We start from the raw sequence: 123177 nt of genomic DNA on the forward strand, positions 1-123177 counted from the left end.
ATGTCAACACATGCCAACATACAATTAGCACATTTTCACCTTCACGTGTTCTGTAGTTTACATTGGTTGATGCTTTATTTTGAGGAAATAAAATGATCCCAGAGGAATTTTGCCCTAAAATAACAGAGAAACCACCAACACGTGTTACCATCGTTGTATAGCAGCTCAGAAATAAAACGTGTGATATAAAAAGGGGAAAACATAAAGAGATCTCTTAACCTCTGAGATACTCGTCCAGCTCTTTGATGTTGTCAAGTTAAGAGCGCGGTGCTGGTCACCAGCCTGGCATGTTATGGATCTGGCTGCACTGTGTGTTGGCATCTGTTTCTCCTGCTTCAGGTTTCAGCTGTTGGAGACGTAAAACATTCCTGTCAAACCATCGTGGCACACTACGAGCTTGGCAGATGAACCCACGGACCCACAGTGCATCATGTTCACGGTCATTTACGTTGGAACTGAGGGATGAACGGACGAGGCTTATTTTTGTAGAGATGTTGCGCATGGAGTGTTTCAGTGCTTTACTAAGACGATTTACGTGGTTTAACTAATTGCCTGCAGAAACTACACAATGCAGTGTGCCCACATCCTGAACATAGCTCAGGCTACTTTTAAGGCTTTAAATATCTAGATTTACAGTTGGTGTGTGATATCAGGGAACAGCGTGCAAATAGTTCGCCACTTCCAGCACATTTCACATGCCGTGCTTCGTCTTTTCAGCATCGGTTTGTTACTTTACCCCAGCTTAAAAGGCGGAGGAAAACATTAGGGATAGAGCTAAGGCCTCAAAAATGTGTACGTAAGAACAGATACACCGCGGTGGGATGGTGAGAGCCGTGACTGGTCAGATACAATACATGTGTCTGTAACTACTATAGCAATGTTTAGAGTGAAATCCAAACATAAATGAAAACCAGACATCAAACAGCACGATACACTTTTTTTTTTTTTTTATTGAACCGAGGCAAAAAGACATCAGTTGTTGGCAATTGTGTATTTGGGTTAGAAGTTGTGTTGATGTTTGCTGAGTTAAAGGCCTTTTGTAGTTAGTAAAACCTCACTCACACACAGTCATGTTTTTCATGACTGTTGCAGGAAATTAAACCCACTTCAAGCACAAGACAAAAACACAAACACGGTGCAACTATAACAGAATGCCACATCACTGTTCAGCCGGATTAGACGTGGTGACGCATCAAGCAGATAGATGTCACCTACCTGTCTCTTAAAGCAAAGTACGTGACTGTGTGCATGATTGTTGGGTGGGGCATAGACTGTTTCTTTGGCCATGTGTCATGGCTTCCCTTTTCAGTCATGGAGTTTTCCGCGTTGTTTAAACATTCATCCAGGAAATATCTGGTATTTAGAAACATGCAGCGCTGAACTGATGCACAAGTAAATACTAGATTTGCTTATTTTAGTGCATTGCTGGTTAACATTTATCTTGTAAAAACCAAACAGTCCCGGAATGATAATTTAAATACGATCTTCCAGTGTTTGTCATCGCTCTTTAACTTCGTTCTTTTGGATGTCTGACTGCTTCAGAATTCAGCGGTTTAGCGTCTGCATATCTGGATGTCGTCTGTCCCCGATCAATCCGAGGAAGGGACGAGCACAGGGAAGTGAAAAATGATGCGTGGTGGGTGGAAGTGTGCAGCACGGCGGCATGTTGCCCTCTCCGGTCACCCCTCCAGCTGCTTTAAATGAGAGCAGGCAGCTGAAGCATTTTGCCTTCGCTTGTCCTGATGTGGTTGTGATCAAATGAGCGGTCAGGCCCCTCGGTGCTCACTCATTGTCTGGACACTGAGCCGGCACTGCGCTGTGGGAGGCTCGTCACCTCAGATAAGTCTGGTATGCTCCATGTTAGGTGTCACTTTAAAGCTTACAATGAACTTTAAATTGAAGCTGGTGTTTTGGGGGAACCTATGCACACAAGTCATTTGGGGGATAAATGTTTTTTTTTTCCCCTTGTGGAAAATTCCTATAGCTTGGAGTTCTTTCTTTACAGTCGCATTAACTTTAAAGAGAAACAGCTTTGAGAGCACAAGAATGAAAAAGCATTGTTTCGAGAAATACGTCCGTGTCCTGCACCGTTTGAGTGTGAGGAATAAGCTCTATTTTCTGGTTTTGTGATGCGTTTTCAGCCCATGAAAAGTCATTTTCACACTCTGCCTCCCTTGGCAGCCATCGCAGCGCTGCCTCTGAGTGCCACTGGAATGGTTTGTTTGTTGCACATGAAAGAAATGTGCCTGAGTTGCTTTCTGCAGATGTTTATTCTTCATGGCACCACTTCAGGAAAAGTCAGAGAGGGGGGGGGCGCTTTTTCTAGCGGTTGGCAGTTTGTACATTAATTGATTTATTTGGTTTGGTAAGATTGCACGCATCACATATTTGGAGCAATCAAATCAGCAATTATGTGGTTTCAAATTTCATGTTTGGGTCCAGCTGTGACAACTCTCTGCGGATCAGTCTCGGTGGATTTAAAAAAAAGACGACAGATCGCCCAGAGACTAACAACAACGCTAAACAACAACTTGCTGACGAAACGACATACTGGTATTTAAATATAGCACAATTATTTAATCAGTTTCTTCAACTGGTCCAGGATAATGTCATTACTGAATGTGTTTGGCAATCAGATGACTAATGTAATGCTCTCTACTTATAGCTCTCCAGTTGGAGCAAATTTCTGCGGAAAGCCTTAAGGCACATGTGAGGAGAAGATAAACAAAACAGCATAGACATGAAATATCTTCTTTATCAGGTTACACATAGGACACGTGTTGTATATTTTCTTTGCTGTACAATGAATATTTCCTTAAACACGTTCACACACTAACGCTTGCTGAGAGGAGAAGTGATGAAACAGGATCCCATGTCCCTGTGTCGGTGTTCAGTGGTGGGATGGTGGGAACTTTTATATTTAACCATGAGTAGCGCTGTGGACAACTGTGTGAAGCTACTACAGTGTTCATGAGTTTTGTCAGTAAGTTCTCAATGGTTTATATTCCTAAAACAAGCATCTTCATCATACGTAGCAGTTAAATTTAAAGACAGATCTATCACTGCTGATTGAAACCAACGACTCAGACTCAGAAAACTTTATTGTCCATTACTCTTACATGAAATGGAAAATTTCCTTTGACGTTGGCAATAGAGACAGCAAACGATAAAGAGACACCGACAGACAGACAGTAAAATAAAAAGCTGTTGTCTAACTCAAAATCCTCCGCTGCTTTAATTCTCAATCAGGTAAAAGCCCAAGGGCAAACGATGATGAGGGTGGCCAGACAAAACTTTGGTGTGGGCCATCTGTGTGCTATTTAGTCCAGTCCCAGCAGTCATGGCTGCTTAATTCAAAAACTGTCAGAGAGTGTCATTGGGTGCAGCCATTTAAAAGCTTCAGATTTCATTAGCCACAGGAAGGGCCACATTACCCTCAGGATTAATGTCAGGTTTCGCGGTTCAGCGCTGCAGCGGTAGACTGCATTAACGTGACTGGCTTGACCCTCTTGTTTAAATGCACTCCAACTCATTAAGCATTATGTACACCAAGAGCTTAAATAGCCCATGAATTATGGACTTTTTGTTCAGACAACATTCTTTTTTACACCTCAAATGTCTCAAAAAAATCGCCCACCACTTCCTGCGCAGGCTGAGATTCAATCGCAGGGCATTAAATCTTCAGCTGAGGGGAGTTACAGAATCAGCCAAATGCTTTGTTTACGGTCTTTAAGGGAGCATGGCTCCCAGTGTTGCGTCATCATGCCTGTTTCATAACGAGTCGCGCTCCGCTCTGTCGTGATGATGTCGATGCGGGGATGGGCGGCGTGTGTCGTGAGGGTGACGTCATACTGGTCCGTCCTGTCAGGAAGCATGAGCCACGAGCTCCCTATCTAGAGGAAGGCATGGAGAGCTGAGTCACGTCATAGTGAAGCATCCAGAAAACGATAACTCACTCAGGATGAGCCGAGTCATCACTCTTCGTCTTTTAATTAGGCAACTTGGGCCCTTCAGCAGCCAGTGGCCGCAGACAGGGAGTTGTGTTAGTCAGCCAGTGAAAGCCTCTTACATTACAGCTCTGTTCAGTTGCACTTAACTGCAGGAGGTTTCTATGTCATATTCAACATCCGTTGCTTAATAATGAACGTGAAACTGTCGGCGCTGATAATGAAAACGAGACTTAATCGAGCGGTGTGCAACGCTCTCTGCAGTTTTGCTGCATCATGTTGACATCTTTCCATGACCGAAGGCTGTGAATATAATACATTCTGTCCTCCTGAGGAGCAGCGGCACTGTGCGCTGGGAGGGGGGGTCACGAAGCCTCTGTGTTTCATCACTTATCCATTCATCACAATGTCACCCAAGTGCCTGTGTGTCAGGTCTCGGCGTGCTTTACCAGGTGTGAGAGGGGTCTGAATGTTGGAGGCTCTTAATCAGGAAATGATTGCAACCAGACATGATTCATGGTGTGGTCTGGTTGTCATACTTTATATGTTGAGCTGCAGAAGCAGCATCTTAAGGTTGAAATTTATACTCCTACTCCTGAGAGCTATACCTGCACCTATGGGATCAGTTTCCTCTGCAGAGCAGAGACCTGATCTCACTTTCCAGAGTCTTGACAGATCTCGAGAGGCAGAACTATATAAATGTTTGAGAGGCAGTTTGGACTCAATTCCCTTTCATCTTTTTTCCTTCACACGAAACCTGCAGAGTGTTTTCTGTGTCAGCCAGAGGGGGTTAGACCTTTGTGTAGGAGCAGCAGTACTGCCATACCGCTGACTTGGCGGCGAATCCATTCTTTTGCAATTAACACTTGGTTTATGCTCTCGCTTTGGTGCCCAGTAGGCTCTGAAGTAAGCACATAATCCTTAAAGTGGGACGGGGGCATCGCCGTTTAGTGCCCTTTATTAGTCAAATGCAGCTCAGTCGATATCCCTGTCACAGCAGAGGATGTCAGACACATACGTAGTCGATGTCAGACCTTAAATCTCTTCCAGACTAAACTTACTGTCAACTAGACTGTTACCACTGAAGCTAACGGCACATTTAGCTCAGCTTCCTGTCTCACACAGGTTTGAAGCACTGTCACTGATTATGGTATTTGCACTGATGCATATCTTTGTAAATAACAGAGCTTCAGTAACTAGGAGTAGTATGATCCCTTCATAAACAGCATAAGGTATCTTTGTGCCGCTTTATTGCTCGCCCTTACTACTCGCTTTATCCAACATCATTGTTCATTACGTGACGGCTACGTGATCAGGCCGATCTGATTTTGACAGCAGTCATTTTTTCCATTTTCTTGCCGAGATCTTACGTTGATGTGGTCACATTTCCACTCTAGTCATTCCCTGTAATGATGATGCTGTAGTAAGGTCACAATGAACTGACCGATGAATGAATCAGCCGACTGGTGGAGCTTAATAATATCCTGAACCACCTCACATAATACTCATGAGATGATGTACAACATAATGCTTTATGAGAGCAGAATTATTTGGAAATGAATTGTTTCATTTTGACACAACTTAAAGTCATATTAAATTCCTTCCAAACTTTGCAGCTGGCTCGGTCATAGGTCCCCATAATAATAGTTCTTTATAGTTATGAAATACCTAGAGCAAAAAAATCTATTTATCTTATTTCCAGATCGTTACCTCGCCATTGTCTAACTTTACATCTGGTTTTCTCGTACATTTGTTTATATATGGGTACGGACTGTACTGGTCGGTTGTTAGTGCAGTAATAATGCTATAAATTGGTAATGATTTCACTATATTGCGATTAGATTGTGAAGTATAGTATGTGGCCTGTGCTGTTTGATTCACAACAGTTTAGTTTGTTGTATTTGATGAAATGAGTTAAACGGAACGTCAGCACGAATGCGTTTTGAGTTGCAAACAACTGTGCACTACTCTGCTTAAATACCTATGACTGCTGATAGATTGGGGAAAGCCAATGGTGTGAGTAGAAAGGACCTTGACCCAGTTTAAATAACAAAGCTGTGCTGCGGGAAATGAAGGAAGGCTAATTGAAAATAGAGGTGAGATGAAAGAAACACTCCCCAAAGCAAACAATGGTAGTATTTTCTTACTTTTGATTATTTGAAGATATTCTCGACATGTTGCTTACTGTTCACTAAAGTGGAAAAATCCTAATGATGACTACACTTAAGTGTGAAGAGCTTATTGAGTTTTCCCTAGGAAGCCTCCCCAGTGCATCGTTTGGAGCTGTGCTGTAGGCAGTCACTGCAGAGACTCCAATTACTGACCAAGTCCCACTTGGCTGGCTCCTCACTGTGACCAGCAAATTAGAAAGAGAGGGGGAGACAGACAGAGAGAGAAAAACAGCATTCAAATGACAAGACGAAGGTTTTTGGTTGCACTGCGATACAGACAGGAAGTGAAAAAAAGCAGAGTTTAACAAGTGCAGTGCCTGAGTGGAGGCAGAGATAGGCAGCTCTTTGTTCACGAATTGGACACGCTCCAAACGCCTGCTTCATAGGATGTTCTTTGGTAATCCAGCAGTGAGCAGCTGATGTATGACCTGCATTAATGTTCTGACTTAACTTCCTGAACAGAATCTTTAACTATCACCAAACAGCAGGGAGGGTCAGTAAATAACATCTAACTAAAACGGAGGCCGTTTCCTGGAAAGGGTATGTAACACCTGTGGCAATAAGTCAAAAGAAAATGAGAAGTCTTCCCAGTCTCTGCTTTAGACAGTCTCTTTTGTTAACTTAGAAAATGCTCGCATGGCATTCACAGCTCAAGCTGCCCATTATCTCAAAGGTTGAAACATTTGTTTTTTTTGTTTTTTTCTGATAAAATGGAAGAGCTTTTCGCAAATCAACATATGGGGGCTCTTAACTTTAAGTGCGCTTTCAAATCACTCGTTTGGTCAGTGAGCAGATGAACCAGTTAACTACAAACCAATCAGTTGGTCCTCGCTGTCGTCATCATTGAGCCTGTAGCTGGACAAGATGCATTCGATGCATGTGAGCTCGTGAGAATCCAGCTGCCCTGCCAGAAAATGGGGCTATGAATGAAGCTGTGATCGCTAGTTGTCTGTATTTTATTGGTCCAGATGTGCAGAGGTTACACGACTACCAGATTACTATGATTTTTAACGGTGATCACCACATCTGGATCTGTGACTGTAAAATGAACAGAGCACTAAATGACTCAACAGGTTTTTATCCTGATAGCATAAAGCTCCTAGCATAATGAGTCAGGTATATGTGCACTTGTTGAAACTATAAACAGAATATATATAGAAGGCTGAATATGCCACTGCCACTCAGCTTCTTTACCAGATTGTTCCAGTGACCACTTTGTTTTTGCATTTTGCAGCCCATTAAAATAAATAATATCTGTTATCCAATAGTAAAAAAGAGATGTCTTTTAAACTGTAGCGTCTACATCCAAACAAGCTCAGTTATTCTTCTGTTATAAACATTATAGTTAACGTGTTATGTTTGTAAAACCTCCCCAGAGTCAGACGAAAAATTAGTTTTACATTAATAATGTCATCACAGTTTAAAGACTATGGGCATGTGAATATCTTTGTCCCATCTTTACCTTTTAAAGACACAGACGTTTTTACATTCTTTTAGTTCATCACACTTAGATTATTTCATTACCCCCTGTACCTGCCTGAACAGTAAATCCATTTTACAATTTACAACGCAGAGTTCATCTACCAGGTGTTCAACCAGTCACAATGTTTCAAAATTGACTTTTAATTAAGATCTCACTGGTTACTTTTAAAGCTCTTCATGGCCCTGACTATATCTCTTTTGGCACCATACAGGTTAGCACGCGCCTTGAGCGCCTCGGTCGGAGATCTACGGTCTGCTGAAGGGGACAAAGCATTCACGGTCAGGGGCCCCAAAGCTGCGGAATAATCTGCAGAGGAAATCAGGTCAGCTGACTCTGTCATCTTCTTTAAATCTCTACTTAAAACACACTTTAATCAGAGAGCTGTTCCTGGATTTAGAGAGAGAGAGAGAGAGAATTCAGTTATTTTATTGTATTTTCATGAACTTTATTGTTTTCATTATTTTTACTTGGTTTTATGTGCCTGGTTTTAAAATTGCAGATTGTAATGTCTTGGTAAAGTGCTTTGTAATGTTTAATTTGAAAAGGGCTATAGAAATAAAGGTTATTGATATTTCTTATTATTATTGAGACACGTGCCAGGGGAACAGTTTTCATGTTTTTTTGCTCAATATCCAGTTACTCTTAGTTCAACCATGGTTGAGACATGATGTTTAAAACATAAGCGGCGTCCCTTTAGATGTTGGCTACAGGCCTGCTTGAGATTTATATGCCATTTTTACTTACTTCTACTTACTTTAATGTACAAAACTTCATTTATCAGATGCCGTTAAAAATCAAAAGTGTTAATCTAATGTGTTTCTGTTCTTCCACAAAACATGAGTAAAGTTCTAATTAAAGTTTTGCTGTGGTAATAACTGCTGGAGGCCGGTGTAAGATTTCAGTCAGTGACTACGTGCAGAGTAGTGCATGGTAATGTGCTGGGCCAAAAGTGAGGCGTCTGTGAGATAATCCTTCCCGACTATTAAAACACCTCATATGTTTGCAACGTGTAGGAGGCACCGTGTTGTCGCTAAGAATTAAAACCACAGTTGTGATGAAAAATGGGATGAAAAAAAAAATGATTCAGTCCCTGCAAACAAAACCAATTATCTGGGGCTTCACAGGCCAAGAGGAGCTGTCTGTTGTAAATGAAAGCAGAGGACCGTCATCTTTTTCATGTCTTTGAGCACTTCCAAGGGATCCCAGGCTCTTTCAGCCCATAACTTATATCAGTTCGTCTGCTGTTTTGACGTGATATCGCGTTTCCCAAGACAGGGGCTTGTACACTGGGGAAAAGAGATGGATAAGAGTGGATGTGCTGCGTTTGACATTGAAGTAAGATTGCTGTGTTCCCTTCAAGCAGCCGCACATTAAACAAGTGAGAGACCAGGGAAGCAGAAAGGCAGATCAGAGGTAGATGTGTGCACTTCCACGAGGGGCTTAAGGGGCTGAAAGGACAGCTGGTTCACTCATCTACATTACCTTTAAAATCCCCAGGGACACATTGTTTTTGAGCTGATGTGATGTGTACAATATCTGGTTAAACATGGACAACAGGATTTTGTAACGGAGCTCAAGGCTTTGTCTATTTTTGTATCACAATGGTGTAATTAACTATGGTATATTAGCCTGAAGATGTTGATCATTACCGTGTGGACCTCAGCAGGTCATTTTATTTTCTGTGGACAGAAACATACAACATGACTGCTCAGATTTATCAGTCATATTTTACAAACGTCCAAGCGTGACCAGCTACATCATTACCAACTCTCCTTCAAAGTCTTGTTGACGCTACATGTCTTGATCTGTTTAAAAATGAAGTGGTTGGCACCTTTCCAGATTCACACCTCTGTACTTCAGTATAAAATCCTCTGGTGTTTGGCTAGTTTCTCCTCCTGCTGGACTCGTTGCTGGTAACTAGCTAGAAGGTGAAAAAGGAGTTAGAGAGACACAATTTTAACTTAAATTAGATTATTAATTTAAAATAGTGTAGCCACTGTCTTATAAGTATTAGCTCTTATACTCTTGTGTAGGACACTATTTTCCACAACACACAAAGCGTAAGATTGCAAGAAAACAACACATATGACTGTTTGGTGCTTCATTGTATTTCTGGAGCACTGAAAAAACTTAAGGCTAGTAGACCTTAGTTGATGTTGGGCATCACTTTGTAACTTTAGGTGTGGAGAAAAAAATCAATATGGCAATATATCGCGATATTTTTTCTTCTGATACAATATTGATTTTGAATGTCTCAAAATCGATTTTAAAAGAAAAAGTCAAGTTTTGAGTCGATGGTGAACAACTATAACGTATAGTAATGTGTATTTTAAGCTGCATTTAAAATTTCTCAGTGACTATGTAGAATATTGCAATATATATAGCAATATCATAATATCACAAAAATGTATCGCATCGTGACTCAAGTATCGTGATGCGTATTGTATCCTGAAGTCCTTGCCAATACCCAACCTTAATATGGATGGTTTCCTTTGAAAATTTCTTGCTATCTTTTGAATGTGGGTGTGAACACAACATTAGTTCTCGTCAAGTAACCCAGACGGTTATGAAAAAGCCCCTTAAACCTATGAAGGTACATCTTTACCTGAACCTAGGCTAGCTGCGACTTGCGTGACACATACCAAATTTACTGTTTAAAATTTACTGTATTTTTTAAACAGATAATCATTTAATAAAACCACTTCAGCTATTTTTTCAACTGCAGCTAACTTGCTAATTAAGCTAACAGTAGCGTAATGAAAAAAAACAGAGCAGTAAATTCTAGTGTTATAAGCTTTTACATTTTCCTCACTTTAAGCAACACAAAAGCCTTTCAAGATGAGAGATAAAGAGCAGGACAGAGCGGAAAATCATTCTTTCATAGCATCCAGGATCACTGTTCATGAAGAGGTCTATAGTTAGTGAATTAAATGAACTCAATGACCTTTGGGAACTAATTCTGGGTGAGGACTGTGCTATTGGGATTAAACTAGTTTCTAGTTGCCTTATGTCATTTAGGAATTTACCTAACTGAGAATTATAATCTACATAACGGATTTCATTTTGGAATTTACTTGGGACTTGATTTCTTTTATTTTGTCTGTAGCTTTCTATAAATAGGCCCTGCTGAATAATATCAAGTACATCTAATGTACTGTGTCCTTCATATGTTTTTCAAAAGGCTCATAAAATCACTATCTGCAAAAAGCTGTCAGTGTGAGCTTTTTGTGGGAAGAATGACAATCTTTCTCCTGTTCGGACGGGATTTCTTCCTTCGCTTATCTTCGCTGTTCATCCGCACTTTACACAATAAAAGGGCTGCAGTTTTTCACTCCCACATGATCTAGTGACACTTTGATGAATCTTTTGTCATCTTCCAGTATGTGTTTCAGTTTTCTTAAAAGGTTCAAACTGGTGTTTACCTTTTCTGTTGGAGAGAGCTCCAGAGTTCCCTTTTTTGTTCTCCATGGGATTGATATGTTAAGAAGAACATCTTTGTTTTTATAAGGTTAAAGCTGCAAAGTAAATTGTGATATTTTCTTGGATGACTGTTCCTCGGAAATTAAACTTGTGCTGTTTGCCAGGTTGTGTTGAGAATTTACTGTGCTGTAGGCTTTAAGAAAATCTGTCCAGGGATTGTAACTGATTTGAGGAGACAGCGCAGGTATGATGGGTGAGTTTGCCTGACCTGCTGAGGTTACCACTCTGTCTGTTGTCAGTATACCTCTCCCAGTGATGAAAACATCCCATTGGCTCCTCACGCATGGCCAACTCAGACCCATCACAACAAGCCTGTCTCTCTGGGCTTGCCAGACGTTGTGTGTGTGCTAGATGGGGTGGCAGACGAGGGAGTGATGGAGTCGAAGCGACACATGACCCCTGAAGCAGCTAAGGATTAATGGCCTGAATAGGCAAGGTCCTGTAGAAGGATATGGACGGATAATGAGGTCTTCCACCAGCCACGGTGCATCCATCCATTTTCCTTTCCGGGTCCACGCTATCCTGCAGCTGGAGCTTCCAGATGTGGAGCCACCTGTGGAAAAAAAAAAGGACACTGACTTCCTGCCACTGATTCCTCCAGAAATTCTCTCCCCTGAGGATTTGTGTGTGGAACACTTCTGAGTCAAGAGCACCTTTGGTGGTCTCAATGGTTTTTCAGGTGAGGACGGACTCACTAGTGCAGTGACAGTGGAGGTAATACATGTAAGACACTACAGGGGTCTCCAGTCAGGGTCTGGAGGAAAACGAAACATGGAGACTGCCATTGGGGTATTATGACATATTCTGCTCTGTGAGTGAATCTGAAAAGGTTCAAACAGACACTGGGAAGTGAAAGTGGCAGCTACAAACATGAGTCACCTGCATGAGGAGACGCGTTACACTTCAGAAGTGTTAACATATACATAAAGACCAACCACAGGAAACTAACTGGAGAGGGATTTGGCATTTGACAACTCATAGCATAGAATTAGTTTTGTTTATTTAGACTGGTGGAACATGATTCACTGATGATAGTGGACTGAGTGACACAGTTATGAGTGTGTTTTTTCTGATTTTGACCAAAAGTGAAACGAGTGGTTGTTGGAAAATCCCTCATTACTCACTGTACGATATCTACTCATTAATGGGTCACTTCCTAAAATCACACAAACATTTTTTACGTATTTTCTTATATTTCCCAAATTTGACTGAAACAAAAAGAGCAGAATCATTGGGATTAACTGGATAAATATTTGGCTAAAATAATCAGTGGTCACTGATTGGTTGTTGGTGATGCATTTTGGAACAATTCTTAACACACAGTTAACTTTCCAAACTATCTTGATGAAACAGTGGGGCACTCTGGCCGTGACTGATGTCTTTCACAAGCCTCCCTACCTGCAGGACGCTACGGTATCAGAGTGCTGCCACAGAGGAGGAGGAAAAACCACCTGCTGTTACCATCTCCCTCTCTGAAAACCAACATGAAGGCACAAGGTCAAATACCTGTAGCTGGGGCTGAACTTCATGCCCTGCTCTATTAGATTTTCAGATGCTCTGCTTTTCTCAAAGATCACCTCCTGCCAACTAGATTAGAAGTCCCGGTAGTGGTGGTGCTGGGCCGGGGTTAGAGGGCTGATATTAAAAAGGGACCCATGCTGTAGTCTTTGAAGAAGAGCAAGCAACATTTAGGAAATTGTCCCCCAAACCTGACTTGAAGAAACTCAGTGACTTCACTCTCAAGTCTGTGTTGCTGCTGGTGGTTGTTTGTTCAGTTTGGGGCTGAGAGATCAACACTTTACACACAAGGTACACACAAAGTTTAAAGTCATGTAAGGAAATATTGTAATACACTATGACAGATTTTTTTTTTTTTTTCAAACGTTTTTACTATAAAATGAGCTGGCCTTTAACTTTGTTTAGTTGTTATGAGATCAGACACTTTATCAATACCAAGTACGCAAACTGCAGAATTAATATTCTGAGGTACAGACTCTGGAGGACATGACACCTGCAAAATGCATCTCTGGGTACCTGGCTGTACCAAGTCCACACAAGTCACCCCTCAACACATCCTTTAAAAAATGGGTGGGATAAGTGTACATATTTGAACTGTACTTGGTCAGATGACGTTTTGGATTGGAACAGAAATGCCTGTTAAAAGAAGTGCTGCAGAAATGCTCAGACTCAAAGTCCCAACAACCTAAACTCTTGATGAGAGTGTAGAAATTTTTAAATTTAAAATTTTTAAAAAACATTCCTCAGTTAATTACTGGCTTCTTGGAAGCCTTCAAAACAATCTGCTAATGCAACATTTACTTATCATATAGTAAAGAGTGAACATGGAGCGACAGTAGCATGAATTCATGGCTGTGTTTCAGGTCCCCTCAATGATGTGAAACAGCCCTGTTTTGGTGATGTTTGTAGTGTACGGTGAGATGTTCTTTGAAAACAGCTTCCCACCGAGGCTGACAAATGACGTCGGTAAGAGCTCTTAATGAACCAAAGCATTCAAATTGTGGAGCGTGAAACCAAAACAGTGAGCCGCTGAAAGAGTCTTAAAATGATTCATAGAGCTTCGAGGCAGGTGAGAATTATCTGTGGGTTCACATGATCATTTAATACATTAATAATGTAAAAAAAAAAAAAAGAATCCCAATTTGGACTTTAATGAGTGTAGCTGTAAATCTTTAAACACAACATTACTAATGAAACACTTTTTCTAGCATTTTGTGTGACATGACCTTGAGCTCAAGCCTCATTAATAAATGTCAACCTTGCAGGTGTAGTGTAAGGAGGCTTATTTCCTTTTAAATCAGCATTAGAACATTATGTTCCCTTTGTAATCTATTTCTAATCTAAAGTATTTCAGCATTTCCTGTCCTAATCCTGGCACCAATTGATCCGTCTTAACCATGTAATTGTCTAATTGTTTAAATCCAGATAGAGAATGAAGGAGTCCTCAGTCTTCCTCTTCCAGCTCTTGAAGGGCTCACATGGGGGCTGGCTTACTGGTCGTTAGTCCCATTGTCCTAAACCCAAAACAACATCCACCCAGCGGACCCACCCGTACCACTTAAACAACCGTGAGCAAAAGGAGTCATTGTAGAAATGGAAGCGTATGTTTGGCTAATGAGGCTCAGCTGCCCAGTCAGTTTCACTCATGTATATCTCCTAATCTGCTGATGGGTCTGCGAGGATAAGGGGGGGATTTCAGAGGCGATACAAACAGACAGATAGCAAAGTGCGTGGCGGAGGCCTGGCCCAGGATGTCAGTGTTCAGGGTGGGTGACAGTGTTATTCCCTGCCATCTGTTTCCCAGGCGGCGGTCCAGCCGTGCTATGTTTGAATGCACAGGCATGAGGGAATGAGGGAGAAGGGAGCGACCCGCCACGCCGCACTATTGGCATTGCAGCGTTTCTTATTAACACGGCTGTGTGTGCTGGCCTCCCGTGTGCCTTTGTAGAAGCAAAACGAGTCCGTTCAGGCTACACACAGATATATATAAAAAGCTCCCGTACACTCAGACTGCCCATCTGTCTATCGTCTGTCTGTTTTTCATGTCTGTGGCACCCTCTCAACTCCAAGGAACAGGACTGGCACGGTCACAATTTGCTCCACATTGCTGAGCTATAAAGTTACAAAATGCACACAGAGAATGCAGAGAATGGAGATTATTGAATTAGTACAAGAACAAATGTTTGTTGTCTCTCTGCATTGCAGCTTGAAGCTGTCTGCCCGTGTGAATTTCCCACGAAGAGCCACTTCAGGCTCTCTGTTAAGAAGTGGCGTCAGTGTTTGGTGACTGCGCAAATGGCGTAAATGGCATATCATTTTCTGTTTGGGTATGTTACCCAAACAACAAAGGAATGTTATGAGAGCGGTAGGGGTCTCATCACTCAACCTTTTATGAGAAGACCTCACAAAGGCCCAAATCACTCTTCCTCCCTGTCTCTGCTGTCACCCTCAAGAAAAGTGAGCGCGCCGTAAATCACCTTGGCAGCTCTGTGTTTTGAAGCGACAGACTGCCCGTAGCCAGTTTCATTTTATAGCTTGTTATTTCACTCCATGTTGCAGGGAGAAGAAATCTTGTAGCTTTAAATGCTGATGTGTTTGCTTGGAGTGGTGAATCAAGGCAGGGATGAATGGACAGACGTGTACAGAGAGAGGGCCCAGGGTCCACGGGGAAACCTCAATCCAACCTTTGTCCAGAATCTGAACCTCAGGGAATTCAACCAATTCTTTTAGTATGGAAAGTGGAGGCTTTATTACATTCTTTGAGGATGTGAACCTGAACGTATAAGTTGACTTGCATTAATTTGAGCTTTATGTACAATGAATTACTTTGTGTGAGGTCCGATGGGAGCGGTTTACGTAGAAAACTGGAGGGTTTCTGTCGGGACTGCAGAGAACTAGGCCATGTTCTGGGTGTGGAAGTACAATGATGAAGAAATTAATTACCTCACTTGGAGAAAAACAAGCCTTTCTACTTCCTGTCTTGTTTTTTGTTCCGCATTCTATATGTTACGAGTTTCTGGTTGATTTCAAAAATCACAGAAACAACATGTCACAAGTGCGTGCACGCTTACTAACGTAAGTCTGCACAAATCCCAAAACAGGCTGCTCGTAAGCTCCAGAGAAAGAGGGAGAGAGCTGGATTATTTCTCCCTGATGCCCTTTGTTTGAAGAAAAAGGTGTTGACTGACAGCTGAGCTCCTAGACCCTACTCAGCCAGGGTTCAATGCGGATGCCTGGCTAATGAGGTCGACTACAGGCATTATAATCAGACAGGGAATATTAGCGTTCTCAGGTGTCAGTCAAGACGGGCAAACCTCCCAGCGCTGCGGAGTCAAAGTGAGATTTTTAGCTTCCGATTGGTTCATATTTACCGCGCAACAACTCAGAGCCATGTCACGACGTCCCCAGGGTGGCTTTAAGACGTCTCGAGCCTGTGACAGTTAATGGAGGAAGGAGTTATGGTGGGAAATCTCACCATGGGTCCAATTCCAAGGCCCCAGTGGACACAGAGGGCACTCCAAAACGTACAAATTATCTCCTGTCGGCTATTTGGCAGTAAAATGTGTCTGCTTTAACCTCAAAATAATCATTCAGAGAATAGGTGGGCTTCAAGCTGGGTATAAATTCCCGCTTTGCACTGAGATGTATTAATGGGTATCACGTTTGACCCTCTCCAACCTCCCTGCTCAGGTCCTTCCAAAGAGCAAAACAGAGAAAGAGATGAGAGATGGAAAGAAAAACATTAAAAAAAAAAAAAGAAAAAGCACACACTCAAGAGGGATGTGACATATGGAAGCCATCACAGGCTCGAACTCCCATCTGTGTCAGCAGTCGTGGCCTGCTGGCACCCACTAGTCACTGCTCAGGATGGGAATAATCCAGGACAGAGGATGCGAGGAATTGTGATAAGAGGAGTCTGAATCCCTTGAGGACAGGATTTCAGCGGTGGGGTGATCGGGGAGAGAGGGTCGGCCAGTGGAGAGCCTGAGGTTCTGAGGTGCAAAAGCTTGTTGGCATTTGTGGAAAACAGGTGCCCCGATATCTCAGCGTAGCTCCGCCGGGTTTTATTTCCTCACATTTCTCCCTGCAACAAATATGCTATATCTTACACTACGCTACCTACTTCCTTGTTTCACATCAGCCTGTAACAAACTGTAAATGTAAGCGACACATTCCTTTCACCGTGAAATTTAAACAGTTTGTTCTAGTAAATGTGTGTTTCCGGCCCTGCAGACGACGCAGCGCAGTTGATTTATTTCTGTTTGATTTTTGTTTGAATTACAGCTGCAGTTTTTTGGCAAACTGGAATAAACCTAAATGAAAAGCGGAATTGGAAAAGGAAATTGGCTTCTCATCGTAATTTGCACGTTTGCGTTGTTGAATTCGCCCAAAGGAATGAATTAAAGGTGTGTTATTTTAAGCCTCACCTCACAGTTTTGAGTCTCCAGACCACACTCACTCAAGCTTCACATCCTCACATCCTTCACCGACGATGTAATCAGCAAGCTGAATGATATTTGCTCCCCCCAGCCATGTTCTGCTTCGTTCTCCTTCTCAAACTGGCAGCACATACAAACAATCAAATCAAGAGTCGATAAAAGTTCACGCAGGATTGGAAAGATTTAGGTGGCAGCTAATTTTTAAATTACATTTTCATAAATCTAAAGAATTGTTTATGAGTTGTTTTATATGAATGCTCTCAAAACAAACATCTTCTTCTCTGCTAGCCCGCTCAAACCGGCACGGTCCAAGTTTTTTTTGTCAGTGAAAAATTTATTGTAAAGTGGTAAATATTTTATCACCCCATTTGAGAGGACCCCTGATGGTAGGCTGTGGAGCTGTATCAATCTGAGAGTGAATGCCCTTCAGCGTTTTCATTGCATGCATCCTAGCGCACACTCACACACACACAAACACACCAAATGTACACACAAGGTTCAAGGAACTATAAAGACCAGCATCTTGTGTAGCACCGTCCTCTTATACTTTGAATTTCAAGCCCCAGAATAAATGCAACATGTGATCTTGTGTGACAGTGCGGTCAGGTCTCTTGGGTCGTCCGCCCCGCACGGCTCAGCGCTGCCCCGGGGCCACATAGGGCAGCACCCTTCAGATTTAACACCTCACAGACATGAACACATGGGATTTATTAGCGAGTGAGCCCATGTGGCTGCTTGCAGACAGAAAGTCTTGGCCTTTGTCTTGAAAAAGAAAGACAAGTTGTAACTTTCTGTCTGTTTCCCCTTTTTTTTCTCTACCTGTATTTCATCTGCCTCCCTGCTGCTCGTCCATCTTCAGGGGTCTTGTGGGGAACAGGGGGAGTCTTTTCAAGCTTGACTAATGTGGTTCAGATAGCGTGCAGGATGACGATGGGGGAGCACCTTGATCTGGGCCATACCTTGTTTGTTGTGGCTGCTTTTTTCACTCCTCACCGCGGCTCTGCTTCAGCGATTCAGTCAAATGAAAGAACAGCTGCCTGACCTCTTTTCAGGCTGGTTTCTGCGGTCAGGATCCTCAGGACCGAGCGTCAAGACGAAGCCACATCCGACAGGATGTAGGGCTCGTTGTCACTGCAGTCAACAACGGTCGCCTTGTCCCTCCAGCCTCTTGCTCTAATCAAACTCTCCTCCCCTGTCATCAGGAAGTGTTTCTGTGGGAGATATCGTCTGTTTGTTGGTTGCTTTTAGTCATATTTATTTCCTCCGGTGCAAACAATAAGACAACATCCTCGGATGGGGAGGGGAGCTCGCCAGTGCCATGTGCAGCTGGAGGTGACACAGCATGCGGTGGTACAGTAATGGAGTCATCCATCAACAAGCCCCATTAAAACACCTTGACAAGCCAGCTGAGGCCTCTCCAGTGGCCATGGTGACCGGTCCAAAGGCTGACATTTCTTCTCAAACTGTAGCTGCAGAAATACTCCCTGTAAAGACGACGCCTCCGATATGAAACTGTTCATTTGCTCACAGTTTAGACATTAATGCCAAATGTAACGACAAAGAAATAGATTCACATGGAGGAAGGATTTGAGGGTTTATTTATTTGTCTAACTCCTCTTAAACGGGTCCTGCCGCTGTTTCTAAAATACCACACCTCCCTGTGTTTGTTAATGGTTATTCGACTGAAAGTACTTTGTCAAGGTTAGAAATGGTTGTGATCTTGTTAGGGGTTAGGAAAACATTGTGGTTAAAAAAAAGGACTATACATCACACAAATGGACCCAAAGAGCACTGTAACAATGTGACAGTTACTTCTGCTCTAGCTCCTTGAACCTAGTGACCATTAATCGTCCAAGGAAAATGTAAACATAGCTCGTTTTAATGGTTTGTTGGAATGGCAGTTTTTCACCTGAGGATATACTCAAACAACAGTAATTGATGCTGTTTATCCAGCGCACACAGAGCAACATGGACATCCTACTTCAATACTCACTGCTGCAAACTGACCAAGTCCAATTGTCTTTCAGCTCAACTCCTATAAAATTTTGTGAATCAGTCTGTATGTTCAGTTTAGACAAATTCTGTTGCGTGTCTTGTCTAATGAATGAATAAGTAAATATTGGTTCGGTTTGTTTAGTGTTCTCAGGTCAATAATGCCGTGAGATTCATAAATGACTTTAAGCTCACATGTGTTCCTGGCCTAAATGCCTTTTTTCTGTCCTTGTTGCTGTTTAAAAGCCTCCTTGTATATCGCCTGCTCTTTAAATCCTCTGTGAAATTATTCACACTGAGACGGAGCAATTATGTGCAATTTCAGCTCGCGAGCCCATCTTCTGCAGTCACCATGGCGATATTTAAAATGTGGTTTGACGACAGACACATAAAGTGGTAATATGTTCCCTTCCCTGCTGACCACTCTTTGTCCTTATGATGTTTAAACAATTTATAAACACATGCATCCTTCCTCCAGCAGTAGAAGTGAATTCTTCCTTCACCCTACAGACAGATTGACAAACCGTTACGACCGGATGGCTTTAAATTAATGTGTTTTCTGTTTGAGGTAAACATGGAATCCCTAAAGCCCTATAGAGCGGTGGTATGCCTGCTGTTTTGTGTTTTTATTTTTATTCGGGCCCAGCTGAAAAAGTCCCAGGAGCCCCAAGTGTATTAACTACCTGCGACCAGTGATCGGGATCCTATTCAGACGACCATATCTCCTCCATCTGTGGCATGTCGACAAGCATCCTCCTGCATTCCAGTCCTTTTGTTTGCAGAGTTAGGGGAAGGACAATAATGAGTCTTCCATTGACTTTACATCCTTGGAAAGTCCGCCTTGGCCTCACACCTGCTGCATATACTCGGCTGGAATCTCTGCTCCTTCACCGTTGAGGATGTGCTGCCTGGAAAAAATTCGGGCAGCTCAACGGGCTGAAGGTAGCGCAGCATGCGTCGAGGAAACAGTGAAGAATGTCGACCTGAGCTTCGCCTCCACATCCACCAGGACAGCCAAGAATGCAGCCATTGTTTATGAAAATGGGCTCTTCATCATAGATATTGAGCACCTGTAGACTTAATATACTTTTAAGCGCCATTGTCTTGTTGTTGTGGCGTCCTTGTTTTGACTGGGTTGTCGGGGCGAAGGGTCAGGAGGTTCTTGTGAGATGACAGAAGTATGATTGATGATTTATTATTTTTTATGAAGAAAAAAAAATGTACATGCTCAGAAGGTTTGCCAAGACAAACATTCATCTGTGACAAGTAACATCCTGACAAATACAGCGAAGGATGCGAAAGATTTACAAATGAACTACAGCTAGACAAACAAAACATCAGTGACATTTAATTTGCTAGCAAGGAGCACACTTCCAAACAGACGGACGGATTAATAATTTATTGATGAATGAATATGGACGAGTGTGAATATGACAATGGAATAAAATTTGAGTGCGATGTGGGGAAGCTTCATGAGCGAATCCTCCCGGAAAGAAGGAAAGAGACAAGGGTGGGGAGAGGGTGCGAAATACGAGAACGAAACAGGAGGAGAAGGTATTATTGCTATTAAACATCACTAAAACAGGTTTCTTTCTGTATGGATAAAAAAAAGAATAATTAACAATGATAATTAAGTGTTAATTAACACTTAATTATTGAGATTTAGAGGCAGCGTTTTTTTTTTTTATTTTAGCAGGTAACTGGTTCCATCTGTTTCCAGGTTTTATGCTAAGCTAAGCTAACCTGCTAGTTCATATCTGCCATATATGTTCGATCCTCTCTTCTTAATCACCAGTAGAACCGATTAAGCCTATTTCTCAAAATGTATGAACTATTTAGAAGGAAGAAAGAAGGAAATGGATGAGTGCACAGATTTATATGTTGCTTAAGATTTAACTGTATTAACTTTTAATTTTCAACTTTTCTTCATTACCATAACTTTGGCAAAATGTTTAATTTACCTGTAAGTGCAAGCGAAACATATTCACTGAAATATGAAAGTCATTACTAATGTTGTGAGGACAATCTGAAGTCCAGTATTATAATTAGTATTATAATTAGTAATTATAATGAGCTCAGCTGAATCTCTAATTAAAGTCATTGACACTAATATTCAGCTAATAATCAGAATAACAGCCCAGTTGAGTAAACCCTTAATCAGAACAGACTGGATGGGATTTTTAGTTGGATTAAAAGGAGTGTTGTAAACCTCTGATAAGTCATTCAATAGGAAAATATAATCAGTAAGTTTTAATAAACAACTGAAAATGTTGTTTTTCCTCTGCCTATCTTACTCTGTTGAATAAATTCAGCTTTGTCAATAAAGCACAGGGATAACAGTGTCTTCTATCATGTTACATTTCAGAAAAACAGAAAAACCTTTAACATGTCTAAAGGTTTTAGTCTGATTAATGTTTGGGGGCATGTAAACACATGCATTATATCTTATCACATCATTTTCTTTAGGATCCATTTTAGCAGTTAAGTTAGCACCTCTAATCAGAGATATATCAATCATTTGGGAGAAATATTGTCCAGGTAAATGTAGCCAATGAGCTTGAAAGTAAATTAAACTTTAAAGACGTCTCTTCAAAGAACAGGAACGATCATCCAAGTGTAGATAATTAGAGTTGATTTACTTTCTTAAAGTCCAAAATAAATATGTCAAGAGTTATTGCATTCCTTTGGTGACACTTTTATTTCAGACCTATATTACAAAACATTACTTTTACTGCTACTGTACATCTTATCATCATTAGGCCTTTGTCTAAGTGATCCAGTTGTTGAGTTTATTACCTGTTTAAGGTATGTACTATTCACAAATCACAAGTCACAAATTTAAATTTGCGTGATAAAAATAGCGTCAGCATTTGGGCCCCTCAAGCTGTTGGATTTCTGATTAACAGCGAAATATAAAAACCATCTGGTTGTGTCAGAGGCCTCTCCTGTGCCTCCAATAAAGATGTACAGCTTTCTTCTTCCCTCCTGTCATCGCAGGTTTGAACATCTGTGACAATAAGAGTCAGATTTCAACTGTATTTAACTTTGATGGCACTCATACCACAGCTCACACTTTGTCTGAGCCACAACAGCTGCTCCTGTACATCTGATCATCACTGTTACTGATTTGCTTTATCTCCGTCAAACATTAAATGGTCTCTGCCGAAGAAATGTGAAGCATCAGTTCTGGAGCTATCAGCACTTAAATCTGTCAGAAGAGTTATTTAATATGATAAATGTGCAGGCCTCTGTTTCAACAGTGATGGGGTTGAAATGACAGTAACAGCTCCATGGACACCTGGTTCTGTGATCTGGAGCTGGTTTATGAGTCCAAATAGACTCTTAAGACTCTCACATGAAGACTTTGATAGCGCTCCAAAACTCAGGATGAGGCTAATACCTGGAAAAGTGCCCCTGGATGGGCAAACAGACCAGACATATGTCTCTTTACCACACACATACAGCAGACGTACGCAGTTGATTTTTAAAGGTCACGGGTTATTTAAGATGAAATGTTACAACATAAAGAACATACATTTTCCTTCACTTTGAACTCCTCTCTGTAACATGGTAGACACACTCTCCCTAGGCAGAAAAGCATGTGCACACTGCGGGCCGTCGCCAAAATTGCTGAAAGGTTAGACATACAATCAGGAAATTCTCCATGATGGGACGCAGCAGCTCGGCAGGGGTTCGGATGCCCTGCTGTTACAGTGTGTCATGCCTTTCCCTTTCCTCCGTGACCCTCAAACCCAAGAGGCAGCACGCGTCTGTGCTGCATTGATGGCCTGGAGGATCTCAGAGGGGCCTGCGGTAGATTTATGAGCGCCATACTTTTGTTTAGCTTAGGCGTCCTGCTTATTTTTGCTTCTCTGTAAGAAACTACAGGTTGAGATAATGAATCAACACACAGGAGTGTTGTTATACATCCACAGGGACCTGCTCCTCACCGGTCACCTGGTTTCATCATTTTGTTCAGCTTAATTTACAAAGAATGGTCTTGAAGATACAGTTATAAATATATTGAATTGCTTTATTTTCAGACTGTAATATGAGCAAACCTCAAGATTTAGTACTGAAGTAGTTTTGGTAAATGAATAATATCTGTGTGGTTCCAGCAGCATCTCTTGATTTATTGCAATCCATTCACTTAGATATTATCGTAAAACTGTTATCAGTCTAAATAACCATGTAAAATTATTATTTGTTTCATCTCTGTTGGTTTTCTCACACGTCTTTTATGAATTACTTTTGTTTTAATTGGCGTCAGTGGCCCTGAGATCTCAACTCAACCTAAGAAAACACAAGCAAATTAAGAAAACATCTGCAACAGTGCAAATACAAAAAACACAACCACACAGATTCAAACAGAAACGTCTCCAGGGGGCTCTGAAAACTTATGGACTAGGCTGGAACCTGCTTGTTGTTGCAGTAGTTGTGATTAATTATTGTTTTTAATATAACAGAAAACTTACACAGCCGATATATTTACACTAATAGCACTTAGTTGATTGCAGTATGTTGAGCTCTGGGACTGCTGTGTTATTGCAAAGTCAGTGTGTTGGTCGTTCTGCCAGACTGATAAACCTTAAAGTTGGTGGAGTTAAAATTAGTTTCATCCTCTGGTGCTACGTGCAGTTCTGTGTCACGTCCCAACAACCTTTTGGATCAAAGAACTACCGGTAATGAAGGCCGACTGTGACATCACATCAAGTTGCCTGTGTCTGGTGTCTACTATCTGTGCCTACGTGAAAGGAAATAACTTTTCCAGGGAACTGAAAGGGCAACAGAGCATCACCCAGCGCTGGTTCCTCCTGGTCTGCACATTATTCTTTCAAGATGATCAGAAATTATCAGATGATGATAAGAAAGTCTTCTTAGTTCCTGCTCAAGTTTTTTATTTTCTTTACTTTTGTCACTTCTCTTTGTCTTCTCGTACACTAGTTCTCAAAACTGAACAGAGAATCAAACTAATCTCTCTGACAGATTTACTCTTCTGCCGGTTCAACTCAACTGAATCGGCTGCTAAGTCAGCAACAGGGTTCAGACTGGTTACAGTTTAGTGGAATATACCATAGATCTACAGACACTCACCGATGGCATGACACCGGGAAACAGCCGACTTGGTTTTGTGTGACATGCCCCAAATAATTTTTGTGGGGCAAAAAAAAAAATTTTATTTGCCTTTTTTGAATCAATACAGCACTTTTTCTCAAACCATTTTTAGCTATGCTCTGTGCTAAATATCGACTGCTAACATGCTAATATTATACTGTAAGGTAAGGTAAAAAAAAAAAAAAAGATAAACATTATACATGTCCTTTATCAGTACAGTCACTAGTATAGTTGTAGAAACATGTTTTTTTTTTTTTTTTTGTTTCTCTTTCTGTGATTAAAACCAGTTAAAAATTGATGAGCAACCAAATTTAAGAGCCGGACCAAGTTCACTGCAGTCTAGTTTTGGGAACCTCCAATAGCAGCTGTTCTGAGGACTGTAGGGCTCTGGTTAGTGTGTGGCCACGTAGGAGCTCAGATAAATATAACAGCTTTAAAATGATTAAGAGCAGTTTAAAATCAATATGAAAGTAGTGATGTGGTTGCTCTTTTTCTTGCCAGAGAGTAGTCGGGCAGCAGAGTTTTGGATGAGCTGGAAACGGTTGAAACTGACTGATCCAAGTCAATGTATAGTGAGTTGGAATAGTCTCATCTAGGTGTGATAATGGAGTGGATAATATTTTACTTAGTCTTGGCTAAAACGTGGAGTTGAAAGAAGCTAGTTTTCACAACAGTGTGGATCTGCTTATTAAATTTAAAATAGCTGTCAAAAATTACACCAAGGTTTCTAACACGGGACTGAATATTGGAACTCAGTAGATGTCAGCAGAGTAAGCTGTGCAAGTGTTTCCTCCAAACAGGATAATTTCTGTATTAGGCCCAATGAGTTTAGGATAATTAGCACTCATCCATGATTCAGGGTCGCTCAAAAACTTTCTGCATGGATGTACATTTGGACATCATCCACATAACAATGAAAATAAATGTTATGTTTTTCAAACACATCACCAAGGGGCAACAAATACAAAAGAAAAAGAATGGGACCCACGGTTGATCCTTGAGGGACTCCACAGGTCAATGGGGCCATATCAGAGAAGCCGACCGAGAAGCTTCGGTCTGCCAAGTAAGAACCAGCAGAGGGCAGAGCTTGTGATGTCTACATGCTCCTCCTGCTGTGGAAGAATGTAATGGTTCACAGTATCAAAGGTGTGAAGCCTAATCTGAGCCCATAGCTTCATGAGAACAGTTAACAGAGCTCACTTCTATGTTCTGTCTGTGTGTTAATACATGTTAATACATGTCAGTACAGTCTTACACATATTTCCAGCCTTCCTCCTCCCTTTGCAGTGTTGATTCTGTTGATTTTGGTGGTCTGTCGTGTTGATGTCTGTGTATGTTTGTGTACCAGCTACTGGACACTCGAATTTCCCCACCAGGGGATGATAAAGTATTTTACTATTCTATTCTAATAGGGAATTAATTAGTTGTTTTTAAACATTTGCATATCGGTGCTACTCACACACCAGTATTTTATTGGTCATGAGTTTTTTTAAACTGAAGACTTTGATGACTTCGTCAGATAAAACTAGATTAACAAGGAGGTCTTGTCATTTCTTGAGATATTACAGACAACATGAAATAAACAGTGGATCAGTCATGGTAATTGAAGTTAATTGTTGTTATTTATGTTACTTATTTGTGGACTGAGACATAAACTTACATGTTGACAAATCGCTTAAATACATAAATGTCTTAGGGAGTTTTTCTCAATGTAGAGTCAGAAGTGTAATGAATCTGTGACATTGCAGCACAGTAACAGAGTCTGCAACAATGACTCAATGCTCACTGCTACAGCCACTATTTTTCACCTGTCTCTGAGATCCCATCGATGTAGCATCAGTGAAATGTATCCTGAGACACAATGCATTGCCTGTTCCTTCCTCCCAGTTCTATAGTCAGTGTTATGCTTGGCTTGTCAGACTGTCAAGGGCAATTTTTGAAAGGCTACAATAACATTTATTGACAGGGAAAGAGTCTGGAAATGTGGGCTGTTTTAATCACTGTAAAATCTTAGATAAGGGTACAGTGAAAGGCATACCTCAGTTATATCACAGCTATAAATAGCTTTTGTCACCAGAGCTGGGAGAAGAAGGTGTTTGAGCTAACAGACTGGCTGGATGATATGCCGACTGAGGTCAGCGTGTGCGTGCCGACTGCAGCAGCTCCATTTTTCCACTGGTCACTGCTGACACCCATAAAAGTCCTGCATACGACGGGGCTGCAGCAGCCGAGTCTCATCACACAAGGTTTGGTTTTTATTCTCTTTCCAAAAAGGCTTTGAAACGTATGCCTCATGCCATTATATGGACTGTATTTCACATAAATTCTCACATAGTTCTCTTAGACTGACATGACAAGTTAAGACAGATGTAATTGTTCCATTTGATTTCAATAGTGTATATGTCATTCAGTATCACATATTTGGAGTTTTGATGGATTTGTAGACTGATGAATAGTTCTTTTTCTATTTGCAACTTTCTCATAAAAACGTAATTTTGTCTTAAAAGCCGTGACTCAACAACATTTTATCCTTACTTTAAGGGGATGTCTCCCTCTCCAAGTTTGCTCATAATCTTTTTTCTTTTAACATCGAGGGTAATAATGGGGAAAATGGGAATTTGCTCTCTCTGACGGCAGCCTCAGCTCTGTTTCACTGTTTGCCAGAGGACGGCTTAACCCCCAAAACCAGTGCATATAATGGGCCAACGTGACTGGCTGGGTTTGACATGCAGTCCTCCCTTTGTAATGGGAGTCAGAGCCTGCCACGCTGGAGCAGTTTACAATTGTCAAAAGGCGAAGAGGAATTTGTGGGTACAAGGCAAAAGCCACTGCAACTGAGCGGTGGTTGCCTTTTCTTCAGCTGCTGTCTAGTGTGGAGGCCTTATTCTGAAGGGTTGAGAGGTCAAGTTAGGCACCGCACTAATCCCTTCACAAGCCTATTATGAGCTCCTGAATGTGCGGACACAAGCTGTGCAATACTTAAAGTCGTAACCAAAGCCCTGGATATACTCTCATTGTGACCAGCACTCGCTTACTGTTTAGTTAAGTTCTGTATATTTAATGTTCATCCTGTCTTTCTCTGGGGATGTTTGTCCAAACATTCACGTCCCCAGAGGCTGAAATCTAGTGGTGGTTCACTGTGGTCCATCTGAGCAAGTCTAGCATCAGTTTTCACTTGTTCAAAATAACTCCACATCTAAACTTGCCAAATGTCAAGACATTCATAGTTACCTCATGATGAACTCTCAGACATCTAGGATCATGACTTTAGCTGTTAATTTGTTGTTGTCATGAAATCTGGTGCAGTCTTTCATGTTTCCCTCTGAATCACTTCTAAAAGTGTACTTTTCATCCAGCATCATCAGCAGGCTAAAGCTTATGTTCATCCAGTTATTTGGTTTGAATACTGACTCTCCTGTTAACCTCGTTAGTCATTCAATTGTTATCATAGTTGTAGTCGTAGTTTTTGACCCCTTGATAAATGTGCTTTTAAGGTATAGCCACTCCAAATATCAAAGAACTTCAAAAAAAAAATAGGCCTCACTTTGCCTGGACCAAAAAGTTGCTCTTGAACGCTCCACAGAAACTACAGACCAGTAGCAGTGCTTCATATGTTCTACACACGTCTGCTAGAAATAATTTCCATTTTAGCAGATGACAGTAGTCTGTATTCATGATCGAATGGGGGGCACTGGAAGAATTACTATTAGCTGTTAAGCTAGAAAGCAAGTAAGTTTATTCAAAAGAGATCAGGTTGTTGAAGACACGACATGTAGATGAAGACGTACAGCCAGTAAAGCAATGTGAGCCCCCTCAACTTTGACATTTGGTCAACTTCTACCATTTCTCTTCTCCTTGTTGGTTAAACAGCCAATCACAGGAACCATGTGTCATGTTGAATGCTCTGTACAGGGGTCACAGCCACTCACAGACAACTCAAGACTGCCATCGTAGTATATCACAGCCTTTACTCTTCATTTTAATTATTAATTATGTTGGTTTATCCGTGTGTCTAGTGTTCAGCTGCTAAATGCTCCACTGTCAGTCTGCTGATACTACTAAGGCTTGATTTTCTTCTGCTACATCTGACAATGGTGCCAATGCTAATGGGCCAAAGTAAAGTCAGAGTTCAAAACAATGCGCCGAAAGACAACAAAAAACTGCACGGTGCTGAAAGGAACAACAGAGTTGGATGATGATTTACTGCGAACCCTTGAGATTTGAACCAGGGTTATTATAAAAAATATTCATTCGTTTAGAATCGTGGCTCTTTAACCTGGACACCAAATGCTTCCACTAAATTTCTCATCAGATTTTTCTTCATTCACTTCCAACCTGCTGTCCCTAATTTACTTAAAACTTATCCATGATTAGGGATTTGTGGAAACTATCCACTTCTAATCAGGCTGCTGGAACTGAGCCACGTTAACGTCTGTTTGAGCCTCAGGAGCGAACCATGTGTTGGAGAGTGATCCTCTCGGTCATCCATACAGATTAGTGAGCACAAAGGCATTCCTTCACACACAGTAACATCCTACATAATTAATAAGGAGCAAATTCCACAGTACAATTAATGATACCAATTATAGATTGCGTTGAACAAACAAGCTGACACAATGACAGATTCCCCGACTCACACACACACACACACACACACACACACACACACACACACACACACACACACACACACACACACACAGGATGTCCGAAAGTAAGGAAACTGTGTGTCAATAGGAAACAACACAGCGTGAGCCGGAGTGTGTCCTACGTCCCTGAAGGCACCACGCACTTGAACCAGGTGCCTTCCTCTGTGTATTTTCCTGTTTACTGACTTGCCTGCTCCCTTGTTTGGGTGTTTTCTTTTGCTCCCTCATGTCAATATCTTCCTGTGGACTGTGTAGCTCTCGCCTGACTTCATCGCTCCTTTCTGGCGGCCGGACATCATTAAAAATACTCAAAATATCAGCCAAGGGAAGTCTGAGGGAGAGCAGTGTGCGGTGCATTGTTTAGAAATCATGCTGTTTCTGGCTTTAGCTATTTCTGGAGCCGCAGAGCTGCCTCCTGCACATCAACTGTATTCAACAGTAAGAAGTAGTTATTTTCCACCTACGCCTTCATTGCCAAATAAAACAATGCCATTTCCAAGGACTTCCTTCAAGTATAAATTCATTTCCTCTCCATGGAGTGACAACTGTGCAGTCACTCAAACAATGACGTCTTTTTTTTAGGTTCTAACTTCAAAAATAAACAATTATGTGATTAGTTTTGTATCTGAATTACCAATACATTTTTAAGATGTTTTTCGTACAGATAATTGGTTTAGGTTCAGAGGGAATGTGTTTGGTTCAGACATTGAAATAAGTTCCCCAGACGTGTTTTATATAGTTCTAACATCATGTTATCATCCTGAACTGAAAAGGGCCCACAAACCTCAGCACGTTAGCATTGTCACTGGAATCATGTTAGCATGGTGACAGTAGTAATTAGTGTGTGAGGAAGATATCAGCGAAACACCAAAGCACCATTTCTTCCTTTAATATGGTAATTATCACATCAAAGAATAAAATAGTTGCTGTCATGATATCTTTGCAATCCTGTCTTATAATTTGCTGTGCAGGGTTTTGACCTAATGCCGGGGGAGTCTGGTGAGTGAAGACAACTTTTAAGAAGTTAAGGAAGCACTCTTAGTAAGAATAAGAGCATGAAAAGAGCATAATGCATCATAACTCAAAATGAACCTTTGTGTCAACCGTAACTCTAATGAAAGCAGGTGTCTTCAACATTTTTCAGAGCAAGGAGATTGAGTAGGGACCCCCTACCTACGATATGTGTTCTATATTAAACTCAGCCTAGTGCTATTTATAAATGTACATTATTATTATTATCATCATTTTGCATTCGATATTAACCTTTTAAAATAATACACAGGTTCAAATATTCATTTTGGACGAGCTCTTAAAGACCTATGTGCTATAGGACTCTCTGCATTGTTTCCTATGTTACCTGGAGCAGCCCCCCCCCCCCCCCCCCCCCCCCCCCCCCACCACCACCACCACCACCACCAGAGCAGGTCTTTGGGTTGTTTTGAGTTGGGACTGATTCCTGTTCTGGTGCTATCAAATTTGGGGATTACACCAAATCCTCTGCATGCTCACAGACATTTCAGAGTTTGACACCCGATGGCCTCCTCGACCTCAGGCTGTGGTATCGTTCTGTTTTGTTTGCCTCACGCTCAGTATGTGGGTCACTGATTGGACCTTTACAGTGTGACCTTTACTTTAACACGGTGTGAGACACAACAGAGACCCCGGGCTGCACACTTCACATGCCCACACCCGAATATACACAACCCGCCCTGTGTTTGCTTGCACGCCCCCAAAGCTCCACTGCTTTCATGCCAATCCAAGACTAACACTGTGATAACAAAGGATTAGTCTGCCGTGTGCAGAACTGCTCTGTTGACTCTTAACATATCACACACTCACTCCAGCCTTTATCAATGCTTTATCAACAGAAACCTGCAGCTCCACCACTCATCTACTGTACTCTCCCCTGACATGTTCTCCCTCTTGGCTGAAGTAAGTCGGGTTATTCCCTCAGCGGTTTGGAATTTGACACTCTCACAGACAAATGGAAGTGGAAGGAGTCTCCCTGGTGAACGTCCAGAGGCCCGGAGGATTGGAACAAGACTCTGTCACCTCACACCAAGCACACACTGTTATCATCCTGCGCCCCATGCAACATGCCACCACCTCACCAGCTGCAGTTTGATCTGCCAGCATTTTTTAGCTTCCAAGAATGACAGCAGCCTGTGCCCTTGACAAGGCCGTCAGAGGTGCCTCGGCAGTGCAATCTAGTACAGAAAACTACTTAGAGAGAAAAACAGCTCAGAGGATTTCAGGCACGAGTATTGTCAAACAAATCCTAAGCATGTGTCTTTAACCTCACCTAACCGTAAAACTCACCACATCGAGCTGAAGTGGTGCCTGCGGTCAGATATTTGTGGTTTATTCTGGGCTTCTTTTTCAAAGCAATCTCAGGCTTCGCTGATTTGAAGTGGCTCCACCAAATGAAACTCTTTTCAGGTACTAATTCTTTCCAACAAAACATCTTAAAGGGTCTCTTCAAAAATGCTTTCTGACACATTACGCCACCCTGCCTCTCCTCAGCTGTACAGTATATACACAGAAGGTATTCATGAGGCTCTATGGTCTGTGGAAAGGAGCAGATTGCATGTGATGGTCTTGTTAAGGAACATAACTCAACCATGCCGCAGCGTTCTGCAAATTGCCTTAACCATGCTATCTCATAACCTAAAAGTCGATTACATTATTGAAGACAGACTTGAGGAACTGCAGACTCTAGCCATTTGTTCCCCAGAGCCCCACATGCTGCTGTACTGTAAAATGTGATACCTCTTCATTAATCCTGCTGATTGGAGCGCAGCCCAGTAGGATGTATGCAGTTTGAGACCTGACTGCACAGCGGCACTGTGTGTGTGTGTGTGTGTGTGTGTGTGTGTGTGTGTGCAGGCATGCTCACACATCTGTTTGGTTGTGAGTACATGTGCATTTACATCCAAACACATGTGCGTCTGTACACGGTGAGTGAAACACTGGCGCCTCACGACTTGAACCCCTCCACCTCCGAGAGGGTATACGTGTGTGTGTGTGTGTGTGTGTGTGTGTGTGTGTGTGTGTGTGTGTGTGTGTGTGTGTGTGTGTGTGTGTGACTTGAGCGCCAAGGAGAAGTCTTGCATCCATCTCATCTGACAGCTCTCGACCTTCCAGTAATCCCAGTATTTCTCGCTATCTCACTCCCTACTACCTCACACACACACACACATACACACACACAGGCGGTAGGCATGTGACCTGCTTCAGCATCAAAGCCAGCCAGCTCATTCATCTACGGCACAATTGACAGGCAATCGTACCGTGGAACTCCAACATCAGCCACTGGCCAAAGTCTGCTGTCATTCTATCTGCATTCCTGCTTTAAAGTTTGGGGTCATGTTATATCATCTTACTCAAGCATGATATGGAGAAAGATTTAATTTGTTCTGAGTCCCTGGAGGGACAAGACAGTCCACTGTGATTGCTTTTTTGTGGAAGTCCAACTTCTTTCATTTCAGTAGGTTTCATTTTATAAGCCACACTAGCAGGTAGACTGATCCAGCAGCAAGTAGCTCAAATAGCTCAAATATCTCTCCTCCAGTACATTAAGTGTAATCTATCTACACCAGTCAGGCATAACATTATGACCACTGACATCTTATGACAACACGGTGTTCTGCTTAAAAATATTTGGACCTGGCATTCACATGGATGTTACTTAGACATGTACCAACCACCCATAGGACCCAAAGACCCCCACTACCAATACCCACAGGAGACCCATGTCCATGATGAGTCTCAACTGTTGTGGAGGTGCAAGGGAGACCTACACAACATTAGGAAGGTGGTCATAATGTTATGCCTGATCAGTGTGTATTCCTGTTGAACACAGCTTTACTTTGTATTTAGTTCTAATTAGCAAATGTAACATTGTAAACTTGGACAAGTGTGGCAAACATTACCTAAGCTAAACATCTGCATGTTGTTATTGTCATTATGAGCTCAGCATTAACTTTAGCTGCAGACTGTTCTTAAAGCTTCTCAGAGGGGTTTTATTCTTCTACTTTAAATGTCACAGATCGCTGTAGCATAAATGAGAAACACATCCTGACAGTGGTATATGGAGGTGCAATAAAAACATCAGTGCGCCGTTGTACAGAGCAGATTTCTACCAAGGTTACAACTCTCCTGGTTGCTGCTACTGCAGAAAGGTGTTACTCTTGTTCTATATGTGAATCTCTGGCTGCAAACATTTCTCTCGGCAGCATCTGATTTACCGCCTCTTATCTTCTCCGTCCTCTTTCTCTCCGAACAATATGGTTTGACTTGGGCTCCCATCTCTATTTAAGAGCACTTTGTCAACACAATGAGAGGAGGAGGTATTCCTCCCAGCCAAAATTATGTATTGTGTCGTAAAGAGGGAAAAAAAGGAAAGACGTGTTTTATATGGCTGGTGCTGAAATCACTTAATTTCTTCAAGATGTTTAGGATCTTTAGTCTGCAGATGAAAAGAAGTTACATTTTTCCAAATGCAGCATATGTTTGGCATCACTGCTTATCTCAGATAAAAGCATCTCAAGAAAATACTACAATTCAACTTGCTACAGAACCTTAATATGGCCAAAATTAATTGTTAAGGGTAAAAACATTTTCATTTGTAACTTTAGACTCAAAGATTTCAGAAATGGCTTGTTGGCCAGTTTCTAAGTATGACTATATTCCTGCCATTAATGCCATTAATACTATAAATGTGTTATCGTTTAATTTGAGGGAGACAAAAAGAGCTCATGAGTTGTACTGACAATAGCTCATAGGACTACTTGTGTGGAAAGAGGTTTTCACATACCACAATACATATCACATTCACTCTTTTTGATCTTATCAGTGCCAGTGTTGTTTTTGATAAATGGAACCATTTAAGCAAAAAGTTATAAAACGTCTACAGTGAACTGGTGAGCGTAGTAGAACATTTTCCAGACAAATAGACAGATGTTTATGTTATGATGTGGAGGAGACCAAAACAGAGCCAAAAGGTGAATGACTGCAAAACACAATTGCGCTAACAAGTGATCATTTCTCTCTGTAACTGCTGGTACTGTGAATAGACTGATATCAATTTAATTGTAAGTCAATTACATGTCAGTATGTGTGTTTCTTCACAGGTTTTTAAAAACACTATTGGATTAATCTGCCATTACATTTTAAAATCTTGTTTGATATCATTAAAAACAAAACAGAAGGTCTCCTTCTATTTCCAGGGAGCTGTATTGAGGAGTCACGTCGGAGTGAGTGAACTGTGTAAATGCATCACTCTGCACTTTGTCCCAGCTTTTCTGAGCAAATATGAAGTTCTCTGAAAGTCTGAGACAGAAACATGTAACTGTTATGGACTATGGCTATAATCTTGGGGAAGTAGCAAGATTTGTAATCAGCTTCCCTGGGCCTCCGCAGTGGCACAGCAAACAAAGGCAGCTCAAAGATTGGAAGTGAGTGACCCCAACTTGGAGGGTTGTTGTTTACTTTATACAGAGACTGATGGCTGCATACAGGCCTGCACTGTGTATACGTGACTGAGGTCACAAAACCCTCAATGCATCTGCGTAACAGGACAGGACTGCTACTAATTAACTCTTTTCTCTTCTACTTATTTACGGTCTTTGCCCTTTTGAAAGTGTTTCCAAAGTTTCCTCATTATCTCTCACTCCATTACGAGCTATTGTTTTTCTGGAGACCTAAGGGGCTCTGGAGGCTGGCATCGACTGTCTGCAGCAGTTTAACTGATTTACGTCCTGCAGAAAAACCTCCGCAAGTCCACAACAACTATTAAGGTCACTTTAAAATTGTCATCCATTCCTCTGAGACACGACAGGAGAATTTGCATCGCAACCACAGCACATCCCAGCAATCCCAGCAATCCCAGAGCAGCCAGGGGAACACCCATGTTGTATTTCCTCGGTTGTTTACTGCACTCTAAACCTTCATGTCGTCAAAATCATTCAAACACTGCAGCACATGTCTTTTAATCAGATTTTGTTTTGGTTTGCAGTGCCTTTAAGTAAACAAATCTCTGAATACCTTTGTTTGAAAACGCCTAAATGATTCATCTCCTGTTAGATCTTGCAGATCTAATTGTTGATTTGATTACAATTCAGCCTCTCCTCCGAGTCCAACTTGTTTGGCACAGATGTGACGCTGGTTGGCAGCCAGACCTGGCCGTGGTTTTCAGAGAGCATCCATGTTCGGCCACGGTGCCCTGCCTTCCCCTCAGCCTGAGCTCCTCTGACTCACACTCTGAACACTGTTGCCAGGGCTACCATTTATTAATATTGGTCCATAACTTTGAGCCTCGTCTCCAGGCTGCGGCGTACCTGATGGCCGAAGCCGAATCCCCCGACACGCACACACAGAAATGACTTTGTGTCTGATGGATGCAGATTGTGAATGAGTGCACCTTTAATGGAGCAAGGTTTTTGAAGATCAGACATGGTGTTCACTGAGAATGGAGAGAGAAATAGAAGTGGAATACTTTGAGCGCTAGTGCCCCCTTGTGGTCATGTTTGTTAAGGCGCTCCCTCACCCCCCACAGACTATATCCATATAATCTGTGTCCTAAATCAATACAATATGCTGATTCTAATCAAATAACAAAATAAGAAGAACACAGTGATGAACGAATCAAGAATAAGTAATGGACTACTGATGAATAAGTAACACCTGAATCAATTAAATTTATAAATGAGGGAGAATAGCCTTGGAGATGTCACTGAATCACTATGTAATGATTATATAAGAATTATAACTTATCATTAAAAGCTGATCAATGAATCATCCTACAATATATATATATATATTATATATATATATATAATATATAATATATATATATATATATATATATATATATATATATATATATATATTATTAAAAATAAATAAATAAATAAAGCTAAGAATAGAGTTTTATTTCAGTAGCATCAAAATGTGAACCCCCAGTAAACCTACACTGAACATTTTACCTGTTTCGGATGATTATAGTACTTCTGTTACACATAATGTGCTTCATTGTCAGCTGCTGTTCTTTTTTTGTGTGTGTTGCACTTTTTAGAGAGGGATAAATTACAACTTCATAATGTTTCTTAGCAAACATAATCCAGTGGCCACATAAGTAAAGTTCAGCTCTGCTGACCTTCAACCTGAGCAGAATACTGAGCAGCTAAATATTTAAAACCACGTTTAAATCTTTGAATTAACTATTAACTATCCATTTTAAAGTTTAGTTGACAGCCGTGACAGATAGAATCATATATAGTTCAGTCTTGTATAGTAATAAGTTTATTGTAGACCATATACTGTAAACTACTCTTAAATGTGTGATTTTTACTCCAGGTCCAAAGTTCTTTGACACACTTACTCCCTCATGTGGTGGTTAGCGGTGCACCAACAACACATACGAGACTGAGACAAAATATATCGTATGTAAACTTCTCCACTGTCTATTTTATTTTATTTATCCTCTAGAGTCTACGTGTTTCAAATAATTATTATATCAGCCTCAGGCAATGAGTCCAAAGATGATATGAAATAATTACGGATTGACTGTGTTAAACCTCCCTCTAAACAATTTTAGATTCAGATCCAGCAGGTGGAAGGAGGTTTATAAAATGTCAATGATTAACACAAGTGTTACAGCAGGAGAACATCAGCTTTGTTTTTTTGGGGGGAGCCACAGATATGAGTGGCAGAGTTTGTTGTTTTTATTGTAGTTTCTTGGCTCCACTAAAAGAAAATCTCTTACTTGATGAATAATGGGGAAGAGCTGATTTGCTTGTTTGGTTAACTGGTCATTATGTGTGTAGGTGAACTGGTTGAATGGGTGTGAATGGTTTATCTTTCTGTGTTAGTCCTTAAGTCCAATATGCACCCCATCTCTTAGCCAGTGTTAGCTACAATATGTGACCCTCTAGAGCAGAGGAACCAAACAGCCCAATTATGATCTTAACCAAGTCTGTTGGAAAATAAAAGTCAATTTTCCCTTTGTTTTAGTGCAAATAACTACAAGTAAACTATGAACATGTTTACATTTAATGAACGATACTATGCAAACTGAAATGGAAATGTGTTGCATGCAATTTCAGCACGTTGCTGCCATCTGCTGTTTATTTCTGGACCTCAGTGTTGTTCGGTCCGCAGCTTGTACTAAAAGAGTGTGACCTCTATTAGAAAAATGGCAAATGGCAGATAGTTTTATGTGTAAAACTGCAGTTAATGTCTTCAATATGCTTTTTGCACGTTGATAATTCATCCCGTGGGTCAGACTGGGCCCTCTACTGGGCCGGCTTCGGCTTATAGGCCGTACGTTTGACCCCCCTTCTCTAGAGGATAAGCTGTAATGGATAATAGATAACGGACAGATGTATGTCTAAATGTTTCACAAACCTGGCTGACCCTCCTTGACTCCCCCCCTTAAAGAAAGACCCTTGAGGGTTCCTAGAAACCTGAGCAGTTTACAACATTTAAGTAAGTTACATTATCACTTTTACTGTACATGTTTGTTCTTTTGTGTTATCAAAGAGTTGTCCAGACGTAATGTGCGTTTATGACCATTACTGGGTTTTATTGACCTGTGTGCTGTTTCCTAGTAAAATGCTCAATGTAACAGACATGGTAGACAAACATTAACAGCTGCATAGTGTAGCACTGTGACCCTTCTGTAACACAAGTTACTTTTGGTCCAAAGTTGAAACAATAGAGACTCATTGTTATGATGGGTATAGCTAACAGATACGGTGTACAGTATAGATATGAGAACATACTCTCACATTATAGTGACATTTATTATTTAAGTAAGGCAGGTTTTTCCAGAGGTGGATCAGTATTTTCTACAACCAATACTTTAAATTCTGCTTAAATCCATTCTTTTTATCTGGATGTCATCTAGTTTCATGCACTCTTGTCTTTATCATATACGCTTTATATGAATTTATCTCTTTGCTCATGCTGCTCTTTTCTTCCTCTGAAAGGTTGGCCTCAACCAGACTGGTCCACTGATATGATCTGCTCAAGTTTACTTTCTGTTAAAAGAGAGATTTTCTTTGCCACTGTCCCCTTAATGCTTGTTCTCGTGGTTTCAGGCTCTTTCCAAATGTCTATCAACAAAACTGAAAATTTAAATCAGATATTAACTGATTGTACTATTTTTATTATAATGCGTATATTGTGAGTTTTATATTAATACTGTGTAGGAGATTTTTATAAAGTGGCTAAAGGGAAGAATCTTAATTGTATTTGAATCATGGTTTTATTTCGTCTTATCCTGTCTTCTAAACTTATTTTATATACTGATGCCTTGATGATATATTGTTGGTTGTGTTTATTTTTTTCTGCTCCCGCCTTAAAAACAGCAAACTCAAAATTCCTACCCAAACATTGACAAATTTCACTGCGATGTACATTTCTGCAGCACTGCTGTTTGTTGACGCGAGGCCAAGGTGTCTCATTTTAGAGGCTCACTGAAGTGTCCTTAGAGATGGCCGTCCTGTGTGACTGATGAATGTCTGTGCAATAGAAAGCTGCGCCACATGAGAAGCTTTTAGAAATGATTTACAACATTATTACTGGGCAACTAAAGAAGGCTGCAGATACTTCAAAATGATTTAAGAAGAAGGCTGCTCTGTTCCTGTCACCTCTCTATTTATAATCGCTCTCCGGTTACTGCTGATATCCACTGCTGCCTATTGACTTAAATAATTAGTCAATCTTTATTATTTCTGACGTCTTTTTGATTAAATTCTTGTTTCCACCTGAGATCAAATCGGCTCACTCACTCATCTCTATCCCCTCCTTTTTCATAAAAGTGTGAATCAATTCAGTTACACTTGTAAATACGTGTTTTTCTCGTCCAGACGTAAACAGCCTTTGCTTCTGAGATTTTTCTGTAATCGGCTGATTCACATGTCAAGAGCCAATCACACATCATTACTATTCAGTCAGTCAGCGTTGGGACCAAGAAAAATGAACAGGCATCGAATGTGATGCTGAAAAGAGCAAAGTAAAGATGAATGTTGTTTCTCTGTGGGCTGACGACGCCAAACTGTGTTTTCAGTTGGGCTCCTGTTCAAAGACGCCGCTTTAGCCCATTAAGGAAATGTCTCTCAGGTCATTTTCAGAGTCGGTCAGATTTGTGCCAAAATGTAAATTGCAAGCAGCAGTTCACATGGAGAATTACTCTCCACCATCTTCTTAGAATGAAAGAGTCAACCTTCAGGAGGAGAAAAACTGAGCGGAGCATATGTGTCGCAGATTTAAAAATGTGTTTTTCTCATGCGGGGCTTTCACTCTGATTATAATCAGACAGTTTCGAGTATTTCAATGGCTCTTCACTGAAGGAGATGATAAAACGTCCAGCTTAATATCTGGGTCACATGATAATGTCTAAAAATAATGTTTGAGCTGCTTTGAGGGTGACACTGCAACACACATTGGTTCTTTGGTACATTTATGCTTTGAGTCCATCTGTATATGTTGTTATTCATACACTATTCATATGTTATTCTATCTATCTATCTATCTATCTATCTATCTATCTATCTATCTATCTATCTATCTATCTATCTATCTATCTATCTATCTATCTATATTTTGCTGAAAAAAATCTTAATGATGAAAATCTAAATTTTACAAATGTTTATACAAAATAAAATAATAAAATGTGTCAAAATAATGTGGAATTTAACTGTATTCAAAATAAAAAATAAATGACATGCTACGAAAATCACGTACATTATGAGTTTGTCTGTGAGGGTCATCAAGTTCACGGTAAATTCAAAAATGCTGAAAGAAAGGTGAATGGACTTGTTAAGTTTTATGAAAACATTTCCTCAGTCCTTAACAACACACACACATTCAAATCACGGCCCTTTATTTCATCACTCTGTGTTCTGCCAGGCTCGTGCGCCGTAGAGTTGTTCCCTAATAAAAATGTACTCGGATCAGGTACAGTGGGTGAATTGTCAATAAATCGGAAGCTGTACGTGGACAAATCTGGAGCTGCATATTAGTAACAGACTGCTCTGGGGCTCTGTAGGAGTTTTACTGTGTACTAATTAATTGGTCCACTGATCTTGAACACTCAGGGTCATGTCTGTGCCCTTTTTCTGTATGAAAGCAACAAACTGAACACCAGCACTAAAAAGTGTGTTTAAGAAGTGACTGTTTATAATCCCTTAGTACATGCACTGTTTACACACACTGTTGTGTTTTCAGCTGTGCACACTTTAACCACAGGTATATATATTTATATTTGTTGTAGACATATTGTACATAGTCATAATTGTAATAACATTGCTGTTATTTTCTTAGTACATATGCTACATGCATATTACTGTAACTTCATTTTCTTATTTCTTATCTTATGTCATCTCATCTTATCTTATGACTAGAACAATACAGTCAGCTGTTTTGGGACAGGTTTCTCTGTACAAAGGTAGCAAATTCAGAATAACACACACACACACACACCCTCAAGCAGCTCCGTCAAATAAAATACGATGTGCTGATTAGTGCCTGTAGGTGCTGGACAATGAATTTAGTCACCTTCTTACGGAATTTTTATTTTCGAGTCTTTATACTAAACTAATTTAAACAGTTGCTGGCCATAGCTTCATTTTTAACATTTTAACATTTTCTTACCTAAACCTTGACAAGAAACCCAATTAATGTTATTACAGTCCCTCTTCTTCTGCTCTGTTCGCTGGATTTCCTCCTCCAGGCTAGTGAGGGTCACCTGCGTGGACCTCGGCACAAAGGTTATAAAAAGTCTTTTTCTACTGGGATCCATCTGACTGGTTCATTTCTACATGTGCCTCACTCATCTGTTCATCAACAACACTTCTGATACTTCATAATTGCTCATGATCATTACTTCTTGTCTTCTTAACACATTTTTACAATTTCATTCAGAATCAGCACCCCAGCCCGTCTCATCTCCTCTCTTTGCTATGAGCTGTCTGAGTTGCTTGTGGCCTGGTTCAGACGTGATATTAAAATCCTGACTGATCACTTGTGCTGCTCATAACATCACCCCATGCTTATCAAGTAATCCAACCTCAGCTCTTTGCTCTACACATAAATAACTCTTTTGGGCTGCAGTGGAATAGTCTTGTAGCTCTGGTTGTCATGTAATGTGATCTAAAATATGGGACGTAGTGAGCTGTGTAGTCTGTCTTACTCACTGAAAGCACATGTTATTGTGTATGTATTTATCCACCTGCGCAAAACTCAGATTATGACTCAAACCCTGTAATGTCATTGATGTCAGCAGCAGTGTAAGGAAGGAAAAGTACAGACACGTCAAGTTCCCGTAAGGAAAACAGTGAGTAACAAAGGTAAAATAAAACAGTGGTCATCGTGCAGGAAATCATTTGCATACAACCACAAAGACAAAGGATAAGGCTTGTGCACTGCTAGCATACCACGGAGAGGAATTGTGGGAGAGAAGCACAGCCAAACATACGGCAGAGGGCGAGTCTTCGTCATCTCAAAACACAAAGATGAGAAAAAAGTGACGTGGCACATGTTGCCCTCGGTTACACCAGTATAATAGTGGTTAACGAGGAGAAACCACAGTTTGTTGTGTGTCGAAAAAAATAGCTTCTGACAATTTAAAACAAAAGTTAAGATGCCACTTGGAGGCAACGCGTCCAGAGCATGATTTGATTTTTTTAGAATTTCTTTTGTAAACAGCATGAAGAAGTGTCTGCACCCTTCCCGACATGTGTTTGACCAGCTAATATAATTTGTATTTTGCTAAAATAACACTCTTTAAAATGGATATGTGGATTGGGGTCATACTTGATAGACAGACAGATGCAGTTTAAAGTGGATCAGTATATAATGAGGTAAAAAAAAATTAATCCGGTAAAAATCTAATTACACAGACGATGATGTTTGAAGACAGACTAATGTACTGCCCCTCCTCCTGCCGCCCCCATTTTTGAGCTAAGTGGTTAGACATTTGGCATGAATTCAAGGGTTTAAAGATACAGAAAGCATTTCCTTAGAGATCTCGGTAGAATTACAAGGAGTCAGACACAGAGAGTTGACCTTCATTATCTGTCCACAGGAATACTCTCCAGCCACATACGGTCACCCGTGCTCTCCATATAAATCGCTCCGTGCTTGTTGTTGCTTTTCTGAATGCACAATTAGCATCTCCTCTTATTTACGCAAATAATTAATGCAACAGCGTTTGACCAAAAACACATGTGCTGCTGGATGCCTGAGGTAACCCTCCACTCCCGAATTCCATCATAAAACAATGGAAAACTGTGGAGCAGCTCAGTTAAATAACAGAGGGGAAACACAAGTGGTGGGTGGTTACACATTTTAGATCATTAAGCAAAGAATGGTTTGAGATCCACTCCTGAAGACACTGCACATGATTCCTATCAGGAAGGGCCGCAGGGAGGGAGAGAGGGAGAGAGAGAGAAACAGAGAGAGAGAGAGAGAGAGAGAGAGAGAGAGAGAGGACAGTCATCCACACCCACACACGTTTTCACATTTGCTGCAAACACATCAGATCACCAGCCACCGCTCTGCGTGCAGATCTGTTCGGGAACTGGCTCACTGTGCCGAGATGCTTCCCTATAGCTGGCTGCTGGCTGTTTCTCTGGCAGCACTGACAGGTAATAAAAAAGTTCCTCTTTATCTGCTCCGTCTCTGCTCTCTGTGTGGAGACTTTTAATGAGTCAATCAATATTCATGTTCATGTAGACTGGTCTCTGTGTAAAAAGTAAGAACAGTAGTTAAAGGACTGGGACGGTTTGCAATTAAAATCATTTTCAATCTTGTTATTATTTATTTAGTTTGCGCATCTGTGCTTGTTTGCATAATTTTTTTGTAACTGGAGGAGATAAGAGGAGCGGCTCTGTGGTTGGCACTGATGCATCCAAGCGGGAAGGGCCGGGTTCAAGTCCGGCTCGGGCCCTTCTGGATGGAGTTTGCATGTTTTGCCTGTGTCTGTACTTTTTCTTCCATCTCCAAACACACGCTCGTTAGGTTATGCTAATTGGTAGATAGCGATATACTGGAGACCTGTCCGGGGTGCACCCCGCCTCTCGCCCGGAGACAGCTGGGATAGGCTCCAGCAACCCCCGCCACACTAGTGAGGAAAAGCGGTAGTAGAAGATGAGATGAGATGACAGATTAGATGGTGCGCATAGTTGATCAATAAAATCTCAGCTTGTCCGATGTCCTTTACTTTGACTGTCCTCATAAAACCTTGAGTCACATTGATCACACAGTCACTGAAAAGACTCGACGCAAAAAAAAAAAAAAAAAAAAAAGAGCGTCAGTTTACAATGATCTAAAACGCTGATACAGCACGGCTCGGTCACTGCTTTATGTAACTTTCCAAGGTCTTTTACCAATGTGTGTGTGTCTAATTTCAGGTAACACTGTTGGTGCTGCGTATGAGCGAACTGAGAGGAACTGCTCTGCTACCCCACCCGTAAGATCAAGTTGTGTGATTAAAAACTGGCCAACAGACTAACGCTTGATTTAAAAAAAAAAGAGAAAATCAAAGTGATCTCAGAGGAGGATTCTACTGTCATAAAATGAGTTTTACACAGTGTGTTGATGATTAACTCTCATGCACAATGTTAATGATTATAGGGGGAGATATAGAAAGGGATGAATCATCAGCTTCTTGGGTTTTAAATGAATCTGAGGACTTTTCTCTTTGTGTGTTTGTGCGTGTGTCATCTCCCCGTATGTGTTGCAGTTCCTCCCCAGTACAGCCGTAAATACCAGTGTCCAGCTGAGAGAGCTACGAGAGCGAATGATCCCCATGAATATCTCTGCCTACATTATTCCCGCCACCGATGCTCACCTGGTACATCTGTTGTTCCTCATCATTAATTCATCGGGGCTTAAAGCTTGCGTTTATGTGTGTGGTTCTGACCTGCTGTGTTTTCCCCATCAGAGTGAGTATATCGCTAAACGTGACGCCAGGATGGCCTTCATGACTGGGTTTACAGGCTCTGCAGGTACAAATCCTTTTCCTCCTTCTCCTCCACCTCACGACTCAACCCGTCACATCTGAGCACCACGGTCACACACAGCTCCTCTACTTTCATCCCACATCCTCCCCATACATCCCGCTCCTCGTTCATCTGTTTCCGTCACTTTCGCTCACTGCATCGTTGCACCTTCTAAATCACCAGCGCTCTCCCTCACACACAGTGACTTGACCGTTGCATAACGAGCTCCATTTTCGTGACAGTGAACGGAATTAATGATCCCGCGTGTTGCTGTGTTCGGCTGTCGCCCGGATGAAATGACGAGAACACAGACCCCATTAAGATAGGTCACCAATTCCTGTCCTCCATTGAGAATCAGATAACATTTCAACTCAGCTGTTGCTATTTATCTGCCTGATGTGAGAGTGCAGCGCTTGAATGAAACTGAACCCTGAATATGAGCCCACTGCACTCCACGAGCCCGTTTCTCCGCCACACATTCTTCAAGATTGCATCGTTCTGCGCATTGTCCTAATTCAACTCTGACATTTAGAGTCATTTGTAATTCACTATCACTGCTGCCCTCTCCCTCTCCCTCTCGTCAGGCACTGCTGTGGTTACTCAGACCAAAGCCACTCTGTGGACAGACAGCCGCTACTGGGTTCAAGCTGAGAGACAGATGGACTGCAACTGGGAGCTAGAAAAAGATGGTAGGGGTGATCGTATTCTGCTTACTTGTTACAACAACACAGCAGCACAAAGGAACACCAGGAAAATGTTTATGTTTTTTTTTCCTTCTTTCTAGAAATAGCGTGTCAGATGCTGAACCTGTTATTACAGGGCCGACGTGATTAAAATAGCTCACCAGCAGACCAAAGCCACAACTTGTTTTGTCTTGCAGAAACAGTGTGCATGCTGAGTGTCACACATTTTCACGCAGCACTAGAATGAATACACTGCAGCTTTTATTGCAGAGAAACTCGTAAAATTTCGCCCGTCTCGATACATATTGTCACTTTACAGACTCGAACCCTGAACGGACGAATGCTGCAAACACATTTACAGAAATACTAAGAGGCACAGCACAAGAGATTTAATTTCATTAAGGTTCTCGGGACTCAACTAAAAACAATATTCTCAGAATTTTACCAGTCTTTATTAGGCTTTTACGATTTAATTAAATTGTTCAATCTGTTTCTTTCAAGTCTTTCCAGTGAAATGTTTATTTCCTCCAGTCACAGATGTGCACAAGATACTACCTAGATTATGTAATGTGTATAAATCTGCAGCTGAAAATAGACGACAACAAAGTTAGTGAGGATCACATGGCTGTTAGAGCTGAGAGCCACATGAATGCAGGGAAAGAAAGAAAGCTCTCACAGATGCTGAAAGATGTAAATAGACCGGCTGGACTTGAAGAGTTTTCTTTAAGATGTTTCACCACTTATCCAAGTAGCGTCTTCAGCTCATAAAGACTGGTGAGGAGTCAGGGTTAGGAAGGACAAAGGACACTGCTTTGAGGAAAAGAGTGTTCAGATTTTAGCCAGAGAAGACAGATGCTTTGATCTAGGAGTGAGGGAAGCCACCTTAGACATTGAAAAATCCTTCCCTGAACAGGGTCGGTCTCACACCTTGAGATAATGAGTCATTACACAACGTTCGTTGCAGAAATAAAACAGGATCAGTTTCCTCCACTACAGGTAGGATCTGCTCATTATCAGACACTTTCTGATTTTCTAAACAGCAACATCCACAACTCTTTCTGTTTGTACTAGTGATGTTCAATTCCACCGATTTCCTTTCGGATCCGATACTAAGTAAAATTCAGGCTGGTATCTGCGATACGATACCGATACTCTGTGTAAATACACCCAACGTGTCTGGTAAACCCAAAAAGAAGTAGTGTATTTCAAAGCATAGCTTCATAAGGAATACAAGACATCAGAGTAATTTATTTATTTATTTTAAACTCAGAAGTATATTGAAGCAGGGGCCTCATTTATGGCCAAGCTAATACCATAAAAGAAAAACCAAACAGAGGACGCAATCATACAAAACATGTGAAAATTCAGTTTCAAACACTTAAAAAAGAAATAAGTAAAATAATAAGAACATTAAAATAAATGATTAACTATTAAGAACCACTATAAAATGAAAACTTGCATCTTAATTGCGACACTGTGCTCGCCTTTTCTGTCCTCATTATCATAAATGCCTCGTGTTCTGTGTTGTGGTTCAACCTGAGGTGTTTCACGAGGTTTGTTGTGTTGCCACAACTCAATAGTTCAGTTACTTGTTACTGTGTTTACTACATTACCTCGGATGACTGAAGTATGGAAAGTATGGCTATTTTGATTTGAGGATCAATTTTAGAGCATAAAGACCTGGTATCGGAAGTATCGATATTTCAGTATCAATATGTACATCCCTGATTTAAACCTGAATTCCACACGAGAGACAAAATGTCCAGTTCCTCTTGTTTCAGCTTTTGTTTTTTGATATATATAACCGTTTATGTAGATGAAATACACAACATCTGCTGTCTTTCACTGTGTTTCTATCACCTACAATGTAACACGCATAAGGATCAGTATAGGACAGAATGTTTAAAAAATATAATATATATATATATATATATATCAGAAGTGATTCAGTTGATTGCAGTCTCTCTTTTATGATGTTCACCAGTGTCTGTCAGCAACGTGGCACAGTGGCTCATCTCTGAGGTCCCATCGGGCGGCAAGATCGGCTTTGATCCCTTCCTCTTCTCTCTCAGTGAGTTGATTCTTTCCTCCTGCTGTCACTCCAGGTTAGCATCAATAAAATGCTCACCCAGGTAGATGGAAAATCATTGACGGAGCCTCTAGACGCCACACAGACGGTTTATACTCAGAATTGTTTTTGTTCAGTGTACGTAACCATCTGCAATTTCCTTCCATTAGAAACACAGGAAAACTACGACATCAATTTGGAGTCCAGCAATCGCAGCCTCAAGTCCATCCCCGTTAACCTGGTCGACCAAGTGTGGAAGGACAGACCGTCTCTCCCACCTGACAACCTCACCCGCCTCCCTGACAGAGTCATAAGTAGGTTGTCTTACATGTGTTTTTGTGTGCTGAACGTACGCGCTGCAGCCTGCATGTCTACCTGCCTTTATCTATGTGCTGATAAATACCTGCAAACTGGACAGAGAGCGATAAGCAGGACCACAAATTCACAACCATAAACAGCACGCTTTTACGGCTGGCTGACAAATCAAATATGAACTCAGACTGTGGAGGAAGTTGTCTGGTCTCTTATTAGTTTTTGATACACAAATGGAACAAATGGAGAGCATCATAAACCTAATGGTCTCTCTGTGTGCATACATTTGTCTTCAATTTAGAAAAATCATTACATACAGCACTTTAAGTAAGCCTCGTATAAATGCTGTCTTCTGCACCGGAAACTTGTGCTTGTCCTTGACTCCGTACTGTATGCAATGGGAATTCTAAGCCTGCAGTTAGTGGGAAGCATCACAATTACACTGTATTTTTGTTTTGTTGTGTTTGAGGAAACACACGCTGACAAAACTCATTGTCCAACACAAGAGAGCATAAAGTATTTGGATGTAAATATAAACGGTGAAATGTGTCTGTTTATAGAAAGGTCTTGGCAGATGAAGGTGGAGCTCATACGGAGTCAGATGAGAGAAAATCCATATCAACCTACCGCTCTTCTGCTTTCAGCGTTGGATGAAACTGCCTGTGAGTAACTTCAAATGTATCAGTGAAGCTGTGTGACTGTGTTCAAAGGAATCTCAAGGCAGCCTTGTAGCCACAAATAACTGATGGTTAAAACTCAAACAAAACCACTGTTAATATTAGACTGATACTTGATTCAGTACCTTTCCCATCCAGATTGGTCTTTTATTCATTATCTGTAGCCAGTTGTTCTCTAGAGGCCTATTCACACACAACTATTTAAAGACCTACGACCAATTTAGAGTCACCAAACAGGATATGGATTGTGGGAGGAAGCTGGAGAAAACAGAGAAAACCCACAAGGAGAATATGTTATGTAGAGTGTACTCTAGTTCACCTTATCATAAAAAACAATGCCGTCAAAGCATAGAAATCACCCAGAAACAAAGTGCAGCAGCCACAATAACGTCACATAGTCTGATAGGCCTGTGTAGCATCTCTACTCTTTAGAAAGCAGCGTATGTTGTGCACACACACATGCACAGATACACACACAGGCGTGGGAAGAGTAAATGCACATTGCGTTTGTTTCAAATCAGCATTAAAAAGTTGCTATAAAACTCACCAAAATGATCCCAAATCTTGTTCACCCACTCAACTTTCAGGTGAGAGTAATCATTTAGCACCGAAACAGAATTTAATTTGACTGCTAGTCAGAAATACAATCAGAATAAAAACAATTAAGTGCAGACGTTTGAAAAACATACACAGAAGGGCCAAAATAATCCTACTGAACTTTACAATTCAATATCACCAGCTGCAGTCTATGTATTGGATTTAATTGAGCACATCATTTGCAGAGCATGAATCAGGATATGAGAGTACATTTGATTATCAGCTGCCCATGAACAGGGAATTATTCAAAAGCAGCTTCCTTAAAGCCCGTGCAGGAGGAGTGTTGATATTCAGGTTGGTCCTGCCTTGTGATTTCAGAATTAGTGAGTCTACTTTAAATAACAGGAGCACAGAGAAAGTCACGTAGGTCAGACACAAACAATAGACGCAGTCAAGCCTTCATGGCCCTTCAAGGATCTCACAGATGTCGTAAATGATGAATGTGCGAGCTGCTGCTGACGGAGTGTATTTTTGTTTTTCAGGGCTGTTTAATCTGCGCGGAAACGACATCCCATACAATCCCTTCTTTTACTCCTACACTCTTCTCACAATGGATGAGATCTGGTAACTAGTTTTTAGTTCTATTGCTTTAACTGCCATCACAAATACTTCAATCCAGCCTAATTCCTTAAGGATGTAATCTTGTGTTTTCCCTTCACGTCTACCAGGCTGTTTCTCCACTTGGACCGAGTGTCCGATGAGCTGAAGGTGTACCTGAATGCCTCGTGTGATGGGCCTCTCTGCGTGCAGCTGAAAAGTTACGACAGTGTCCTCGATAATGTGAAGACATATGTGGCCCAGCCTGGGGTGAAAGTGTGGATCGGTACAGAGTACACAAACTACGGTCTTTATGAGATCATCACACCACAGGTATGCTTCATATTATATCTCATTATATTCACCGTACACAATCACTTTGTCTTCTGTTAGGTAGTAAATATGAGTCAAACTAAAGTGAAACCTTGAACAAAAATACTTTTCATTGTTTGGAGTGAGGAGCTGATTCTGAACATCATATTTCATGTGGAGACAAAGGTAGTAGCAGTAGGGAATATTACTTTATTCATTTGACCCTTGTCCTCCTAATCCTGGACTAATAACTCATGCCAGCTCTTGCCCACCTACAGATCCAGTTAGATCTAAAGGATTTAAATTCCTTCTAGAAACACAACACATGAACTTACTAGAAGTAACAATACAGAAGATACAGACGCTCTGAATTTGACTCACTGTGACTTTAAGTCTATAATCTAAATGTCTAGTGGACTAGACATGACTAGAGTCTGTTAATAACCCAATATTCACTTTAAGTTAAAGGATATTCAGATTGGTAGGACGAGGAAACTATTGACCTTGAGTGGGTTAGAGAAGCACACGTGGGCCTTTGTTATCCAGGACTAGGAAAGAGGTAGAGCCAGGGAGAAGCCCTGGGTTGAACTAGACAGCTTTTCTGCATTAATTATTGTTTTTTTTTCATCATGCAGGACAAACTAATGACAAGCTCCTACTCTCCTGTGTTGACGACTAAAGCCGTGAAAGACGAGACTGAGCAGCAAATACTGAGGGACGCTCACGTATGTCCTCCACACACGGACACAGAGTCGATTATGAAAAACACATATGGTCGTTAATTATCAAGTTATGCTCAGTTGGGCAAGTGAGACCATCATCTTTCCAGGAATTCATTCAACATGCTTTACTGTCAAATCAATGGGACATTTATTAATGACTGTCATTGATAGTTTGAACACTACAGTGAACACATGGCAACATACATTTGTCACCCTGTCCAAAGATGTTTCAGCAGCCATGCAGCATATCATCGTCTTTGTTTTGTGCTGTTGTGATTGATGCCTGAGACTTTGTTGTGTCAGTGTGCGTTTGCTGCTCTATGCAGGTGAGGGATGCAGTCGCTGTCATCCAGCTGCTGATGTGGCTGGAAAAGACCGTCCCGCAGGGGACCGAGACGGAGCTCACCGCCACAGAATACGTCAATAAGTGTCGGAGGTCAGTGACCACATACAGTATATTCATGAAGCAAAGGAAGGCTGACGTGTAATATTTGAGTATTTTTACATAAGAAAATTAAATAGTCAAGGTCAAAGGTTTCCCAGCTAACATGAACATCATTGCAGCAAACAGAAGGACAGCAGAGGACCCAGCTTTGAAACTATCTCTGCAAGTGGACCTAATGCTGCTCTCGCCCATTACAGGTGAGATTTAATTATTGACACGCTTTAATAATTACAGTATCACTCTTAAATATGAGACACATGTCTTACATACAATTTCAGCATCGATTTATTTGTTCATGACAGCTGCATCGTACTTCTAAGAAGGACTGACTTGGTTTTGCCCAAGTGTATTTAAAGCATGTGTTCATTGGTCTGAATCTCTTCAGTATGCTGTATTTCCCAGATGCCACTAATGCAAAGTTTTCAGGAAATAAGAAAAGCTGACATTTCACAGCAGCTGGCAAATTACATAAGGAAAAAAGAGGTCCTAAAATAGACCCTTGTGGCACCTCACGTGTCATATTTTTCCTGTTTGTAAACCATTTACAGTTTTAGACATCAAGTCACATCAGTATTTTTTATTCTCTTTGTTTTGTTTTTTATGTAACACATATGGTCGTGACCAGCCAACATTACTTTATGTTTCTGGCAGTGGGAAGTGTTGCAGTGTTACAGCAGGAGTGATAGAGCAGTAGCACACATGAAAAAAAAAAAAAAAATCTGCTCAGTATATAAATATATAATAATTTTAACAAACCAAAAACAAAAATGCAGAAACCAGCATTGAACCGATCTTAATATATTATCCAGAGCCATATTTATCTTATCGCTTTTTTCCATTATGATCCATTCGCGTGCTATATAAGCTATATAAAAATATAAAAAAAATAATAAAAAAAAAAGGTCAGCTACAACGTAATAAAATTGCTTTAAACATTTACACATTTACAAACACTGGCACGGTGCAGTGAAGCAATCATTTCCTGTTTTTCTCTGCCTGCCTGTGCTGCAGCCCCACACCAGAAACCAGCAGGAGGTTGACAGTTGATGAAATGTACCTGGTTGACTCTGGCGGCCAGTATCTGTGAGTAAAAACACTCTTCCCCTATGCGCTTCCAGTTTCACTTCATGTCACGTGCTATTGAAATGAGTCAACAGCATCTATTCATTACTATCAGAGACGGGACCACTGACATCACTCGGACAGTTCACTGGGGAACACCAACAGCCATGCAAAGGGTAACTTTGACTGACACTCACATCATTTTGTCTGTCAAAACAAGACTGATGGCTAATCAGTCACAGATGCATGAGTTTCTCTGTGTCTCTTTCATACATAAGAAAAGTAATTTGTCTTTGTTGACATTATCATATAAGTGTGAAACATTTGTCAACAGTCTTTGCAGTAAAGCCTTTAATTATACATTCAATGCCACCATGTGTGAAATACTTCTGTTGTTTACCATCTGTCTTGTCTCGCAGGAGGCCTTTACTCGAGTGCTAATGGGAAACATTGAGATATCTCGAACCATTTTTCCCTCAGGAACAAGAGGTGGGAATGAAATACATTCATGCACATTTAAAATGAGATTTAGAACAAATCTTCCTGCAGTTGTTCTTTATTTCACCACTAGAGAGCTCTCTTCCTCCACTACATCTGAGAGGTGGTGTAACAGGATGTTTGATTTGACGTCTTTATGTGGTTTTTATCTACAGGTGTTAACATGGAGATGCTGGGTCGCCGTGCGTTGTGGGAGGTGGGCCTGAATTACGGCCACGGCACAGGTCACGGTGTTGGAAACTACTTTGGAGTCCATGAGTGTACGACCCTTTTTAGTTTCCATATTTTCTCATACAAATATACGTGGGCACAGAATACATGGAGCTTGAACAGAAAATCTAATGAATGCAGATTTCAGTGATCTGTAACTAAAAGCACCTTGACTCGGATGCACTGGAGACTGTTTAAATTCTTACATTAAATGGGATTTGATTAGACAATAGTGCTAATGACTGAGCGTGAGAAAACTAATAAGCTGATGAGCAATTCTCTTGTGGGTTCATACATTTCATTTTGAAATACAGTCGCTTGTGGTGTGACCGCATCGCTGAAAACCTCACAGCAATTTCTGAAAATGGGCCACTTGGGGAAACTCACTATGAACATGTCAATCCACTAAAAGAACAAGAACAAAATGAAATATAAAAAGTACAAAAATATGAAGCTGCAGAGATGGGCTTGTACAGCTAATATGATAATTTTTTTCCAAAGAGATGGAGCGTTGTGTGTAGATTCTTCAACTGAATCCTCTCTTGGCTATGGCATTTCTCGAGGCTCTATCTTGGGCCCCATTCTTACTTTGTTGTACAAGCTTCTCTTGGAGCCCATTTTCAAAAAGTAAAATGTCTCAATTACTTGTTTTGCAAATGATTTACAAATCTATCTGCCCATACAGCGGTGACTCTCCATAGGCTCTGCTGAAGTGTCTGAATGATGTGCAATTGCAGATGGACGAAAATTTTTTTTTGATCTAAATAAGAACAAAACTGAATTTTTGATAAACCGATCAGTTCAGTGTTCAAGACATGCTTCTTTTTTTTTTTTGCAGAAATCAGCAGTCCACCATTTTACAGCCCACATTACACTGATACTTCTTACTTGTCAGAATTACTTGATGACTTAAACTGGCTAGAGTGTGGCCACAGGCAGTTCCACTGTTGTTTTATTTGATGTTTTTATTTTAGCTCATATTTATTTGTTTTTATATTGATGGTGATTCTTAATTTATTTATATTTGTTCTGCTTGTATCAAACTTTGGTTCAACTGAGGTTGTCCTTAAATGTGCTTTAAAAATAAACTTTGACTTGACTTGACTTTGTTACTACAGGAAAGATTTAACATAATTGTTATAAATGCCCATAGGGCTTATCATCTGTACTACTACTCCCTGATATATTTTGTATGTTGGACAGTATGATCATGAAATTGCATTGAGCTTTCGAAATTCTGCAGAAACTGCAGTAAAACTTTACTTTTATGTTTTAAGTTTATTTTGTTTGCAAAATGTTCCTATGACACAGAAGTTACGAAGCATCGCTTGCACTGTGTCTCAAAGTTTAATCGATATATGATATGTTTGTATTTTTTCAGGGCCAGTTGGATTTCAGAGCAACAACATTCCCTTCAGAGCCGGCATGTTCACATCTATCGGTGAGACGTTTTCTTTTTCAGAATAAATCCACATGCACTACAGATAACACAACATGGTAATTACAGACTGATTTTTATTTGTTGCCTTGGGCTCCAGATTTAAAGAGAGCCAACACACCTGCAGACTGGTTTCAGCATTGTGCAATGTTTTTTTTTTGTTTTTTTTTTACATAGTAAGAGGTGCCAGCAAGATTAAAATAGTGGCCAACGCCCCAGAGAGTTAGAGGAAACTAAGTTTGTATTTGTTGCCTCAATTGTTAAAAGGTACTGATGAAAACTGATGTTTTTCTTTTAGAACCTGGATTTTATAAGGAGAATGACTTTGGGATTAGGATTGAAGATATTGCTGTGACCGTACCGGCTCATACAAAGGTGGAAACAATCTCACATTAAACATCTCCTGCTTTTACATGATTGCTTTTTGTAAATGTGCCTTTCTATCCCTCAGTATGGACACAACTACCTGACTTTTGACACGGTGTCACTGGTTCCGTATGACAGGAAGCTGATTGACATCTCGCTCCTCAGCTCTGAACAGGTATGTTTAGTATCTGGCTGAATAATCAGTGTCTCAGCTACAAGGCGTCTAATGGAGGTACAAAGATTCCTCACCTGGCACATTTCAGTTCAATTCAGTGCTATTTTCATAGAGTCAATAGCAACACACATTGTCTCAAGACGCTTTACAAAAACCGGCCATTTAAGTTAACAAATGCAAAGTAACAAGCTGTCAAACTATGATCAGCTTCCTGTTTTAATTTGTAAATACCTTTGGGTATATGAAAGTGTGATGATGACCAGATTTCTCCTTTTCCTGCTGTACGAGTGCTGGTTTCCTCCTAAAATCCCCCTTAGCATTTTGAGTCAAAGCGCCTGTGCTGCTAAGAGATCAAAACAGTCTTTGAGAGAAAAAACCACGAGTGAATTCAACTTCTGTGTTTTGGTTCTTTTCATCTGACAATGTTGGAGATATTTTTAAGCATCATTGTCTTGCAAAGGAGAATGTGTTTACCAAATTTGAACTTTTCAGTTAGATTGTAGTGGATTTTAATTCCATAGTTTTTTATAATAAATTAGCGCTCTTTCAGAGTTCATTCTAATCTGAGGGCCAAACCCTGTCAACTCTGACTTTTCATGGAAAATAAAATTAGTAGCAAGCTAAAGATGTGATAAAGGCCAAATGTACACAGAAAATTAAAGATGTCAAAGCACTGATCCCTGGGGAACACCACAGATGAGAAAAGAGTATTAACACCACTGTGTTTATATTTATGCATTTATTTTTCGATCTGTAATGAAGGTAATCATATTTAGCTGGAATATTAAACAATGTTGTTTTTATAACACTCATTAAATGTGGTCTTGTCTTTCTCTAGCTTCAGTGGCTTAATAAATACTATGAGACTATCCGGCGGCTGGTGGGTCCTGAGCTCGACAGTCAGAAACTACAAGAAGAGAAGGAGTGGATGCTCAAAAACACAGAGCCCTTCACTGAGTTGGGATCCTCTGCATCCATATGTTCGTCCTCGCTGACACTCATCGCTCTGGCCATCGCTCTGCTCCACAACATCTCCTGAGCGTCTCAGTCACTCCTGCAGTCTATTCCCAGCTTGTACACTTGTACACTAATGTTACCCCCTATGCAGTCTCTACTGAGCAGCTATAGCCTAACGGGTTGAGAGATGCACTGCAACTTAGCATTTTTTTAATTAGCAGATTTATTTAATGATTGAATTATGTGGATAAATGTATGATGTTGTGTTGTTCAAAGTTTAAAATGATTTTTTGTATAATTTATTTTGTTGAAGTTTTAAACTGGACATTTGTTTGACCAGCTAATATAATTTCTATTTTATTAAAGTAACACTCTTTAAGACCGATGTGTGTACTGGAGTCATACTTCTATAGATAGATAGATTTCCATAACTATAACAACATGATTAAAGGTTTAAAACATAAATCAGACAGTAGCCAATCACATTGCACGTTCAAGACTAACAGATGACTTTAGCAGCAGACCGAAGGAAATTATTCCCACAGTGTTACATTTAGCTTCAGTTAAGAAAAAAAAAAAAAAAAAAATAGCTGACGTAAATAAATAAATGGCAAACACTGCAAAATATCGCAATGAGGTCACTTCAGCTGTATTTAACGTGGTAAGTTAAGCTAAAAGCTAGCTGGCAGAAGAACAAAGAGCCTTTCCTCTCCTTTCTACCAGCTAAGATTCAGGCTATAAACTAGTCACGGCTCAGTAAAGTTAAAAACATGAAGTTATTTCAGAATATTATTTCAGCTTCAACTTCTCATTCCTGTCATTCGTTTACAGCAGTTTGTTTAAGCTAATTTCAGCAGCAGCTACTGTGTTAGCATCTGTTCTTCCAAGAAAGACATTTACCTGAGCTAGCTCATAGCTTATATATATTTCAATTAAATAAATGTCTTATGTAACATGTAATACTGGCCAGTTCAGTCCATTTGGTCCAAGGTACTTTGACTGAACAGTTCCCTTTTGCCAAATCAGACGTAATGTGACAGTAGTGTGGCCATGCTTGTTGGCAGTTAAATGGTAAAATGCTTGTTTGCAGTGTATTGCAGTGACTCTAAACCTTTTGGTTTTAGCATTATTAGCTACATTTACAGCTTCGCGTTGACTGGGCTAAACTAGTCAGCAGCTCTGTGGTGCCGTTCACAGCCTTTTCATTGGTCTTTCTTAAAACTCACCTCTGTGTCTCTTACAGAAGTTTTCAGGTGTTGAAAATGCCTCTTGTGGCCACTGATGTCAAACCATCTAGTTTACTAGATGACCCTACTTTATACTTTACCAGAAGAACATAGTTTATAAGATGAAAGGAGGAAGGAGGTTTTCTATGAGGCCTTCCTAGGCCTAAACCTAGTTGTTGTAAGAGACATTGTAATGTTTTTTCAACTAACTAGTTGGCAAGAAAAACTAAAAAGTGTTTATCATAATGCTGAACTCACTTCCTTTTGCCCCTAGTTGAAAACATGGAACAAAATGTGTGACACACTCAGCGTAAAACAAAACGATAGCTCTCTCACACATGGCGTCTGCAAACTTAATTTACTCCATTAATATAGTGCCTGTTTTGAGTTCATTTAAATATTATCTAAATATTACATATTATAAATACTCTACATCAAAAATCCAATCATACTGAAACCCACACTGCCGTTTGCCGGTTAACTGGATTCATAAACAGCTTTCTGCAGCTCCTGCCTGAAGGCGGCTGGTTGCAAGGCAACTATTCTGTCGGTGCATGTTGGTGTGAACGCGCTGCCAACAGTCCACACCCTGCATCTGCACGCTCCGGTCAAACTCATGAGAGCACAGAAAATGGAGAATCAGCTGACAGAAAAGGCGTTGTCATCCACATCCTAACTTTGATGCGTATAGAGAGGAAAAGAGGAAGAACAGTATGAGATCATTGTTGCACAAAGCTCCCTTCTACTTTTGTTAATTAGTTACTGTTAAACTAGCGGTTGTGTAATATAGTCGTCTTTTGGTGAATATAATCCCAGCGGTGGTGCAGCGTCACTAAAATGTACTTACTTGTAAAGGTACAATTGCAGTCGCTAATAAAATGCGTCTTATGCTCTTAAAAACAGGAAGAACTAAATTATAAATGGAAATCCTAAATATAAAAAATTGTTTACAACCACATTGTTTACAACCGTGTTACTTTATTTTTACTCCACTATATTTTGCAGTGACAACAACGACTTATTCTTGTTACTTTGCAGATAAAAATATTACATTTCAGTATAAATGATCAACTTTAATCTATTCTAGATCAGACATATAACTTGAATTTAGTAATTAATTCAAGTTCAAGCCAGACTTTTGATATTTTCTCATAATGCTTGTACCATAGTTTTATTTATTTATTTTTTTTAGGTTTCAGGTACCCTCTATCTCTCACTCATCTGTTTTTGTCCCTTTAAGATCTTGAGACAGTTTCTTACCAACCTTAGTCGAGTGACAGGAAACTTAAATAGGGCATCGTCTTATCATGTGGTTCTCTCCTCACCAAAATAACAAGTTGAACTCAACTTACGTTGTACTTCCCTCTCTGCGTTTACCAACCAGTGTTTGCCATGTCCTGCAGGCTGAGTGTACATTTAAAAGTGTGTACACTTCTGTGACTCACTCCAGTTGATTTTTACACTTTTTGAAAGTGTCACCATGAGCTCAACTTTGCAACTTCTTATCACCCACCACTTGTATGAATACGTCCTGCTGGACTTTTACATCACCAGTTTGTGTTTTTCTCGTTGCGGCCTCCTGTAGGCACGGTTGTAGCCTGTGGTCAGGCAACAGCAGCAGCTGCAGAGCCTTTGCCGAGTTTCTAAATATGTCATCTTTAGTTGTCTTTCACTTCCACACTTCAGTTGCAGTGACAAACAGTCCGAGTCTGTACCATTACTACAGCTGAACAGCAACCTGAAAAAATCTAAATTTGTCGTGAGTGCGCAAAGATGGCTGACAACGCAGGTGCAAAGTTACGTGATCGAGGTTTTAGTGCCACAAACTTCACTTCAACATTCTGCTGAAAGCTGTGTAGGAGGAGAAGTGTTGTAACACAGTGGCTGCAGGATGTGTCCTCGCTCTTCTGTACAGCTGCGACTCTGCAGCAGGAGATGACAAATCCTTACTAGTAATCTTCCAGAGACCTTTTACTCAACAGAACTTGTTGAATATAAACTACAGGTCAATTATTATTAATATTATTAGTATATATTAAAAGTGTTTAGTATGAAACTAAATAGGAAGAACCTAATTATAACCAGGTACTTTCTATTAGACTTTTGTTGTTCAGAACCTCATAAACAGTTTTGTGTATCAGTTAACTTCTGTGCCCCATTGATTAAGAGCCACAATCAGGAGATAGACATATAATGAACCCGCTGGCCTCTCTGTATACTTCAGTTCCAAAAGGGGGTTTGCCTCTTTCTGTTTCAGCGTGGCCATGTGACTTCCTGTCTTCTGCTCTTCATTCGGCTGCAGAGCAGAGCGTACCTCAGCCTTCCTCTGTTTTTTTTATCCGACTTTGGCCGTAACAGCAGGGTGCCAGAAAACCTCACTAATTAAGAACGTGCGCAGCTTTCTCAGAAGAAACCAGGGAGATCTCGGGACTACTGAGAAACACCATGTTGAGGCGAAGGCCCTCAAACGCCTCGGAGAAGGAGCAGGTGCAGAAGAAGAAGGTGAGTTTAAGGTTTTTATTTTGCTTGGCGGGGAGGTGAGAGGTTCACGCTAACACGCCCGTTTCGGGCTTTTATATTTTCGAACTTTGAAGAGTGTGGCTGCGAAGAGACTTGTCTCACACACTCGTCGGCACTACAACATCTCATACGGTTGTCTTTGTGTGCACATTTTTTCAACACAGGATGTCAGCTCAAGTTAGCGCAAACCTTTGTGGTGGAGCCGAACGATGTCACACGCGAACACACACAGTCACCAAAAAAGCGAACGGCGCTGTGAGACATTTATTGCCGAAACAGAACATTTTCTCAGTTTTCTAACTACACTTTGGTCGCAACTTTGTACTTTTTTCAGAAACGTAAAGTTCCTCTATTCTGGCGGAGTGAATCATTGCTGCAGATGTAGTTTGAGTCAGATCGAGCACTGTGGCTTCTGCTCCCTTCGAGAGCGAGCCTCCTACACTTAACACCAGTGCCCCTATCCATGCACATCTCTTCTCCTGCTGTGGTCTGATTCACGCCTCGTCATCACACATCTCGTTGCCTCTATTCTCGGCAAACATCTCCTAACACATAATTGTCAGCAGCCAGAGAGCATCACCGTCTCTGCTGCGGTTGTCGACCTCAATTAGAAGACTGGCTCTGTTGAAAGCTTTGTTTCTGTTAGCTAAGAACCATGATATTTGCCAGTAAATTGTGTTTTAGTCGGGGCAACAAGTTCACCACCGGCGGTTTTAAATGTTCAGGTGAGATGTGAACCATCAGCCGCTGGATGTCTGCAATGATTGGCTGCAGCAGGTGCTCAAGCTTCGCCCGTTTCCTGTGGTTTCTACAAAGAGAGGAGGATGAACCGCAATAAGAGTTTTTTCACAGCGACATGGAAAATAAGAAGAGAGTAAAGAGTTTCCACTAGAGATAGAGGAAAGTATAGACGTGGAAAATTATGCAAAAGAGCAAAACCTTTGTCTCTTTTGGTTAAAAACAAGCCACGTTATGCTCCAGACAAGCACTGAAGGGATGCATCTTTCATCAGTCGATGAAAATAAAATAAATCGGGGACGGATTCATCATTTAAGTAGTTCCACAAATCCCCAAATTGTTCCACACAGTATTTTTTAGCAACCAATCATCGGCCAAACATTTAGTCAATTAGAAAAAAAATATCTAAAATAAACAAAAACAAATCTACAGTTGCAGCCATCTTCATACAAAGTTATCTAAAAAGACTGCACTTGTCTTCTGTTTCATCCTCTTCTTTGTCTCTTTGCTGTGTGTAAAACTCATAGACACATGTTGTTTGTTTCAGGACCTCCAGTGAATCACCACACATGATTTCCTTTGTGCGTCAAGCAAAACTCTTCAGCTAAATTTATAAAAAAAAAAAAAAAAGGTGGCCACGGCACGATGCTCGCCACGCAAATGTCTAATGACACACACTCACGACTTCTTCTATAGCAGCAAAAGGAGGAACAGTTTCTAAGAAATCCCTCTGCAGATTCATTGTGTTCACACTTTTGTGGAGATAACAACACGTCACGTGTCCACAAACACGAGGACAGTGTTATCAGTGTGGCACCAAAAAAAAACGGATCCCCGTTGTTCTGAACGTTTTTCTTTGTTCAATCGCTTAATTGTGTTTGATGTTGTGTTTCCAGCTCACCCTGCAGAGGTCCAGCAGCTTCAAGGACTTCATGAAGCACAAGCCCACTTCTCCTGTTGTGTCAGAGAAGGAGTTCCACTTGGAGGAGAACGTAAGTTCTTCCCATCAAACCTTTATGTAAAAACACACACAGAACATCACCATTTGGAAAAAGAGAAGTAGACTATCTGGTGTCATCTTCTGAGTTCCTAAATGACAGATATTTTATCACTCTGTTCCTCATTCGTCACGCTATTACGCTTTTATCCAGCCAGTAAATGATGCTTCGTCCAGAATAAGGTCAGGCTATAGGAGGCCGTGGCAGAGGTGCCCGGGTTGTGCTTCTAGATTTTACACACTGCTGCACGTGCGAACAGATGTTAACACTTTAAAATTCACAGAGCATATTAATCACTTCCCAGCAACATGCAGTGTGTGCTGGGTGGAAGTTGGAGGACAAAACGTAGAAGTATAGAAGAAGAAGAGAGGAAGTAAGAAAGAGAAGCATTACACAGAGCTCAAATAACAGCAACATGCAGACAGGATGTCCTCTGGTGTGAGCTAGTCAAGCAGAGAGCCTCTGCATGAGACAGATGTTAGACAGGCTGTCTGACGGTTCAACATTTTTACAACACTTATTTATATGCATTAATTGTGAACGTCAAAATCAATGCTGATAGTTTAATTGTAGCACCTTCTCCCTTATGTGTAGCAGCTTTCTGCTCGTCACATAAACGATAGAGAAACAGCTCCCCGTCTTCACTGTGGCGCCTTATCAAATAAGGCTCGAATATGTCTCAATTTGAACACTGGCTGAATAAAGTACAACACCATCTAACAAATCATCCCTCTCTAACTAATGTAATTTCACTGAGCCCACTGCCAGCTCGGCTGCAGACAGAGTTTTGTAACTACTTTCAAGCACCTCACCACTAAAGACTGCAGGTGCGGCTTTGTGGGCACCAGCTGTGTGTGTGAATGCAAGAAAAAAAAGAAAAAAAAAAGTTTGTGAGAAGTAAATACTTCTGTGACCACAGTCAGAGTTAAAGTGTGTCACTAGTACATTTTTATTTAAATCTACACACAATTTACTTACATTTCCTGTCACTGGCATTTGTTGACAAATAGTGTAAGCAACTGATGATTTTTTTTTGTGTTGCCTCAGTTGGCGGACGGGGTGACGGCAGAAGAAGCGGTGAAAAGTGGCAGCAAACTGGGAAAGAAATGGCGCAACGTCATCTCACGTACGATGACCCGCAAAACGTCCAAAATGGTGCAGAAGGCTCTCGCTGAAGAAGGGGTAAAGACCGTGTAACTTAAAAAATAACTTAAAAACAAAAATAACATCAACACTCACTCTAAATAAGTGTTGCTGTTACAAAAACACACTTTGACCTTCCTGGACTGGAGTTGTTCTTACACTTAGATTTGTCTTTTGTCTCCACCTTGTGGACAAACACATGTCCTGCCTTTTTTAAACCAATAATGATTTTCAGTGGTTGAATGTAAAGTTTTAGTACAAAGTACAGGTGGTTGTATTTACTTGAGGGTTTAAACTTGATGCATCTTTAAATTTCTACACATGAAATAATAAGTGTCCTATAGTAATTAACTTAGTGGTAAAATGTAACGCACATTAACACTAACAACACAACATTTAATATGTCATAGATTTGAACTTATGGGTTCGAATAATTTTGCTGATTTTACTTTTGATGATGTAGGTTTTGCCTTTACTTAAATACTATTTTCTCATTTTGTAGTAAATAAATATCAGAGAATTAAAATGTGTCAGAGATTGTTAGAGTGTAACAAGAGTCATAATGTTTTGTACTTTAACCTCAATCACCTGATAAATGAATTTATCACTTCATAAAATAACCAAAAAAATATTTTTTTTCTATTTTAATAGACTTTTTATTTTAATCACGCATTCGTTTTACTGACCGATCTGATAACAATCAGTTAAAAGAAATGTTTTAGGAACATTCAGTCCGAATGAGACTCAAATGGATTAAAGGTGACCTGGTCTCTGATCTGCTCTGTTTTCTCCAGGGGGAGAGTGGGGATGATATGTCTCCCATCTCCGCTGACTTTATTCCAGGTCTGTATGCAGGACAGAGGTCGTCCGTGTGCTCCACAGGCTCAGAGGACACCATGCCCAGCCCCATCACCCGCCAGCTCTCTGGCAGTAAGTGTCCATCTGTTAGGGAGACAAGACAGACTCACAAAGAGGCTTTAGACCAAGAAGACAAAAACTAAAGCCTGTGTTTCCATGGTCATTTTTATTGAATTATTGTGACCTTGTGCTCTGTCCTGATCAGGCAGTGACAGACAGAGTCTGGACAGTGGGTACTGCCAGAGGGACAGCATGAGACTGGAGGAGAACGGCATCTCTTACAACGGACCGTTCTGTGGTCGGGCTGTGGTCCACACTGACTTCACTCCCAGTCCCTACGATGTGGAGTCACTAAAACTTCAAGTGAGTCTCTCAGCTGTCCTCCAGGGAGCTCGTTAACCGCGTGAAACAGGACGGTCGGTCTGATGATCGTCCTTGAAGACAGTTAAAGTTTAATCCGCTCAACTGACTGTGTTTGACAGAATAGCGTAATTGCCGCTGTGGCTCTGTCACTGCGAATACTAATGGTTCAATGTTAAAGGGAATTAAAATGTCTGTGAGGTAATTCTTCAACACTAGTAGTAATTATTTGGAGTAATATGTTCGTCGTCATCCCTCATCACCTCTCTTACAGAAAGGAGACATCATCCACATCATTGAAAAGCCCCCTGTGGGCACCTGGACGGGGAAGCTCAACAACAAGGTGGGCTCCTTTAAGTTCATCTACGTCAACCTCCTGCCTGATGAGAGTCCCCCGTCCAGGAGGAAACAGTGCAACAATAAGAACCGTCGATCCGTATCCAAACCCAAAACTCTGGAGGAAGTCCTGGACAGCATCGGCCTGACGGTGAGACTGAGGAGGCAGTTCGAGACATTATCTGAAGAGTAATCAGAAATGTAAAACATGCTCATTCATTTTCTTTTTTTTTTTTTTGTTTGTTTCAGGAGCTGAGTTCCTTGTTGTCCATGCACGGCTTCCAGAGCCTGGAGGACTTCGCAGGACTGAAGGAGTCTCATCTGAACGAGCTGAACATCACAGATCCAGAGCAGCGCTCCAAGATCCTGAACGCCACTGAACTGCTCAGAGACTGTAGGTTGACACACAGTGGTGATGCCCTGCCCATAATGTTGCTAATGGTGACTCAGACACAAGGTTTAAGCTGCCTAAAATATTAACGCTGCCGCCAAACCTTTTCTGTCTCAGCTGCATAATTAGATACATTTCATGACTCCACCGCAGCACATTAAATTCACAGCTTGTAGTTCAACTCAGATTGAAATCTGATTTGGTCTCTATGTCTTGGCTTGCCTGTGTGTCAGATAGATAGTTTATGGTTTCCTGCTGTCAGGATGATTTTCTTAAACAGCAGTGTATTTGCTTTATTAAAACAAATACCAAGAAAGCTTTTGCTTCTATCATCTGGTAATAATATATTTGAGCTCTGAGATGATATACGTCCAAAAGTCCAAAAGTTTTAACATTTTACAATTAAGCATCCTTCTCTTTTGTTTAGAGTTGGAGGTGATTTAAATGCAGCGTGGAGGCGTCTCTGTACTTTAAACTTGAAACTTGAAACTCTTCAAAAAACTTCAAAAACAAAATATGTCGTTTGAGTGTATTGGCTGTCAGGTTGTCTCGAATGGCTCTAATGTCACACAACCTGGCATTAAAGCAGCTCTTAATACAACAAGATAAAATGAAGGGATAATGCAGAAAAGCTCCGTGTTGAAATCTGATCATTTTGTCTCGTGCAGCTGAAGACGAGTCAGAGGAGGAGGCCACGTCTGTGGAGGATGCCAAGGAGCCGAGGGATTCAGGCTGTTTCGAGAGCTCTGAGAACCTGGAGAGTGGACGTGAGGAGCCAAAGGCGGAGAAGGAGACAAACAAAGAGACAGAGAAACATGAGCAGGAGTCAGAACAGAATGAGGAGAATCCTGAGACAGATCAGCAGGTTGATGCTGTGAAGGAGCAGCTGGAGGAGCTGACGTTGGACGAAGGCTCCTGAGAAGTGACGGAAAAAATACTTGTTTCAAACTGTGGCCGCAGGTTTAAAATCTCTCTTCATGCTAAGAGAGGACGGACTGTAACAATCACATTTTTAAAACTGTATGAACACGAAGGTGTTTTCAGTTTGCTTGCACTGTTGAGCAAGCAGCACAGGATGTTTTCATCTCTCACTGCTGGGTACTTTTATCCTTTTGAATGAACATGATGTTATTGTCTGAATTGTGTTGTTGTTTTACATTAAGTGTCATGTGATGTGTCAGATTATGAAGCGTTTAAAAGCAGTCTTTCTCTTTAATGTCGCCTTGTCATTCTGTGTGGTCTTACAAATACAAGAATGTAAAATATTTTTCATGTAACTTGATAATGGCTTAAACTTGTTAAGAGTTGAAATGATTTGTATGTGTTGTAAATAGAACTGCAATAAAAGTAATTCTTGAAAGTAAAAAGTGGTTATTATTACAGGTATCTTAAATCTGGTTCAGTCCTGGATAATTCATTCCTGGCTGTTGGATGACATGAAATGAACTTGAGGTCAATGTGCTAACTGTTTGCCCAGATGTTTCTGCAACATCTCAGCCTTTGTCAGCAAGTGGAGATTGTCCAGTTGCTGTGGCAACAGCTGTGAAATCGCTATGACAACACAAATCCAGATGCAAACTGTGACTGCGGGAGACAGAAAAAGATGCAAGATTCAAGAATCGTTTATTGTCATTATGTGTGTACAATTTTGGCTGATGAAATAAAAATAGAGTTGTATAGATATTAACATATAAGTACGTCATTATGGTGGCCCTGGTGGAGCTTTTACTCCGCAGCTTCTCTAAGGTCATGAAGATGAGTTTATATAGCCTGAACCCTGGGGGCTTTGCATCATCAGATACTAGTTTATTTTATGTGGAACACAAGTGAATCACATTAAGACAGAGTGTAAAAGAAAAGCAGCACTGAAAATGCTTACAACATAAAAGATAGGAGTAGAAAAGTTTAATATTTAATGTAATTACTAAAGGCCACAGAAAGTTCCACGATAATCAAATAAAATACTAATGAAGATGAGGTGGTGAAGCAGTGTGATTTTCTTTTCTTTTTCTTTTTTTTATCCCAGCTGGGAAAGAGTCATTATTACGAGCTGTGGTACTCTTGTACTTTAGCTCAGTGGTGCTTTGAGCTTTTACTTGTTCAGTGGCTCAGTTTGAGAATTTAGCAATTGACAGGCAAACGGCTACTTTTCAGGTATTTTTTATTATCTGAGGGATTTATGTTAAATTAACCAAAATGTAGGATGCTTTTCCTTCTTCCTTCTCATGTTTAAAATAATACTTGGATACTTCTTCTTTGCTTTCTAGCTGACTGTCAGATGAGAGCTAGCAGCTAGTTAGCTTAGCATAGCATTAAGACAGGAAATGGAAGACACTGTACAATCACTGCACTGAACCACTGAACACAATTTACTAACAAATGGAAATAGAATTTCTAAAAGCTTTGCTGGTAGGATGAGCAAACACCAGACATGCTAGCTGTTTCCCTCAGCTTGCAGTCTTTATGCAAAGCTAACTGTCTGTCCTTTATAACTTCATATTAATGCCTCGTGGTCCAGAGCCGTATATTAAAGAGAGTCTGGCCAACTCAAATCATGGTCACCATGTTAAATACATCGGAGGGAAGACTCTACAGTGTAACCCTACGGGACGGATGTGTTATGTTGAAATAAATCGCTTATTTTCGCCATTTCCGGGCCTAGCCACGTATTGCCAATGTCTGTTAAAGGTCCTCACTTAAATATCCCAGTGTCTACTTACTTTAAATATCTTAAATGAGCCTGTAAACATGCTTTGTAGCCTAATCGCCTCATCAGTCTCTAATATACGGCTCTGATGGGGATGTGTTTACAGCGCCATCTTGTGGTATTCCCAAGAAACTGCTGACTTTTTGAGTTCATATATAGTTCATACATCGCACTTTAGCTGTATGGAGGTTTATATGTATCACAACGTGGCATAGCCATACCAATTTATGAATCATGACCTTTTCACCAACTCATTTTAGTTCAAGGGCCAGTAAGATAACAGCATAATAACTTAGAAGTAATAACAACTCCAGATTTTTTTCATTTGTTTTAGTGCACAGAGGAAAAAGGGAGTAACTTTCTTAAGAAAAATAAGTGTAATTTGAGCACATTGCTATCTGCTGTTTAGGTCTGAGTCACAGTGTATCTAAAATTAGGGATAGCAGTTATTTTCATTGAATAATTGCAGCCTTCTATGTAATTTTCACACGCGATTAGACCCGCTGGCAGGCCGCTTTTATCCCACGGGACGTATGGTTGACACCTGTGAGTAATGAGGTTGCGAAAACCACAAGACTCTCCTAGTGAACAGGGTAAACCATTAACAGCTCTTCTCTGGCTTTGATTTTTGTGCTGAATCTCACATCCAGATTTAGATTGTGTCAACATTTGTCCTGAAAAACAGTGGGCAAGGAGGCGAAAACAAACTGTAGCTGTGCAACAGCAAGGCAGCTTTACCATGAGACATGACCAAAACTACAAAGAGACCACGGTGTTGTTCTCGTAAATCCTAAATGTATGTCAAAGAGGTGCGCTACAAGACGTCGGAAAACCACAGGACATCATGAAAGTCACAATGGTGGCAGAAGAAAAACCACACACAGAGTTATCAAACAGCCTGACCTACTTTAGATGATATCTCGTTCAGGAGGAGTCGTCCAAGTCCAAGTTCTTATGAATGCATGAAGGTCTACAGAGAGTAATGGCTAAAGCTGATGTCCTCATCTGAGACAGGACTGTTATATTAAAACACCTTTTTTTCTCTTTAGTGTACCTAATATTTTGAGCGTATTTTGACCTCCACAAATAACTCAGAGGAAGTCCTTCTACGTGCTGCATCTAAATCACTAACAGAGTGAAATCAGCTATACTCAGATTCAGAGAGAGCTGTAGGACATTTTGCAAATGTGGATGCAAATGTTTCCACCAGTTTGTCTACATGAAAAGTGACCATAGGCTACTTGAGTGCTTAGGCATGTAGCTCCCAGTGGAGCGTAGGCTACTGGAGTCCATAATGTAAAAAAATAAATAAAATAAAATAAAACACTTGCAGCAATGACTCCACAGCTACAGACTCCTACTCCTACTCAAGGGATATGACTTCACCAGCATCCACAGACCAGACGAGGATGTTCTCACTGCGGACACCATCCAGGAAAATAGTAGGTAAAAGACTGTTCAGGAGATTATAGATTGGTAGGATAAACAGCCACACACAAACGTCCATTATACACACTGCAATAAACAAACAATAAGATAAACACGTAAGACTAGAGATAAAGATGAGTTAAACCATAGATACTTCCTGTCCTCGGTGTGATCAGGATGACACCACAGGCAGAGGTTTTATCAGGTGGAGAAAGAGTTTCCTCTGTTGACAATTGCCCGTCCTCTAATGAACACCCTCTAGGCGTTTTTCCATCTATCTGTTGAAGATGTTAATACACCTGGTGACCAGCAGAGGGCGGGAAATTTCCTATGAAGTTGAAATGTGTTTCCAGTGAAGGTTGTTAAGAGAGCTGCTCCAGTACAGTAAGCAGCCACACGAAGAACAGTGACTATGTCTCTGATTAACCTGTTGGTGCTTGGAGAGATCTGTTATCATCCAACTCTGTTCCAGTCTTCAAATCCAGACCATCATTACTGATATGTTCATATCCTTCTGCCTTTTCTGCCTTGATTGTTTTTCCACAGAAGGAGGAAGATGAGGAAGAGACAATCAGCACTAAGTGCCCCCTGGGTAATGTAGTATAAATGTTTTTATGAACTGAGAGGAGAGGATGCAGATTGTTTCTGAGAACTCTCTGTACGCTAGAGGAAGAAACTGTTTAGTGTACCAATGAGTGATGAGCAGCACACTCTGCACTCAAATGTACAACTGCTGCTGCTTACCTGTGTACCACTCATTGTCATTGTTTGCATATCAAATACATGCTGTTCTTTGGTAGTATTAGGATAGTTGTTCTCTTTGTGTAACATTCGATCATTTGAATGTTTGAGTTGTCAATTTGTTCTTGTGTGTAGGTTTATGTCACTGTAAACTGTGTCCTCACATTTATTTGGGTGGTTTCTAGTCAGATTATTATCAGGAAGGTATAAAGTTAGTCCTCTCTTTCTGGAGAAAAATGGAATTGAGCAATAAACTGGCAGTGCTACAACTGCTAGCATGGCTAAAGCAATTGCAAAATGTAAGTGAAAAGTTCACCATGAAGCAAACGTTCGTGTTTCATTGCGAGTCTTCCTCCATTTCCAGAATTTTGAAACACAACCTCTGAGTTTCTTAAAGCACCAACTCCTACTGAAAGAAATCTTCTTTTAAAAGACAAGTTATAATAATACAAGGTTGTTTATTTACCAGTCACATTGATCATGTAAAAAGAAGTGAATGAAACCGAATGAAATACATATAATCACAGTGCTGATACTAAACAAAGTGAACATAAATAAGCGTTCCATCAATGGTATAGTAGTACTGTATCTGTATACATAATACAGTGTAATAGACTGATCAGAGCATTCAGGTCTGATGACGGGTTTAACACAGGAATCAAATACAAGAGTTCACCTGGGTCGCTCTACAGTCTGAAAACCTTCAGCTCAAAATTAAAAAGTTCATCCGCCCGTTCAAAGTCTGCTCAGAAACACAAACGTCCCTTTTTATCGAATATCAACAACAAACATTCTTGGTTTCTCTGTGATGGTGAAGCAAATGGATCAAAGACACAAAAAATGTCTTTGAATACTTTGAATCGAGTACATCTTTAAAAACTGGGTCCGATTAAGTCGTTCGTACTGGAACATTTGTTGAAAAGTTTTCCAAACAAACATTCAGTTATTACGCAGAAACCAATACCGCGCCAACTGTAGAGCTGGAAAGTGACTGGCAGCAAAGTTACGGTCAATTGTTTGCTTCAATTTCCAATTTTTAAAATGTAAACATTTCCTGAATTTATGATAAAAAATCAAATATGTGTGGGTTTTGAATATGAATACACCAACTTTCCTCTGTTTTCTGACCAAAACAAATCCTCCACAGATGAATAAATCATAAAACATTTGTAAGCTTCACACTTAGATTCATCTCTCATTATCTAATAGTGTCTGATATCCATCTTTAAATGACATTAAATCCTCACTGAACAACAATCCCTGGATCCTCAACTCTTGATTGTAAAGTATATTTTTAGGGGATTAAGGAGAAACTCTGAGCGTTCTCATAATAAATCATCTTGGGCAGATTTCAGATACAATACTAGCATTGCTACACAACTATATTTCACAAGCACAAACTCTGTCTCGCATACAGCACAATCACTAGTACAAACTCTCGCTATCAGCTAACATCATTTAAATACTAAGAATTAGCCGGACTTTCTCTTGTTCTTCTGTGTGGACGCTTCTCTCCCCTCAGGCAACCACTGCAAGCAAAAGATCATAAAATAAAAAAAAAAATAAAAAAATGTGCGAACTTCTTTCTTTATTCTCTGCGATAATGAGTCGGCTGCAGGGGAAGCTGCCCGGGCCGTGGGCGATGCAACCATCGCAGCAAAGGAGAGTTAGATATGAGAGAGAGGCAGAAGACGGCAGGAAGAGAGAGGACTCTGAGGAAGATCAGCTGTTGTGATTTGCAGGAAGAGATGCTCACAGGCTGAATAATTAACTCTGGCTGCACATGCTCCTGTCATTTATCCTCACTAATCAGTACATTTACACCCACTGAAACACATTTACAATTAAATAACTTCATAGATTTTTTTTCTTTTTTTTTTTTTTGCTTCATAAGATCTATTTCAGTGGTTCTCAGCCTTTAGGACGTACAACCTCTTGAAACGTAGCAACGTCTACTCCCCACAGGTTGCTACCAGTTTCAACCAAAGAGTGATTGTTCCTTCTCACATTTGATTTATAATTAAGTCTGGAGGAAAATTCATTTCTTTCTATTAGCAAGCAAAAAACTTGTGTTTTTCCATTGTCCCTTTAATGTTTAACCCTCCTATTATCTTTGGGGCCAATTTGACCCCATTCAATTTTTAACGTCTCTAAATATATTATTAACATCTTTTGTTTTTTTGGCTCCATATTTAATTCCTTTTCTTATTTAATGGGGACACTGATACAGACAATGGCCCCGATGTAATATAAGTCATTGTTCCTGATAATTATTGTTCCTGACACCAATGATAAAAAAAATGAAGGTAATAGGAGGGTTAAAACAACACTTCCTTTCTTTCTTGCGAGAGGTTAGATGAGGGCTAGTATCTAGTTAGCTTAGCATGCAGACATGAAATGGGTTAAATAAAACTACTACTATCTCAATACCGCTCAATAGTTATTGAGTCACATCTTGTTTGTGTGCAAAGAATATAATGTAGCTTTGTCCAGGTTAGCTGTGTCCCCTGTTTGCTATCTGTATGCTAAGCTAACTTTTATATGAAGCTAGCTTCATATAAAATGGACAGACAAGAACGGTGCCAATCTACTCATCCAACACACTGCAAGAAATTGAATAAAATTTGTTTCATAAAATGTCGAACTATTCCTTTAATAATCAAACATCACTTCACAGTTAACTGGACTGATTTCTGTAGAAATTCTCATCCAACATTACCTGCTTGAAGCGCGTCTCTGTTGGTGGACCTCGGTTGCTACACATGGTGCAACTATCACGATAAGGCACTGTTACTACGAGTGTCTACGCTCATCAGGCCTTTCCTCACAGACACAGAGGCTGAACATCACCTGGATACAAGACTTTCACTGTGTTTGAAAGCACAATATGTCCTCGATTATAGAAAAAATGGAAGGACAGCCATTGGTCTGCATCAGATCACATAAAAACAAAAGAAAAAAAAGATGTGGCAACGGTTCTGAATGCAGCAGTATCAGAATACAAGGTAGACGTTGCCTTAGGATTTCTCAGCGGAGGATATGTCCACTTCCTGCCTGGACGTTGTGTATGAAGCCTTTTTATCCACACTCTTCAAAAAGCTGCTCGTCCAGCCTTCTGTAGGTTTGCATAGGACATGTAATGTATGCACAACATAAACTGACGGTGGACACTCATGTCCAGAAGTGTTACCTTGTGAGTTTGCCAGACACTTGCAGGGAGTATATTTGAACAGGCCTCTCACAACCACTGTCTTTATACAATTTTAAATAAGAACAAATGTATTAGTGACAATCAGAGCAAGGTTGTCGTATGCTTGGGGAGTTTTTGTTCTGCAAGTCGTTCAGCAGCTTCTCTCCTGTGTGTCTTTTCCATGCAGTGTTCAGGAGACAGGAAGCTGCTAATCACTCCTCCTCCTGCAGGAGGAAGTGTCAGTCAGACAGATCTGCAGCTGCCGGTGAGAATAGGATGGAAGAGGAAGAGCTGCAGCAAAAACCTTCATCTTCTGGGGGAATGGAGTCAGAGAATAACTGAGTCACCCGCACAGTAATCAGACATTGATTATTAATGGTTCAGTTCCTGACCAGGCAGGATGCAGGAGGAGTGGCTCTGATGAGAGCCGCCCCCAGTGAAGCTAATGGGTCTTGTCCTTGACAACGGATGTCTCTGCATCAGTCTCGGGCGAAGCCAGGGGTGGGATCTTCGTATCCGGAGGGTGCTCCTCATTGGGGGAGGGGCTCTTCTCTGCTGGGGTGGCAATGCCCGGCTTGGCTTCATCAGGTGTGTGCTCATTGGGGATGAGTGGAGCTGTGGTTTTCTGTGGACAGAGGACAGCATGATGAAAATACACTGATGGACAGAATCACTCTATATCTGAAAGGTACAAACCTGCAATGAATTCTGAAGGCTAATTCAGAGAAGAGGTGATTAGCCTTCTGACACCCTGCATCCTCATATTAAGTTTGAGGTTTTATCGCAGCTTATTTTACTTCAGTTAAACCGGTTGTCCTCATTAGTGGACGCTTTAGTCTGCAAACTAGGGATGGCAAACGGTCAATACACTAGTTGGTGTGCATGATAGCGGATTCATTCTACAATCACAGGACAGAATTTCACTGGATTTTAGGGTTGAAAATTATTTACATTTCTAGTTTGATATAATGTGCAAATTTTCTCAATAGCAATTAGCTCCAATGTCACTTATTAGCAAGTACTCATTGGGACTTCAATTGTTCTCGCTTTGTTCAGCCATGTTCAGACATTAAAATACACAGATACAGATTTTGTCACACATTGGGTGACTTTATATTAACAATAGTTATATAAATAATGAAATAATCCCAGTGTCCACATATGAGGACATTGTTTTTTTTGCAAAACCTACTACTACTTCATGTTCAATGATGAGTTTTTTTTTTAGTTTTTATACATCTTAGGTCCTACTGATTCCAAAAAACCCAGACATAATAAAAGCTCGGGTCTCAGGAGGTTAAACAACAGAGCGACTTTTAGCAGCCACTGGATGACGCTAAAGTAACAAATGAAATTAAAATGAAACAGCAGCTGTCAAGAGATTAAGTGGACTAAAAGGCCTCAAAGGACTGAGTTCAGCTCAGTGCTACAAACATGCGGTTTATTGTGTTCTCACCATTTTTTGAGACTATCTCACTTTAAACCTGGTGTAAAAAAAAAAAGAAGAAAAGAAATTTTTAAATCTTTCAGACGAAAACCTAACAGCCTGATTGATATTGATGTTTTATTATTAATTTCAAGTGCATACTTTAAATTGGGTAGATTTCCTGTTCCCTTTTGCCACCACAGCATATATGGAGCCACAATATGTGCTTTATTGTCGAGTGTGTGATGATCTCGGACAACCAAAAACATCTGCTCAGCAGTAATGGTTTTATATGAGGTATGAAATCATGTATTTACTTAATTAGATCCAAGGCAGTAAAATGACAAGAGCCTCAGAATGTGATGGGAGGATTATTATTATTACAGTCACTATATTTGCCCAAAGCAATCAGGCAATCTAAAATTATTAATATTCCTAATCTTGTATGGTGATTAAACATTAAAGTGAGCATTACTGCTAATAGACACATTTCTTTAATATCAACACACAACAATATGAAAAGGTAGTCATTGCACAAAAGGCTAATGAAGTCAACTAACTACGTTCTTATCTGCTTCGTATTTATTATTCTGTGCTTTGCAGCCTCCATTCAGTGCGTGTGGAGGAGGACGCTACAGCGTGTTCGTGTGTCCTCACCGTGGTTTGTGGCGCTGGGTTGTTAAAGGAGGAGGGAGCAGAGCCAGCTCCAGAAATGTGTGGATCCTCCTGCATCAGTCCTCTTCTGTCCAAGACGCTGGAGGACGAGACAAATAAATCAGTACCAGCTGCGTCCTGCTCGTTACTCACCAGAAAGAGGCGACAGACAAATCTAAAGTCTAATCTGTCACCGACACACAACTCACTGACAACAGCAGGAAGAAAATCGAGACATAAAACTTAGCACAAAAAAACAGGACGGGAAAGATTTACCAGAAAATCAATCAACTAGTTGTGTATGGGCTGTTACCTGGGGTACGCCGGGCCACACAGCACCTCACAGCAGTTTTTGATGATGTTCTTGTGGCTGTAAGGGTTCTGGACTCTGTTCTTCCCCGACCAGGATCCTTTAATCTGCGGAACACAAAACGTAGCACAACTTCAACAAAGCATCAAAGAACGTCTCAAACACACGCTGACTCGCCTAAAATCTCACTCAGTTCTACTTTATAACATTTTTCCTTATAGCTTATCCCTTATTCAAAAGCGTGGCTCCATTTTTAGATGTTACACGGACAGGATAGTAGGACAGTTTGACCTACTAAAATCCATCCAGTCAGGATTTAATGGTTCCTGGTTTCATGGGTGATATGTGGCAGCGCCACTTTGATTATTCATTGACACATCTGTGAATTCACACAAAGATTTTGCCCTAAAATAAAGTAATTATAAGGTAAACAGCAGAAACATAAGTCATTTAAATTACCAGACTGAACTGTGCTTAAAATCTATTTGAAACGTATTTCAAAAAATATGGATCATTTTAATAAAGTCAGGATGAGAAGAAACTTCCTTCCTTTCGTTTGATTTGCGTGCATCTATATTTGCAACGTCTCACAGTACACAGTTTGCACCGACTGACCCTCCTTCTTTGTTTTAGCTGCTGCAGATGTAGGTCACTGAGTGCCTCTGTGTGTCTAGCTGTGCTGGAGAACGTGTGCGACACAGTTAACAGAGCAGCTATAAAACTCAAGGTGCCTTCCCTTTTTTCATCTTCTTCCCCTGTTTTTTTTTTTTTTATCTCCCCCCTTTACCCCTCTCTCCATCTCCCCCCTTCTGCTCTTCCACAGCAGTGCTCTGGCGACGTGCCCGGCCCCTCCAGGTATCGATGCATCTATTATTAGCCCAATCACAGATATTGAAACAGCCAGGCTGACAACCATTGTTTCAACTCCTGGAGCATCATTAGACAGTAGGTGCACGCTGCAGCGCCTCATTACGGACTGAACAGAGGGGGGAAAAAAAATAAAAATGAGGCCAGCAATCCCACAGGAAAGAAAAAGGGGGAATTATAAATTAATCATTACAACAAAGTGTGAGTGTTGCGCTCTTGCTTTCAGACATCTAGAACCTCCCGCCATCTCTGCCGCTGCTTCTCATCAGAGCCTCTGCAGCCAGATGTGGGCTGAGAAACCCTCCGATAAAGTATACAAGACATTAACGGCAGCATATACACAGACAAGTAACTCGCACGCCTGCATCCCCACGATTCATTGTGCACGTCTGGTCTGCGTGCAGTGACTAAATAATGACTCAGTTAGAGATGATAAATTTGACAGCCTCACAGCTATCATTTGTTCACATCCTGATTGGAGGAAAGGTTAAGGCATTTTTCCATACGGTCCTCTGTCCACATACACCGACCAGCCACACCCTTAGAACTACTGACGGCGGAGGTAAATAACATTAATTATCTCATTACACCTGGGCACCGATGTGGAAAAACAGCCTCCTATCATTCCTCTGGGGTCCAGTTCTGACACTCATGCAACCATTATCGGGGCTTTTGGCAGCGGACAGGGGGTCAGCATGGACACCCTGACTGACCTACAGCTATGTTTTGGCCACTGACCAGTGCTATGATAATGAAATAATATGTTATTACTCATTAATATTGTTAATATTCATTTGATTAGCTGGCGATATGATCAGTATATATGGACCTAACTATATTTAGCGGTCATTTAGTTCAGACTGCTGTAGATTTTTCATTTTATCATGGCGGAACTAAATTAAAACATTATGAGTTGTTTTTCCAGTCTCCATTTTCTTATTATTGAAGTTCACAGCGTTTACTGTTGGCGTCCTCCAGCCCACATATAATAACTCTGTTTAACAAGCTGCGGTTTAACAGCCCTCTGTCCTTCGGTGCTGAAGGAGGTGGTGCTGTTGTCAAGGAAACTGCTTTCTGGTCTTAGAAATAGTGGTGTTTACATCTCAGCAATGTGAGTTTATCTTTCCAGCCACGTGACGCCTGGTTTTACAAACAGATTAATAATAAAGATAAAGGTTCAAGAGTCTAACTAACCAATACTTCCGGCTAAACCTTATTCAGAGAAGTATCTGAACCTTCATGTGAACATTTAAACGTGTAAGGCTTAATGCATTTAGGAGGATTTTTTAACTTCATATCTGTCATTGACACGCAATTACAAATGTGTGGCTTTAGTTTAAAGCTTCATACTACCAGCTTCCATTGAAAGTTATGTGCAGCTTCCTGGTTTTAGGTATTGAGAACACAGCTTACGTCACTTGTTCTAAGAACACACATAAACATTTACAGTGCACTATTAACTAAAACCCAACAGTATACTGTATGTAACAGCTTGTGCTATATGTTTAGGTAACTTTAACAAACACTCCCCTTAGCCATTGTTGTCTGAGGGGTCAAAGAAGGACACAGCAGCCTGATGGAGGGGAGTGAACTTTTTGACAGTAGGAATTACAGCTAGAAAGCTGAAAAATGACTTTAGAAAAGGGAGCTGGTGAGTTATGTGGATACGGATGAACCTGCTCTGCTGGACATTTCTCAAGGGAGCTATAGGTTTTTCTGGCCTCAAAAAGTAATCAATACTCAACTTTGAGGAAATCACAAAAGTTTAAATGTGTGGCGTGCTGCAGTTGGAAAACACCTCATTCTCTCAGTCCGTACGTTTACATGCACGTGAATCCGACTTTAACTGGATAACTTAAGCTCATGTAAACACAGAGTTCTCCTTATCCGATTTAGACACCCAGATAATGCGATTATAAATCGATTTCCCCCGGCATGACCCCGGAACAAAAACATCCAAGAAAGCCAGTCGCAGTAGTGACGCGTGAATCGATACAGAAATATCGATACTTCCGATACCAGGTCTTCCTGCTCTAAAATCAATTCTCAAATCAAAGTATCGATACTTTCCATACTTCAGTCATCCGAGGTAATGTAGGAACACAGTAACACGTAACTAAACTATTGAGTTGTGGCAACACAACAAACCTTGTGAAACACCTCAGGTTAAATCACAACACAGAATACGAGGCATTTATGATGAGGAGGACAGAAGAGGAGAGCACAGTGTCAGAATTAAGATGCAAGTTTTCATTTTATAGTGGTTCTTAATAGTTACTCATTTATTTTAATGTCCTTATTATTTTACATATTTCTTGTGCAAACTGTTTTAAACAGCATTTTCACTTATTTTGTATGATTGTATACTTCAGAGTTTAAAATAAACAATTAAATTACTCTGATGTCTTTTATTCTTTATGAAGCTATAATTTAAAATACACTACTTTTTTTTAGATTTACCAGACACATTAGGATGTATTTACACAGAGTATCGGTATCGGATAGGTATCACAGATACCAGCTTGAATTTTACTCAGTATCGGATCGGAAAGGAAATCGATGGTATCGAACATCACTATTTCGCAGAAGAAGACGGTAAACAGAGCCAGTAGAAGAAGCACCTGAGGGATAGTGCACATCTTATCTGCACCATAAGTAGCACTCACAGTAAGTAGTACGAGATTAAAAAGCTGCACTATTATCCATCTGGTTGTTGTTTGAAATGCCGGTCTGCTGCATGAACAACTGCAGTTGTTTATTATATGATGTAACAGTTCAACAGGAAAGGGCCCTATTAACCCGCTGAAAAGACACAGAAATGACTGAGAAACTGCACAGAAGCCAACGGGATTTTCTACAGAGGCCGTGTGAACCCAAATAACCTGAACACGTGCAGCGTGAGTCACACCTGAGAGCACTAACTAAGGCCAAACACCATCGGTCTGCAGGTTTTTCATTGAAAAGTGTTAAAAATACACAGTAAGGTGAACTTACGTCCTCGTTGGTGGTCTGGTTGAGAGAGATCAGGTAGGTGTGGAAGCCCGTCAGTCCCACCACTGACCACAAGGTGAAGAAACACACCAGCACCTCCAGCACAGTGGGCTCCAGTTAAGAAAACAGCAACAGATGTTTTGTGCCTGACTCACAGTCACTGATTAAACAGTTGACAGCAGGTGACAGCAAAATGATGTAACATGATTAAATCCAATGTCAGAACAAAGAGGAGAATAGGCACAACGAGTTTTTATCATTTTAACTGCAAAACCAATGCAAGGACCAGCTCACATTGACTTGAATTAAATCCATAAAAGTATTATACGGTATAATGAGAAAAGCTTCTCACATGGTAGATAAAGCAGTTTGCAAAACACTTGTGCACTTGATGGTACATAATGCAGTGCTGAACGACTGAAGCTAGAGCTGCGTGCCCCCGGTAGCTGATGATTCACACAGAAAACTGAAAGTTAGGAATAGAACTGTTGTGTGAGAAATTTGTAGCGAAGCTTAAATTAGAGTCGACAAAACACTGTTTACTCCATCGCTTAGAGGCTCTCTGTTGTGTTATTGGTTTATGAAACGCTAAAAAAGATGCCGCACCAGTTAACGGGTAAGTGGTTCAGTGGAGAAGTGTTTACTCTCATTTTCAATTAAAATCCTGACACACACACATAATTTTTTTGGTATAACCTGTGGTCAGAGCTTAAAAGGATATGTTCCAGGGGTTTCCTTTATAGTGTTCAAAAATCCTTGATCCACTGAGCCTGTGAAGAAGGAAAGACATAGAGAAAAGTTAATCATTTTTCGCCTGAAGAGGAACAGTTTTTACATATTAACCGTAGAGAACGCGCCCAGAGCTAATTATCATGACAAGAAATATTCCTCATGTTTTCTTGTCTCTCGATCTTCAAGCCATCTGTGTTGAGTAAAATGGGTAAGGATGACAGAATTACGTCAAGCTGTTGCTCATCATGTCACTCTCCAGGAAAAGCCCGGTCTGAAATAAGCCGTAGTTTCAGAACAGGTGAGGCATGCATTTACATTCAGACTATAAGATGCTAATGTGCTCGTGTCTCACGTAGTTCTGCAAAATTAATTTATCCATACATGCGTTATCATTATTTAAAGCATCGCACCATTGTGTTCATTCTGACTTGTGACAAACGAGTGACAAGATACTCACGCATCACTACATGGACGATGTCAAAGGTGAAGATGTAAATTGTGAGCAGGGAGAGGGACAGCGTGAACAGGTAGAAGTAACGGTAGTTCCTCTTGCCCACACAGTTGCCCACCCATGGACAGTGGTGATCAAAACGGTCTGAAAAAGAAAAGAAATGGGTGAAATATAAATATGGAAACCAGTCCTCTAAGACAGAAGACAATTTTAGATATCAAATGATTGTTAAAAATACTCCAGATCAGTCAGACTTTTGGTCAAAAACAGCTTCGTGAATCAGCTTCTTTAAGTGTGGAGTCTAAATATAGCGACCACTTCCTCTGAGCCGCTCCTTTTCATTTGGAGCCGAGCCAGGTGAAAAGAGGACAGGGTCAAACGGACAATGCAGGAAAACGTCTTGCTTTACACTGTTCTCTATAACAGGCATCGCTGCACTCCCTGGATGAAGTTTCACAATAATCTACAGTAAACACTGAGGCAGGAATACAAGACGGACACAAAGAATGGATCATTTTTATGTTGCAACATAAAGAGCACATATTTACACACTTTTGCTGGTTTCTGTTCAAACACACTGGGGGTGAAATGGAGAACAGTTTCAGCGCATATTATACTAAGGAACTAAATCCATTACCACAAAACAGAAAATTTGGCAGTGGCATTCACGTTCCCCTGGGGATGGAGCCTGATGACTCTGTGATCCTATGACTTTTTCTCTAGTATTGTCAAAAGTTTACTTTGTGCAGATTGTGTAGGTTTGTAACCAAAAATCAATGTCAGCTTTTTTACTATTTAGCAGTAATTAACACATGTTAGCATACTAAGGCCTTTGATTGGTCATTGGTCATTTCATTCATTCATTTGTTTCTATTTTATACCAAGAATGAGCTGTGGGTCAATGTGGGACACAGAAGAGAGCACTGCCTCCTCGATATAGGGTCGGAGGAGAGCATATATCAGCTCCTTGATGCACAAAAATGCCGATGTCTACGGCCAAATCGCAGAGTGAATGTGTGAGGCAGGCTTTACCCAGACTCAGACGCAGTGTCGGTTTAAAGTGAAAAAACTTCACCAAATATATCGCCAGTAATTTTTATCCAGTGAGAGCAGCTACGGGTCACACGTGGGTTATTTTATAAGGTTGGTCCGCTTGTCAAAAAATGCAATGTGAATACAAACCGAACCTTTTTCTTTAAAAAAAAAAAAAAAAAAAGGTCCGGACCAAAACAAGTGAACTATCGGACTTTCCTGGTGTGAATACGCCCTAAGACGGTAAACTAAAATGACTAAACACAGCAGAAAGGGTATATGCTGAACACCATTGTCAGCTAATGGTAACAAGCTAACAGTTGCAAATTTGAACCAGTGCACGACAACAGCAATGTAAAGAAAACTACTCAAGGTCAAGGGTTCCACGCAGAAGATTTAAATGCACCAATATTTTCACAACATGATCATCAAGAATTAATAAACTGTACTTTAACAGCTGGTGTTAACACAAACCAACTGGTGTTAACACAAACCACCACAAAATACAGCATGCTGCCACTAACACACTAGCATGGCTGTAGCCTTAAAATCCCTGTAAATTCAATACTGGTGGAGTTAAGGATAGGCTTGCAGGCCCCTATTACTATATTCTATAAAACAACTAAACTGTACATTGGTATCTTTCTATAATATAATAGATGGTCTGATGCATATTCCATCAGAGAGTTGAACAAAATGTAAGGAATACTGACTGAGGCATGGTGCTGTGTCATGCCAGGGCTGTGTGTGTGTAGCAGGTGGACACAGATCAACCAGTGTTCACAATGACTGAGCACTTATTCCTTCTCTGAGACTCTACTGTCTGCTCACATACCGCCTATGAGTCTACGCTCCCTTTAAACACATTCCCCAAACATCAGCAGCAGCCAAAAACACTGTCTTTCTGCAGGACTGACAGAGCGACGTACACACACCACTACACACTTGCATGGTTCAAACTGCCGTCAAAAGTTCACCGAACACAAGAGCAAAAAATGCCATTGTGAAGACTTTGGTGCATTTGTTTCAGTTTTTTGCACCCCATCTGCTTAGTTCAAAATGTATTTATAAAGCTTTAAATGTCTTTAAATAATTTCAAGTGAACGCAGAGACGTGATTAAATCTGAAGGTTTAGTAAGAATAATGTCAACAAGCTATTTTTCCCCCACACAACTTCCCTAACCTTTCCTTTACTGCCAAGCCAAAATAAACCTGTCTCATTGTTCTACTTGTAAAGGCTTCGTTTGAACGGTAACTGACAGTGGATCAGAGGAGACTTCCTACCGACGCAGTTGTCACAGATGCTGCAGTGAGACGCCCGAGGTGGTCGGAAGATCTTGCAGGTGTAGCAGTACTTGAGCTTGACGATCTGGTTGTTGATCTGGACGTTGCGGATTCGAGGTGGTGGTCGCTGACCAGCTGGGACGTTCCCATTGGCGGCCTCTGTGGAAACAAAAAGAAAAACATTAGGTGATGGTGGCCACAAAAAAAAAAAAAAAAGATCGGTGAAGAAGTGATCGAATACAGTTTATTTAGTGACAAGACAAATGTAACACATACTGTAAATCTGGACCAATAATCCTGGAGCATGTCGGTGAATGAAAACACCGGCTCAGTACAGTATCGATGGTAGTGGATTTATGTGCTGAACTGTTAATATTATCTATTTGTACTCTAATTCACAGTGTCACGTTGTACTTGGCTTTTAACTAACCTCCCTTTACAGAGTTTATTTTCCCAGACAGCAGCAGCCACCAGCCGTATGAAACTCTCACATCTTCAATATTCTCGGCTGTTCTGAGTTTTCAGATTATGTGACACTGCATGAGCAGGGAGGCTTAAGAGTCCACCTAATGATCACAAGGTTTCCAGCTGCAATCTCTCAGGAGAGTAACTGCTCAGGAGAAATCAGCCATTAACATGCTGCAGTGGACAGGTGCAAATGTGGAGTTAATGGAAGAGAGCATGAACGCTCATTTGACTTTGTGAGGTTACGTTAGATAAAGAAGGCGGTATTTGTGGACATTTATTTACGTGAACTGGAGAAAGTGTGCAGAGAAGAATTCTACATTAACTAACTTGCATATTTATCATTTCTATTGAGCCATCAGCGGAAAAAATGTGTTATAAAAAAGAAAACATTTGAAAGCGTATAAATCACAACCGTGCACAAAACACTTGGCTTTGTGCATCTGCAGAATGTAGAATTAGTGGCCTTCAGGATAAACCAGTGGAGAATACATTTACGAGTCATCACTCAGGGGGAATGATGCCTCTCCCTCGGGTAGCATTGCTCAATCTGCCGGTGGCATTATATATTCCAAGAGGATGCCGCTCCCTGTATTAGCGTTCCCCCTCGGGACCTCCGCTAACAGGATGAGGGGACAGAGCGTCGAGGCTGCAGCGAATTCATCAACATGTCTGCCCAGCTCCTCCAACGGCTTTTAGTAACGGCCAAAACAGCAAACAGCTCCAGTAACGTTTAAAATAAAACCTTCCGTGTAACATCTACAAGTCTAGGATGTAAGGTGGTAAATAAAGTGCTTCATTTGAGCTGCCACAACGTGGTCAGATGACCCATTCTATTTCAGCATTAAAGTTGGAAGCATGAGTTATGTTATGTGGAATGCAAAAAATGAAACCCAAAAAAGGAGCAGTCAGTCGGAGAAAGGTTTAGGAGGCTACATGCAAACAAGGTCAAAGAAAACATAAAACCAAGGTAATACTAAAGGCTTGATGTTTTTTTTTTGTTACATATAAGCATGTGAAACCAAGACTTAAATACTGGAGGGGATGTAGGGTGAGGTTTAAAAGGCATAGTCTGACATATTGGGAAATATGTTTGATATCACTCGGCAACAACAGTATGTTTCATATGAGGCTGCCATTAACTAGCTGGAAAATGTGAGTCAGAACTACAAATATGCAGGGAAGAAGCCTAACACATCTTTTTAATCAATGTGGAACTGATAACAGGTTTATATCCTGTGTTTTTAAATGTGTTGATAAATGAGCTGGATCCCAGGTGGCGGAGCAAATGCTGTCCACAATGTACTTGTAAGATGACAAATGATGCTACAGCTACAACTGAGACACAACATTTTAAACGGGTTTTGTTTGACATTTCATAGGTTAAACCAATTTATTTTGTAATCCATAACTTTTGCCTCAAAGTTGCTCAGTGAGAGTCCAAAACCCCCAGAAGAGTGTTTTTATAAAGGGAAGCAGCAGATTACCACATCTGGGGGAATGACTGGCATTTTTACCTAAATAACTAATGAAAAAAAAAATGTCTCAACAATTAATGGATTATTTAAATAGTCGTTTCCTGTCAATCAGTCAATTGACTACGTGACTTTATGCTTCAGCTCCAGTTGCAGGCATAATCAAAATGATAATATCCAACTTCCCCATGTGGACTATATGCAGAAGAAGTCCATTCTCTATCAGGGTCATTGAGGTTAAAGACGGTTCGACCACTGAGCTATTGTCAACCAGAGAGCAGAATGAGTCACGGTCGTAATGAGAGCAGCGCTGGCTGCCAGCTAGCCCGTCCTCAGAGGGCCAAGTGCCTCAGCCTTCCTTTTACAGCCCTCCTCTGTGATGAGCAGAGGCCAGTCTCCTCCCATGCTTCTTGTCTGGAGTGTGACAGCACGCGAGCTGGCTGAAGGACACCGTGAATCTTTAACAGAGACGAAGAGCACTGAACCACCACGCAGGCACCCAGAGGGGAGGTAAAGGCAGGGGGGCACGCTGCAGAAGTATTGTGGATAATAATGCAATAATGCACAAGACCACACACAACAGGTCTCATTTAGTTTTGTTTCCAAAAGTGCTGCCATTCCGAACAGACGGTGGGTTCTGTGTAATGAGACAAACGGATGGTTTGTAAGGAAAGTTTGTTTCGACTGAGGTCTACAGCCACAGATGAGCACACCCAACCTTCAACAACATAAAGCATAACAAACATGAATAAACCAACAGGTCTGAGGCCGTCCGCTCACTGCTAAGCTAACGTACGGTATATACTGAAATATTTATGCCTCCAAAATAGTTTCATTTGAGCTACTTCCACCTGATTTGTAGGCCACATCTCTGACATCATTTTACAAAGTATGTATGCAACACATTTGATAACAATGATGCAACAGTGCATGAATTCCTAAAACTATCCTGTAACATCTGTTAGCATTCAAACAGATGTAAATAAGCTGCCCCAGGGTATTATCAGCACTGATTGTGCATAATACTCTGCACACTTCAAGGACAGGTACTCGACTGGCACACAGGACGAGGTGAGCTACAGCAAAACCTGCAGAAACCTGCACTGGCTCTCAGATGGTACATGAACATTTGCACATTCAGCATGTATGGAGCAGCATTACTACCCCTCTGATGAATGTAGGTCAAATATTCACTCTTTTTGTGGTTTCAAGGTTTGATTTCAATCGACTCCCGTGGGAAATATCTGCCTCTTTAGCTGCTAAATGCACCACAGCAAGTCACTATCTCCGTCTGTTTGGTCGGTGTGCAGCAGCTGGCTGCTGAGGCAAAAGACCTTAAGCACGATTCGCAACATCGAACCAAACAGTAAAGCTGCGGGAAAGAAATCAAAAACTGAGCTGAAGTTCAAAATAAAATTTAAAATAAATTTGTAAATTTATCACAGAATCATCAGAATATTACAGTGAGTGTTGATAATCAATATGTGAACTTCCAAGGTTTTCTCTGGTTATGTGTCCATCTGTCTTTAACATATTGGTGGAAAGTGGGCGAGGCTCTTTTGGAAATAGCTCGTGTCAAAGTTTTGCGCAACAATCAGGATGGAGCAACATTTCAATCTGATTATGTTGACAGTCAGAGTAAATAAAATCTGAAAAGACAACACCCACGCATGTCCAGATGAAGCAGATTAACAAAAACTTTGAGATGTGAAACTCTGCACTTATGCATTTTGATTATTCCCATCTAGTCATGAATATGTGAATATTTGAAGGGTTATTGTGGAGAAAATGAATGCTTAATACTCCCCTGAGAATACAGAAAAATGTTTCTAAAAGTGTCTGTCAACTATTCCTGGAGCTCACCGATTTCCATCTCGATGAATGTGGCCTCCTCTGGAAGGGCCCGTGGCAGCACCCCGGGGTCACTGAAGCTGGTCCTCAGCAGCATGGCCATGACGAAGAGGAAGAGAAGGATAGCAAAGACTGGGATGGCAGGAGACAGATGGACAGCCAGGTACGGACATCTGTAGAGAAAGAAACCCAAGTTAAAACGTGTTTTAAGTTTCTATCAGTAAGAAACGGAAGAAACTAGTTTTTCCTCATTCTGTTAAGCTGTCACAGTTTTTAGTTCAAGCATCTCCAATCTTTCACCAACAACACGCTGGCAAAAAGACTACAGGTAAAATCTTTGGTTGATTAGACTTTTTTTATATATTTTTTTTAATTTTCCCCCACAAATTTTAATTTCTTTAAATACACATTACCATGAATCCAATATATTTTAGTAAAGTAAAAGGGATAGCTTAATATTGAACGCAATGATAATAATAATGTATAATTATAAATAGCACTAAGCCTATTTTTATATAGAACACATATAGGTAGGGGGTAGGGGGTCCCTACTTAATCTCTCCATCAATTCAGGGTCCTTGGCCTGAAACACAATGAAGACCCCTGCAGTAGGTTACTAATCTTAGATGATCATGTTGTTGATGAAAATGGTCATATCTGAACATAAAACTAGCTTTGTTTTTGTTCATCACTTCCATTTTTCTACTGGTTCTCCCAGAGAGAGCTTTCAGACCGACTTGATCAACCATCAATTCAACATGCTGAAAATGCTGTGAAGCCACCAACTGCCTGACAGTAGCCAACAGCCGACGGTCGGCTTGATGTGTCGCGGCCTTAAAAGAAACAGGAAAGGCCTCTCAGAAAGAGCATGTGTGTAGAGGGCTTGACATGACAATACCATACAAGATCTGAACTGCTGTTCTGACCAGAGGGTCACGAACTGAGAGGAATGTCCTTTCTTTGGACCGTGCCGAAGTCATGGCCATGAATAAACAACACCACCTTATGCCGTACAGAAGAGCGAAACATTTGCATAGCTCCATTTGCCAGGCCACTGAGATTAGGGCCAGCAGGGCTCCTCCAAAACGGCCTGCTGCTCTGAGTGCGATAACAGATGTGAGCTGCAGAGCAAAGTGCTGTGACAGAGGAGAGCAGCGGCAGCAGCAACAAAGGCTTCCACATGCTGTTTATTAATAGTTAAACTGCGTGGCCTCATCTCCCTCCCATGAGGATGAGATCATATATTCATAATGCAACACTAATGTTGCACTACAGGATTGTCGAGGGCCGGACCGTTTCCTGAACAACACAAACACCTGTCGTCCATGTCAAGCATAAAACCAGCCACAGAGAAACCAACAGGATATATTACATTTACACATCCATCTCATTTTGTTCAAGCAAATTATACATACGCTCGCACTTTCACCGTTGTGGCTGCCCTTCAGTGTCTTTGAATATCTTTGGACTGGCTTTAGGACAAAATAGATAATCTCAGTGTCTACTCATTTACTACAGTGTTAACCATAGTTCTGTTTTGTATTGTCTGGGTGTTGTTTTCATTCCCAACACGCACTAACACACAGCTGAAAGGAAGTTTAAAAAGGAAAGGGATGTAGCTGAATATAAAACTGACAGTCAACACATGGCAGCAGAGAACAAAGTCCACTTGTTCAGTTGCAGTATGCAGATAAAGCAGGTACGTCAACATACCTGAGAACTGACAACGCCACACCTACTGGACTAGTCTGAGCAGTTTCCCTGCAGTGTCTTTTTACACTAATGGAAACAAGGAGCAGAGATCAGATCAATAGAGATTTCCACTGATGCAGGCCACAGAGACGTATGTTTGTCCCATTTGTTAGTGCAGAGGCAGCGAAGAGCACGATTCAGGCTAAGGAACTGCAGCCTGTCGATGAAGTGTAATTCCCGCACTGATGACTGGTGGGTATCTGAGGCACACTCTATTATCACTTCCCATCAAGCCCCCCCCCATGTCCTTCCAGGACGTGACCGTTTCCTCTGTTGCTGGGGATCAGGGTGGTGCAAGAGCGGTGACGCTCTGTGTTCATCAGTCATCAAAGAAGCAGCAGAAAAACTGGATTTAATCATATCCTGTGTCTACAAGGGGAAAGGTTTTCATCAGCAAGGACAATCTATCAGACGACCAAATGACACTAACATACCACTTACACAAAAACTAAACCAACTAGCTCGGTCTCCTGCCTCTTTATCTGGCAACTAGCACCTTAGAGCCAATGAGTGCGACTTTCAAATAAAACTCATAAAATTATGATTACGATAGGGAAAGTGGTAAAAGTTGTTGTTGAACACCACTGCCAGGCAAATGTTGGTGTCTACTATTTATTACTACACAGGATGAGATGTTACAATCCCAAGGCAAGTGCAAAACACATCTAGAAGCCCAGTCCAACTGAAAAACCAACCAGCAGGCCAGCAGTCAGCTACCAACTAGCAACCAACAAGAAGACACCAGCAAGAAGAGGGATAACAATGTAGCAAGCTAACCAGCTAACTTCCAGTTTTGAAGTGGGTGGCGTTCATATTCTTAGACACATCGTCTTCTGAGGTCACTGCAATAACAACTAATATGTGGTTTGTGTGAAAGTATGAAAACAAGAGTTTGTGGTTGTATGGAAACTTGTGTCTGAGAAATCCTAGAGAATTCTGAGAGCTTTAAAAGAACTGGTGTTGTTGCCTTTGGAGCCAGGTGATATCTCTCCAACTGTTGTATATAATAATAAACTGCCATAATAATAAATCACTGGCAAAGGTGGATGTTAATGATTCTTTCATCAGTGACTATTTACAGCTGGCACAATGGATCATAACAAATCAACACTGATGCACTCAGGAAAATCTTGATAACAAGACATTATTGCTGTTCCTAATATTTATTTCCAACGCTGCAGTTAGCGGCAGCCTGTTACTGCAGCCCCATCTTCATTCTTGTGATTTTTATTGTTCAATTTGCCATCACATGCATATTGGCTTGGAGATTAGAGAATGGATTGGAGGTAAAGACCCACGTATTCTGTATTTAGGAGACAAGTTGTTGGTTGTGCAGTAAGAGGTTATCGTTAGCTGATAAACCTATGGTTCAGAAACAACAATAATAACATGAAGCAGATGAAATTATTACTTAAGAGATAGAGATTAGCCACCTACTGCTACTCCTACATGTACGTATTTGGGCTTCTACTTAAAGCCTCTGATCCAGAGGATTTTCTCTCTTAAGTCAGGATGACATCACAGAATTAAAGTCACTTCAGCACCTTAACGTCCAATAAAACCTATGAACCCAGGATTAATATGTTGCTAAGTCATGCATGGTGACTCATGACATGTTACCTTTGTTGAACATTTCAAGCCGTTCGTTTTATTAATTCTTAACGGTTGTAAGTTAAAGCAGTCCAGCATGAATCACACCACACATAAATCAGCCGTGGGCCTCTGTCACACAAACATCTGTAGACTGAGTGTTTCTAGGGCACTGCTGTTAAAAAAAACAAAAGCTCGCAAACTCTGCTTGCCCTCTCTCCTTTGCAGGATACAGTCAGAAAATAAAGCATTATATTTCTAAAAGCTCTCAAATGTTTGAACCACAGGGCATAATGGCAATCTTTGAAACATCAAGCAGCTCATTTTAGTGATTAAGTGATTATCTGAAGACATTTGATGCTGGTTTTACCACCTGGAGGAAGAACTTGTCAGTTTTACCCACATGTATTTAGACTGAATTATATACATCATCGCTCTGATGTGATCTGTGCTCTGGACTTTATAACATGATGTGCAGTTTAAATCTGCCTGCGTCGTTATGCAACATTTAAATACAATATGAGAGAGATGAAACATCAGAGCCGGGGTCATGGACCTCTCCCTGGGATTAAAGAAGGATCACAGCTGTTGCATCATAGAATATTTATTAAGTGAAATGAAGAATAATGGGAAATCTGACTATTAACATTCACTGAGCATCTATTTAAAACCAAACACAGCAAAGATATGGACGTTCCCTCTTTGTATGAAAGTGGATGTGGGTAAGATTTATCAATTCATCCTCCACAGGAAAGCAGCACTCTCCTTCTGGCAGGGAAACATCCAGGGAACAAAGCGTGTGGATCACTGTTACTGTAAATGGAGCATGCAGTCTGAACAGGTTATAAATCATGTTATTGCTCATTTGGCCTCTGCAGGAAGCTGCTTTCTGATTGGCTAAGAGGGAGGCCAGGGTGGTGTTGAACGCTGAGAGAGGCTCAGGGGTTGGTTACAAGATCTCCTCTAGACTGCAGCCACTTGCTCTGCAGGCTCTGCTGGGGCACTCCTACCACTCCTTTATTTCATCTTCACATTTTATGAGAACGACAAAAGGACGTGAAGTCAACCGAGCACCAAAAACACATGAATGGAAAAAAAAGATACGACACACACAAATTCTCATTACATGCACATATGCTTCTCTAGCCTTGTAGCCGAGTGTCCTGGGGTGGACAGGCAGATGACACACTGCCCTTGTGTTCCAATTTCAGCCAAGCTCAATAGGTGGCTATCCGCACGCACATACTGTATGCATGCATATATGCACAACACATCTAACACACATCTACGACAGGCAAATGGAAACCAAATTTGTGAACATCCAACCGTGAGGAAGCCTTCTGAAGATGCTGCATATTAATGGCAACGCCTGTGAACAAAGCATGTAAGCTCTATTTCAAAGCCAGCAATATCCAGTTTAACTATATGCAAAACCCCTCATGTAAGACACTAAACCAATGGGTAAAGACATGCAGTCGTAGAGAATGAAACAGGCCTGGCCCGCCTCTTCAGTGACTAATTTGTTTACTTGTTCCTAATGAGTCTTTCCATTTGTGTATTCGGCCACTCGTTTCCGCAATTTAGCACAAATTAAAGGAGAGAGAGGTCTCCCCGCACGAGTGCCGATGGCTGGTGATAAAAACTGAGATGTCTGCTCGGCTGGAGCTGGATATGAGCCAGCCGACGCCAGGACACTGCCCTCACCGTTCTCCGATCGATGCCACAGTGCAGCATGCAGCTCAGCCTCAAGCCCACATGTGAGGAACAAATCCTCCAGAGCTTTGATTCTTAAACCTAGATTGTATTGACGCAGTGTCATGCAGTAGACTGCAGTAGAGTATACTGTTTTTAATCAACGCCAAGCCTTTTACAAGTTCACTAAATACTTTGCTCTGTTTCACACAGTCATGACACGGTCACACACACAGCACACACTGATGCTTCAGGCTAAATGCAAACACTGGCGTGCTAACACAACCACATCTCAATATGACCATACTAATGTTAAGCAGATATAATGTTTATCATGTTCAGAATCTTAGTGTGTTTACACGCTTACATTTGAAAAGACAACTGAGGCTGTCAAGTCAGGGTTAGGGGATGATATTAGTTTTGCAAGTCAAACTTGCCACGACATATATGACTTAAACTTCTGTCAGAGTAAAAGCAAATGCTTCACCACATTCACAAACTCCTGCTTTAAACTGAAATACTGGACAATAATCCTCAGGAGATACACAGGATACTGAGATGAACATAATTGTCAACAGGCTTTAATATTTAATATTTACTTCTGCATCAGTGGGAGGTCAACCAACCAATGAACCAACAATGGACCTGCACTATTGCAGCTAAAAAGACCAAAACTGTGAACATTTGTAGCTTTTTTAGTGCCTTCAAGTCTGCATTACGCCAAGCTGACAGTCGGATATTTGTCGGAGTGGGCTGTCAGCAAAGATCTCTGACCTCAGTTTTTGTGATGTGTCCTGCATCATCGTCACTAGTCGCAGTCGCCTCAGTAACTTGGATCAGCATTAGAGCACGCCGGTCAGACAGATCTGTCCAACTGGCTGATAAGCTCATGAAGACTCTTCTGTTTTACGACATGACCACCTACAATTAATTAACTGCGGACCAGATCAGCATGATTCAGAAGAGCCTAGCACTGCTGGTTTAGATGGTCCTAGCTTCCTAGCCTCCCAGCTAACAGCAGAACTTAAAGTTTCCCATTTTGAATGACGGATACAGACAACTGCAACCTAATTCCTCTCACGCATCTGGCCATTGACTGTAGTCTTTGCGATGTACTCAAGTGCTACTTTTTGGTCCAGACACGGGAAGCTACGTCAGCAGTGGCCATCACTGCCAATAGTTCTTTGGTGCCCATTTCAACTCTACCGTTACATTTTTCCACCAATCTACGAAAGTACCTTGGGCATTTTTCTCCACTTTTTGTTACTTACGTTAAGATTTTTAAATGATTCTAAATGATCACTTTGCGGTTGATCAATGCATTGTTACTGTTAGTTGTAGGCACATCTTCATCTTATACTGGATGGAGATTTGCCTTTATACAAAACTAAAAAGCCCAGAATTACTATTTTAATGCTTATATTAAACAAAGTATCAAATGGGCAGAATGTGAACACAGGGAGCTCATAGCCTTTCTGCAGAAGGCTTTTACTCTGACAAAGGTTTAAATCAGATATATATCTACTTGCCGTGTAATGGCAAATTTCACAATTACCCCCCTGTTGTCTGGGTCTCATCTCAACTTCAATATCATCCCCCCACACAGGATAATTATGTTCCGCTGTAATATGAACGTAGCAAGCTAACGACCCTCTAGCCGTTAGTCGCCATAATGCCTCCTCTGAGCTCTGGAGGTTTCAGTGGGAGCAGTATCATCTCTCCCTCTCTATGCTGCGAGCTGGACAACAGCTCCTTCTGTCCAGACTCAAAGAAAAGCGAGAGGTCATTAACGTGCATTGCAGATAGAGATGGGAAGGGCTTGGCACTATGCAAGAGTAGCTACTCCTCTCCTCTGCTATGCTCCAAATCCATACAGCCTGGTAACTGCATACACACCCAGAGTCAAGAGAGGTTACTGTGTTAACACTGAGGGATTTTCTGCTAAATCATTGTGGTCTGATACACGTCACTTGAAAACTGGCGAGAGAATCAGGAAGAAAGAGCAACAAAGACACAAGATGAAGGCGGCACTGATTTATGAGCTCATTCAAACTCATGTTCTTCATTTTACACTCGTCTGCATCATCCGAGCAGCTCAACGCCGTCTTTGGGGATGATGAGTCCACTGGGTTGAGTGCAGGAGTAGTGAATTGAGACAGAACTGCTGAGACAGAAAAAAAGGTTTCCTTTGGTAAACCCGACGTAAAGCTGGACAGCTCGGCCCATTAAATATTGAACCCCCTCAGCATATGGTCAGTCATAAACCTTCTCTGTCAGGAAGTGAAATTTCTTTAAAGAAAACATGGATCCACACGTCTACAGACAGAAATGACTGGAATGAGACTAAAAAGTGGAGCAACCATTTGCATTGGTGATTTATCACTTAAGGAATTTTCCATGTGATAATACCAAATATTTGCAGGTTTAAGACTGCAGCCTTTTCTTGGGGATGCTAAGCGGGATAATAACCAGAGTATATTTGAATATTGAACAATTGTTGGGATAAAACAAACATTTTCAAAGCACCACCTTGAGTTGGTGCAAAGTACAATCTTCCTTTTTAGTTTATTTTACTTCTAATTTAATTCTATCAATCTATTAGTCCAGATTTAGAGTTGGTTGGTAGAGGATGGACGTTATAGCCAGCAACTATAAATATGCTACACTCTGGATTTCTGGATCAGGAAGAAGCTAAGAGCCTTAAAGTGAGTTATACAGACTTTGTGGGGCTGCTGATCATTTTCATAAACTCATTAGGAGTCAGAATGAAGAAGAATGACCTACTCGAAAGCGAAGAAGAGGGAGCAGGTCCCGATGATGAGGAACAGGGTCAGGTAGAAGACTCCCTTCTGCCGGGCCATCATCACCCGTCCATCGCAGCAGAAAGTGTTTTTACCCGGCAACTTCTCCCATTTTCGCACCTTTCGCGTGATCATCACCGCCGACATGGTGTCCTCCTTTCAGATCCTCGTCTTCTTTGATTGCTTAATGTAAACTGCTATGCTGCAAATCGATTCAGACTATAACCTAATGGGGCTGGGGAGGATATGCACTCATGCAGCCAATTTTCTTTAAAACAGTATTCAGTCAAAATCAGACGACTTACTCAATGATTTCTGCACAAAGACACGAGTGGGAAGCATTTTCTTTTCGTTTTAAGCGTCGCAGTCACATCACCCGTGTTCCCTTGTCCATAATATTATTCCCCGTCTCTACCGCAGCATGTCATTCCCACACCGAGGCACCGCGGCTGCTCAAACAAACAATCTCGATCCCTTCACGGTCCCGTCGCTTCTGTAAATGATCAGAAATTCATCCAAAGGCTTGAGGCAGATGTTTCCCACCAGAGGCTTGAAAATCCAAACGCGGATGTAGCATCGGGAGAGCAGACCTTGACCAGTTGACATTCATATCATCTCGATAAATAAATGATAATAAATGATCGAGCAGCTGCGCGTTCACAGATAGTGGACTATGACCATGCTGCTGGTCGTGGTCAAATCGTCCTCGTTTAAATGCAAAAAAATTAAAAATAAATCCCTTAAAAATGATAAACAGACGCCACTGTGGTTGGGAATATGTAAAGCTGTTTGGTGTGCTTTTTCCCCGCAGGATGCCAGCTCTCTGTTTTAGTCAATGGCAGCAGGAAACACGCCTAGATTGAAATGTCTAATCTTAAAGGGGCAGGACAGGTGAAACGCGAAGGAACAAAGGACACGGACGCAGCTCTGCTTGGATCACATTAGTATGTCAAAATGCTCGCCCGTCGTTTTGCCCGAGGGAGGAAACGGTGAAGAAGTGTAGTGCCCACTAGCGAAGTTAATTAGACACCAGATGCATTAATCCCTCAGGTGCTGCTACATGTGTAGTTCACAGGCTCCAGAGATCAGAGGCACACACTGCAGTGGCCGTTTAGTCCATATCATGCTTCAGTCTTATGTATGACACTATATTTCATTTTGTGTGTGTCTATTGTGTTTACATTATTTAGATTTTTTTGACATACTTTCACACTATTGTGATTACTCGCACTATGTGTGTGAAAGTAATTATTTCGTAACACTTGTGATTGTCGACTTATTTTCTGATTAGTTACTAGGAAAGAAGAGAAGCCGATTCATTTTGTTTATGTTTCTCATTATTTCAAGATACTTCATTTATTGTTCTGCAGGCTCTCTAAATTATCTCATTAGTTTCTGATATTTATTACAAAATAAGAGAAGCTTACTTGTTATTTTTTAAAATAGTCATTGTTTTTAGAAAGATAGTAATTTGCAAGAATCATGGAATTATGATCTGTTGATTTTGTGGTCAGGTCATGATTCATGCAAAGTGTTCTCCAAAAAGGTTAATATTTTGATTGATTTATTATAATGCCATAAGTAGTCAGGGGAGGCTCTTGTAGTTATTGATTTTGGCTGTATCTATTCTTAACTGTGGCACAAGAAGCTCCTGGAGTCCATTTACACATAATTCATATTGTATAGATCTGCTGAATGTGCTAAAATTTAGCCCTCATCTGACCACAAAAATAAACCTATGGTAATTTTATGAGTGACTTACACAATATAATTTGTCATGCTCTTTGACCAAAGTTGGGAAATGCAGGAAAAGGGGATTTCAGTGTGTTGTAATTTATATGTGACAACATAAACATAGCTGCTTCTGATGTATTTTTTCTTATTTCTAGCAACCTGAGTCTGTGTTGTGACTGCAAACTGTGTATGAGCTTTTGCAACGACGGCGTGGTTTCATGTTTGTGGCTAGTAATAATAATGATGTTTACATTTGGTGTACAAGCTAATGAGCAGACCTGCGCTAAGTGTCAGTAAAAACATAAAGATGCTATTATGATGGTTCAATATTGACTCATCTCAGGCATACAGCTTCCATAACCTCCTTGTTGCTACTAAGATGCAACAATATTACACTTCATCATCTGTCAGTCTGTTGTTCACTTATGGCCACATGAAGTACGTTCATTGTAAGCTCAGCATTACCATCCGGCGGAGCATAAGCAGCTGTGATGATGGTGAACATGAATTCCTGTGGGAGACAGAAATGTCTACATTTAACCATGGGAAACTCTAGGTTAGCTGAGCATGACTTTCAAGAGTAACAGAGTCTGTACACAAAGCTTTGTTGACATAAATGCACAAACCTCCGCCTCTGGTCTTGCTGCAGAGTTGGTCACACAGGGACAACTGAACCATAAATAACCTGAAGAGAGGACCAATCGAGTGTCTGAAGTTTTGCACTGCAAACTGATAAGCTCCTGCACTGATAGATCAGTCAATATCCCTGTTATTCTTATAACAGCTTAAGATGGGGACATTCTCAGTGCAGGACCTCTCAGATGTTGCTTTGACCAACCTGCCAACTCTGGTTTTGAAGTACTCATGATGACTGCAGACAACTAAAAGAATTTAAATTCAATTTTCAGAAGGAAAGATTAAGGAAAATGAGTTGAGTGGATCTTTGTGGAAACAGAAAACGTAAGGCTGTGATGACTGAGCTACTGTGCTCTAAAAATGTATTGATAAATGTATCCTTAGAGAAGGAAAACAGTTTGGTAAATACAGGACACAAATGCCATCTCTGCAACACTAACAAACCCACACCAATTCCAAAAGAATATTAGTATAGCTCAACAGCCAGTCCGTTAATAAAAGCTCAAGAAGAATTTCAGGATTTAAGGTTTAAATTATCTCAAATAACACAGAAAACACGTCAAGTTTTTTTTATCAACATTAAACCACCAAACATTTGAATTCTCGTATGAATTTTATTCACTAGTCAGTCTTCACAATAATATTGATATTTATGCCGAATGATGAATATTATAGTTCTTCTACATTGTTTATTGTTTATTTTGTTAATCAAAAAACAGTTTTACAGACAAGACAAGACTTCGTAATCATTAAAAGGGCTCTATCAAAGTGTATTATTTGAAAACTGGATTTTTGGACGCTGGCCCGATCAGTAACACCAATTTTTATTTTATTTATAGGGACAAAACTAAGAGCTTCCGAATGGTTGTTACCTCAGTGAGTTTTGCCTCCATCTATCGGCACCACATAGTAATTTGTCCAAACGGTCTATCATTTATTAATTTACACCTTAATTACACCGTAATTTAGTCAAGTCCGCCGCTTTCTAAAAAACGCCGCACGAGTAAAGTTTACAGACTGTAAGAGCATAATCTAGCTTTACGGGTGCAATAAAGTTTTTCTTGAAACGTCCGTCCAGTAAAATAGTCCGACTGGAAACACGTGTTGTTGTTGTTTTTTTGTGGCCATGTAGACACTGACTAGCCACCGGTAATGTTTGTTGTTGCCCGCTAAATTAGTAATATTTAGCGTCACACATAAATAAGGTGGATTTGTTTCTTTGCTTGTAAATGGACGCTGTGCCTTGCCTTTGTGTACCCGGGCGTCATGCGCAAGAATTCAGGTAATATACTGTAAACAGTAAATAGTGGCGCATGCTAGCTAGCAGTTAGCATCCGAGCCACAGACTGCGAACTGTGGACAGAAAGAGTCTTTGAATGAAATGTGGATTTCTGTCTGGAATTATAGTTAACGCTTAATCTTTTTTTCTCATAGGACATGTCTCCGGTCCAAAGGAGCGCTTGATCTGAGTTCGTGTTTAGTGAAAAACTCAGATGGTACTGTGCTCTTGCCCATTTTAAAATCATGTCTATCACAGCTTGATCTACAATCTTTCAACGCGGCTTCAAACAGTGCCTGTGAAATAGTTTGGAGTCAGGTGAGTGAAATAGCAACAGACTCTACTATAGCGTTACTGCAGGTTTAAAGTATTTTTTAAATTAATCTCTTGTTACCTGTTCTTTTGTCATCAAAGTCTCCTCTGAAGTCAAAGAAGGAGAGGACACAGACAGGTGTTAATAAACTGGGGAAAGTCCTCCAGGAGTTGTTGGAGTCTCATGGTGAAAGATGGGTGGAGGAGCTGAGGGGGGACCTCCCTCGTAGCTTCCAGCGGCATGGAGACCTCGTCTTGCTGGGAGACAGCTGCTTCTCATTGCCGCTCTGGAAGAAAGTGGGTACGTTTCTTAAACTTAACAACCTATCTTTTTAATACCAACATTACAAAACAGATCATTAAGACATTCACTGACTATTTTTTGGTAACCAGTCACGTTAACCAACCAGGTTTTTGTTCATTTAGATCAGCTGTTATGGAGTGCAGTGGCAGGAGGACTAGGGGCGAAGCGTCTGGCAAAGATGAGCCGGATATCCAGGGATGGATTTAGATCTCCTGAGGTGACAATGCTGCTGGGAGAGCATAGCTGGGTCAAACATGTGGACAATGGCATAAGGTAGGTCTCAGTAATTATCAGTTTTGTTTCCGACTTCATTGATGAATAGTTGTTTGGGACATGATAATTAACAAATCTGACATGTCTGAAACTTGTATCTACCTGCCTTTGTTTCAGTTATGAGTTTGATGTTACAAAGTGCATGTTCTCAGCTGGAAACATTACTGAGAAGCTCCGGGTGGCTGGATTTGACTGCAGAGGGGAGACGGTGGTGGATTTATACGCAGGTAGTAAAACTGGACAAACTATATAAATAGTTTGTTGTTGGGATGCTAATAAACATATGGTGTAGAATATCAAAACATCCAGAATAGTGGATCTGTAACAAAAGCCATTTTTGGAGGTTAAGGTCTGAGTTAGATGTCATGAGCAAAGGACAAGGATATTTTAGTTTTATTTAAGTCCAGGTGCAGGTGTTTGATTACTGCCCAACCAGTGTTACTTTCACATATCACATTTGTATCTTGTGTCAGGTATTGGATACTTCACTCTCCCATATCTGGTACATGCGAAGGCCAGTCATGTTCACGCCTGCGAGTGGAACCCAGATGCTGTTGAGGCTTTACAGAAAAACCTTTTGGCAAACACAGTGTCTGACCGCTGCACGATTCACCAAGGAGACAATCGACAAGTAAAGTGGTTTTATGTCCAGTTATAGACAATATTGATCTGTCTCCAGTTACTGATTACTCTAGTGCTGTTACATGAGTAATAACTTACTCCCTCTAGTGGTCATGTCACCAAGACTCATATTTCCAACCACTGAAAAAGTTTATAAATAACTAGAACTCACACACATACTGTCTCTACTTAATAACATTTGAACAGATCTTAAAGTTGTAAACATGAGTAATATTCAAGCAGCAAACAAAACTGTTTGTGAATTCTTCTTGCAACTATAAAAAACTTCTTCAATTAGAGTTTGAAACATTTTTAGATTTTCTGTTCTCACACACTTTTTTAGTCCAAACAGAATCAACGCGTGACACTGCAGGTATAAGCCAGACAAGATTTACATGTAAACCTTTTAATTAACATGAGACTTTCAGTAAATAAATTAAATAACAACAGATTATAATATACGGTGCTGTTTCATCTCTTAATGTAGAAGAAAATATCTTGATTTCTACGTGTATTTTTGCAGAATCATTAATTTGTCGTGTTGTTTTCTCCTCTTGTAAATTCCACTCAGCATATAATTGTGAGCAGATTTGTAGGATCTCTGTGTGTGTGGGGGAATGGGAAAATGTGGCTTTCATCAGAACTCAAAATAACGTGTTCCTCTATATTTATCAGTCTGTAGCTGTAAAAATCTAAGCATGTTTTTTTATCCCCAGCTCCAGCTGTGTGATGTTGCAGACCGGGTAAACCTGGGTCTCATACCAAGCTCTGAGGACGGCTGGCCCGTCGCCTGTCGACTGCTGAAGAGAACTACTGGTGGCATTTTACACATACACCAGAACATTACCTCACCTTTACGGGACACTGCAGCCGGGGATGCTACCCAGAGAGTTTCTGGGAAGAAAGCTGACAGAGAAGTGTGGCAGATCTGGGCTGACGACACAGCGAAACACATCTCTTCTCTTTTAAGGGACGTCACTGGAGCAATTTGGACAACAAACATCCAACACATAGAGCATGTTAAGTCATATGCACCGCATGTTCACCACGTTGTGTTGGACTTGGAATGTAGACCGCTCTTAATTAAAGATACAAACACAGGTACTGAGCAGACACTCTGATGCCGGACATTTTAATGTGCTGCGGCTGCTTTATTCCAGGGAAGAGCAGACTACACCAACCTTTATTTAATCAGGGCTGGTTGGAAAATGCTCACGCAGTTCTAGTCACACGTGGCAGCTGGCCAGGTGTGCCACAACCACAGCCTCATCAGCCTTGGCCAACGAGGCAGCTGTGCATTAAGTGCCTTGCTCAAGAACACTTAACACTTTGTTGTGTTATACTCAAGTGTTTAATCACGAGACCCCTTGGTGTTTGCTGAAATGAAAATCTACAGGCTGAGATATGATTCACATTCGGACTCCATCCGTGTCCATCCTGTCATCTACCAACATTTGAAGCTGCTGCTGGGTGTGTAGGGGGGCGGGGGATATTTTACTGCCACACCTTGGGCTCTTCTGTGGATCAGTACAACGCCACAGCTGTACTCCGTGTTACTGCTGACCATGCGTGTATATTTATGACCGTACTCATATTTCTTTCCCACGGCCCTTTATCTTTTTATCAGCGGGATAAGGGACCACGTCCTGAAGCACATATCTTCTCAGACTGTTTTTTTTTTAACGTAACAATGGGACAATTCACTTGAATTAGATTGAATTCAATCTAATTGACCAACTCTGGAATGTGGTGGAGCAGGAGACAAAGGTGTTGCCCACAAATCTGCAGAAACGGCTTGATGTTATCACGTCGATATGGACCAAAAGCTGTGAGAAATGTTTCCTTGTTGAGTCTGCCACAGATAATTGAGACATTTGTAGAAGGAAGGATAAAGAGGGTCTAACCTGGTTCTAACCAAATAAAATGCCTAGTAAAGGTCAACTTCTGCATAGAATTCGAATAAAACTCCATAAGTAGGTGACAGTGGCCAACTCCTAAGTAATTTAGTGTAGAAGCAGAATCTAGATATTTCCATATAGAGGCATAAGTGAAGGGTTGCGTGAGTGCGGACATGATGTGCATCATATGATGTGGTCTTAACAAGTCGATGGGTCTCAGTCTTTTGTTAAGTGGATGTGGGAGATTTTTACCCAAGTAAGGGTTTATCTTCTGGATGATTGGGGTTTGTCCATCCAGTGCAAATCAATGCCATGGAGTAATGAAGCTGGTCTCGCTGGTGATCCAGCATGTTGTTTTTCCTTATTTTCTCCTTTGTGTCTGCCATAGAGGTAACAGGAAGTGAAAACACAAAATATATGTTGGTGCTACTTTCCAAAAGGGCTGTAGCCATGTTTTAAGGAGCTGGGAGTACGAACAATACACGGATTATGGATATCACATTGCAGATATTTTCTGTTCCTCGACAGATGGGTCTCTCTTTACAAGCGGCTCAAGTTAAAAGGGAGTTTCAGATTCTTTCTTTCTTTTTTTGTATATGTTTGGGATTGTGTGAAGATTTCTGATACTGACCAAAATAAAGTACTTTCACTCATTCATTCATACTTTCAAGTTATTGCTCCGCATGTAGCTTTTATAGATCCAGGGATCATTTAGTTTACAGTGCTGTTCTTCCATTACGCCCTAAAAACAAATAATGACATTGCACTAAAGCCAAAGTATCTAACTCTATATCTATATCAGCTTTTGGTCAAGGTGTTTTTTGTTGCTGCTGTTGTTTGTTTTTTACAACATTATTCACAGTACCTGTACAAAAAAACGTGTAGGTCACGTCCACTTTAAGCATTTCCGAGCTGCAGAATGGTTATAAATATTCACCTGATAGTTATCATCAGCCCATCATGTGTCAGCTGTATTCACTGTACAGCTCTAGATTTAATAAAGCCAGGCATCATTTACTTTAAAATATTGTTCTTTCGTATCTTCACATACGCCCCAACAACTAATAAGGGTATAGTAGTACTATAGCCCAAGTATCTATGTATGTACCCGCCTCAGTTATTACGTATGTTTCCTCTGCAGCAATAAATGGCGCAATGTGTTTGTTTAAATGCAACACTTCTCACGACCCCTGTGTGAAACAGGCAACTTTCTGGCCAGAGGCGAGAAAAAAAAAAAAAGCACAATAACAGTTTGAGGGTCGGGAAAGAGGGGACTGGAATAATCATGGGGTTGTTTGTATGGGTAAAAATTTCCACTTCCAGACAGCCTCTGGCTAATAGAGCAGAGGAAATGCACCTGTCATGGAAAATGTAGTGAGGCGCTCCCTTGTGTCAGCTGCAAACTTTCCTTATCTTCCGGTTCTTGGGACTCCTGTAGCGCGCATAGTCAACAGCTCAGCAGACGGGAGGACAGAAGAAGAAAAGGAGGAGGAGGTGGAGGACGTGCGGTTATGGTCGAAGGAGAAGAAGAAGAAGAAGAAGCAGTAGAAGAGTGAGTTATCTTTATGTTTATGTCTATTACTCTATGATGGTTACACGTCGGTGTCATTGTAAAAGTTAGCTCGGCAGTTCGCTGTGTTCATTGTGTTTACTCTTCTCACTGTAACGCCGTCTTCTTTTGCCAACAGGTGCGTGTAATTAACTTCAATTAGCCAAAATAATATTTATTAATACGCGTCTACGTAGAGAAATAATCGTATCTATATTTGCGGTGGCTTGAAAAGCTCCTTTTTCCGGCTCTGTGGTTCACATTTGAAGCGACGTTAGCGTTAATTTAATTTAAGTTAGTAACGTTCACGTACGTCAACGTTTGGAGCTTGGAGCCGTTAGCAGCTATTTATTGTTTAAATCACTTTAGTCTTATTATAATTATTATCATTATTATTATTATTATTAAAAGTAGACAGATAAGACGGCGAGTTTTGCAACAACTATCTGGTCCAGATTTCAAGTGCGTGGATTTTCACTCCGCAAAAATTCACATTACTATTTACTTGGTCAAAGATTATCTATTATCTCAGTGTGTGTCCCTTTAAGTCTCAACTGGCACAGACAAAAACTTCGTTTCCTTGGAGAGTAACGTTATATATCTAATCTAACTGCAGGTTGCCCTGCAGGTATTCTCCTGCTGAAGTGAGTTGGCCTCAGGTATCCAAACAATGAGGAAACAAGTCTCAGATCTGCATGCACCTTAAAACCTGAACTTTTCTCACCATTGGGCAAACAGGGACATTATACGTCTGCTTTAATTGCCTCGGAATTAATTTAAATGCAGGATGACAAGCTTGATGTTGGACTTAAGTAAATGCCTGAGCTACTAAACTCCACCCGGCTCTCTCTCTCTGTCTATCCTTAGAGGGTGGGAACCCTACATAGTAGCCAAGTTCTTGTTGTTTTTGCCTGTCCTGCTTAAAGCCACCTCTAACCCTGGTAGCAGCTCTCACGTCCTGCTTCTTTATAGTCATTTATCATTCTTGGAAAGCTCAGTTACAGTAAAAGCTTGCTCCAAAGTTGCAGACTAAAAGCTTCTCCTTTCCTGTCTTTATCAAGATTCTCATGGATGATTAATGTTGTTATGTTTTTATACACGTTTATTCCAAAGCAAGCGTCTGCAATGAGATTTAAATGACAAAGCAGTGTGTACTTTGTTAAGTTGGTTTCTTATTAATGGAACACCTCGCCCTGGTAGCAAAGGCTTCACTGTATGTTGGCCAGCCCAGCAGGAAGAAGGAGAGATTACTCAGTCATTTGTCTCCACCACAGGGCATCAGGTCGCTAAGTTCCTGTTTTTATCAAAGCTCTGCTTAGGAGGTCACAGAAAAGCAGATTGCCCAATAGTGAAGTAAAGCATCTTGTGTAAAAATCCATCGGTACAGACATTATATGTTGGGCCAATCGTTTATGTTCTTCTGGGTCCTCAGGGACTCTCGATGTGACAGCGACGGGGCCAAGCCAGTTTACCCGCACTTAGTGTTTTTTGTTGAAGACACAATGCCAGAAGCGACAGACATGATCAACCTGGGATTCCTGTCCGACGCTGAGCGGGAGCTGATCCTGGAGGTTCTGCGTCGGGACGAGCAGCTGAGAGTAGCTGAGGAGCAGCGAGTGCGGTGAGATATACCAAAACGTGCGAGATATCGCAAATTTGGTCAGGTATTAATAGTTACTATATTAATACCTGACCTGACCTTGTTGGCAGGAAGCTAAGTCAGTGCTTTAAGCCACTAAGGCATATCCTCCCAATGAATAAAACATAGTCTAATACAAACTTAGCATTGACTGTTTATTCTTCACCAGAACATGGACCCATAGAACTCTTAACACCTAATTACATACCACAATGTAAACTGTCCACAACTCTTGCAGCCAAATGCTGCTTCTGCGGTCAAAACTGTTTCCCTTCTGGGTGGAACACTTTACTTGCTAAGAACAGGTTCCTATTTATAACCACACCTTTTAATTATACCCAACACAGAATTCATTCGAATATGTCTGCATTAACCCTTTAAAGCCTGAACAGATCACTGGTGATACATTACAGCACATGGTATTTGAATTACTATTATAGCTCATAGTGGTTTGCTCTACTGACAAAATTCAAAGTGTGGCTGAACACTGAGAAGTTGTGGTTTTGTCTGAAGGACAATTACCGTAATGGCAGCTCTCCTCCCCGGGATAGCTCAACTTCACAGTGTTCAGCCACACTTTGAATTTTATCCATCGGTGAGTTACGGTAATTCAATACCACAAGCTTTTTTTTAAGAACAGGCGGATGTTTAGGTCTTAAAGGGTTAAGGCTCCGACAGTAAAGACCTGACAAATCGTCAGGACCCACATAGTGGAAGATATCGTCTTTATGGAGATATCCAGTATCAGTACCCATTCACATTGTTGTCACAAATATAGATATCTTTTCATAGTCACGAGATGCTGAAACTATAAAATATGCATCTTAGATTCTAAAATAAATAAAACAATCCTTATTAAAATTATCCTTGTTAAAACTGTACATTGGCTTAAAAAAAACTTATAAATGCTGATATTTGTGTCAGATTAAGAAATACTGCATCAAACTGACTGGGACTAATATCTCTTACTAGGATGGATTATTAATTATGTATCATGTTATTGTGATTATGTTTTGTTGTACAGCTGGATATATTTAATATTTTAATATTAAGATTAATATTTAATATTATATAAAAAGACAAACATATAATCTGGTGGTTATGTCCTTTTTTCTTTTCTTTTTTTTTTTTCTCTTTTTAGGAAGCTTAAGACTGAGTTGCTGGATGTCAAGAGAAAAGGAGCCAAACGTGGCAGTAGAAAATACAGCCAGCGTATTTGTGGCCGATGCCTTGAGCCTCTGGGTCGAATGATAGTTTTTTCTGCGCAGTGTAAGATGTGCAATCACGAAGTGTGCCGCAACTGCCGTTCAGTTCTGCCCAATGGATCCTGGTTGTGCAACGTGTGTGCCAAGGAATCGTGAGTGATGTTTGGATCATAATCTTCCTTGTTCCTTTAGAACTTGTAAATCTTTAAGGGCTAAATAAAATTTCATAGAGTCACTGGAGGTTTTCAGCAGTAGATTTGTACATATACTGAAAGTACAAGGAACTAGCTCAAATTAATCTACAGGGCTCGTGTTCGTGGGAGTAAAAGAGCATGTCATTCAATACAAAAGTGTGCCTCGCTGATCGTTTGTTATCGTTTTTGGACAACAATGAAGCTGCTGACATACTTGATCAGGCTTTGAATACACAGACTTGTTGGATCAGTTCATTTTTGGGTTTGGGTTTCTTATTAGTATTTACTGATAAATAAAAGGAACATCAAATTCCTGTCCGTTTCTGGACTATGTCAAGTGCTGTGTTTATTGTAAAGCCAATATAGAGTAGTATTAGGAGACCATATTTATTCCTTTAGATAACAACATGGTTTATGTGGATGTGAGCAAATAGTTAGGCTCAACAACCCAGTATAGCCAAATACTCACCTCTAAGTGGTCTCCGTAACATTTTGTTCTGACATTTACATATATACACTATACACTGTGTGTGTGTGTGTGTGTGTGTGTGTGTATATATCATATATGTGCCAGAACTGTTGTTTTAAGCAAAACCACCATATATAGTTTAATGAATGTGTTGCAAGAACTGACATGCTCACAGTGAATAACTCACAGCTTATTGACATTAACATTACATTAACAGGTCTATTAACACGTGTGTTAATTCTGTTTATTAATGTTCTTATTTTGTATTGTAGGGATCTGAAGAAAAGGACAGGTGACTGGTTCTACGATCAAAGGGTCAACCGTTTCTCTGCAGCGCCTGGACATGACCTAGTGAGGGTCTCCCTGAAAAAGAAGCCGTTGTGTGAGTGCAGAAACAGGAAGTGGATAGCAACAGTTTAGGAATGTAAACAGTGCTCAGTCTACCCACAGTGAAAGCAGTATTGTCCTAGTTCAACAGTACAAGGAGAGCAATGTTAGAAACTGCAGTAACATGACAGAATTTAGTTGAGCTTGTGTTGATTTGGTCTCTGTTACAGCAAAGAAACGGGAGACAACAGGAGAAAAGCTCCTGAAAACTACTGAAGTGAATGCTCCTAATCCTGTGCCTCTGCCCCGGCAGAAAAACAACAAAGGGTATTGTGCCATTCTTCACAGTTTTGTGCAAAAACACCATAGACTTATGCTGTCTGAGATCATGAATAGAAACCCTTTTGTCTTATTTCTTTTTGACAGCCATTCAAACGATAATTCAGGCTCAATTGCTTCAAGGGAATCTCGTGAATCAAAGGACGAGGTCTGGACGAAGCCATCTCGTAGTGACACAGAGTCTGCAGAAAATGCCAGCATATCTAGTAGCAAAACTGAGACAGAGTCCGGCCGTGTCACTCCTGAGCAACCCAGGTAAACTTACCTGCATCGTTATTCCAGCTTATTCTAGGAACTAGTCCCCCTCTCCCCATATGAAGTTTCGTATCTGCTTACTTAACTTTATATATAATATATATAATACATTTATGTATGTGACTTCACATGCTGCAATAGCAATATTAAAGTAGAGAAAAATTTTTTAAAATTGCTCTCGGTATGTTTTGCATGTTGAACACCGGAGCATAGACTAAACATGGAAAGATTTTTAATGTGCAAAAGTAAAAAAAGAAAAGTAAAAAGAATTTTTGCTGCACTGAATGTTGATCAATTTTGTCAACCAGTGATGAGAAACCAGCTAGGTCCAGCCCGGCAGGATCCAGTGTTTCCAGTGTGACCGTCCCAGTTAAAGCAGAAGTTGTCAACAAAGAAGTTAACAATGTAAGATATGTTCCTAAGTCTAAAAAACAAAGCTGAAACAACAGTCCTTGTTTTAGCTTTGTTCTTTTTTAGATATGCCGTGACTTGGTTGGCCTCCTTATGGTTTTAAATAGCATTTTCAGTTATCTTTTGTTACCATATTTCCTTTTTTATTTTATTTTAGGACCCGGAAGTGAAACATGTCAGTCCGAGTCCAGAGCTGGAAGTTGACAGTCTCTTCAAGAAGAGCGTCAAGCGTACAATAAGACCTACAGGCCAGTATCTTGTATTAACGTGTGCAGTGCTAAGTTTGTTCCTCCCTAATCACATGACAAATGTTTAAATACTGGTCTGTATGGATGTTACAGAGTATGCATCAACATTGGACCTACGTGACGGACGTGACACATCAGAGGCCTCAATGGGCAACAGGAGCTATTCTGTGCCAGGCTTAGATGCACAAGTAAGTGAATGTGGACGTGGGGAGTTTTTTACCCTATGGGGACACCACCATGTACCTGAACAAATAAAACATCAGAAGAGTTCCCGCTATTACATTTGTTCTTTTTAAATGTTTCACTTCTCTGCATTTTTAATACTACAGTATAATTTCACATACGACCTTTAAAACCATGAAAGCTCTTCAACAGCTACTGAGCAGCAGGAGCAAAAGACAGGAAGGTTTTCTGGCAGGCAGTCTGTGAAAATCAGGGCTTGGTTAGACTCTATCAAATGCAATTTGTACAACATTCTGATCAGTCGCACCAAAAGGCAGAGTAAAAATAGAAGGACCGAAAAAAGGAGGTCAATGCCTTGCTTCTCTCTCACCCCGGTCGTCCAGTCCCTGTGAAGTGGATATGAATGTCAAATCCTTCTGTTTTGGGCATTTTCAGGAGTAGTTGGAAACGGTCCACTTCAACTTGCTGTGGTAAAGCTTTGAAACTATCAGAGTAAATGGACAGAGTGATTGGTGCTAAATGGATCGAGATGATTTTTGGGACCAACAACAAAAACAGGCGTATACAGTTGATGTTTCAGACATTTTAACATATTTGTAATAAAACTTAATTATAATGTACTTAAACTTATTTTCTGCATCAGGTTCCATGTTTTACATAAAACATTACAAGTACTCTGGGTGTGTGTGATAAGCCTACTAAATGTTTATTATGGCACCTCAGGAAGATGAAGAGGAGGACGAAGATATCGACAGACTGGTTAGCTTTCATAAAAGGACGATAGCTTCGAGTACCTGCAGCCTTCAAAGCTCAAAGGTAGGGTGTGGACATTTCTCACAACTCGAATTGGTCCTCTAAATGCTATTTGAAGAGCAGCTCATTATGTGTCTTGATAACAGAGCTGATGTTCACTAATCTGAATGAGCATCTCTAACCTCAGGATATCCTCCTGTAAGTCAGGAAGTGCGAAAGTGTGGCCGACAGTGTTTCTATGGTTACCAAAGCCTAGGGGAAGAAAAATTGACACTAACGTGACTTTAATGTTGTCCTTCTAGGTTCAGATATTGACAGTACATCTTGATAATTTTTAATTACTTTGTTTGCCCATATTATCTGTTAACCTTGTAGTACTTTCTTCATCTGTAGTGTCTTTGTTTTCCTTGTATCCTTTTACTCTGTGATCTGTAGCATTAAGTCTTAGGGAATTTATGTCAAGTTATTATTTATAAAAGATTTAGTTTTAATAATAATGACAAAAATAATAATGATAAGAATTGTTTACTGTTTGTTTACTGTCTGCTTGTGCAGAGCACACTGGGGAGCATGATGAGTATTTACAGTGAAGCAGGAGACTTTGACACTGTGGAGGTGAAAGGAGATCTCGTCTTCTCTATGAGCTATGACGAACCCACCCAGAGCCTCCATGTCTTCATCAAGGAGTGTCACGAGCTGGCCTATGGCAACGCCTCGCGGAAGCTTTCCAACCCGTAAATATTACTAATATTACTTATTATAAAATATTGTTATGAATACTTTCTCCAACCATAGCTGGTAGTAAAGCTCCAGAAGCAAAACCTACAATTTTCTCAAGAAGTTTGCTTGAGATTGCCCTTTGCAGTAGTGCAGTGCTGATTGTGGCTTTTTTTTTTTACTGTACGCACACCCCTCAGTGATGTTAACAAAGCTTTGATCAGTGTAGATAAGGGGTTGCCATGTTTACTGAGTCTCGATAAACACATCCCAAAGGTGATTAGTTGAGCCTCACAGGAAATTGAATGTCAGCAGATTTTTTTTCCCTCAACATTTAGGCAGGAAATGCACCAAAAGACCAACAGTCTTCTTGACCGGAAGAAAGTGTTTGACATATTTTTCTGTTTTTGTGTTTCAGTTATGTCAAATGTTATCTACTCCCTGACAAATCTCGCCAAAGCAAAAGGAAGACCAGCATCAAGAGAAACACCATCAACCCCATCTATAAAGAAACATTAAAGGTGACGGTTTATAAGCACTTCTCTAACTGGACCACAGCCGTTGACCGTATGCTGTTGACTTAATGACTTGCCCTGATTAGTGACCTTGCGCCATGCATGCAGCAAATAATGGCCGCACCTACAGAGACCTGAAGATTGATATTGACGTAGCAGATTAGACTAGCTGTTGTCAAATATTGATTTTTGTCCAGGCTTCCAGTGTAGAGTCAGGCTAAATACTGTAACAAACGCCTCTGCTGAAAGGTTAGATAAGTCCACTAAAGAAAGATTCTGTCATTTTGAATCTGTAATTTTAAACATTGCAAAGATTTTAAATGCAACTTCCAATATTATATTTTTTAAGCCACGCTCTGCTTTAATCTGTGGTCCATGATCTATTTAAAACTTCACCAGCATCCGACCCTTGTATCTATTCTACATTTGTCCAGTGCTGTATAATCAGCAAGACAGGTCTTTGATCACTTCATCCTCTCCTTGTTACCAGTACTCCATCAGCCGTTCTCAGCTGTTCACCCGCTCCATGTTGATGTCAGTCTGGCATTATGATCGTCTTGGTCGCAATGCCTTCCTTGGAGAGGTGGAGATCCCTCTGGACTGCAGAGATCTTGACTCTGACTACGAGGACTGTGTGGCTCTCAAGGCGAAGGTAGATCAAGGAAACTAGATTTATTTTTCTTTACCTTCTGTGACGTGGCCTTTAAAATTTTCACTGTGTCAGATAGTAAAAGCACAGCAGCCATTACTCCTCTTTAACCCACCTGGCTCCTCAACACTTAAAAGTTTAGTTGGACTTCTAGACCTCTAGTTGCCTGACCATTTGTGTGCCGCTGTTAACACTCAGTATTTCTTATAGTTTGTCTCCTGGAAGCTCTAAACAAACATAATGCTCCTTTTTTCCATAGTGTGAAACTTGGTTTGATTTATGTCCATGTTGTCCCCCCACACATGGGGATGGTTGCACCAGCTGGGTGTACACTCGGTCATAAGAGTAGACTATGCATAAAATGCGTTCAAGCCCTATATGGAATTAATACCATCTGATAGGCGTAGCACCACATCTGAGACTAAACCTCACACCTAATCAGGGTGAATGCCAATCAGAAAAAAGTTAAAGAGTCTTGACCAGTTTTCATGGTGAAATTAAAATTGTTGAAACAGTGGCTTGTCTAAAACGTAGACTTCACGGTCAGTAGGTATTCAGATGTTAAATAGTAATGATGGGTCGCGCCAATATTATGGATATATATATATATATATGGAAATTGATTATGAGAGATTTCTTTTCAGCTAGGTTTCAGGTTGTTTGTAATACCGACTGAACCAAGCCGATGTGGCAGAGTGTTGGTGTGTGGGCCAGCCCACATCATGAGGGAAAAGGCAAACTGAGTGAGGAGGAGGGTTGGTGTGTAGAATAACCGTAGAGTTCAGTTGTGGACTTTTTGTTGTTTCACAATCTGAGTAATTTCTTTTTTGTTTGTTTGACTCAGTAGCCATCTTTAACATATTTCTAGCCTCAGGTGTAAGTTAAAATATTTAGAATAATTACTAGTATAATACGTTTTCATGCTAATACAAACTCCCGTGTTAGTTCCTGTATGTGTTGTTCACTGGGTCCAGGTTTCTTGTACACTCTAAATATTATGGACTTCTCTATGACAGGCAGCCTCTGTTGTGTCGACGTCAGCTTTTGCTCAGTACAAGGGAGAGCTGGTGATTTCACTGAAGTATGTCACACCCAAAACGCCAACAGCTGTGAAAACCAAAGGTACAATTACAATAAGAAAACTCTGTTCTGTGTTCTGTGCACATTTCCTCAGATTTCTAGGAGCATCTGTGTTCTCTCCTTTTCAGGCAAAAAAGCAGTTTCTGAGGGAGGAGAGCTGCATGTCCTGATTAAGGAGTCAAAGAATCTGATGGCAATGAAACCAGGAGGCACATCAGATAGCTTTGTGAAAGGGTTGGTGATGAACTTGAAAACCACAGCCACTGTTTCCAAACAAGCATCTGAGGTTCTGAACTAATTCTGCTTGTGACTCTGTAGGTACTTGTTTCCAACTAAGGCAAAAACCTCCAAGAGGAAGACTCCAGTTGTGAAGAAGAACCTGAATCCCCACTATGATCACACGTTTGTGTACAAGGACCTGACTTTGGAGCAGCTGAAGGGGATGTGCCTGGAGCTGACTGTGTGGGACAAAGAAGCCATGTTGAGCAATGAGTTCCTGGGAGGAGTCCGCCTCAGCCATGGAAAAGGTAAGTAGAAGACAGAACGCAATGTTGTTTTTTTCACCTTATTTTCATGTGTCACGTGTGAAATGTAGAGTTCTGTTTGTAAATGGTATTAATGATGCTGATTTACATAGGCTATACATATCTGCAGTGGACAGTATTGCTAAGTGCATGTGTTTATGTTCAGTTGTGTTACTTGACACGGTGCTTGTAGAGCATGTTTTCTTTGTCATCTAATGCACCTGAGAGTTTGCTGAGCGAGAGCCGCATAATATTAGTGTCAGACTGACGGTGTTCATGGTGTTAGATGGGCTACGGCCGACAGTAGCCCGCGTTCAAGCGTCAGTGACCATGCAGAAAAGCCTCTATAGCTTCCTTTGTGTGGGGCACTACTGTATGTGTTCAGGTCAAGAATCTAGATTTCATTGCTGCAACACATTACTTTCTACTTTTATTAGTGACGTCGTCATCGACTAGTCCACTTGACTTTTGCGACATAACAGTCAACATTTAAAAATCTGAAGTTGTTCAACCCCTGTTGTGAGCTAAGTTTGTTTTCTCAAACCCAGCTCTGTTTGTCAAGAGAGAATAAATCCTTCTTTATTTTACTATCCATGCACTGACGCTTAACAGGGAAACATAAAGAGGGAAAACACCGAACTGTGAATTTGGTCCCCATCTCAGCCACTACAAATGAAAAGGATGATTACAGCACGAAAAACCAGTTCCACTGTTTGTGTGGGCACCTGCCTAATGTCAACAGGCTTCACAGTTTTTTGTTAACTTAAAGTCTAATTTCAAGTCAGTGCTCAGACTTGTTCACCTTCATTTAAAAATGTAACGCAATAGTTTAATTTTATTGTAATAATGTTATATCTAAAGATGTTCAATTTTAAGTTACTGCATGACCCCCACCATTTTTTCCTGTGTGAACATCAAGTTTTTCCATCATTAATAATAATGACTGTAATTGTTCCCTCACTGAGTAATATTCCTCCCTGCAGGCACTGTGAAAACAGGAAAAGAGGAAGTGGAACTGGACTCAGTCGGAGAGGAGGTCAGTCTGTGGCAGAAAATGATGCAGTACCCCGACTCGTGGGCAGAGGGCACTCTTCTACTGCGCTCGACCATGGGGAAGGCAAAGGGCAAATGAGGACAACACAGGCCCGGACTTTCAAAAATAATCCATACTGAAATGAGAGAAGCTGAGCCCTCTGTTTTGTTTGTCAGACCAGAAGCTTGTCTACTGAAGTGAGTAGTCACACGGGTCGTTGGCCTCCTGAATGCTACACATCTGCTCACACCTGCCTCCCTTTATGGGGTTCATTTTTAGTAACCCCTCCCCCCCGACTACAGACTGGTTACTGTTCAAAACGTGCCAAAGCTTCACAACACTAAATTTATTTTAAGAGCATTACACAGTCACTTTATGTTTTTCAAAATTCAGGTTGTGTATATATTACAAATCCAAAAACACACACAGCACTTAGTACAGAAACAGCGTCTTAAAGTTTCACCCATTTCATTGTAATTGTGTACGAACTTACATCGATACGCGATAAAATGAAATGCATCCACACAGCTAAGCTTAGTATAATCCGAGACATTGTATTTCACATTAATAACATCATATAAAAATAATATTTATATAAATTGCAATAAAAACCTTTATTTTAAATAATGAGTCTATTTTTAATGTATTTTAACTTGTGATCAGCATTTAAATGGTTACATATTGTGTTCACCAAATAAAAACGAACTTAACCCTGATATGCTTGATTGTCTCAAATGTTACACATTATATCTGAATCTATCTGATCATTTTATTTTGACTCAAATTATTACAGGAGCTCCATTAAAGATGGATTCATATTCATATTCACCAACACTTTAAAAAGAAATAAGTTCCCCTCATGCATCTAACCAAGTGTATCCATATGTGCTGCTGTTATTTAACCCACTGTCATATGCTATATATTATGTGACTATTTTCTGTCCTCCTCGTCCCCCGGCTGATGACTTAATTCAGAGCAACCAGCGCCTACACTTCAGTGTCGTATTTGAACATGAGGAACTGCCATCTTGTCCTCTTTCCCCTCCAAATGTTCTCCTTGACCTGGTCTCTGGTTGTTGCGTGTCCTCATCTCGTGTTAGTAATACTGATTAGTTTATTGCCGCGGCAACCAGAGAGGTTTATTAAATTAGTCACAGAAATCTCTGTGGAGCTCGAGCTTCTCGCGTTCCTCCTCATCCAGCAGGAAGGCATCTATATAAGAGAACAGCTCATCGGACGCCACCGGGGTGATGAAGCGCTCGCGGTCCAGTCCGAGCTCATCCAGCAGCAGCATGCTGAAGTAGGATCTAGAGATTCTGAACACTTGCCTATAGAAAAACACAATACAAGCAGGTAAATACTTTAGAGAGCTGTCCACTGTATCTATCATTTAATCCATAATCAATGATATGATAATATTGATAATATAATAATCTACTGTTAATAATAATGATATGAGGAAGGGGTGACTATGCAGAGAGACAAATTAGCAAATGTCTGTTGCACGTGGTAGAAGATTTAACACCTAAAAAGGCAAATACTTCCTTCGGGTGTTGGGAGAGACTAAAAATAGAGCTCAAGGTGTGAATTCTGCACTTGAATTTGACACAGTTTAATTATAGTGTATATATTATAGCTAAACAATTAACACTTGTTCACTGCTAAGACTGTTAATGCCAGCTTTATAATGTCGTATGTCAGTAGTGTTAAGTGTTGCCGTGTACATTGTAGGTTTAAAGTAGCGTTCTTTATCTATTTGACCACTAGGAGGCCGCAGGCTGAAAACACAGGATTAATGGAACACCCCACAAGTCTGTGCTTACTCTCCTTTTTAGCTCGTTTCTTTACTATTAACTTTATTCATCAGATATTTGAAGTGGTGTTCTGTGGCATTTTTAGTGTTTTTTTTTTTCTTTTTTACCATTTTTTTTCCCTGCGATTGGAAACAGCTCTATTGGAATGAACCAAAGGAGATGTGCCACAGCTGAGGGAAATCAAGTAATGATAGTTCCCCATTTGGATTTAAGCCCTTCCCTCATCTACTTCTGCCATCAGTGATTTGTATGTATGTGTGTGTACCACACTCGCACTAGGCGCCTCAGCGCCAACTACGCAGCTTCCTGTGGGTTTTGTATGTCAGTGGAGAGACTGAAGGGTTGGAAGAAAATTTTCCTGTCTGGAAAAATTGAGCAGTGCCCCTTACTCAAATTGCACAGATGTTGAAAATATTCTTAATGTGCACCTCTTCTAAGAGGAATAAGTGGCCGTGTGTTTGAGTCCATTTCTGATGGACTTCAAAAGAATCTGACTGATTCCCAGAGGAACCAAAGCCACATGTTTAGTCTTAATGTTTTATCAGTGGTTTTGAACTCACATTGCTTCTACTCTGCAGTGATTATGTTGCTGTTTTTAGCTGTGTTAATCTTTGAAGGGAAAGTCTTTTAAAGTCAAACTAATGGAAACTTTTATTTGGGGATTCTTGACATTTAAAGAGCGGTGCAGTGGATGACAACATTAATACAACTGAATTACTAAACGAATCGTCACTTTTACCTCAAACCCTCGACTACTTGAGGGTTGAGCAGACTCTCTTTAATGCGGCCCGTCTCTCGAGGCGGGGAGCCCAGCAGCTCGATGACCGTCACGTGTCGCAGGTCTAATCCACAGTCTGATTTCTGGAGACAAAGAGAAAAGAGGATTGTTCGTCTCCGCTGAACTTTTGCAGCAACATTTTGAGGAGATCACGTGCATGTGATCATGTGTGTTCTCACTTGGATCATGATGTTCTGCAGCTGGTAGTCTGGGTCGGATATGTTCGGTGCAGACATGATCAGCAGCCTCCTCTTTTCATAGAACTGATCCAGGAGAGCGGACACGGTCTTTACGTCAGATTTAATCTCCATAGCTACAAACACAAGATCACACAGCTACAAGTTATACAGTGTCAGGTATACGGTACACTATTGGTAGCAGAAAGTGGTGTATTCAAGAGTAGTATTATAGGTGTACACGGATTAAGTCTCTAAACTGTTTAACTCAAAAAAAGGGAAATCAGCCATAACATTATGACCAGCAGGACAGTGGGAGGATGCATTGGCCAGCAAGTGAACATTTTGTCTTCAAAGCTGCTGATAGGAAAAAAAAATGTGTCAGAACAATGCATCACAGGTGAGCCCTGTCCACTGCTTAAAGCTCCGGCAATGGACAGGTGAGCACCTGACCTGGAGGAGGAAGCACTGGACGATGGTGGCCAGGTTAATCGCTTTATTTTTTTTTACATTACGTAGACGACCTGATGTCATTTAGCTGAGTTGTAGGTGTATGTCTCATCATGAAAAGACCAACTAAATAAGGATAATAACATTTGCGCTGCAGACCTATTACCTATGCCCCATTTAACTCCATGATTTATCTTGTGATCCCAAAGCTAATTATTTCAGTAATAAATGTATTTATGAACTAGTTTTACATATTTAAAGAAATAAGAGAACATAGGGAGCAAAAGGTGAGTGTTTACATATTTTCATACTAATGCTTGTACGCCCCGTTGCGTTGGTCTGTGGTACTCACGAACACACTCAGCAGGGCTTCCCTCCCAGTTGCGGCTGAACTGGCAGACACGACTACGTGCCCCCCTCAGCTCAAAGCCTCCGTCACAGTGGTATTCACACGTGGCACCGTAGTTGTTCCCATCGGACGAACAGCTGAGGTAACCGTGCAGAGGAGGATGCAGGACGGGACATCTTCTCACTGCACAGAGAACGCAATGGAAACGTGAGCATAACAAGGCACGGTGCTAGCTGCAAATTAAAGTGCTGTGTTTAAAGTCACATTTTATGACTCGGAAATCACAGTTGGCAGCTTACCCTCAACACGTACAATGAACTTGCAGGCAGCTCTGTTCCTGGCCTGATCGTACACTTTGTATCGGATGATGTTCGCCCCCTCTTTAAAGTCGGTGTCTGGCTCCTGGCCCACTAATATCACTCTGCAGAGAGACGCAAGTAGAGGTCAAGTTTTTTAATTTGGTGTTAAAGCGAAGTGGAGGGGGGAAACAAAGGAAAGGAGCGGCATACTCAAGTGACTTGTCAGCAGTATCCGTGGCAACGGGGGGGTCCCAGTTCACCCTGGCAGTGAGTTTTCCAGGCTCGGCCACCTTCAGTCTGGACGGAGGACACTTGATCTTCGGAGGATCAGTATCTGAAATTAACAAACAACACTGGAGGCATCAGAGGGAACAAAAGTGATCTTTATTTCTACAGTAATGAAGGGCAGGATGTGAACAGTGAAAGGCTGCGGCTTGGATTCAGTCCAGAACAGAGGAGCAGCAAATCTGCTTGTTTTCGTTAGATCGTGAGAGTGGACACATGGGGAGCCGGCCTTGTGAAAGAATGATGAAAAACTAGGGCCGAGCAGATGGACTGAATTTAGGTCCGTGTTAAGGCAGTAAAAGAAAAACCTCTAAAGGCTTCTGAGCATGAACATCAGACCAGCTGTGTCTGTGACAGTGTTCTACGTACCTGAACACTCTGGCTGAGCTCCGCTCCACGACCCTCCGTGAAGGCAGGTCCGTGAGTGCTCCCCCTCGATGCGATAGCCGGTGGAACAGGTGAACTCACACCTGGAGTCCACCTCAAAGCCGTGAGTGCAGGTGTATCTGCCGCGTGTAATCAGGGGCAGCACGTGACAACGCATCTCTGAAGGAAGATCACCCCAAACTCATTAGGGTTTAAACAAGAACAACGCACAGCATGCTCTAAGGAGCAACAAAAATAATACCAAACAGCTGTGACCGTTTCCGCTGTGTGGTATGCACTGATTAGCCATAACATTATGACCACCTCCCTTATGTTGTGTGGTTCTCAATCTGGTTTCTAAAAAAGTCCTGGTTGATTGAAGCATGGACACCACTAGACTTCTGTTATCTGGCATCAAGATGTTTAGACCTGTAAATCAACTATGATGACAACCTTACAGATATTGTCCATTTTTATTAAAAGTGTCTCATTATCTTACAATTTCCCTCTCATTTGTGTGAAACCTATTCTATTTATTATCTTCATACACTGATCATAAATTAAAATGTTTCAACTGAGAGCAATTTTAATTAACACAAATTTGTCGCGTCAGTGAATAAAATGAATAATTCCTGTAGTCCTGGTGATAAGGGAACCAACAAGCACTGTAAGGTTTTAGACATGCAGACTATACTCTCATGGGATTTGTTGGTAGTAAAAACAAACATGGAGCCTCCACGTACTGCGGCAGAAAGCGGTCCCAGACCATTTGCGGTTGGAGAGACACTGAATGGAGCGCCTGCCAATCAGTCGGTATCCTCGATCGCACCTCATCTCACAGCGGGTGCCCAGCGTGCTCCTGTAGGCCACTCCACGGGGGGAGCGGCAGGTCGCCTCACCATTGGTCAGACTCGGAGAATGACACCAGTAAGGGTCTGATTGTAAAGAGTAAGCAAGATCAAACCTGTGTGAAGCATTCATGGTGGACAGCAGGGAGTTGGAACGACATTCGTGGTATTTATCACTCAGGTATGTTTCAGATAGACTGTTTCTTTAATTCATTTTCATTTATCCTGGTGATTGTTTTGATCCTGTGTGTTTCACAATTTTTAACATACTCTTAGATCCATGTATGTTAATCCATGACAATAGTGGTGAGTATATAAAAATGGTTGTATTTGCTTCACATTTCAATGTGTATGTGAATACGCTCAAACTGAAGCTTGACCTTAAACGTGTGTGATCGTTAAGCCGTAAACTGTCAGAAAATCTATAAGTATACAAACATGAATAGACAAATATAGACCGCACCACACACTGCAACATAGTAAATAATCTGAACAGTCCTTTAAAGGATACTTGATACTTGTTTCGGTTTAATGGCAAATTAAATAAAAGATTTCATCCCAGTGATAATACAAAAGTGAGAGAGGATGACAACTTACAGTCACAGCATGTCTGGAGTTTGACCCAGAACAACCAAACGTCTCCGTATATAAATATCACAGGCTCAGAACCACTGTGATTTTGTAAAAGGTGAATTTTATAAACAAAATATTGAGGAATTCCAAAAAATGTTTGAAACCGAACACAATGTAAACACGAGTACTAAGCTTGGCAATAGTTGCTTTTAGCCTCATGACAGAAACGGCCTCTCTTGTGTTTTCAACTGATGATTAATTTTAACATGCAGGTACGTGTGCACACCTCTTATCTTATCTTCATAAAAACTAAAAGAGACATTATCGCAAAGCTTCTTACAGCTGGTTTTCAGATACAACCATATGAGTGGAAAAGGTGTGTGTTTTCCATACGCACTTTGGTAGTCCAGCTGAGGAGCACTTTCTTCTTCAGTAAACTCATTGTAGCTGTCGTTGACTGTGGTGCTGGAACCAACTGAAAAAACAAAACACATTTTATTAGATCAAGACGTCAAGCGCTCACTCACTGGTTGATGAAATACTAGGAACGAAGCACATGGTTCTCAATTTTAATCATATTACAATACATATTAGTGCAAGATTTTTACATTCACTATAACACAGGTGTCAAACATATGGTCCATGGGTCAAAAGCGACCGCCAGAGGGTCAAAACTGGCCCACAGCATGGATTTTTGACTGCAGTTTTTCAATGAGAATAACTGCTCTCTGTAATTTACCCACTGTTTTCTAAAGAGATGTGGACAGAACACAACACAGAGACACAGGAGTAAACAGCAGACAGAAATGTGCCCAAATTTTACTTATTTTTCTTGAGAAATTTCAGTTTTTAAAAGGGTAGTTTATTAAATTTTCCAAATTTCTTAATTTACCTGCTCTTCTTTCCAATAAAAGAATGTGTAAAGTCCGGAGTTGTCGTTACTTATAGGTTATTATTATTATTATTATTAAGTTACTGGTCCGGCCCCTTGAGATAAAATTGTGCTGAATGTGGCCAGTAAACTCAAATCAGTTTGACACTCCTGGACTATAACATGCATGTGTCTGTCTGTATATGCAGACAGGTATGTGTATATGTAGGAGCTTGTTTCCATATATATGTGTGTGTGTGTGTGTGTGTGTGTGTGTGTGTGTGTGTGTGTATTTATGTTTACAAGTATGTATTAATCTATTTATGAGCATATGTGTGGATATAGATATGTGGGTATAATAACTATACTAACTGTCCATACCGCATGTACTAATCCAAAAGCAAGAACTAAGGCTACGATGACAAGGAAAGCTCCCTTTAATAGTAAGAAACCTTGAGCAGCCTGAAGGGCAACACGTCTGCTTGAGGCTGGTCAAATAGATGGACAGAAGAGGGAGGTGGGAGAGAGGAGGAGACAAATCAGCTGAAACATTCATACATCTGGACAAAGCATATATGATATGATACAAGCAAATAAGTATACATGATCTAAATGTAGGTCAGACGGAAGCAGGCGAACATGATTCTCCTACAGTGTCTCATTTCAGGCTTCCTTTAACAAGTCCAATAACATTCCTGTCCATAGACAACCTGGATTTGCAATCACCAGCTCTAGTGGAAAGTCCTGAAGGTTTTAAACCTGTGAGTATAATATTGCAGATGGTTTCAACATACTGTGTGTGAGTAAAAAGGAGCATGTTAGACTTAATATTGTAGTGTCTCCTGGCCCTCGTTCTGTTATGAAACTAGAATTGTCTTTAACTTTACAGTAAATCAGGACAAACACCGTGTTTTCATTACACACTTGGAGGCTTCGTCTCTTACTCATCACTTTCCATGTTAGAAGCAGCTGCATGGCTCATGCACTGTACTGCACCATAAATCCTCCTCACTGTTATCCATTCTTTCTCAGCAGTTGTGGTTCGGGCACATTATCCCTCTTGAAATCCAGAAAATGACTCCATGTTTAGAAACCAGTGCCAAAAACTTTCCAGTCTGTCGACCTCCACCCACAGCTCACTCCCTGCTCTGCTTCTTCCTTTGCTCTGTTTTCTGGCACACTCGCCTCCAACCAAATAAAAGTTCCTTTAACACGCTTTCTATTAATAATGATGCATCACATTTAACTTCCCCATTCTGGAGGCAGCTCAGGATTGTTCCAGGGACGGCGTGAATTAAACCCGTCGTCAGCGTTTTTCTCATAATGAGCCTAATGTTCCACTCAGCAAAGCTCCCCAGGACGAACGTTTCCCCCCTCGTGGAGAATTAGTCACGCAGTAAATTAACGAGCTCATCAGTCTGAGGCTCTGCAGGGCCTGAGTCGAGACAGACATTACTTCAGGTGGCAGGCACCGTCATGCTTCTTGAGATGATGCATTTTTAATTACAAACACATTAAAATGTCGCAGTCCAGAAAAATATCTGCTGTTCCCCCTTTATGTGCAGTTGTGACGTACTTATTAACACTGTTGCACACACTGTTGGCACATGGGTCCAAACTCAAAATGTTAAATCCACTAAAAACAACAAAATAGTTCTTCTGACCTCCTCTGGTGCAGAATACATAAACACTGACAGACACTGTGAATCACTCACAACCCAGGCTGTACTGCAGAGACATGCACACTGCAGGCAAAGTGAGTCAATGCCGCAGGAATCAATCACACCGCAAGAAGGTGTTCCAGGTTTCATCTGTCTCTAATGTCAAACCTGAGATAACGACCAGCGTCCTTTCAATCACTCCACGTCATCATCTGAGTTCTTTTCTGCGCGGATCTCGGGTCATGTCATTATTTCCCAGGATTAAAAGGAGGCTTTAAAAAACTTGGCCCAGAGGGGGGATGGGGGGGGGAGGGACTCCTCAGTAATTAACTGGCGGTGATTGGAGCGGAGCTGTAATTAAACTGCCTGGTCAGCGAAGTAGAGAGGAGCACCTGAAGAGGAAGGAAGGCTCCTCGGCTGCAGCTGAATTTAGATTCATCCCGGCTGGATTTTGGCCAGTTGCATGTTGGGAGATGTCACAGAGGGGGTGTTCATTCCTGAAGGGAAGGATGGGCTCCATCTGTATTCATCCAAGCCACCTCAAAAATTCAGCACATCTGCAGCTAATACAACTTTGATTACTGCTGAGATGAAGGTATTTCCCAGCTGCAGGGAAGCTTGAACCATCTCCACCAGTCTCACCTTTATATCTCTGGTTAAAACTCACAAGGCATCAGAAGTACATTTAGTTGATAGTTGAGTGCTATATTTAAGTACAAATATGATGTATTTATACTTTATTTCTTTAGATTTTTACTAATTTAATATATTGAACTTTAGGAACTTTAGAAAGTTCCAAAAAATATTTTACAAAATGAACGATGTATGAGTCACAAAGCAGACAATTTATGTTTTTACTTGCATTAAATTAAATGACACAGATAAATGCTTTGAAGAGAGGTGAACAATAACTCACCTGTGAACAATAAGATGAACACAGCGACGGAAAGGGTGGTGATCATCTCAGAAACACAGCGATGACACTTCTGGAGAAAAACAATGTGCGGATTTGTTCCGAGAGTCCGACACCGAAGGACAAAGTTTTAGCTCTGGAGAGGAAGTTGACTTCTGACCGAGACAAACATTCTTTCCGTAATAATCCCTCAGAGGACTACAAGCGCTCACGTTACAGAGTCTCCGTAGTTTTTATAAAGTCAGGCTCCTTCTGGTTCATCACCGGAGACACAACCACTTGGTGGCACTGACGGACTTCTTTTGTGCGTGTGTTTTTCCTCCCACTGCTGCATTAAACATGACCTCTCATAAACCCCACCCCCATAAATCTGGAAAGTGACGGTTATAATGAGTTACAAATAAACATATAGTTGATTCATTTGGTTGTATAACATGCAGTTATTGTAAAACGTTTATCCAAGTTATGTTGTTTTTTTAATTCAATACAACGCGTTGGTGTTTCAGGAGTGTTTACACGTTCACTTTAGTTAGGAAATATCCATCAGGATGTTTGACGCTAGAGAAGAGCTTCATTTGAGCATAGATTAAATTTGGAGGAGAAAAACACGATAAGTCGTTCATGTTTATCTCTATGTATGCGCCACGTTGTGACAGATTTCGTCTCAGCTGATGTAACTCAGAACAACAAACATCACTAGTCTAATTATGAAGACGGAATAAATCACACAGGAAATAGAGCTCCTGCCGTCAAATTAAAAGCACACGTTACGTAGGAAATTGTTGGAAAAATAAGGATGGCAACGATATTTATCATACTAAAGTGAAGGAAACTTTAAAAGAGATTATTTTTGTGATGCCATGTTAATCTAAGTAGGCAACAACCTCTTACTTACTTACTTATTGATTAAAAAATGCGTTTTACCTATTTCCTCTAACAGTGGCCAAGGCCTTTATTTACTCAGTTATACAGAATACCTGGCTATTATTGGAGGCAGGTTTTTATTAGAGGGCCTTTATTTCTAATACCCTTTGTTGTGAGATTGTTTGACTTTTGATTAGCAAAAACAACAGCCCCATTATTATTTTTATTATTGTTATTATTATTGTTCACTCCAGAATATGACTTAAGAAGTAACTTGAAGTATGACTTCATAAAAAAATACACAAAATGTGAACACCAACTTTCAGTGCCTGGAGTTGTTTCTTTGTAAAGCAGCGATCCATTTACTTCTTTCAGGAGTCTGTAAAAATATAACTCCGACTGCTTTTCAAATCTGTTGTTACAGTCAGTCGCACAACAGCTCTTTTCCATTTTCTATTTAGTTTTATTATTTAGACAGTATTAAAACCTATTATTCAAACTAATGTGGCTAATCTCCAGGCTCATCTGTCACTTTTTGCCACTTAGTGGACATAACCACAGAGACTTCATGTGCATACCCTTTACTGATAAGATGCATAAATGCGTGAAAATGGCTTCACTTTCTTTACTCAGGTTTACTCTGTTAATGTCTGCAGCTTCTTCCAGCAGGCAGCGGACAAAGGTTGTTTGACCAATACCGTAAGGACAGGCTGCTAGTCACACTGAGTGACACAAGACAGACACAAAATGACAAAACCAAAAAACAAGAAATGGGGGCTTGGGGCAAGGGGTGTTCAGAGTGACATGTATGGCCTTGGACACAATGTCAATCACTATTTCGCCATGCTGCCCTGTTAACGAAACAAAACAAACACAAAACAAGACAAGACAAAAATGAAAAACAAAGAGGGGC

The 123177-nt window shown here is 40.8% G+C and overlaps 6 protein-coding genes across 8 annotated transcripts; 4 read left to right on the forward strand and 2 right to left on the reverse strand.

The window, feature by feature from the left end:
• Positions 1 to 42286: 42286 nt before the first annotated feature.
• xpnpep2 (X-prolyl aminopeptidase (aminopeptidase P) 2, membrane-bound) lies at positions 42287 to 55244 on the forward strand. The gene is made up of 21 exons (XM_047585999.1): positions 42287 to 42446; positions 43212 to 43270; positions 43544 to 43654; positions 43745 to 43808; positions 44387 to 44491; positions 46470 to 46556; positions 46724 to 46867; positions 47426 to 47527; positions 48622 to 48703; positions 48808 to 49009; positions 49624 to 49713; positions 50037 to 50146; positions 50275 to 50352; positions 51167 to 51238; positions 51333 to 51393; positions 51637 to 51706; positions 51871 to 51975; positions 53307 to 53366; positions 53662 to 53738; positions 53815 to 53904; positions 54743 to 55244. Exons 1-21 carry the CDS (start codon positions 42398 to 42400, stop codon positions 54941 to 54943), a joined length of 2019 nt encoding a protein of 672 aa, XP_047441955.1. The 5' UTR covers positions 42287 to 42397; the 3' UTR covers positions 54944 to 55244.
• A 3121-nt stretch (positions 55245 to 58365) lies between these two features.
• On the forward strand, positions 58366 to 64798 carry sash3 (SAM and SH3 domain containing 3). The gene is made up of 8 exons (XM_047584376.1): positions 58366 to 58589; positions 60242 to 60337; positions 61391 to 61525; positions 62281 to 62416; positions 62550 to 62707; positions 62979 to 63191; positions 63290 to 63434; positions 64100 to 64798. Exons 1-8 carry the CDS (start codon positions 58533 to 58535, stop codon positions 64348 to 64350), a joined length of 1191 nt encoding a protein of 396 aa, XP_047440332.1. The 5' UTR covers positions 58366 to 58532; the 3' UTR covers positions 64351 to 64798.
• Positions 64799 to 68745: 3947 nt separating this feature from the next.
• zdhhc9 (zinc finger DHHC-type palmitoyltransferase 9) lies at positions 68746 to 93776 on the reverse strand. Its single transcript, XM_047585297.1, has 9 exons — positions 92854 to 93776; positions 85048 to 85208; positions 81245 to 81403; positions 78935 to 79072; positions 78467 to 78515; positions 77749 to 77851; positions 73891 to 73994; positions 73581 to 73677; positions 68746 to 72122 (listed from the first exon to the last, which is right to left on the reverse strand). Exons 1-9 carry the CDS (start codon positions 93015 to 93017, stop codon positions 71940 to 71942), a joined length of 1158 nt encoding a protein of 385 aa, XP_047441253.1. The 5' UTR covers positions 93018 to 93776; the 3' UTR covers positions 68746 to 71939.
• A 2573-nt stretch (positions 93777 to 96349) lies between these two features.
• On the forward strand, positions 96350 to 100588 carry trmt12 (tRNA methyltransferase 12 homolog). 2 transcript variants are annotated; one of them, XM_047585088.1, is made up of 7 exons: positions 96350 to 96522; positions 96675 to 96837; positions 96934 to 97132; positions 97258 to 97408; positions 97526 to 97635; positions 97882 to 98039; positions 98746 to 100588. In XM_047585088.1, exons 1-7 carry the CDS (start codon positions 96470 to 96472, stop codon positions 99148 to 99150), a joined length of 1239 nt encoding a protein of 412 aa, XP_047441044.1. In that variant the 5' UTR covers positions 96350 to 96469; the 3' UTR covers positions 99151 to 100588. The 2 variants fall into 2 exon arrangements, with proteins under 2 accessions (XP_047441044.1, XP_047441045.1); XM_047585089.1 differs by having other exon boundaries at positions 96934 to 97128; positions 97263 to 97408.
• A 735-nt stretch (positions 100589 to 101323) lies between these two features.
• sytl4 (synaptotagmin-like 4) lies at positions 101324 to 112733 on the forward strand. Of its 2 annotated transcripts, none has more exons than XM_047585085.1 (17): positions 101324 to 101479; positions 102909 to 103097; positions 104257 to 104472; positions 105256 to 105365; positions 105541 to 105637; positions 105737 to 105904; positions 106213 to 106309; positions 106473 to 106563; positions 106657 to 106751; positions 107470 to 107562; positions 108055 to 108233; positions 108635 to 108737; positions 109222 to 109383; positions 110397 to 110502; positions 110589 to 110694; positions 110779 to 110987; positions 111968 to 112733. In XM_047585085.1, exons 1-17 carry the CDS (start codon positions 101439 to 101441, stop codon positions 112114 to 112116), a joined length of 2211 nt encoding a protein of 736 aa, XP_047441041.1. In that variant the 5' UTR covers positions 101324 to 101438; the 3' UTR covers positions 112117 to 112733. The 2 variants fall into 2 exon arrangements, with proteins under 2 accessions (XP_047441041.1, XP_047441042.1); XM_047585086.1 differs by lacking the exon at positions 101324 to 101479 and adding an exon at positions 101533 to 101615.
• On the reverse strand, positions 112343 to 121692 carry srpx2 (sushi-repeat containing protein X-linked 2). Its single transcript, XM_047585087.1, has 10 exons — positions 121404 to 121692; positions 118353 to 118430; positions 117278 to 117469; positions 116538 to 116714; positions 116094 to 116217; positions 115884 to 116005; positions 115588 to 115767; positions 114789 to 114922; positions 114571 to 114692; positions 112343 to 113345 (listed from the first exon to the last, which is right to left on the reverse strand). Exons 1-10 carry the CDS (start codon positions 121447 to 121449, stop codon positions 113165 to 113167), a joined length of 1356 nt encoding a protein of 451 aa, XP_047441043.1. The 5' UTR covers positions 121450 to 121692; the 3' UTR covers positions 112343 to 113164.
• Positions 121693 to 123177: the final 1485 nt, after the last annotated feature.

This window comes from Mugil cephalus, chromosome 5 (assembly GCF_022458985.1).
Source record: "Mugil cephalus isolate CIBA_MC_2020 chromosome 5, CIBA_Mcephalus_1.1, whole genome shotgun sequence".
NCBI lineage: Eukaryota > Metazoa > Chordata > Actinopteri > Mugiliformes > Mugilidae > Mugil > Mugil cephalus.

Excerpts from the sequence above, each read along its gene's own strand:
- xpnpep2 (XM_047585999.1), top strand. The coding sequence starts at position 42,398 with ATGCTTCCCTATAGCTGGCTGCTGGCTGTTTCTCTGGCAGCACTGACA. Across the intron at positions 43,655-43,744 it reads CCGCCACCGATGCTCACCTG|AGTGAGTATATCGCTAAACG; the intron begins GTACATCTGTTG and ends TTTCCCCATCAG. Across the intron at positions 53,905-54,742 it reads CGCTCCTCAGCTCTGAACAG|CTTCAGTGGCTTAATAAATA; the intron begins GTATGTTTAGTA and ends GTCTTTCTCTAG.
- sash3 (XM_047584376.1), top strand. The coding sequence starts at position 58,533 with ATGTTGAGGCGAAGGCCCTCAAACGCCTCGGAGAAGGAGCAGGTGCAG. Across the intron at positions 58,590-60,241 it reads AGCAGGTGCAGAAGAAGAAG|CTCACCCTGCAGAGGTCCAG; the intron begins GTGAGTTTAAGG and ends TTGTGTTTCCAG. Across the intron at positions 61,526-62,280 it reads AGGCTCTCGCTGAAGAAGGG|GGGGAGAGTGGGGATGATAT; the intron begins GTAAAGACCGTG and ends TGTTTTCTCCAG.
- zdhhc9 (XM_047585297.1), bottom strand. The coding sequence starts at position 93,017 with ATGTCGGCGGTGATGATCACGCGAAAGGTGCGAAAATGGGAGAAGTTG. Across the intron at positions 85,209-92,853 it reads TCCCTCTTCTTCGCTTTCGA|ATGTCCGTACCTGGCTGTCC; the intron begins GTAGGTCATTCT and ends CTTTCTCTACAG. Across the intron at positions 77,852-78,466 it reads ATAAAGGAAACCCCTGGAAC|TGTGCTGGAGGTGCTGGTGT; the intron begins ATATCCTTTTAA and ends ACTGGAGCCCAC.
- trmt12 (XM_047585088.1), top strand. The coding sequence starts at position 96,470 with ATGGACGCTGTGCCTTGCCTTTGTGTACCCGGGCGTCATGCGCAAGAA. Across the intron at positions 96,838-96,933 it reads GTGAAATAGTTTGGAGTCAG|TCTCCTCTGAAGTCAAAGAA; the intron begins GTGAGTGAAATA and ends TTGTCATCAAAG. Across the intron at positions 97,409-97,525 it reads CATGTGGACAATGGCATAAG|TTATGAGTTTGATGTTACAA; the intron begins GTAGGTCTCAGT and ends CCTTTGTTTCAG.
- sytl4 (XM_047585085.1), top strand. The coding sequence starts at position 101,439 with ATGGTCGAAGGAGAAGAAGAAGAAGAAGAAGCAGTAGAAGA. Across the intron at positions 105,638-105,736 it reads CGGCAGAAAAACAACAAAGG|CCATTCAAACGATAATTCAG; the intron begins GTATTGTGCCAT and ends TCTTTTTGACAG. Across the intron at positions 107,563-108,054 it reads GCAGCCTTCAAAGCTCAAAG|AGCACACTGGGGAGCATGAT; the intron begins GTAGGGTGTGGA and ends CTGCTTGTGCAG.
- srpx2 (XM_047585087.1), bottom strand. The coding sequence starts at position 121,449 with ATGATCACCACCCTTTCCGTCGCTGTGTTCATCTTATTGTTCACAG. Across the intron at positions 116,715-117,277 it reads TGGGACCGCTTTCTGCCGCA|AGATGCGTTGTCACGTGCTG; the intron begins GTACGTGGAGGC and ends ATCTTCCTTCAG. Across the intron at positions 113,346-114,570 it reads CAAGTAGTCGAGGGTTTGAG|GCAAGTGTTCAGAATCTCTA; the intron begins GTAAAAGTGACG and ends GTTTTTCTATAG.